Source organism: Lytechinus pictus, chromosome 14 (genome assembly GCF_037042905.1).
Source record: "Lytechinus pictus isolate F3 Inbred chromosome 14, Lp3.0, whole genome shotgun sequence".
Taxonomy (NCBI): Eukaryota; Metazoa; Echinodermata; class Echinoidea; order Temnopleuroida; family Toxopneustidae; genus Lytechinus; species Lytechinus pictus.
The window spans coordinates 20,335,798-20,455,000 of NC_087258.1; the positions used below are offsets into that span (position 1 = coordinate 20,335,798).

Consider the following 119,203-nt stretch of genomic DNA (forward strand, 5'->3'; position numbering starts at 1 on the left):
CGATACTTGTTTAACATCCCTTGCCTTTTACATGTTTTATACGGCTTGACTTACACAATATCTTGTAGTATCAACCTATTATACCACAATTATTTGGTCACGTAGGCCTATCTTTGTATTTTTATGAAAAATAGAATTGTAAAAGAGAATTTAAACACATAACATCTTCAGTCCCCAGCCCTCATGGTTCCGGGTAAAAATGGCAGAGGTAAAAATGGCAGAGGTAATAATGGCAAAGGTAAAAATGGCAGAGGTAAAAATTGCAGAGGTAATAATGGCAGAGGTAAAAATGGCAGAGGTTAAAATGGCAGAGGTAATAATGGCAGAGGTAAAAATGGCAGAGGTAATAATGGCAGAGGCAAAAATGACAGAGGTAAAGATTATGACATTCTAGATCAGCAAGGAAGAGATATAGCCTTTCCACTTAATATCAGTTATAATTATTGACCTTGAATGGACTCCTATCGACATCATTTTAGGTCTATACTTAATCGTTGATATGATTAAACTCAAACATTTTCATGCCAAAATGATTTCAATTAGTGAGTGATGAAAGGATTTATCTTGGCCAGTTCGTATAGTAGAACAGCACATTATCACATACATAACAACGAATTGTAATGTAAACACCAATGTGCGCTACCATTAAAACACTGAAATAGACGAGTCCGGGATTTCTTTGAACCACTTGCATTTATAACTTGGATAAATAACAAAACGTTCTCTAATAAAAGTAATTTTTCATATTTCAACATCATAATGGATCCGAATAGATATTGATATGATACGTATATAGTTCAATGTAAATGATATAATAATAGCAACTAGTGTTCATTTTTTCAGAGTAATACCTCATTGCAGCTAGTCCCGAGTGGATATCAGGTTCCTTAACTAGTTTCTATGGTAACGGGTACCGCATGAATTTTGAAATGTGTAGCGGATCAGGGATTTAAATTCATAAATGTCTCTTTAATAGGTACCATTCTATCGACCTGTTTTAAAGGGGAAATTCACCCTGATGAATGGTTTACTGTAAAAATAGCACACACAAAACACATTTGGGAAGGTTTGCGGAAAACCCATCAAAGATTAAGAAAGTTATTAGAAGTTTGAGTTTTTTTTATCTGTGACGCCATATACTAGTAACTACGCCGTATTTTATGCACCACTAATGTCTACTTTTCAATTTTTTAATCAGTGGTTCATGAGTGCTAAAAAAATCTTTAAGGAGTGGATGTGAAACAGCGGCGTAACAGGGGTCGGTGGCCAGAGGGGGGCAAGAGCCAAATAATTTCCAGGTCATATCATGGTATGAACAGGCGTAATGGTGTAATGAGGTGACGATTTTGAGAGGGCCAGACATTGCGTATCAGGCAGAATTTATCTTCTTTTTTTTTAAGTTGCGAGCGAGCAAAAATGTTGACATTTTTAATAAAAAAATCAAGTTTGGTGATAGATTTTGACATGATATCCAGAGAAAAATATATATTTCTCTCTCTCCATTCCTTTTTTTTAGGTCTGTATTTGAAGGTTAAAGATGAAGAGCCCCTACTGCGTGGGGTCTGGGGCAAAGCCCCGGTAGCTTATATTTGCATAAAATTTAGAAAGCTTAAATGTTGTATGCAGTCCATCTTTCTTCCCGCTCTTTATTTTCTATCCTCGGCAGCCCGGTCATGTTATTAAGTTGTTTTTTCTTCGCACTTTTCTTTAATTGTCTTCCAATTTAGCTTTTGACTAATTCCATTCTACCTTCATTTCCCGCTATTGTTTGCCATTTTGTCATCTTTTAATTTATTTCCCATCATGCTATTGCCGTAGGCCTATTTCGGAATGATTTATTCTTTCTCAAATGTTCTTTCGTTCCTTTTCCCGCTTTCCTTCCTTTTCCATTTAAAATATTTTTTCTTCTTCGTTTTCTTTTCCATTTCCCCTTTCCTTTCCCCTTTCCTTTTCCTCCTTTCCCCTTTCCTTCCCCTTTCCCTTTCTTTCTCCCTCCCTTTTCTTTTTTCCCCGTTTTTTTTATTTTCCCGGTGAGATCCGCCAGGGGGGCAGCTTAATTGCCCCCCCCCCCGCCTGTTACGCCACTGATGTGAAATTATTTGTATGTTAATATACTTAAGGTACAATTAAAACCATTTTCATTTTTTTTAACAGTGACACTGATTTCATTGATATTTTTTATTACACCATATATATAAGGGGAAAACTGCTCGCAAATGACGTCCCCATATAACATGTAAAATTTTAGTAGCTTTTTAAATCTTTGATGGATTCCCTAAAACCCTCACCAATATATCATTTTAATAAACTTTATGTCAGTGTGAATTTCCCCTGTAATGAATTAAGTATACATTTGGGATCCAAATTGTTCTTCAAATTTGAATATTAGAAGAGCGATTCGACATGAGAAGGTACGTCGTGCATGTAAGTTCACGAAAAAAATAAGAAATACCAACTCAAGTTTTATCATTTTTACCTCTGCCATTATTATTACCGCTGCTATTTATTCCTCTGCCATTTTTACCTTTTCCATTTATACCTCTGCCATTTTTACCTTTGCCATTTTTACCTCTGCCATTTTTACCTCTGCCATTTTTACCTCTGCCATTTTTACCTTTGCCATTTTTACCTCTGCCATTTTTACCATTGCCATTTTTACCTCTGCCATTTTTACCTTTGCCATTTTTACCTCTGCCATTTTTACACCGAGCCAATGGAAGTGCCCCCCCCCCCCCGCGGGTGAGCATCATTGGCGGCGGAGCAGAGGATTATATTTTGTGTTTGGGGGGGGACGCAACAATAGATACTATTGTTGCGTCCCCCCCCCCCCCCCAGGACCAAAATCCAGTTGAAACCAATTAGAGCAAAACCAATTGAAACCAGTTGGCCAAATGGTTTCAATAGGGAAATTGGAACAACTGGTTCCAATTGAAACCAGTTGCCAATTGGTTCCAGTAAGAAACCAATTGGGCAACTGGAACCAGTTGCCAATTGGTTTCAATTGGTTCCAGTTGAAACCAATTAGGCAACTGCATCTCAGTTGGTTACAGTTGTTCCAATTTCCCTATTAAAACCAGTTGAATCCAATTGGAGGCAACTGATCCAATTGGGACTTCCAGTTGGAATGAACTTAATTAGTTACAAATTAATTATCATTTGTACTAACTATTGCTCATGCCAACGCAGAAGCATTGTCATATGTCTATAAAAACAAATGTAAAGCGCATTGATGACATGTAGACTCTCATACATATATATATATTTACAAGGAGGAGCTTCGAATATATGTATTTGTATTTGATGTAATTTGGTAACAGTTAGTGGTGTACTAATTATCTTTTAATCTGTTTTAATTATAATCTATAATATTTATGAACATGGTTTTCGCTGCTAAGTATTCGAAACATTTATCTTAAAAAGTGTGGCACTTGAGAATGAAAAGAAATGAATAGTTACATTGTAAATAATGATGAATCACATAAAACATTAATCTGTAGGCCTACACATTGGCAGATAATATGCAAATCAACTGGTTTTCAATTGGATCCAGTTGGATAACTGGAAAATTTCCAATTGGAAACCAATTGGAAGTCATTTCCATTCACCGGCCAACTGGTTCCAGTTAGGATTTCCAGTTACCCAACTGGTTCTAATTAGAAGTCATTTCAGGTTACCCAACTTTCCAGTTAAAAGTCATTTCCATTTACCCAACTGGTTCCAGTTTATAGGATTTCCAGTTACCCAACTGGTTTCAGTTAGAAGTCATTTCCAGTTGGAAGAAATGCCCAGTTACCCAACTGGTTCCAGTTAGGATTTCCAGTTACCCAACTGGTTCCTGTTAGGATTTCCAGTTACCCAACTGGTTCTAATTAGAAGTCATTTCCAGTTACCCAACTTTCCAGTTAGAAGTCATTTCCATTTACCCAACTGGTTCCAGTTAGGATTTCCAGTTACCCAACTGGTTCCAGTTAGAAGTCATTTCCAGTTGGAAGAAATGTCCAGTTACCCGCCTGGTTCCAGTTAGGATTTCCAGTTACCCAACTGGTTCCAGTTAGAAATCATTTCCAGTTGGAAGACATTTCCAGTTACTCAACTGGTTCCAGTTAGGATTTCCAGTTGCCCGACTGGTTCCAATTGGAAATTGGTGTATTCCAGTTAAAACCAATTGAAACCAGTTGAAACCAATTGGATTTTGGTCCTGGGCCCCCCCCCCCCCCCCCCCCCAAACACAAAAGATAATCCTCTGCTCCGCCGCCAATTCATTGATTTTGATCACTTGGACCAAGTTTAGGCTCGCTTAATTTGTTATGTCCGATTTTATTTTTAAATAAAATTTCAAAATTCCAGGATATGTCTATGAATTTCAGGAAATTTGAGATTCAGTTTCCGCAAAATTGTTTTGGATCTAACGTTATAGAGGCTCAGAGACTAGTGCAGTGATCCACCTCAGCGCGGCGGGCGCCGGTGGCTAGCTGCGGCGCGTAAGTCCGATCGCGGTTAGGCGATATATGATAGACACGATACACACTGCATGCAGGACTGTGCTGACTTGAGTCTTCCCCAGGGCAAGGATATAAATACCTCTAACTTAAGGATACTGGTCGTCAAGAGCATTACAGGAGGTAAAAGTGCTTGCTGAGTAGGTCTATATCTGCCCTATAATATTTGATCGTCTTAAGTTTTAACGTTACTAATAAGTTATGTGATCTTCCCTTGACTTAATTATTTTTTCTTATATTTCAGTCCCATTCGTTATATTTTGTGTAAGTAAGGATTCCAACTCGGAAAAATTAACGTTAGTTGCCGAGATGTCCAATATTGGATGGCTATTTTGATGACAAATGTTTGGATTGAATACTGATTAATAGCGATGTTTTCTACCATGATTTCAATTGATTTGAAGAAGAAGATGTCAATGTTCAAGTTAGACAGCTGGCAGCCGTCTGTTTCAAGGAGTTTTTAAACATTTTTAATTTGTTTTTATTTCTCGTACACAGACGGCTCGTGATCGTGCAGCCGTCATTAGGGAGTTAACAATGCAAAATCCCCAACGGGGCTCATCGATTTTTTTCTTTATTTCATAAAATATATTAAAAGAACTGGACCAAAATACAGATTATTATTCCGTTTTGGCCTGTAAGCACCAAAATGGTGACGATTTCCAAACGAGTTCGTACGGAATCCAATCAAATGACCATCCAAGTGTCAGTATGTATGAATTTAAAAATATGTGCCAAATGCATCTGGAAGATAGTGTGTTATTGCTGAGAATTAGCAAGGCATTATATTTTGGCAAATTTTCAGGTCTTTTGCCATGCATGAATAATAAACTGCCCCATTATGAGAAAGGGAGCTAATTCTGATTAACACAACAATTCTAATTTCTGTAAAGAATTAGTAAATGAAAAATACATATTGGTATATTTTAGGTGACTAGTATGGAATCTAATGTTGTCCAATATCACACTGATGAACCTTTATCAAAGTATTAGACATGTCTTTAAAGGACAAGTCTACCCCAAAAAAGAGCTGATTTGAATAAAAAGATAAAAATCCAACAAGAATAACACTGAAAATTTCATCAAAATTGGATGTAAGAAAGTTAGACATTTCAAAGTTTTGCTTAATTTCACAAAACAATTATATGCACGTCCTAGTCGGTATGCACATTATACTGATGACATCAATCACTCACTACTTCTTTTGTATTTTATTTTATGAAATATGAAATATTATAATTTTCTCCTCATTGTCAAGTGAAACAATGATTAATTCCTCCCTGAACATGTGTAATTAGAATTGTTCAATACTATATGGTTTAGTCAAGTTGGTCCTTATTGTCAAATCTGTAAAAAATGAAATATTGTATAATTCAAAGTTTTCAAACAATAAAAAACAAAAGAAATAGTGAGTGAGACATCATCAACTGACTCATTTGCATGACACTGAGTTGTGCATATCCCTGTTTTGTGAAAAGTAAGCGAAACTTTAAAATGCCATAACTTTTTTTATTTTACATCCGATTTTGATGAAATTTTTACCATTATGCTAGTTTGAATTTTCTCTATTTATTCAAATCAACATTTTTCTGGGGTGTACTTGACCTTTAAAGAAAAAAAGTGACTTGCTAGACATTTCATCCTGCCTTTGTTTGAAAAAGGTAATACATGTACTTTTTGTGTGAAATATATTTCTCAATTGATGCACAAAGTGCACTCACGATACTACTGTGTATGTGTATTTTGCAGGGAAAAGATTGTAAGGGGGCTTGGTGATTGCGCCCTTGAATTGCTAAAAAGAGCGCTGGAAACTTTTTAAAAAAGAGGGAACCTTGGGAATCCCACTTTATTGCCATGTTAAAGCTTATCCAATGTTGCAGAATTGGGCAGTTAGCTTTAACAAGTAGCCCCTGAAAAAAAAAATATGTGCCTTTTGTAATGACTTTCTTTTCATCTTTTGTTTGTGTCTGTCTTCATCAGGAGGGTCCTACCTGCAATAAGCCTAGTTGGAGAACTATTGTACTCATAAATATTTCCCACAAATTGACACTACTGCTGTTTCTGTCAGTCATGAATGCAAGTTCTTTTACCAAGTTGATGCACAGAGCGTCAGTCGGGTGGATATGTGGAAAGCAACTGAATGGCAGAAGATGTGCTTTACATAGACAATTCTGCATCTTCCAGTCTAGTCACCCACATGTTCGCTTTGAAGCAAACAGAAACATTCTCACAGACTGCCATACAAGCCATCCTCCGGTGCGTTCACCTTCTAGAAGAATATGTACCCCTGCCCACTGGGATGCGCTAGAGAAGTCCAGAGCAACGGATGGGCAGCCTGCCCGTCTTGGCTCCACCAGCGGCATGTCTGGGGCGAGGATACCGTCCCTTGGAGACGTCTTTTCAGAGGAGAACAAGGAAAGAGTGATGAGTAGTTTATCGTCTAAGAGAACATTGAGGAGGTTTTACACCAAGGACGTGAAGCAGAGAGGGGCGGTGGTGGTGCCCTTGTGCAGTGTCAACAGAGAACCCTGCATCCTGTTCACGCTACGGACAAGGACTCTCAAAGACCACTCGGGAGAAGTCAGGTACAGTATACAGAGATTGGAGCTTGAAGTTCAAGCCCATCCAAAGATATACTTTCGTCAGGCAGCATATATCGCTGCTTCAAAAAATTTGCCAAGTGATTTTTCACTTTCATGTGTTCAGCGACTTCACCGTAATAATTTTCAAGCAAAAAAAGATTGTTAATCACATAAATGTCTAATGTAAAAATACCAAATTCAAAGAGTGAAATTTGCAGATTTTCATCATTTCCCTGATTCATACATTGATTTCTTTCATTGGATTGCGTGTAATCGAGAAAGATCTCCCTGTTTCCTTAAATTCTCCCTGAAATGTGAATATACCCTGCTGGAAAGAACACAGTTTAACACAGTGTGATCACAGTGCATTCACATTTTGAACCATGGGAAAAGATTATTCACACTGTTGAAATGCTCAAATTCAACAGTGTGAAGATATTTTCACACTGTGGAGACCTTGACAGTGTGACTGTTCACAGTGTGTTCACAGGGTCGGCTATGTACATGTAAATATGTGATTTACATAGTTAAAAAAGGCCCTGGTTAAAATGCTCAAATTTAACAGTGTGATGGTGATTTCACATTGTGTTCCACACTGTGAACACACTGTGGGATGCTGTTCATTCCAGTGGGGGCAGCTCAGATATTGTATTTTGATCCGATACTTTCACATCAAAGCTTGCATGTTCTGTTTCTTCAGTTTTCCTGGAGGAAAGATGGACCCTACGGACGGGGACGTGTGCCACACGGCTCTTCGGGAACTCCAGGAGGAACTGGGCGTCGACCCATCAATGGTGGAGGTTTGGGGAAACCTATCGCCAGTAGGAAGAGAGGTAGATTACATACTGTGTTGTCTGTTGTATTTCAAGGTGATGTTCAGTCGGTTTTTCTAAATGTCAGTGCTTCCTGTACTCGCTTCGCATGCATGGATGGACTCTGTGACCAGTATTCTGAACTCTGATTTAATTTGAACTCCGGTCTTAAGTTGTGGTTAAACTATGGACAGCCAATAGTTGCATAAATCTCTAGCAATATAATATAAATATATCGGCTCATTTTTCGCTCAAATCATCCTTAACTGTTTCGGAAAGATAAATAAGATAACTCAATTTATTCACGAGTTAGGAAAGAGCACAGTAAGCATAAGAAACATGCAATGTGAGGAAAATTTTGACATGTTTGGCTTTCCATAAATTTAGCACAGAGTGAGACTATGGTTAAACCTGACTTCAGAATACGGGCCTATGACCCCTATTTTGAACTCTGGTTTAATTTAAACTTTGGACTAAAGTTGTGGTTTCACTATGGATAGCGCCATCATCATAGCCAATTGCGACACAAATCTTTTACAGTTCAGGTTCAGTTTATCAGCACATATGACACTCAAATTATTCTTAAATGTCTGGAACAATATCTAAAATAGTTTTCTTCACCGATAAAGTCTGAGGAAAGAGCACGGTATAAAAAGAAAAGAAAAATACAACGTAAACAAAATATTGACAATGTTGGCTTCCCATAATTGTACCATAGTTTTTATCGATCCTGACCTACGTTAAACTGGGATTCAGAATACAGGCCCATGAGGTTTGCATGGAACCAAACACATCTCACAATGAATGATTAATTCTGCTTTGACATTTATAGTCATTTGCCACTCTGCACCCAGGGGTAGGTGGTGCCGATGGAATGCAGTGACATCATGTACATACATTTGATGGATAAGTAGCCACTAGCTAGTATACATACATAGCGAATAGGCATGAGGTGAAAGAAAGATGTTCTATTCAACGAGGCGTAGTGTCTCTTTCACCGAATGCGAAATATTGTGCCATTGCATGAATAAGAATATTCACTCTGTGTGTTGTACACTACCTTGGAAGTTTTAGCGAAAATATGAACTATGATAAATTTTTCCTATGTTTGCCTAGGACAATGAGAAAGATGATTCGGAGCAAAAGGCAAAGTAATCCCTCAAATGCGCATCTGGGCCCGTCTTACAAAGAGTTACGATTGATCCAATCAATAGTAACTCTTGAAATCCATCAGTGTCATAATTTTTGCTACAGGAAATTTGCAAAATGTCCTATGTAAACAAAAGAAAACACACCAAATTGTCAAGAAATCAATGAATTTATTAATTTACATCATATCTATAATTTTTTTATCAAACATGCATATTATATGTTGACTTTGCTGGCTTTCCATACTTGCGATTGATTGGATCAATCGTAACTCCTTGTAAGACAGGCCCCTGATCTGCAGCAGCAATGCACTTTCAGCCAGTATTAAGCCCCTCGCATATTGCACTTGCATTTATCAACTAATGTAAGCGCAATGAATTAAATTGTATTATGACCTCAAGGCCATGCAACAGTATATTTTGGACGGTACATGTGCAACGCTACAAATGTTTGACATTCAGCCTCCCACTTGTGTACTTCAACCTAAGTAGCTGTTAGTAGAATAATCATTATTATTCAAAAGACGAGGAAAAAAATATAAAGATAAACCAAATTTCGTTCTCCTTTTAATATTCTACAGACCATTTTAGAAAAGATATATGACAACAGAAGGGTATTCATAGTTTTCATTGAGGCTTATTGCTGTACATGGATCTATTGATGCGGATTCAAATCTGGAGATGATATGAATCATTATCAACATAATCATTATAATCAATATACCATTTATGTATCAATTTCAGTCGCTTGCTTGCACTCCCATGTACATAATTTTTGTGAGAAAATCCATTCCTAGTATCAAACAAGTTACCATGCCTAGCTAGTAGTACAGGTAAACCCAATTGTTTTCTTCATAGAAAAGGAACTACCCCATTGTCTACCATATATAGTTTGGATTGTTATTGACCTTCATTTCCTAGGTCACTTTGAGGCCATGATGAGTCCAGAAAAAGTTAGGGGTATTGTTCTATTGTTTCAGCATTGTCAAAACACAAGGCAGGAAGTTGTATTTGTAGCTTACTGTCCAAGTCCTGGGCCCCGTTGTACAAAGAGTTACGATTGATCCGATCAATCGTAACTCTATGGAAATCCATCAGTGTCATAATTTTTTCTACAGGAAATTTGCAAAATGTCCTTTGTAATCAAAGGAGAACACCCCCAAATTGTCAAGAAATCAATGAATTTATGGATATGCATTCATATCTATAATTTTTTTTAAACAAAACATGCATTTCATATGTTGACTTTGCTGGCTTTCCATAGTTGCGATTGATTGGATCAAACGTAACTCTTTGTAAGATGGGGCCCTGGTTCTTCTTTGCTGAAAAGGCATTATATTATGTTTTCATTTTAATGAGTTAACCTGTTCCAAATGATTACTTGTAATATGTGCTTGTAGATGATGGATACGAAAGAAGAATATTAGCAGTTGATGTTTATGTATTCAAAACTTTAAAGAGGACAGCTTTCTTAATGAACAAGGCCTTGTTGCCAATGATTTGTGCTGAATGGACCATACAAAAATATGTTTCAACCAAATATGCAGATTGGAATTTCCCTTAAGGACGTTCCACAGTTAAAGTGAAATCCATGTCATTTTCACCAAACTTTGCACATAGATACTTTAGAACCTTAATATTTGAAATATGCAAAAATTAACATAGGTCCATGTGCTTGATTTTTTGCTATAGAGCTTCAAAGTTCACCCAAATTTATGTTCTTAAGAATTGCGCATTCAAAAGCATTTGGCATTTTTAGACCTCGCAAGATTACTACAATGAATTTAAACCTCTATTACTCAGTCAAAATACATGAAAAAGTCATCAAATTTCGCAAGAGAGTTAATAATTGTATCGTTAGAATGTAGAATCTATTTATAGTGCTTTTTGTTTGCAATTTTAAGTCTAACAGCACTGTCAGTTCTTAAAAATGGCGTAAAAAATAACAAAAACCAAATCTCAAAAATGTGAAATATCAATAACAAACTACAAAAGTACAATAAATGCTGCACTTTATTCAAAATCCATGTCAATTTCACCAAAATTTGCAAAGTTGTAGAGGGAGGTATACCTGAGAGGTACAAACATAAAAAAATAGGGGTTCATGTGCTTTTTTTCAAACTATCAGCATTTTTATTAGAGCAAATGTGCTTTTTAAAACACCAAAAATGCGCCGAATGCTTTGTATCTATGTGAAGAAAAAATCAAAACCACTCTACCATTTATTCAAACTCGGGGACATATTCGTGATTCTTGGCAGCTGCACTGCAGAGTAAAGTATTTTGAAATTGTAGAGAATATTTTTTTGAATGGTCCATGGAATAATTCTATTTTCTTAGCTTCATAAAATAACGCATCGGATCTGCAGTTAGAGTGCAGATGATGAGAAAATTCAGCTCATACTCACAGCTAATTAATCACTTGTTCATCCATTGTGACGTCAGCGCGCAGAGTTTAAAATATGCGCAGATCATAATGCGCACAAACATAACTGTGGAACGTCCTTAATTGCAGGAAATTTGAGTTTGTTTCAGTTCACTTAGAAATGAATAGGGTATTCCTCATCTATTCTGCAAATATCATAATGGGAAACTAAAAGATTTTTTTTCATAATTTGATTAGGTCTATGAGACATACTTAAGGAACAGAGTTTCACTGATTTAACGTATAGTACATCTGCTAAATGCAGACCTGCCAACCAGTACGTTTTAGCCGTATTTAGTACGTTTTTGCAACCAAAATACGGCAGTACGTTTTTTCTTTGAAAAATACGTTTTTTGTATTAAAAAAAAAAATTTAACTTAATCGTAATTTATTGAGAAAAATAATCTCTCTTTTTCTCTATTTCATAAAACGTGCACAAATATGGTTATTAGATCAATGTAATTTCAGGTAACTTGTTTTTTTTTTCAATCATTTAGTTCAAACCAGGGTGAAGATATACACATGTTTTAATGCTTTTTTTCATGTGCAAGAGCAGTGCGCATTTTAGCTTGCATGCAACTTGAGCTTTTTGGGGAAAAATACAGTTTTTTTTATCACAGAATACAGTTTTTCATTCCCAGAGGTTGGCAGGTCTGTAAATGCTGTTTATTGTCATTTATCAGCAGGAGCATCATTACCATTCGCACTCCTATCTTCATCATTATTATTATCATCATCATGATTATATTCATCATCATCATCAGAATCATCATTATTATCGTCATCATCATTATTATCATCATCATCACCACCTCCACCATCATCATCTTTATCCCCATCGGCATCATCATCATCACCATCATTTTTGTCTCGCCTGCATGGCAGAGCGAGAGTGTATTCGCTGCTTTTCTGATGGCGGCGGCGTCGTCGTCAACATCGAATCTTAACCTAAGGTTCAGTTTTTGAAATGACATCATAACTTAGAAAATATATGGACCTAGTTCATGAAACATGGATATAAGGGTAATCTAGTATTATTAAACATCCTGCCTGAGTTTCAAGTCACATGACCAAGGTCAAAGGTCATTCTAATAGTGTCAATGAACTTTGGCCAAGTTGGGGATATTTGTTGAATTACCATCATAACTCTGTAAGTGTATTGGTCTAGTTCATAAAATTGGACGTAAGAGTAATCAAGTATCACTAAACACTCTATGCGAGTTTCAGGTCACATGAACAAGGTCAAAGGTCAATGGACTTGCCCATATTGGGGGTATTTGTTGAATTTAACCATCATAATTCTGAAAGTGTATGGATCTGGTTCATAAAACTTGGACATAGAGTAATCAAGTATCACTGAACAGCTCATGTGAGTTTCAGATCACATGACCAAAGTCAAAGGTAATTTAAGGTCATTGAACTTTGGCCATTTTGGAGGTAATTATTAGATTGCTGTCATAACTTTCAAAGTTTATAGATATAGTTTATAAAATGTGGATATAGGGGTAATCAAGTATCACTGACAAGTCTTAGGTCGCATGATCAAGTTCAAATGTTATTTATTGTCAATGAACGTAGTATTGTATCATGATATGAATGGTGTTTTTTGTGAATATATATTTTATAGTAGTTTTCAAAGTCATCTGTGCTGCTAAATTGAATCGCGTGATGCAGGTGAGACTGACAGAGGCGCTTCACTTGTTACCTGTATCAATGTTGTGAATCCTTTGATCTTCACTCTACATTTTTCCCAAGTAACTAATACTTTTACAATCCATGTATTTATACAGAGAATCACGGTGGTACCAGTCATCGGATACCTAGGGGAGATTGATGTCAATAGTCTTAAGTACAATCCTGATGAGGTAAGTACTCTCTCAAGGTTTTTTGTTCCACATTGGGGTGTAGAAGCGCTGTTATGTAACAGTTCTGACTCTCGCCTTGTAATCAGCGGGTCATGTGTTCAAATCCTACCATGGCCTAGCATCCTTTGGCAAGGCGTCAATCCACACTTTGCCACTCTCACCCAGGTGCTAATTAGGTACCGGTAGGAAGCAATTGTCATTGTGGTTGGTTTTAAAGTGTGCGCCTAACATGCTGCTAGGAAGTTATGAATCCAGTAACCAGGTAATAATAATTGTGAATCACTTCGAGCAGTCGTAGATTGAGAAAACGCTATATAAATGCCGATTATTATTTTTATTACAGAATTTGGGGGGCTGTTTCTTTCATTTTAAGGGCTACATGTACTTTTTAGGGGTTACAAGAAATCATACAGTAAAAGCAAATATTAGTCTGCCATACAGTTAGAATATTGATTTTCTTTTCTAAATAATCTTGAATATTTAATTGTGACAGATCTTGTGGCAAATTTCGAAAGAATAGTTACCCCAAAGCATGTTTTTAGGGGAATTTTGGAGAGATTTTAGCCATCATGAGGGAAAATCGCCCGCTGCCCTCGTGTATCCTGCTCATGCAGGGTTCCCACAGTCATGGAAAATCCTGGAAAATTGTGGTCATGGAAAGTCAGGGAATTTGGAATATTTGTGAAAAGCATTTTGCATTTACCTCTTTGCTATGGCAGCTTTTTTGTCATGTCTCGCAACTCTCATACGCTGTGATCATACTCTGCTATTAAAATTGGTGTTCATGATTTCCATTTTTCCCAGTTTTGTGACATCCCAAAGTCTACATAACTCCCGGGACGTCACAGGAAGTCATGGAAAGCAGCAATTTAGTCAGGAAAAGTCATGGAATTCTGTTTTCAGATTTCTGTGGGAACTCTGTCATGGGAATCTGTTCAATTAAAGGAGGGGCGAACTGGCCAACACTGCATATTTTCTCGATATAAATAGCTTGATAGAGGCAGAGCTACAACGCGCTCTTTGAAGGCCAATAAAAGTACTCGAAAGGTCAGGCGCGCACAAAGTTCCACACTTTTTTTCCATGCGTGTGCATGTGCATTGTTTCTACGCGTTGGTATGGTCCCATATACTGTTAATTGTGTCGTGGAGTACTTTTCCTGTGCTTTAACTATACGTGTGCAGCATTATACAAGCTCCACCAAACTCCTTGATATCGATGGTTGTCTTCTATTGATGTGTGTAGTAATAGGCTAGTCTTAATATAGATTTTTTAATAACTGAGTAATTTAGAGGATAGATTATCAAATGATAAAAAGAAATAAAGAATCGCAGACGTGCGATAGCTCAGTGGGTAGAGCTAGTGTTTTGGATTCCAGTGACCCGGGTTCGAGCCCCACCTGGTGCACTAGTGCCATTTGGTAAGGCATTAATCCTCTTTTTTCCAGGTCCCTTGGATAGGATATTAAGCTGTCGGTCCTCTGGTTGCTTGCTTGGAAGCATTCATGCTTTCTTATAGCAATCAGATTAAAAAATATTTGTCACAATTACGGTTGGCAGCTCTGACCAAGTAAAGCACCAATACCTCATGGGCAATTCCATAAGATATGTTTGTCCGACCCCCTATATGACCCCTGTTACATCTGAAAGTTTCCTACCCGAGACCCGACCGAGTCCACTTGCAACCTTGACTGGACTATTGGTGGATTAGCTTCGCGAACGGACCGAGTCCGAAATGTGGTCTGTTTACATCACAGCGTTCATTCCCTCCCCTATCGGTACGGTTTCGAGCAGTATCCGATTGCTGACACCAAAGGGCATTCTCGATCTAGGCTCTGAATAATTTGCGCGCGCTAATTGAAGTTGTTTACATTTCGTTACACTCGTCGGCTGCTACACAGAAATGACAGGGTGGGACATGTGCCGATCATTTCCAAAGAGAGTCGAAACGACTCTTTACCTTTACCTGGATTCTGGAAGAATGCTGATGATCCCAGCAGTCGTTGAAGATATGATCGACTTGAAAAGGATACGTTTAAAATGCTTCCTTCTTTCCACTCAAATCAAAGACTTTATCAATCACAATTCACATGTCGCATGCCACAAAACATTCAAAGAATGACGGGGCTTGGGAGGGGATAGCGCGCGCTATGACGTAATTTGACAGCTGGCGAACGGACCGAGATAGGTTCGAAAGCTTGTGTGCGTTTACCCGCACACCGGCCCGATACCTACCCGAGACTACCTCTGGATGTGGTCTCGGGTAGGTTCGCCTAAAGGTGGCCCGAGGTAGGTTTGGGATATTTACATCTGATTTCTTTCCGACCCGAGGTAGGCCCCAGGCTGGCCCGAGGTAGGGAATCTCTCAGATGTAACAGGGGTCTATATGTGGGACCTTCATGAAACTTTTTGTTCTTTTGACAGTCTGTAATGTTCTCTAATTGACCATGACTTGGTCAGTTTATAAAATGAAGTAAGACTTGAGAAAAATGGGGGTCAGATTTACAAAAAGGTTGATCATTTTATGGAATTGCCCTCTAATAAAACTCTTTCTACATGTATATATCCTTGAATTTCTTTCAGGTCTCATCCGTGTTTGTAATGACGCTGTCCCATCTGTGCAGCCCGGCCAGCCAAGCCTACACAGTCTACGAGCCTCACGAGTATTCAGGACAACCAATGGCAGCGCTTCCGGTCTTCCTGGGTGGGGAACATCGGGTTTGGGGACTGACCGCATACATCCTGGACCTTGCTCTTCAGGCGATAGTCCCTGACCACTACCGGTCACTCATCAGTCAAGTAAAGAAAGAACAGGCTACGTCGTCATGATGGTAGAGTATTGCCTAGAAGAATCTAATCAATGTCAGCTGCAATTTACTAGTAATGATTTCCTGGATGGGGAACTTCAGGTGTGGGTACCGACTGCCTAGACACTAGGGCATTGCCAATAGCAAATCAACCATTGCCATTAGGAAGTTAATCTTTTATGTACGTTCCTAAAGAAAATTGTCCCACTACCCACTGGAGTGGAATCAGAAATATTCTCGATGAAAAACCCAAATCATTAGATTTCGGAATCAAACCATTGTCAGTCTTTATAGCCATTCAAACCTCTACATGTAAGAATCCATAGTCTATGGGCTGCCAACTAGTACTGATTCTCAGTATTTGGTACTGAACAATGAGAATACTGATGGTTTCATGCAAAATATTTAAAGTTTCAGTTTAATGTCTTGTCCTATTGTATTTCTTAGAAACTACTGATTTCCTTGCCAAAATACTGATTATGCAGCTTTTGAAATAGTGAAATGTTCTTGTTCCAGTTGGCAGCTGTGTAATCCATGAGAATTGGACCTGTTTCCTGGAGGAATGCCTTCAATTCCACTTTAGTTCAATTTCTTTATTTTACATCACTTCAAAAATACAAATAAAATAATATTAAACTTAGATTTAGTTCACACCCTTTGATAAATGTACACTGCAACCATTGCATCAGACTATTATATGGGGGGGATAGTCCAGATTGGACATTGATATGTGGAAGCTCTCCTGCCCAAACCTAACATAGAGTGCCCGACACCCAATCCATAACCAAGTGCAAAACTGGGGAGATGAGGCGATCGGCACTTATAATGTATACAGTATTAGCAGGCGTGGATCCAGCTGGCTTAGACGCATTATCATTTCAGGGGCCAAATTGTTTTTTCACCGTAGTCGCCCTCTCTAAACTGTTGTGTCTTATCCAAGTGCATCCACGCCTGAGTATAATTAGGCGCCGTGTCAAAAGTATTACATGAACTGCCTAGACGACTTTCCTGCAAGTATCCAGCGAGCGGCTTTGTCAGTAGGAACCATCACATTTCGTCGTGGATGAAGTAAATGGGGATGGTGGGGAAGCCGCTGTGAAAAGACACATATCGCCTTTTTAGCACTGACCTCTAGTAAATGGACGTGCGGTCATGGCGCAGAGACTAATGCCGCGCGCCACATGCAGCCGCCATATATTGGGACCATCAACCCACACTATCCAGCGCAGCATGACGATAGGCACCAACATGGTAGTGTCGAGTAGGCCCACAGAGTTGTTTTCTGTCATATCAGTTTATGTTCCCCCAAATTTTCTCAGAAATGGAAGTTTGAGTTAATTTCTAATTATTAGAATTAAGTTACACATTGAATCAGAGCTTTAACACAGTAGGGATGATGTTCCCACCAAGTATTAAACATGTCAAGTTTCCCCACTACTACATGTAGGTGTGGGGATGTTTCACAAGGAAATGTTATTATGACAAATTTAGTAACTTATAGCGTTTTTTTTATTGGTTTCACATGCACTGTTTTAGAAAAATTATCACTCAAAAGTCACTCCATGATTGCCACATTACAGTATACTTGTTTGTGAAACACCCCCATCAGATTTGTCATTACTGGTGCAATGTGCAGGAATATCCTCTTCTTCAATGCCTACTCTTTCAAAACTTGAGCACAAAATTTCCCATACATCCAATGCAATTTTCCCGCTGGGAAAATTGTAATGAGCACCAAAGCCATGGAAATTAAAATGTACATTACAATCCTTCACAATCTGTGCCGCAACTTCTTCAGGAAATCCACATCCAATGTCTGCTCCACTGTACACATGCCCTTCATGTTCTTGCAGGAGACTCCTCCTGTACTCATCGAGGGCACGCTCTAGCTTGGTGACTTGAGCAGGAGATGCAATAAGGAGAGGAAGTTCTTCAGCATGCTCCTTCATTTTGACAGCTTCTTGAAGTGATATCTCCAGAAATGATGGTCGAGCACTGCATCTGGATCCATCGCAAGTACATGATGGTGCACAGATGTCACCGCAGTCATGATCTTCTAATGCACTTTTTTCCCCTTCCCAAAATACCCTCCTTATCGTGGCTCGACGACATTCTTTACCTCCTAGAAAGCCTTTCATGTAATTTTGACATTAGATTGCCACTTTCTTATGTTGAAGTTTCTCTTCTTCAGCGTGTCCATCAATTTAAACTTCAGCTCCAGAGCTTCCTCAGTGTTCCTGACTGACTCATTCAGGTCGTCCATATAGAATTGCTCCACGATTACTTTCTGTAGTTTGTCATAATAATAATGGATATTTAGAGGTGTAAAAACAAAAAGTACCATAGCACGTACAATGTATGAATAATAATTTAACATTTGCAATAATAACCACAATATTCAAGATAAAAAGATTTTTTAACAAAATTCCGGTGCATGTTGTAGGGTCATTGCAAAAGCTCACAGCTCTCGTGGGTTAGCTCTATTTCCTTTCATTTTCATATGGAAAACTTTCTTCAGAATTTGTGCATTAAATGCAGAGCCAATAAGCCGACATATTTCCCAGACAGTCGACCGGAGAGTGAACTCAAGCATGCAGTCTACAGACCGGCCTCGTCCAAGATTAGAAATGGGGGTGAGAGTACTTATCGGAGGGACTCACGCAGATTTTAACTCCGCGTGCATACAATAGGTCCTGACATTGACACCTGAACAGTGTACATGGCTATGTACTAGATACCAGTGCTGTGGCTATGGATTAAATGTTTTTAAGGTGTAATAATTATTTTGTCATGAAGTGTACATGCATGAATAATATGTATGTTACACTTACTGTATGCATTGTGAATTACACTACATGTATATCTTTTGTTTTGCTCACAGTAGCACACATTCTACCGCATACATTCGTAATTCCGAAGCTTCGTTATTCCGAAGGTTCGGTTATTCCGAAGGTTCGTTATTCCGAAGGTTCGTAATTCCGAAGGTTCGTTAGTCTGAAAACGAAATGAGGTTCGTAATTCCGAAGGTTCGTTAGTCCGAAAACGAAGTGAGGTTCGTAATTCCGAAGGTTCGTTAATCTGAAAAAGAAATGAGGTTCGTAATTCAGAAGGTTCGTTAGTCCGAAAACTAAATGATAAACTAACCTTATTTTAGGTTTTTCTACCATCTACAATAAAATTATCAAATAGCCTATTTACTTTTTATAAAAATTTAAATCAGATAATTCAGCCTTGCCCTGACCTTTAAAAGAAATACTAGCGACAAGTGGGTGGGTGGGGGGAGGGAGGGGGGTCGCGTTAGGGTATAGATGTATTCTTTTGCATTCTTTTTGTTGTTTTTCATTATTGTTTAGCTCAATTATTTCTAATGTATAATTCTATTTATATAATATACAGTAACTGTTGTTATGTTATGTTATGTACAGTAACTGTTGTTACGTATTCTCTGGACCCCAGGGAAGAACAGTTTTGTTATATTAACAAAGCTGAGTGGGTTTATCCAGCCATCTCACTATACTTTTGATTTTATTATGTACATACATTTACCTTGTATTGTTTTTAACATTGTGATATGGAAAATAAATACCAATTTCGTTTTCGGAACAACGAACCTTATTTTGTTTTCGGATTAACGAACCTTCGGAACATCGAACCTTATTTCGTTTTCGGATTAACGAACCTTCGGAACATCGAACCTTATTTCGTTTTCGGATTATCGAACCTTCGGAATAACGCCACAAATGTTCGGATTAACGAACCCTTTTACGTTTTCGGATTAACGACCATCGAGGTATAGGCAATTTGCGTGTTTCGGAATCACGAACCTCCGGAATAAAGAACCTTCGGAATTACGAAGTGTAACCCATTCTACACTGTACATCGTTTGTTCACTCGAATTTATAAACTGTTCTTCTACACTGTAAAACACACATAGACACAGATAATTCACAAAATCAAGCTGAATATTTCTCTCAAATGCACTTGCTCATTTACACTCTCATGAAATCTTCAAATACAATAAGAAAAGTTAGGAGTACAAAAAGATTGTCAAATGTATGTGTATGTTTATTGCCAGAGTAACTGAAATTAAAACATGGAACTGCTTCAGTGAAGACTTGAAATTTTATAGCACACAATACATGTATACTATAAAATCATGTATCATACACAAAATTACAAAGATATACATTTTGTTGACTGAAAATATGAGTCCTTGACAATGAATATACATGTAGTATGAATACTGCATCTCACTTTGTGAATAATACATCTATTTACACTTACACAAAAAACTTACGTCATTAATACAACATAACATATATGAAAATACGTGTAGTACATAATAGAAAAATTATTGAATGACAATACTGGAAAAGTGTAAATCCCTGGCAAATATGTGTAGTATGAATACTGGTATCTGAATAAGTCATCAGAGTTGTTGAATCAATATATTTATACATATTGATTTATATACTTATACATTTAACTTCTCAAAGGAACTTGCTGGCTACACTGCAATTGTATTCACAAGTCATCAATACAAACAATGAACATAAAATATGAATACTATATTTAAGACATGAGTTTTTGATAAAATGAATATTGACACTGTTATGAGAAACAAAAGACTTTAAGAAAGTTTGGCACATCAAAATCTTTCAATAGGACATGCTATTCAATTCACCATTATCAACTGCTTTGTGTACAATTTGAAATAGCTCACATATATACAGTTTAAAAATTTTTTTTTTAAGGGTTAAGGGCAATTAAAAAAAAATGAATTACGTTCATCAAATAAAAACAATACAATAAGAGCATGATTTTTATATTTACGGGTGATTAGCTATCAGTTCAATGTCCTTGTTCATCCAGTTTGTCCATGTAAAGTCAGTCGACGTCCATCAATCCGTCTGTGTCTAGTCAAGGTCAGTCTGCGTCCCCGTCTTGTCCTTGTCCGCCAGCATCGTCAGGTCGGTTTGCGTGACATTATGCGGATATCAACCGTATTCAGATTATTGTCGGAAAAGCGGCATCCATTAATGTTTTGGATCAGATTGAACGAAAATATTTCAGAAACATCCAATTCAAGGAAATACATGTACTTATGCATTTACTCCCTCATTGTTTGACACAGCTTGAGTACACATAAACAAGCCAGTAAAATGAACAAGAAATGCATAAAGGCATCCATGACTAAATACCCCGAGCTTTGTCAAATGACAACAAACAAAAATCATTACATGTCACTTTCAAAAACTGAAATAAAGTATAAAAGGGAGCCTAAAAACAGTCACAGTTCTTAAAGGAGAATGAAACTCTTGGAGCAAGTTAGCTTTTGTGAAAGCAGAAAAATCAAAGAATAAGATCAACAACAGTTTGAGTAAAATGGGACTAGCAATAGAAGAGTTATGAGCATTTGAATGTCGAGATCACTAATGCTATGGAGATCCTCCCATTGGCAATGCGACCAAGATCTATGATGTCACAGATGAACAACTCTCCCCTTTTGGACGCTGAAAATATACCCCAAAACATCTCTTTTTGCTCATTCTAATCATATGACAAACGATTCATCAATGATATAATGTTGTGAAACCTTTGTACTTGTCCTCTCATAAAGAGAACACCTCACATTGTGATAGACTCTATAAAAGTGAGAATATAAGTGAAATAAGTACTAAAGTAATGAGGGAGTTGTACGTGTGTGACATCACAGATCTTGGTCGCATTGCCAATGGGAGGATCTACATGGCATTAGTGATCTCAATATTCAAATGCTCATAATTTTCTTATTATTCATTCAATCTTCCTCAAACTTTCAACAATATGTTTCTTTGATTTTTCTCTTTGATATGGATTCAGCTGGTTTCAAGGGTTTCATTCTCCTTTAATTACTTAGAGTTGTTTGAATCAACAAAATCATAATTGTACAAAATTTGAATGGACATTGAATTTTATCCATTTACATGTACACTAAATGAACACGGTGTGCCTACATACAAATTGTCAGTATTGTCATTAAATGCAAACTAAATTGTATGAACAATTTAATATGACATAAGTAGAAATAGATCAATGATAATTTTACAACCATATTACATAGAAAATATACATAACTACTGAATAAGATCTTTCCCATGAAGCGTCCTCCCGAAAAAATCACATGGTTTCCTGCTGGGTCTGAAAATCAAATCGATTTCCTATTCCACGAGCAAATCTGCATCCTGAAGCGAAATCCGCGACGAATTGGAGCATTCTGGCCCAGTGGATTAGTCTTCTGACTTTGAAACAGAGGGTCGTGGGTTCAAATCCCAGCCATGGCGTAATTTCCTTCAGCAAGAAATTTATCTACATTGTGCTGCACTCAACCCATGTGAGGTGAATGAGTACCTGGCAGGATTAATCAATCTTTAAATGCACTGAGCGCTGAAAGGCAGCTCGAGCTAAAGCCGGGGTAATAATAATAATAAACAATGCGCCTCGGAATATTTCTATATAGATGGCTCTATATAAATGCCTATTATTATTAATTAATTTAATGTTGCCTTCAGGTGTGAAGTCTTCAAGAGGCTGCCTCTTCTTCAGCCAAAAGGTAACTGTTTGGCACAACATATTATAAAGCAAAGTCCCCCTGCTGATCGAAGATTGGCTCATCCCATCCTTTACCTAACAAACTATTTAACTGATAATGATTTCAAAGTCAAGTGAGACTTGATTTTGTGGAAATCACGACAATAACATGTCAATTCATTCAATACATTTTATGGTACAGGTAATTCTATATTTGCAACGCTATCAAATTTGCATTGACCATGGAGATTTTCTTTTATGGTCGGTGTTAGCTGTTCAAAGAAAAATAATTTCTGTTCTTCTGTGTCGTGGATGTATGAGTCCGGAATGTCAATTATATCAGATGCCTCTCTCCATGAATCATACTATGAAGAGCACCACTCCGTGTCCGTGTCGTGAACTTTGACAAAGAGTTTTTCATCTATAAATTTCGATTCAAGTACCTCTAAAGGATACAATTTTTTTAGAAGACCACTTCATTCTGGGTGCATTTTCATTGACTTTAATACGATGGTCCACTATGTACATGTAATACATTGTAATCATGCCGTTTTCGTTGCCTGCAACTCTTGCGCAGGGTAGACATCATTCACACTCCTAAGTGCCATAAATTCAAAATGAAGTTTTGTTGTACTTGTGTTGTGCTGTTAAAGCCCTGTTGTGATTAAAAAAGAAAAATTAATTCGACAGCTGAATACTACACACGCAAAAACAAAATAAAAAATATAGATCTAGGTCTAATCGATTCCCCAAAACTTTCAAATTGATTAATAAAGTTAGTATGAATTTGAGCAATTTTCATTAGTTTAATTAAGTCTAACTTAGTCTGGTAAAACATCTAATATTGACAAGACTATAGAATTGTCCATTAAACCCTACAGGCTACAATACATAATTGTCATTGCGGAAAATAGGGGGGGAAGATTTCCATCACTAATACATCAAGCGTGCATTTCAACCTGCTTGAAGATTCAGATGCAGCATTCCGGTGATCTGCAAGAGATGTTGATGATGATAACATAGTTTACTGTGCTGTGGCTTATTACTGTCTATTGTGGAATATGACTCTTCATATTTTGCATTACTGGTGCAATGTGCAGGAATGTCCTCTTCTTCGATGCCTAACTCTTTCAAGACATGAGAACAAAGTTTCCCATACCTCCGATGCAATTATGCTGCTAAGAAAATTGTAACGAACACCATAGCCATGAAAATTAAAATGTACATTACAATCCTTCACAATCTGTGCCGCAACTTCTTCAGGAAATCCACATCCAATGTCTGCTCCACTGTACACATGCCCTTCATGTTCTTGCAGGAGACTCCTCCTGTACTCATCGAGGGAACGGTCTAGCTTGGTGACTTGAGCAGGAGATGCAATAAGGAGAGGAAGTTCTTCAGCATGCTCCTTCATTGCCACAGCTTCTTGAAGAACTATCTCCAGAATGATGGTCGATCCCTGCATCTGGATCCTTCGCAAGTACATGATGGTGCACAGGTGTCACCGCAGTCATGATATTCTAATGCACTTTTTTTCCCTTCCCCAAATACCCTCCTTATCGTGGCTAGACAACATTCTTTACCTCCTAGAAAGTCTTTCATGTAATTTTGACATTAGATTAGGCTCTTCAACTTCGTCAGTACTGGTGCACTGTGGATGAACGTCCTCTTCTTCGATGCCTACTCTTTCAAGACATGAGCACAAAATTTCCCATACCTCCGATGCAATTTTGCTGCTGTGAAAATGTTAACGAACACCAAAGCCATGAAAATTAAAATGTACATTACAATCCTTCACAATCTGTGCCGCAACTTCTTCAGGAAATCCACATGCAATGTCTGCTCCACTATACACATGCTCTTCATGTTCTTGCAGGAGACTCCTCCTATACTCATCAAGGGCACTTGAGCAGGAGATGCAAAAGGAGAGGAAGTTCTTCAGCATGCTCCTTCATTTCCACAGCTTCTTGAAGTGATATCTCCAGGAATAATGGTCGAGCACTGCATCTGGATCCATCGCAAGTACATGACGATGCAAAGATGTCACAGCAGTCATGAACTTGTAATGCATTTTCGTTTCCCTTCCCCAAATACCCTCCTTATCGTGGCTCGACGGCATTCTTTGCCTCCAAGACAGTCTTTCATTGTGCTGCTCAAACTTCTTCCTGTGATGTCTCCAGGATACTGCAGGGTGACAACCACACTCTGTTTTCCTTCTCGTCCAATACGACCACTCATCTGCATATAATCATCTAAGTCAGGTGTGCGCCCACAGGTAACTGTTCTGTAAACCTGCAATAGGTCCACTCCCATGCCATACGCCATCGTTGCCACTAGGATTCTCACTTCTCCTGCTGGATCCCCCAAACTGTCAATTATTTGCTCTTGCACGTCTGTCTCTGTATTGATATGGTACATCTGTACGAATTGATGATGACTCGAAGAAAGTAAGTCCCTGAACATGGCAAATAAGTCGCTTACAACTCTCCTAGATTGGCAATAAATAATTGTGCGCTCGGTGTCGATGCCATTCTCCTGCACCTCTTTTGCCATCCACTCAAAAATCTTGTCAAAGTCCTTTGTTTTTTAATGGAGACAAACATGCTTGCTGTTGCTCCTCTTTGGAGACATACTGTATCAAGAAACTAAAATTTGCATTAGTATCAGTATCAACGTAAACAGAATGAATACTTAGTGAAGGATCTTCATGTACTATATTCAATTATACCTTTTGCTTGTTTCTGTGAAAGTCTCCAGGGCCCTCTTCCGCATCTCAACCCCGTCTTTGATCTTCAACTCCTCCCTCTTCTGCATTTCACTGTGGATATCCTTAGTTTCCTGTTCCTTCTCAAGGATATCTTCGACGATATTGTTCATTTCCTCTTCTTCAGGAGTCAATTCAGGCGCAATTCCACTCGCCTTCAGTTCCTCTCTGTTCTTCTTGTTAATTTGGGTTTTGATTAAATTGAATCTGTCCCTAACTGATTGTTTGCTTACAGTAATTTCATGTTTTACCAGATTTTCAGCAACCTCCTCCCACACCTTTCCTTTCTCTTTAGTTCTTTGCCGATGTTGAAAACGAAAGGTCTTAAATGTTGGGTTCATTGGCTCTGCTCAGCTGATCCGACACCAACGACTTCAGAGGCATGACAACAATCGCCAATGATCTGTCCTCACTATTATCAAGCACTCTATCCTCCGTGTCCTCGGAGTGACTGCGAATAAAATCTACACAGATCGGTGCTGCTTGGAAAGTCAAACTTTTGCCAAAGCCAGTAGCAAACTTACAAATGAATCATGTACTTGCAGAAACAATACTGTGCTGTGGCTTATCACTGTCTACTGTGGATTGCGTAGGGAGACTAGGGACTTTATGTACAGTGCTCTCCTGGCAGTGGCGAGCATCAGGTGGTTTTCGTGTTGTTTGTTTCTGTAACATTAAATAAAAGAAGAAAATAATTTTCTAACATTCCTTGTATTTTAAATACAGAACAATTGAGCTCTCAATCGGTCATCCAGGATAAAAGTTGCAATATGAAATGAGATCAGAAAGAACAAATAATATTTAAATTATAAATAGGATGCTTTAAAATACATTGTAACAATACATTTGATTATTTTGCTATATTACAATAATGTAAACCATTCAGATTTATTCGTTATAATCAGACATAATGATTAATGGACATAAGTGTCTTGCATTTACATGACTAACATTCATTTCAATTGAATATTTTTGAGAAATTATTCATTTTTTTGTAAATTTTTCTGTCTACACGGTATGTCAAATTTGGTACCAATTGCTGATTGGTGTTTTTGTTGATTGAAAATCATTTCATAGCCAAAATTCATTAACAAATATTCTCTTATCACAAAGTAAAGCGAAATTGAAGAAGTATATTAAAAATGAATAGCATTAAAATAATAATGATAATATTTTAAAGCAACTATTACCTACGAAACATAATTCCATTCTCTCAAATCTTTCACATCTCTATTAGTGTATGCCTCACACTGTGCCATCATACATTAAACAGATCCAGTACCTTTTATTTTAAGACAAGACTTCAGAAAATAATATATGAGTATGAGTAGTGTCAAGCCAGGTTAACAAAATCGCAGAGTTGATGGTCCCAACATGGCCGCCATGCTCGCTACCATGGCATCAGTTTTGATCGGCCAATCAGCATGCAGCCTCCCGTCCATTAGTAGAGGTCAGTTAGTCTGCAGGCACAGACCCTGATTGAAACTTTGATCAAGTGTGTCTCTATGCAAAGACTAGCACATACAATTTTGCTGTAATGCTGTTTCAATTCAGGGCCTTCAGTACACAAGGTATGAGTAGGCTGCAATTCAGACCTTTTATAACTCAAGTGAATGGTTTGCACAGGAGACAAGAGGTCAGTCCTGTATAGCAAGATTACTGCTGAAAGACATTGGGTGATTTCAAGTCCGGTGTTGGCCTTGGTGTTGGTGTTGAAATTTGGATTGCTTCCCCTAGATCCAAAACTTATTCAGAGTTTGTAAAACTGATCCAGATCACATTAGTAACACCTCAACAACTCGTGAGTGACTTTTCAGGACCATCTTCATTTTATGTTTGGTGTTATAATCATGTAAAAATTGACCTAACACCAACACCAAAAGGTCAACACTGAACTTGAAATCACCCATTGCAGTCTTTTGACAAGTTGTTGCATTTAATTGTAATGTGGACAAATTAATGAAGATTTGATTGTGCAATGAATGTGCAATATTGTAATATTAATTTTTAGGGGCTCTATCTCAAGAACAAGTACTGTTTGGAGTCTTGCATCTAAATATCGTAACCTTGGACAATGTATGAGTTTGGCAAGCTTCAGTGCCCTTTTCCCAGTAGTGGCCTTGGTGAAGCCTGGCTTACACCTTTGCGTTGTGGGTTGCGTTCAGGTGCGGACTGCCTGAACGTAGGCAAATGCGACATGACACAATGAAATAAGCTAATACGAGGTCAATGCTCATACTAATGCAGGAGGCCTTGCGTTCTAGCTCGAATGTAATGTAAGCAAACGCAACCAAAATTTATATGAGTAAAGACGAGCAAGAACGAGCAACTTTGAGCAGCTAAGGCAGGCTTTAACGCAGCATTAGTGCCTGATTTACCTCGAATTACCTCACTTTAGCTTGCATCACCTCACTTTATTGTGTGTATCTTGGTACAAGTTGCGCATTGCTTTTTCCGGCTAATGCAGTGATTTGCAGCCCAAAACTTAAAGATGTAGATGTGAGCCAGGCTTTACATACATTAGTGTTATCATGGACCTATGAAAAGATGGACGATTAACGCGAGCATTTCTTTGACCCAATGATAGTCACCGTCACCTGGTTATGCGCATCTTAATGAGAACATACAGGTGTTGTAACAATAGCAATTACCATGACTACCAAGGGTATCTGATCACTCAAAGACGGAACAGTTTCCCGGTCTTGACTTTTGTTGGCTGATCCCCTGTTTCAGTATGTGCCTTTCAGTCAATTTGCTTCATATATGGATCAGCAAACTTGAGAAGCAGACGATTTTTATTATATAAAATATGATATTATTCGATCCGCTAACTACCGCTCACATATAAGGACCTCAATAACATTGAAAGATACACGATCTACACATGTTATGTGCCACGTATATCTGGAATATTATGGAGAAACTTGGGAAAATTGAATTTTAAATGGTAAACAATCAATCACAATATTGCCTCTATATTAAAATATGCAGACATTTCCCCAAATAAAACACATGGAACTAAGATTAACAAAGGTAAACAAAAACTGCACATCGATTATCCATTATTTCATTGATTTTCTATCAACTGCGCATATAATTTGTGAAATATAAATGTCCAATAACGAACTAATTCAGTCCCTTCTCACGGTGACGATCATAGGACCAAAGAAGACTAGTATGAAGAGAATGTTATTCAGATGACAATTACCGTCACCTGTTAGTGAATTCATTATCTAAGCGATGAATGTCCATCTCTTCATAGGTCCATGGTGTTATGGAGGAATTTTATTAAGCAGTATTTGAATGAAAAGGACTGGACGTTTAATTAGATTGTTAAATATATGTAAAGAATAAAGTCCTTGGCAATTAAGGTGCAGAATACCCTTCAAATGTGACCAAGAAATAATCACCAATATGCTGACAATTTGCTAGTAATTAAGCATTACAGTACCATAAAATATAATTTATTTATTTTTTAAACACAAATACTGTATTGTGACACCATTTGAACAGGAAGTAAAGCTTTTGGTTAAATCTTGAGTGCTAGAAAGTATAAGAAAAGTGATGCTTTTTTTTCATTTGGAACTAATGGTACATTTTTCTAACGGATCAGGGATCGTGTGAGGAACAGGTTTATTTGTCTGAAAGGTCCAATGTTTTACTTTCTTATAAAATTGTGAGGGCTATTTAGGGCTATCATATATTAATATATGTATTCTTAATCCATTGTGAGACTGCTGTATAAAATCAATAAACTTAGGAGCATTTTGTGAAGCACCGTTCTCAACTTTCACTGCCATATTCCCAGCTCCAAAATATTTTGAGTGGGGAGTGGAATCCTTTTGTGTGTGTGTTCTGCCAAACCAATATACCAGTTCGTAGTTACTTCATGTACAATTTTGGTCAAATGACCTTTCATTTCTCTCATTATGATAGGCAGATTTCAAAGCAAGATATTACGTAAGCATGCCTTACATAGCAGTATAAAGAAATTGAATAGACCAGGTGACTAGAATTGCACACCAATGAACACTCTATGAAGGTATTGTTGCATTTCTTCTTCGAATGCATTTTATAGCATGTTGTACAATGTACTTGGCAAACTGTGAAATACCAGTCGTTCGTTGACGCATTGTTGTTGTTGTTTTTTTTTATAAATGAAAAACACGATGCAAAAGAATATATGAATAATCAAGACATCAAAGTTGGTGCTTATCTCATTAAATTCTAAACCACCATGTCACTTTAGTACCAATGACCTTCCTCTGATCATGCGCAGAGTGGAACTACGAACTGGCTTATTGCTTCCATATCAAATCCACTTACCTGTACGGTTGAGACTATATTGGCGTTGATTCGGCAAACTCATAACCATGATAACTAGGGCTAAGTCTGTTTTGGAGGCTTTGAATCGGACTAAAAATCTTGGACTTGTAATTTTTGCCTCAATTTTTTTTTATATGAAAAAGAGAACTTTGAAAAATCGTTCAAGGCGAGACTTTGAACCTGCGTCAATGACCTTGACTGCAGTGAACTCATAATAGCCCATTGTTTTACCGATCGCACCATCAGTACCAGACGAGCTGGTCGACACGTTGTAAAGTACGCTATATTCTGTTCCATGAATATTCATGAGGCATGGTCTGCAGAATCAACGCCAATATCGTTTTAACCAACTTGTACACACTACGAGGCAATGTTAAGTCTGTGTCCAAGTCTTCATGAAAAAAAATATTAAAGTTTTAATATTTGAAAAGTTTTGTCTGTGGTCTGTGCTGCTAAGTGGATTGCAGTGATTCGTGTGGGTGTGACTTTTATCAATATGTATGGGTTTATGATGCTTCCACTTGGGCTTTGCAATTTGCCATTGATTTCTGAAATATCATTTTGTGTTGATACCAAAGCATATATATCACATACATGTTAAAAGGATAGTACAGATGTAGTGAAATTAGATTTGCTTGTTGTGATGCACATGTTTGTTGACAAATCCTCTGCAGCACTTTCACAGTGTTCAGTACAGATATCAGCCTGAGATTTAACTGTGGAGTGTTTCGGAGAGCAAAATATGGGTGAGAAAAATGGTACTTTGAATTTGATAGACATGCATTCAGCAGTAGAAACACAAAATACTTGTAATTGTACAGAAATATAGCAAAGGAAGAACAATTGGTTTATCACAAATTACTGTAATTATACAGAAATATTGCGAAAGGAGAACATTTAATTTATTATCTCTGGTTCAGATAGATATCTTATAACAAACTGATCAAAGTCAATAAAAACTTATAATCATGTTAAATTTTGCCATCATAGTTACTACCACTGAAACGTGGCTCAGGAACTACTGCATGGAAATGAAGCTTTCTGCAGTTATGACTATGTCAAGTTATCAAAATATTTCATGCAATGGAACCCAATACAAATTAAAACATGCGGGGACTGCACATCGAGATTTATTCAGCTAAAAGAAACTTTACAGTTGTGCTTGTGACATCAAATTTTATGATTAATTAATGAGAATTGTATTGATCTACTGATCCTCTGACAGCATGTTTCTTTCATATCCAGCATCTCTTTTTCGATTGGTCATTAACACCCCTTTAAAAGGGTGCTCAATCAGCACTTGCAAGTTTGTATAGTGATTTCACTTTAAGTGCTGATTTTCAGCTCTCATGGTGCTTAATGTAACACTTCACGTGCAGTTTTTTGCACTTCTAGTGCTGCAAATCCGCACTCATAATGCAGTCATTACACCAATTCCTATAGTGTTCTTTTACCTCTTTCTTTTCAGAGTGTACTTATACTCTTATTAGTCTACTCCCACAATGGATCCATGCTGATATGAGAGTTGTTTATTTCATTTAAATGAATGGATAGGTGTTGTTAAATCCCACATTTTTCTCCTTAGAAATTTGAGAATTTTTCTATAATCCTTTCACGAACTGTTGTGATTTACATAATAACATTGTATTCTGCAAAGAATATTCATTTTATACTGTGTAAGTTTGTTGGTGATGGTAGTGAATTTAATTCAGGTTAACTTATAACATTCTGTTCCTTGAAGTGCTATATTTATTTTAAAGGAAGGAGATTGAAAAGCATTCAAGTAAATATCGGAGTGTACTATAAGCTATTACTTTTGCTCTAATACCAAAGTTTATGTGCCTGTGTATGTTCTGATATTATCAGTTAGTGATCCATATCATTTTATTTCATTGTAAATGTACATAAGAGTTATATGGTATATCATGAAAGTATTGATCATAGCCAAAGAAGTTATCTATCTCTTTATTACAGTGTCAAGCAGTAGCGTGATGAACCAAACGTTTTGAGGGAGGCAAACATAGCGTATGATATGGGGCAATATTTCTAAACGTATGTGAGGAAGCAAAGTGAGGGAGGAAAAAAATGACTTTTTCTAATACAAGAATATAATTTTTTGATAGATTTTGACATAATATTCAGGAAAATAATATGATATTTCACCCCGTTTCCTTTCCTTTGCTCCCTTTTTTTCTTGATCGTGAAAGTTTTGGGAGTCAAGGTTACACCATAGCCCCCCCCCCCCCCCATCTGTATGCCAGTGTTGTGAAGATAAGTATTGTGAGATTAAACAAGGGCGGTACCTACGTATTTTGATAGGGGGGCTAGTCAAGATGAACTAGAGGTTACACAGAGCTGGGGCAACATAGAGTTACTCGATCCAGATATCTCTTTTGATGCCCTTCCATATTCCCTCATCCTTATTTGGTAAATTTTCACCTTTTTTTTTTTACTATTTAAAAAATCATGGGGGCGGCAGTTGCCCCTTATCCCATGAGAGTAAAGGTAAGCATTTTATTTACGAGATCATGTTCAAAGTTCATGCCCATTAGAAGCACAAAGGTTGACTCTCTGAAGTAAAGGGAGAACAAATATTAAATCTATTCTAGTACACCCCCCCCCCCCCCGCTGACCCCGCCAAACGAAATTAGAGGAGGGTAAGAAACTGCCGTACGGAGGTCTTTAACTCTTTGCATACTGAATTAATTTTGGGGGGATAATAATGACCATTTTTTCCATGTTATTTTCTTTAATTCAAGATATCCATATTGCACCATCGACACTTATTATATGTATGTTATCCAAGAGCTATTGCCTTTTATTGGCTTAGCTAATTATTACTATTGTTGGATTTAATTGTACAAATGTGCAAAATTGCAACATCAGCGCGCAAAGGGTTAATTGTAGTAAACGAAAAAGCGTGATACATGTCAAACTTGTTTTTAAAGGACAAGTCCACCCCCAACAAAGAGTTGATTTGAATAAAAAGAGAAACAAATCCAACAGGCATAACACTGAAAATTTAATCAAAATTGGATGTAAAATAAGAAAGTTATAACATTTTAAAGTTTCGCTTAATTTCACAAAACAGTTATATGCACATCCTGGCTGGTATGCAAATGAGGAGACTATGACGTCATCCACTTACTATTTCTTTTGTATTTTATTACATGAAATATAAAATATTCTAATTTTTTCCTCATTGTCAAGTGATACAATGATTAATTTCTCCCTGAACATGTGGAATTAGCATTGTTTAATACTATGTCAAGTCAAGTTGGTCCTTATTGTCAAATCTATAAAAAATGAAATATTTTATAATTCAAACAATAAAAAACAAAGATAGTGAGTGATTGACATATTCGACTGAGTCACCTAGTTGTGAATATCACTGTTTTGTGAAAAATAAGGGAAACTTAAAAATGTCATAACTTTCTTATTTTACATCCGATTTTGATAATATTTTGAGCACTATGCTAGTTTCATTTTTCTCTATTTATTCAAGTCAGCATTTTCCTGGGGTGGACTTGACCTTTAAAGATTGGTTTTGCCAATTTATTTTCTATTTAATTGTCGGTTATTTATATATTTTAAATGTCCAATGACTGGTCAAATTGATCCTCGTTGATTAAGCCGTTTAAGGGTAAATACAATATAAGGAAAAAGTCTAAGAAATCTTAATCTCATCCAGGGGCCTGTTGCATAAAATATAAACTCTGGCAATTTTGTTTTTACCAGAGATTTTCAATGGCATAATTTTGTTTGCCAGAGTTTTTGTTTATATGCCAAAGTTTTTTCATAGCAATTTTTTTATGCAACCGGCCCCTGATGTATATTTGATTCACGCTGATGTTTTTCGTAATATGTTTGTGATATTAAGATAATATAATGCCATAACACGACTTCATCATTATGCCAATCGTTATGTCTTTTTTTATTATAAATATGATCCTTATTCATTCAAGAAAGTCTTAACAATCACACGTAGGGCCTCCAGTCTAATCACAACACAGATTAAAAAATCTTGTTAACATTAACAAATGCACAATTTCTATAACAAATATACTATCAGCCAATCAGATTGAAGGAATTCAGTAGCCTTTTACTGTAATCGCAACTTAGTTATTACAAACACTGTTAATGAAACGCACCCCACTAGTGGTTAAACCTTAACTTAAATTAGCCCAAATAACGACTCTTTAACACAGCAAACAGATGTAAGCCGACAAGCACAGATGACAATCTAAAGGGTTTTTTTTGTACAGCTTATATGGGACAACGCATATTCTTAATTCTTTTCAGTCCGAGTGAGTAAACCGACTAACATCCCCGAAACCATGGAAACCAAAAATATCACTTATATACCGGGGTATATTTTTTATGTACCTTTAATCTTGAATACCATGTAGAGACGCATATTTGTATTTTTTTAGAATTTTTTTATTTATTTTATCACGGTTAAAACCTGATATCGGCTAAATGCTACTTTTCAGCAAGGCCGTGAACACAATGCTAAGAAATTAAAGTACAAATGATAACGAAAACATGATACAACACAAATTGAAAATAATGCAAAAATTGATAAACAACAAAATTAAAGTATACACAAATGAGAAGCAACGAAACGAACAATAATATACAAATTCAAATTGTGGGTATGTTAATTAATCTATATGGGGAAACGGTCAGAGGATGGGTATTGTTTTAAAGAGTGATAATTATGCAAATGTTGACGGATATTTCGGATTGTTGCGGGTATGATTTTGATCAATTTAGAAGCTGAGTAAAGAAGGCTATTTCTGAGAAAATTTGAATGCGTCTCAGAATTATTATTCATTATTGCTAAATTGTAAATACTACCTTGGAAGATCCAAATTATATTAAAAGAGTCAAGTGACTTTAAACAGAATTACATAGAATGATCAACAGACAATTGGTTAACATCTAAGGAGCTCGGAGTAAGAAGATTGGATTGAGTTATACTAGAAAATTCAAATTTCAGACGGGAGTCATAAACAACAACCCGCTGGCCCGATCTGATTGTTGCATGTTGCTCGAGGGGAGAAGTCTCGGTCCCACTGCACTTACGGATGCAGAGAGGAGGTAAAACGGAAAAGAATCTTGCCATCCGTTGGAAAACGTTATGTAAAGGCCTTGTCCCACTGGCCGACGGACACAAAACGTATTCATAACGCATACAGAGGACAAGCAAAATTTCGGGGTGGCTCCATCCGTTTTTTCCATCCGCTCCACACAATGAACGAAATGGGCGAACAATGGAATCACAGTGGACGGATGCTCGATGGATATAGAGCGTATGAAACACTATGTAAAGAATAAACAACGGATACATAACGTTTTACAAGGGATGGCAAGATTCTTTTTCGTTTTACATCCTCTCTGCATCTGTAAGTGCAGTGGGACCGGGCCTTAAGGACATTGGGAGGAGAGAGCGAGAGAAAGAGAAAAATAGCGAAAAGAGAGAAAGAGAGAGGAAAAGAGTGATAATGAGAAATCGGATTAGGGGTGAGGGTTGGTATACGATCAGCAGACTCTAAAAATGTTGAGGAATTGATAAGAAAGAAAAAAAAACAGGCCCTTACAACATTGTAGCTGTCTTGGAAACCTTAATAACGATTGGCTGCTGATCATCGATAAACAAATTTACCCTAAAATTTGACCTTGAAAATGAATATAGCATAGCTAAAAATACCGTGCATAATCATCATCAAAGGATGGCAAAGCTGTATCATAATGACTTTCCATAACGCTTTCCCTAGGATACTGTCTGATAGTCTGTTCATAACCGTCATATTCCGAATCATAGTCATAACCATAATTGCGATCACTGGTACCGTCATCCTGTTGTATCACGTTTCCGTAATCGTTTGAGAAACTATGATTCTGGTACGTTGCCTCATAAGCTTCCGGTTCCTGATGATGGCGGTGCGTTACCTGACTTGGATCCTGTATCTGGTGATTCTGGTACATTTCCTCATAAACGTCCCGATCCTGATGGCGGTGCGTTACCTGACTTGGATCCTGCATCTGGTGATTCTGGTACGTTGCCTCATAAGCTTCCTGTTCCCGATGGCGGTGCGTTACCTGACTTTGATCCTGCATCTGGTGAGCTGGCATTGGCGGGTCCTGCATTTGGGATGCCACCTGATTTTGATTCTGGTATGACGGTTCCTCAAGACCTGATGGAATATTTGCTGATGGCTGGTGAGGGTCTGAATTTCCAGACGCCAAGTGACTGACTTCTTGATTCGCACTGACCTGTTGGTAACGCAGATGGTAGTTGTCCAGTTCTGAAGCCGCGACGCCCTCTTCGACGGACCCAACCGTGTTCCCGTTGACATCATCTCCAACAGGTTGATGAATACCTGGCTGATCGCCGAGAGATTGGTGTTTATCCTGGCTTAGGTCTTGACCATACCTCATCGTTTTGTGATGGACATCTGCTTCCTTTACCCATTGCTTGACATCGCCTCTTGGCTTTCCACCTTTGCTTTCAATGACGGCCGCCGTAGCAGCTGCATTCCAATCGTTCACTGAGCTCGTTGCATCTTCGTCCTGCTCAAATCCATGGTTATCCAGATCTACTGGTTCGGGTTTCCCATCCTCATCATCGTCGTCCTCATCCAGGTCATCGATGGTGAATGTCCGCTTCTGATCTCTAGGCCATTCGAAGTTGATGAGTTGAGCTACAATGACCATGAAAATCAATCCTCCTGTTACAATGACAGCCAACTGAGGTCTTCCTGTCCATGGATCGTATTCCGTCTGGATAGTATCCGAGCACGTCGAGACATCGCCATCGATAATCACAGTGCCGTTTGTATAAATCGGCGTTATGCAACTTACATACAACTCCCAGTGCGTCAAATTTTCCCCTACGGCGTAAGACGTGTTCATGCCTTCTATCTCGACTTCATGGACGACTTTCAAAGTTTGCACAAGATGGACGCTGATTTGACATCCCCAAGGATCGAAATAGTCACTGTCATCAACCACCCACTCCCACTTTAGCGTGAAGGATTCTTTCTCGACATCGATTGCCGTCACGTTGACGATTTCATCATATCCCCTGACACACGATGTCGATAATAAGATGATTGCCAGTAGACAGAGGAAAATAGACAACTTCCTGGAAACCATAGCTGTTACTTTCTCCTCGGCCTGTATAAATGTTCAAAATATGAGATATTGTATTTATTTTTTAAGTATATTTGATGCCTAAATGATCATGTAGCTGAATTCGTGGACGTGCAGGGAAGTTTTTCCTGAGGGGTAAACATCTGTAACATTTACACTTTACAAGTGAAGGAATAAAGCGACCAAGCTGACAATGAGGGCATTTCAATTAATAATCTGAAATTGAAGGATTGGGTGTATGGGCATCCTTCGGAAAGTTTTGTGTAAAATTCTTTTTTAAAACTATTGGGGAGCGAATGCCCTCCCATCCCTTCCCCTCTTTCAGAGCATGGCTGATTTTAATATGAAAGAACTACATCAAATCAGAAGACTATTATTCACCGCATCTACTCAATTGATAAATAATTTCATCAATCTCCTATTTTTATTTCTTTCTCTAATCCTCGTCCGTTTTTAAAGTCAAATTGAAATATTATATTTCTTAAATACTATTTTGATTGTCTCAGTCCATCTAATTCATCCCGTTGCTGCCATTATTATTGTTTGGGTTTATTTGGCGGGGGTAAATCAAACAAATAAAATTCAACGATTAAACCTAATTCGCAGTCGAAATTGTTTGGTAATTTGATTTTAGATGCTAACATATTCAATATTTGGTTGTAAAAATAAGATTTTGTGCATAACAGATAACAAGATCATTACAATAATAATACGTTATAATTTGCTTGAAATAGTCTGAGGTCAGAAATACATTTTAGTTATAAAAATGTATATATATTTGTTTTAAAATTCATTAGGCTTAAATCGCTCATTTTATTTAAATTCATACTGGTATGATTGTAGCATGGGAAAACAAATTCAATGAAACTACATAAAATAGGAATGTAATAACATCATGAACATCGACGAAACTAAAGCCTAAGGAATTAGTCAAATAGAGATTTCAACAAGTATGGACGAATGGGAGTAAGGTTGCCTTATAAAACACTAGTAGGTATTCTATTTTAAAAAAATACTTACGTTTTGGATCCAGATGATATTAAACCAAAATGATTTATGAAGCTCAAAAGCCAAGGCAGCCAATCATTTTAATATCCACGGGTCCAATTTAAGGATAATCTCAATTTAAACCACCCCATAAATCTGAAGCTGTAGCTTTGAGAAGAAGCTGGCCTATAGGCCGATCGTCAAATGCATTGCCAAAATGCACGACATATAATGGGGTTCATTAATATTAGTTTTATCGTGGCGTATGATATAAAATGTGCCGTAGTTAAAATATAACCCGGATACCGACAATCGCCCAAACAGAAGTTCAAAGTACGAAGATATATGATTACCTAACCTCTTGTTTCATGCAGAATACACCTTAAAGTAAACATTTCTGCGTTAATGGGCTTCTTAAACGTCAATATTGGCGTGGATGTATTTCGATATAAATGCCATGATGTGCTAAACATTGGCGTTTTGGGGGTTTTCCCACAGCTGCAAACACCCTCACACACACACACACACACGCATACCATAGTTAGGCCTACTGCAATTCTATGATAGGGTGATTTAACCGAATACACAATATACAGATATAATTTGAATATTATGTTACACTTAATAATAAATATCTGTCTCGACACGCAGACCTGGCAGTATAATTTTTGACATACATTGGGATTTGTAATGATAGTTTTATTCGAATGCCAAAGAAAACGAACAACATATGGCTTCGAGAGAGCAAACTTACGTTTTTGAAAGTCGATATTTTGTCAGGTAAATTAACGGCAGTGTTAGTGTTTGCATTATTTCGGAATCACATGATTGATGATATTAAAGATCATTATTCATCTCTCTCATTCAGGGGCGTTGGTTCAGGGAAGGGGGGTGTCAGGGGCTCCAGATTTTTGTTTAAGTAGTGAAAAAAGCGGAGAAAACTCACACAAAACAGAGGAAGAAGCAAGTAGAAAGGAAGCTATCAAATGAGTCGTAGGTCATGTACTAAACATATAAGAGACCTATAGGTCTGTAATAAACATGTTATTCTTGTGTTTTTTTAAGACTTCATATTCAGGTTCTCTCCCCTTTCAAAATATTATGACGTCATAATCTCATAGAATCCTTACTCAGAGGATATATGCAGTGGCGTAATTAGCCAAAGATTTTGAGGGGCGAAATATGAAATTTGGGGTAAATTTAGTAAAAGTTGCGAGCGAAGCGAGCGAGCAAAAAATCTACATTTTCATTACAAAGATCCGATTTTGTCAACAAGAATATGTACAAAAGGAAGAAATTACCAACGAATAGTGCCTGAGGATGACTAAAAGAAAAACTAGTTTATGTTATGAAGCTCTCCTCACTAGTCGGGGTTTACAAATATACAAAAATAAAATCGATATAAAATGGCAATATAATTTAGATGCATTACTTATTAAAACAAAGAACTTAGTAATACAGAGTGTTTGTTTCCATGTGCAATTATAATATCCAGTCAATATGAAATGTTCATGTATTTAAATAAACAACGTTATGCTATTATCAGATAGTAAAGCCTGAGGAGATGCTGGAGTTACATAAATTATATTGTGAGAACTTAAATGTTACCATATCAGAGAATACGCAATAATCGAACTTGACAACAATAATCACGCTACAAAGTAACAAAATAGTAAAAATATAGTATCAAAATAGTTGTCAGATACATGTATACAATATTCAGAGAAAGAGAAAGAGGTGGAGAGGGAGAGATAGAGAGAGAGAGAGAGAGAAGAAGAAGAAGAAGAAGAGGAGGAGGGACAAAGACATGAAAGAGTTCAGAGAACTGGGGTAGAATGAAATGAAAGAGAGAGTGGCAACAAAGAGACGAAGCATGACATATAAAAATGCAAATTCTACTACCATGAATACAGTTGATAAACTATCATATAGGAATAAACATTATGAACAGACCAAGAGCAAATAATTGCATAACAGTAATTAACAAAATGCATAACAAAGGGCACAGTATTTAAGCTAAGAATATGAGGCTTAATACATGCCCTTTAGCCTGCACAGAATGAGAAAAACTGAGAAAAGTAAGATGAAGGAAGAAGGGGAAAGAGAGAAAATTTGAGAGGTCTAAACGGAGACAAAACGAAAACAATACTCTTCATGTCTCATTAAAACGCATTTTCTTTCCTTTCCTTTTTTTGTCGTGATTTCTTCTTGGGGTGGGGGCAAGCGCCCCTAAGCCTCCCCATCTGTACGCAACTGGATTATGAATACCCGTAACGGAGTTGTGTAACGCATACAAGCCAATGGCTTCAGCCTCTAACATGGCAGTCCGATGACGTCATTGCATAAGGTCTGTAATGTAAAAGATCACATCTGTTTGATCAGGGGAGCGTTTCATGAAAGGACTTGTCGGACGTTTTATCCGACAAGTCCCATTTTATCCGACAGTTACCATAGCAACATTGCTTCCCAGCCAATCAAAGTCAAGGGAAGTTGTCAGATCTGACAACTTTTCGGATGAAAATGTTGATGAAAAGTTCCCCAGATAGCATCCCTATGTAATGAACAGTGATTTGAAATATAATGTTATAGGGTTGTGTACTAAATACCACACTGTTAAAAACCAAGATTTTGCAGAAAGCAATAACAAAATCATTCTGTAAATTCATAAAACAGGATTTTTTTTCTGCATATTAACAGAACAGGTCTGTTTTAAAAGGGGAAAAGAGTGTTTTATTTAAGGAAATTTGTAAGGTTCCATCCATCAAATACCAATTTCTCGTAATTTTGCATGATATAATGTAAGATTACGCAATCTGGTAAGATTACAGGTGTTCTCGAGACTCTGCTGCAGGAACTTCTTTTATTTTAAGGATACATTTTCTAACAGTGCAGATATGTGTGAGTGTGCGGGAGAGGTGGTTGAGTCATCCTCTTTTATCAGTCAGTGGGGACTCTGTCCATACATATAATATACAAATAAATGGGGCCAGAGGACGTCGGATGACGCCATTTTTCAATCGGTTATCAGTTTGTGGCCAAAAATCATCTATCTGAGGAAAACGCCATTTCAGTTCAAAGAACAAGTATTTTGATTGGCAATATGCCGTATCTGAATAATATATCTTTGTCGACATTCGTCATGAATTATTCTCACACAGGATCTAGAAGAATTAAGGTATTATATATACAAGATCAAGCATACTTTTTTTTAAATGATACTACTTCGAATAATGAAAATACATAACATTCGTTAATTGCGCTCAATAGTATGTTTCTCAGCGCATCACAACTGAAAACGATCACAATACTTTTCTTTATGAAGTAGTCTTTTCTCCTTAGTTTCCTCTTCTTTTCCCCATTTTTGATCAATTCAAGAAGAAACTGGGGGGGGGGGGGGGGTCTGTGCTCATTGCTATTCCGGCCCAACAATATATGAGCTGAATGAGGCACTAACTTCGAGATGTAGATAGCGCCATCTTATTCAAGTTTAAGTTCCGAGAAAATTCGAAGGTATATAGGTCTACTTATTAACTGAACTTACATCTATGTGTATGCTCTTATCTGATTATTTTAATTCGATTCGTTTAGCAATCGGACCAGAATGAATAATATAGTAGAAAATGACAGATATGTTCATTATTCATAAAAGAGAATATCCGATACAACCATTACAACTGTTCAACGTGAATCTTGGTTTTGATGAACCTATTATTCAATGGAGTTTGTAATTCATGTTATTATTGTAGGGTTGAAAACATTTTGGCTAGTTTGGATATTGATGAGCTTTGGACGAACAAGATGAGCAAGAATGTAAATTTATCTTGCATAAAACGCTATAATTCAAATGGAGATGTCTGTTTTCTATAAGAAGTTGATTTAAACAAAACACATATAGGCCTGGGCTTAATTGCCGAAATAAGAAACTAATCATATTCACACTCGCAAAGTTAAAGAAAAGTTAGACATTATTATTTTAAAAACAGCACAAAAAAATATTGATGTTTTCATTAGTCTTACTTGTCGAAAAATCAATTTCCTCGTCGAAATCAGATTTAGAGTAGGAAACAAAGTTATCATCTACACCAATTAGATTGTGTTGCTCTTTTGATGTGCATCCAACCTCGTCAATCAAATCACATCCACGCGCACACCGCACCAACTGATACGCACGCACCCAATCATATACACACACAATATTATACACACACACAGTATCATATACACACACACACGCACCCAACTTTGAAAGAACTGCATCACTAAAATTGCCATTAATAAGCTGGCACAAATTTTCTGCGTTTGTTCACTTGCAAACGATGTATACGCCATTTCACGGGTTTATACCATGAACGGAAAGGGATTAATGATTTTTGTTAATTTCTGTGATTTTAACCAGGCTGTAATTTCTTGAAAGTTTGGACATAGTGTCTGGTAAGCAACGTAATTGGAAATATTTCATGATTTTGATTGGTCTTGCGTGAGCATTTTACAGAGATTTTTAAGTTATTAATCCGGACAATATTTTCATGTTTGGTGATTGCTGATTAAGCCTATTGGCCTCGAATATACCCAGGCCCCATATACTATTCGAAATGGTATTTTGGCTATTTTGGAACAGAACCCTTGCTATTAGAAAAGTTACAGACTTAATATTTTTGTGTAAAAAGGTAGTTGAAAGTTTACCTCAGACCTTATTGAGCAGTAATAGAAGCACACTACAAAGTTAGATTCCTAACTCTACAAAAATTTGTGAGATTAGGGTAACTGATCACTGAAAATGGGCTATCCAAATGCCATTCCTAATGCAATTTTTCTCAATCTTTATCCATCTGTTGGAGTATTTAATACCTTTCAATCCATTAAGAATAATGTAATGGTAATGAATTTAGACACATAAAAGGATGCAATGCACAATGATATTAATCCAAACAAACGGGACAGTAAATAGGCCTACTATAACACCTTAAAAAAATTGCATCACTATGGGCTTGCATGTTACGTTAGTAATCATTTGTATTCCAACCATTCGTGGTTTTGTTCATACAGTGTAGAGTGCAAGTTAAAAAACTGCTTTACACAGCTACTTTCTGTACATATTCACATGGATTAATTTATTGTAAATGATTAAAAGCAAAAAAAAATAACTTATTTGAAGAACATGAACTCAACATATTATTTCCTAAGTAAAATAGGTATATTTCTGGTAGAAGCGAATATAAATATGTGAATACATCCTGAAAAATAATGCAGAATGAATTTTGGAGTAAGCCCAAAACAAGTGAAGGCAACACTTTACTTTAGTAAGTTATTTTCTGCCCACATGGAGTACAGATGGGGGCCTTGGGGCCATGCCCCCCCCCCCCCTCCCAACAACCAAAAATAAATAAAATGAAAAAAAAATAACGACCAAGAAAAACAGAGAGAAGAGGAAAGGAAAATAGGTTGAATATGATATCATCTTCTGAATGTTACGTCAAAATCAACCACAAGACTACTTATATAAAAATAGTCGGAATTTTTGCTCACTTGCACCTTTATCGAAATTTTGCCCCATACGCCATGGCTTGCCCCCTCAGATTTATTCTTAGCTCATTACCTACTGATAGTAGGCCTATATTTTCAGCAGAAGCGACTTGGGAAGTATTGTTGGAATTATCACCAGAACAAACAGAAAATGTATGATTTTTATTAGTCCTACTTATAATGATAATAATACATAGACTTTTATAGCGTAGTTTTCATCTTAAGTAAATGTATATATCTTACGAAGTTAATGTCACAGGCCAGTTTTCTGAATTCGGGTCTGATTTAAAATCTGGTCTTAAGTTGTGACATAGATCTCTAACAGTAGACATGGTAGAGGTGCTTCAATGATATTAAGCTCATTTGAAAACCCAGATCATTCAGAACTTCCTAGGAATGATGAATATGACAGTTTTCTTCACCATTAAAGAATGAGGAAAGACCACATTAACAAAAACATACAATTTAAACAAAAATTTGATATTTTGGGCTTTCCATAACCGTTAGACCATGGTCCAAGTTAGGCATGACTTCAGAATACGGGCCATATTTCCATGTACTCTCTATAGGCAACTCTCCTGCTCAAACATGTCAGAGGATAGGCCTTGCCTGGCGTAAAGACATCGCCATTGATACAGTAAAATGCGCTGAATAACTTCATTTTAAGCCGATTCAAAATCACACTTATTACGGTTGTAACAATATTCATGATGAAACACGGACACGAATAATACAACACCAAGGTTGCCTATTCAGAAATCCTCTACACACAGAATTCGACCTGTCTAACTCAGACAGTATCCTTTGTGAATGATCATGATGGTTGAGTGGGTATGCTTAAATTGCTTGAATGTTTGGAATCAATGAACTAAACGAATATGACGTTATTCATATTGTGTTTTTTATGTTTTCCATGTATAGTTACTGGTTGAATAATCAAGAAGGAAAATGCGAGAGATTTTCGATGTGGTCTGCTCTATCATTTTTATCACATTTAAACATCTGGGCTATCAACATGACCCTGAGACACAGACAAAATCGATATGATCACGAGATGATATTATACTATTTTTGTTGCAAAATTGAAATACTCTTCTCCGTACACATGACATGTGTTTCTTATAATATGAGTATATAGGCCCTATGGAAAGAAGGAGCGTATTTATATTTCACGCCTAAGACAAGGACGTTATTAGATTTTAAGTAGATGAGATTTGGCCCATTGACCAGACCAGAAAACGACCGTCTCGCATACGGAAGTTCACTCACACACATACACACCCACCCTCTACCGCATCATGCATCCACCGTGACACCCACCCCCCCCCCCCCCCACACACACACACACACTCACCCTCCCTGCATCATGCATCCACAGTGACAAACCCTCTCAGGGACAATTGTCCGTGGGGATATGACATCATTCACCCACACACACTCAACACACCTAAGCCCGGCCTTTATCCTGCCAGACATTAACACGCGTTTGCACCCAAATGCCCCTTTTGTGTGCTGCCCCCCCCCCCCCACCACGCCCCCAAACGAAAATACGTTCCGCCGACCCTGCCTTAAAGGACGAGTCTACCCCAACAAAAAGTTGATTTAAATAAAAAGACAATAATACAACAAGCATAACATTAAAACTTTCAGAAAAATCGGATGTAAAATAAGAAAGTTATGGCATTTTAAAATTTCGCTTAATTTCACAAAACATCCTGGTCGATATGTAAATGAGGAGACTGATGATGTCATCCACTCACTATTTCTTTGGTATTTTATTATATGAAATACGAAATATTCTGATTTTCTTCTCACTGTCTAGTGAACAATAATTAATTCCTCCATGAACATGTGGAATTAGCATTGTTTGATACTGTATGGTTCAGTCAAGTTGGTCCTTATTGTCGAATCTGTATTTAAAAAATGAAATATTGTATAATCCAAACAATAGTAAATAAAAGAAATAGTGAGTGAGGGACATCATCGAAAGTCTTATTTGCATGACACTGAGTTGTGCATATCACTTTTTTGTGAAAAATAAGCGAAACTTTAAAATGTCATAACTTTCTTATTTTGCATCCGATTTTGATGAAATTTTCAGCGTTATGCTAGTTGGATTTTTCTCTATTTTTTCAAATCAACATTTTTCTAGTGTGGACTTGACCTTTAAGTATTGCCCAAGTTATCGTTTCATAAGATAAAGACATTTCTCTTGTAACTCACCCGAATAAGTAATATGCACAGCCTTGATGTCACGATCAATTACAATTCTGTGGAAGATATGCCCCTTCGGGCCCTTATTTTGAAAGCATTTGGCGCGCTTACAACGACCAAAATGTTATAAGTTGTCCTTAGTTCAAAATATATCCACAACTTTTTCGTTCGGAATAAATAAAGTTTGCAAATCGGATATGACAAATATTTTTCTTCCTATTCTGCGGTTTCCAGTTCTCAGTGTAAAATCAGATGTAATATTTTATTTACTTATACTTTTATAAATTTCTTTGTAGGTGTCGAACTTAAGTGACCCGGTGAAAGTGGAATATTATATCGGAAGTTCGAGATCAGAAGAACTGCAAGATTGTTCCATCATGATTATATTATTTTCAAGAACATTTGGCCCATCCTACTACCACTACCAAGCACCAAACAGTTTCTTGAGTGCGTCTTCTGTAATTTTAAACAAGAGACATGAAAGTGAATGATTGGTATTTTTTCTCCCGAGAAACCTACGATGGGGCGAGATTTTCTGATACAAGTGTTTTTCTGTGTAATCGTCTGTTCATCACTGATGATGGTTTTCGTATTTAATGCTAATGAATACGTGGAAGTCTGGAAAAAGTCGCAAAATGGCATTGGCGATGACGCTCTGGGTTCCTCGACGCGATTGCTCTCAGAAGATGGAGGTAACGACTTGTATGCTGGAAAGATCAAGAGATCTAGAGCCATGAAAGGGTTCATCAACCCTTCAAGGAATTCTTCAGATGGCGCGGACTTTGTTGTCAACCATGCCAATGGTTCAACCCCGTATACTGAAAACCGTGTGCTCTATAAGTTTAATAAAGCAAGCCAGGATCCTTCTTACGATTGCGTCATCAGGATTCTCAAGCACCACAGACCAATTGATGAGGAGGTTTACATGAACAACGAGGAATGGGTCAGGTCTAGCTGTGAGGGCGCACCTTGTAGTATAGAAGTGAGATACAGTCTGGATTTGAGAGATTTCTGGGATTCGGATGTCGTCGTATTGATGGAGGGGGCGTTCGGTAGCTACGAGTGGAAGTATCTCCTTAGGGCGAGGCCTCCAGGACAAATGTGGGTGCTGTATGCCAAAGAGTGTCCTGTACATGAGCCACAGTTAAGTCCACCGTCGGATTTATTTTCAAGTAACCCTTACAACCTTAGCATGACGTACCGATCAGGGTCAGACATATATAACCCGTATGGATACTTCGTACGAGATCGACCTTGTGGTGTAAAGAATTTGAAGAAGTCAGAGTTGATGATGTGGATGGCATCTCGATGTAACCCGCTGGGATGGGAAAGAGCAAAGTTTGTTCAATCCTTGAAGAAACATCTGAATGTCCACACCTTTGGGCGTTGTGGCACTTTGGAGTGTCCGAAGAATGACCGGGGCAGCTGCCTGTCGAAGATGAGACTTTACAAGTTTTACCTTTCCCTTGAGAATAGTGAATGTGCTGAGTATATCACCGAAAAGATGTGGAAAAATGCCTTTGACAACGGCATGATCCCCGTCGTATTTGGAGCAAGAAAAGAAGATTATCAAAGGTTGGCGCCACCCAATTCCTTTATTCATCTTAACGACTTCAGTACGATGGAAGAATTTGTGGAGTACATCAATTTATTGGATCGGAATGAGACGCTCTACAACAAATACTTCGAGTGGAGGAAGTTAGGAAGGGTTTATTATGGCGCAGGGATAAAAGGAGCAACGCATCCTTCGAGACTGTGTACCGTGACCAAGAAGCTTGTGGAGATCGGAAAGGACCCACAGAATTCATGGAGAGCTCGAAATCCCAATTTTATCAAATGGTGGACTGGGTCGTGTGTGCATCAGAAAGAACTATTAGGTGTGAGGATATAGAGTGAGATAAGAAGTCAATATTGAGTCTCCAGAATGACAGTGATCTAGGTAGCATCTTGTGCAGGACGAATTTAGGAAACCATGTTCAATAGCCATCCACTTGCTGGATAAAATACACATTTCGTCAGCAATTGTTGGGGTGGTTTGACCGTGGACCTCGGGTCTGTTTTTAATAAAATTTGTTAGAATAACAAATTTACAATGAAGCTACTGAAATCATTCAATCTGATTGGCTGATGATGGTACATTCGTTATAAAAAGAAATGTGCATAATTATAACAAGTCTTTATGAAACGGGACCAAGGTTTGACAACCCTCTCCTTGCCAGAGTGTCAAATTTAATACTGTCCCATTTCTGTGATGTGGATTCTAACTAAATGTTTAAAGTCATTCTTCTAGAAGCTTACAATTTGACATCAAATAATAATGATAATAATAATAATATTCCGCATTTATATAGCGCTTAACACATCGGAACGACGTCTCTAAGCGCTTTACAGATATATTATTACCCCGGTCATCGGATCCTTGCATGCCCGCATACAATGTATGCACCTTCTCCACTCCCTGGGGAGCATTCCAACAATAGTTCCAAGACTCAATTGCTAGGCATACTACATAGGCTTTCGCATCCTACCGGGTACCCATTTAACACCTGGGTGGAGAGTGGCAAATTGTGGATTGAAGCCTTGCCAAAGGACGCTAGGCCATGGTGGGATTCGAACACACGACCCTCTGATTACAAGGCGAGAGTCAGAACCGCTACACCACGGCGCTTCCATAATCTGCTACTGGCTGAAAATGCAGGGATTTCCAATGATTTCAATTGCCATAAATGCATATATTTCTTCATTCAGTCATGCTAGCAGCATCGTCGAAGCGAATTTCAGAGTCAGATAGTACTTTGCCTCTACCTTATTTTATACGGATTATTAAGTTATTAATCCGGACAAAATTCATGTTTGGTGATTGCTGATTAAGCCTATTGGCCTCGAATACCAAGGCCCTGTACACTATTTATATAATTTTATTTTGGCTATTTTGAAACAGAACCCTTGCTCTTAGGAAAGTTCCAGACTTAATATTTGTGTGTAAGAGGTAGTTGCAAGTTTACCTCAGACCTTATTGAACAGTAGTAGAAACACATTATGAAGTATGATTCCTCACTCTCGCTCACTTTACAAAAGTTTGGAAGATTTATTATTTATTATAATTATATTGATCACGGAAAATGGGCTATGTAAATGCAACTCCTATGGCACTTTCCTCAAACTTTATCCATCTGATGGGGTATTTGATACCTTTCAATCTATTATTAAGAATAGTTCAAGCGTAATGATTTTAGACACCTAAAAAGTTGTAATGAACAATAATAGCATTCCAAACAAATGGGACAGTAAATACTGACACCCTTTCTCTTTTTAAAATTTGCAGTCCTGCATCCCTATATTATGGGCCTGCATGTTACGTTATTAATTTTGTATTCCACTATTTGCAATTTTATTCATACAGTGTAGCGTGCTAGTTAAACAAACGTGCTTTACACAACTACCTTGTCTCCATATTCACATACTGATTGATAATAACTGATTAATCTATTTTAAATCCATGATTAATCTATCTCATCATTAAAAAAAAACATAAAAGAATGCAAAACAAATATTTGCAGAATAGGAACACAATTATTTCCGAAGTAAAATATTATATTCCCGATGGAACCGAATATGAATAAGTAAATAAATATATCCTGAAATTAATATATGGTGAATATCCGAAGTGAGCCCAAAACAAATAAAGACAACACTTTACTTAAAAAGGAAACAAAGACCCAATGAAATAATCAATCTTACAGGGTAAAATGAGGGGGTCAATCTAAAAGAGGTTTCATCAAAATTTGAAGAAATGAGAGAGTTTTGGACGTTAAAAAAGTCTTGAAACACTTTCAATAGGGATGGTTAGATTACCAAACATGCTTCATAATGGCTAATTTTGTGGAAAACTCTCCATTATTTTATTTTTATACGATTTTTTAGATTTTCCCCTATATTTTATTTTTATTAATATTTCTGATTAATTCCTTATGATTTTGCCATTTATGTGGTGTTAATTGCATTTTCCCATGACACATGTTGTGCTCAGAGAGATGCAAGGAGCGATTTTAAATAAAGTAAAACAAAACTCCTCAAAATTCCAGACTCTCTTACACTCTAAATTCCAAGGATTTAAAATAGATCCAGATCGGCTGTGAACAGTGACTAGCCGAATATGAGATTTAAATTTAAACCTTGTTGATTTAAATATAAATCTAAAGATTTGAATTTAAATCTTTTGAGATTTAAAAGTTATTCCTTAAGATTTAAAATAAGTTCAAAATTCGGCTGGTCACTATTCACAGCCAATCTGGATTTATTTTAAATCCTAGGAATTTAGAGTGTATTTTATCACGGACTTTGATTAAACTTGTTTTAAATTGCCCCTCTCATTATTATTCTCATATAGAATTATTCTCTCTTTTGGTTTTGGTCTTCTTGTTATATACTGGCATGGATGTCGTAGTAGGCTTATATTCACGGCAGAAGCGATTTGGAAGTGTTGTTGTAAATATCCCATGGATATCATAAATATGACTCTTACGTGTTTTTTTAACTTGTATTAAATTAGAACTCTGTTCTTAAGATGTGGTTTAACTATGGATAGCCAATTGTGACACAGATATCTGAACTACAAAGTTATTTGGGAACGATAAATAAGGAAGATGTCTTTTAGAATGAGGAAAGGCCACATTAAACAAAATAAACATACAACGTAAACACAAGTTTTTATATTTTGGCTTTCCATAATTTTAGCGCAGAGTTAGACCATGGTCCAAGTTAGGCTGGATTTTAGAGTACAGGTCATATTGCCATGTATTGTCTAGGGGTAACTCTGCTGCTCAAACGTGTCAGAGGAATGGCATTGCTTGGCGTAAAGACATCGCCATTGATACAGCAAAATGCGCTGAATAACTTCATTTTAAGCCGATTCAAAATCACACTTATTACGGTTGTAACAATATTCATGATGAAACACAGACACGAATAATACAACACCAAGGTTGCCTATTCAGAAATCCTCTACACACAGAATTCGACCTGTCTAACTCAGACAGTATCCTTTGTGAATGATCATGATGGTTGAGTGGGTATGCTTAAATTGCTTGAATGTTTGGAATCAATGAACTAAACGATTATGACGTTATTCATATTGTGTTTTTTATGTTTTCCATGTATAGTAACTGGTTGAATATAGGAAAATACGAGAGATTTTCGATGTGGTCTGCTCTTTCATTTTTTATTGCATTAAAAAATCGGGGCTTTCAACATGACCCCGACACACAGACAAAATCGATGTGATCACGTGATGATTTTATACTATTTTGGTTGCAAAATTGAAACACATGATTCACATGACATGTGTTTCTTAGCATAATCATGAATGTATAGGCCCTATGCCAATCACTTTAACGGAAAAGAGGAACGTATTTATATTTCGCGCCCAAGGCAATAACTTTCTTAGGTTTTAAGTGGATGAGATTTGGCCCATCGACGAGACCAGAAAACAACCGTCTTACAAACGAAAGTTCACCCTTTTCACCCACACACACACGCACACACCGTCACCCGCATCATGCATTCACTGTGACACCCCCCGACACACACACACTCACCCTCCCCCTCCCCGCATTATGCATCTACAGTGACACACCCTCTCTCGGTCATTATTGTCCTCTCAAACCTCCCATACACACTTTCCTGCGCTGTAAACGAAGCATTCACCCACACTCACACACACTCAACACACCTAAGCCCGGCCCCTATCAGCTCCCAGACATTAACACGTGTTCGCACCCAATGCCCCCTTTGACATTATGTGTGCTGTTCCCCCCCCCCCCCCCTCCCCTAAGTCCCAAACAAAAATACGTTCCGCCGACCCTGCCTCAAGTATAGCCCAAGTTATCGTTTCATAAAATAAAGACATTTCTCTTGTAACTCATCCGAGCAAGTAATATCCATAGCCATGATGTCACGGTCAATTGCAATTCTGTGGAAGATATGCCCCTTCGGGCCCTTATTTTGAAAGCATTTGGCGCGCTTGCAACGACCAAAATGTTATAAGTTGTCCTCAATTTAAATATCCACAACTCTTTCGTTCGGAATAAAAAAAGTTTGCAAATCGGATATGACACATATTTTTCTTCCTATTCTGCGGTTTCCAGTTCTCAGTGTAAAATCAGATGTAATAGTTTATTCACTTATATTTTTATAAATTTCTTTGTAGGTGTCAAACTTAAGTGACCCGGTGAAAGTGGAATAGTATATCAGAAGCTCGAGATCAGAAGAACTGCAAGATTGTTCCATCATGATTATATTATTTTCAAGAACATTTGGCCCATCCTACTACCACTACCAAGCACCAAACAGTTTCTTGAGTGCGTCTTCTGTAATATTACACAAGAGACATGAGACTGAATGATTGGTATCTTTACTCCGAGAAACCTACGATGGGCAGAGAATTTGTGATACAAGTGTTTTTCTGTGTAATCGTCTGCTCATCACTGATGATGGTGTTCGTATTTAATGCTAATGAATCCGTGAAAGTCAGGAAAAAGTCGCAAAATGGCATTGGCGATGACGCTCTGGGTTCCTCGACTAAATTGCTCTCAGAAGATGGACGTAACGACTTGTATGCTGGAAAGATCAAGAGATCTAGAGCCATGAAAGGGTACACCAACCCTTCAAGGAATTCTTCAGATGGCGCGGACTTTGTTGTCAACCATGCCAATGGTTCAACTTCGTATACTGAAAACCGGGTGCTCTATAAGTTGTATAAAGCAAGCCAGAACCCTTCTTACGATTGCGTCATCAGGATTCTCAAGCACCACAGACCACTCGATGAGGAGGTTTACATGAACAACGAGGAATGGGTCAGGTCTAGCTGTGAGGGCACACCTTGTAGTATAGAAGTGAGATACAGTCTGGATTTGAGAGACTTCTGGGATTCCGATGTAGTCGTATTGATGGAGGGGGCGTTCGGTAGCTACGAGTGGAAGTATCTCCTTAGGGCGAGGCCTCCAGGACAAATGTGGATGCTGTATGCCAAAGAGTGTCCTGTACATGAGCCACAGTTAAGTCCACCGTCGGATTTATTTTCAAGTAACCCTTACAACCTTAGCATGACGTACCGATCAGGGTCAGACATATACAACCCGTATGGATACTTCGTACGAGATCGACCTTGTGGTGTAAAGAATTTAAAGAAGTCAGAGTTGATGATGTGGATGGCATCTCGATGTAACCCGCTGGGATGGGAAAGAGCAAAGTTTGTCCAATCCTTGAAGAAACATCTGACTGTCAACACCTATGGTCGTTGTGGCACGTTGGAGTGTCCGAAGAATGACCGGGACAGCTGCCTGTCGAAGATGAGAAAATACAAGTTTTACCTTTCCCTTGAGAATAGTGAATGTGCTGAGTACATCACCGAAAAGATGTGGAGGAATGCCTTTGACAATGGCATGATCCCCGTCGTTTTCGGGGCGAGAAAAGAAGATTATGTAAGGTTCGCGCCACCCAATTCTTTCATTTATCTCAACGACTTCAGTACGATGGAAGAATTCGTGGAGTACATCAATTTATTGGATCGGAATGAAACGCTCTACAACAAATATTTCGAGTGGAGGAAGTTGGGAAGGGTTTATTATGGCGCAGGGAGAAAATCAACAATGCAACCTTCAGGACTCTGTAAGTTGACAAAGAAGCTGGTGGAGATCGGAAAGGACCCACAGAATTCATGGAGAGCTCAAAATCCCAATTTTAGAAAATGGTGGACTGGATCGTGTGTGCATCAGAAAGAACTCTTAGGTGTGAGAATATAGTGTGAGATACAGTGCAAGAAATCAAGATCAAGAGTCTCCAGAATGGAAGTGAAAACCAATTAGAAAGCATCTTCAGTAAGACGACTTTATCATGTTTAGGAAACCGTGTTCAATAGCCCTGCTTTTGCTGGATAAAATACATATTTCGTCGGAAATTTTTCAGATGTTTTGACCTTGGACCTGCCTAGGGTCTGCTTCATAAAACTGGCTATGATTTTACAGTAGACATAGGGTTAAGACAAATTTACATTAGTTCAAAGCTACTGAAATTCTTCAATCTGATTGGCTGATGGTAAATTCGTTATAAAAATTACTGCCCCATGTATGCCTTGTGGATTCCAACTTGAAAGTTAATTTTCATATGCTTTTGATGAGAAGTAAATTGACGTCAAATAATTTGCTACTGGCTGAACATTCAGGGATCCCCATTGATTTCAATGGAAATCATTGTAGCATACCTGCATATTCTGCCAGTCATGCTAGCAGTATCGTAGAAACGAATAACAGGATCAGACAGTGCCTTGCTTCTGCCTTATTCGACCAATTTTCTGACTGCATGACAACTTTCAAATATAGGGAAACGAGGAGAATATACCTTTAAAATCAAATTTTAACGTAAATTGTTGCAATTGCTTGTAAAGCGATTCCTCTCTATATTCATATTTATTGTTATTTTATTTATTTATTCCACTTTTGAAACAAATAACATAATATACATAATAAATGTATTCATAAACATAGTGCATCGAGATCAAATTAACTATCTAACATAATTTTATGAAACGATAACTTGGGCTATAAGGTCTGCCTGAAATCAAATATATTAATAAATATGTTGGCACGTTCCTTTTCTCTTTATTTAAATAGAATAATTTTATAGATAATTCTATAGAATTATTGTATAGAAAAATCGGTTCAAAAGGCATTTATTGAGAACATTAATGGCTGTATTGAGCACAATGAAGTGTTACATGTGATTATTCAACATGCAAAAGAAAAGAAACGTACTGTCCATGTGACTTTCTTTGATCTGGCTGACGCATTTGGAAGCGTTAGTCATGACCTCATTTCGTATTCACTGAACCGTTACCATGCAGTGGCGTAACAGGCGGGGGGGCAGGGGGGGCAAGCTGCCCCCCCTGGCGGAGCTCACCGGGAAAATAAAAAAAAAACGGGAAAAAGAAAAAAAAGGGAGGAAGAAAGGGAAAGGAAAGAAAAGAAAAAAGGGGAAAGGGAAAGGGAAAGGAAAAGGGAAAAGAAAACTAAGAAAAAACATAAAAAAGGGAAAACGGAAAGATAACGGGAAAAGGAAGGAAAAAAGAACAAGTGAGAAAAAACAATTCGCCCCGATATAATACAGTAGCATCATTAGTAAGACAGGGAAATAAATTAAAGATGACAAAAAGGCAAACAAAAGCGGGAAATAAAGGCAGAATGGAATTAGCCAAAATCTAAATTGGAAAATAAAGAATAGGGACAAGATAACGTACACTACCGGGCTGCCGAGAATTGAGATAACGAGCGGGGAGAAAAATTTATGGTATACAGCATAATGTCGTATTAAAGTCTATCATAAACTTGCTAAATCTCCAAAGGCTCTGTCCACATGGTCCAAGAGTCAAGATCCCGTGCAGTGGGGGCTCTTCATCTGTAACCTTTAATGGGTTCTATAACGGGCCCCTATATGGACCCTTCCTGCATTAAGCTTTACGTTGAAACACTGGCGTACCGGGGGGGGGGGTGGTTCCACAGCCAAGGGGAAATAAAAGAAAATAAAGGAGGCAGCGAAATGAGATGAATGAAAAAAATATATGACATGATATTTGCTATAATGATGTAAAAATCTATCACATAATTAGAATTTCATTTTAACAGGCCTTTTTTATCTGGCTCGCTTCGCTCGCTGGCGACTTTTTACAAATTTGCCCACATTTGCTATGGTGTGCCCCTCACAATATGTGGATGATTACGATACACAACTGCATTGAATTTATGTGTTGTGTTAAAGCTTTATAAATATACACGCAATTTGATTAAAATAAGTGGCCATCTGCAAGGTTTATGGCTTTGATATCAAGAGGTTCCGGGGCTCTACCCTGGACCCAACCATAAAGCACTGTTATATGGATGAGTTGGACCATGGCCCCCAAAAGTTCTACAACCAAACAAAAAAAAATGAGGAAAGAAAGGAAAGTGTATTATATTTTTCTGAATATCACGTTAAAATCTATCTTCATGTAAGATTCTCATGAAAAGGTGACTTTTTTTTATCTCGCTCGCTTCGCTCGCTCGGGACCTATATTAAGCTACTTCTTGCCAGAAGCGCCATACTCGGCCCCCTCAAGCATATAGAGCTTCGCCCTGATGCTCACATTCATAACAAAAATCCTGTTCACCGTGGCGTACAAAAAAGAAAGAAAAAAGGAAAGAGAGGAGGGTGAAATAATTATGATATCATCTTTTTAACATTATGTCAAAATCTATCACAAAATTGGATTTTTGCAATAAAAATGTAAAAAAAAAATTCTCGCTCGCTTATATATATATATATATATATTGGCCCGATATGCCATATCGCCCCCTCAAAATTTTTGCCTTATGACGCCATTGCCTGTTCCATGATATGACCGGGAAATTTTTGGCTCTTGCCCCCCCCCCCCCCCTGGCCACTGACCCCTGTTACGCCGCTGTTACCATGTTCCGGATAACCTCATTACATACATCACAAATTTGTACGGTAGGCTTCTGGGTTCAGTATCCGGCCCGGTCTGGACTTCCAAAGAATTTCGATTTAGGAGAGGCGTATTCCAAGGGGATCCCCTTTCCCCTGTTATTTTTCTCGCATGTTTTAACCCCATACTTGAACATCTTGACTCAATAAAACAAAGTTCTGGTTACGACCTTAATGGGCAAAGGCTAATCACTACTCCTTACGCAGATGACTTTAATTTAATCTCAAGTAATGAAAGAACTCATCAAAAGCACAAAACCCAGTTAAATGATTACTTGCTGTCCATGGGTCTCACTCTGAAGCCTTCCGAATGTCGTAGTTTATCTATAAGTGGTGGTACACCTACCGATGTCCCCTTTTTCATAGGTGATACGAGAGTAGAATCTGTAAAAGACAAATATCATCAATTCTTATATGTCGTTTAGTGCAAAAGCAAGTGATATGTACGAATTTGTAAAACATGAATTAGAATCGAAATTGAAACGACTAGACAATGCTATGATTCGTCCAGAATACAAAGCATGTGTTTATGTTAGATACTTACTTCCTTCAATTCGGTTCTTGTTGACAGTCCACACACTAAACAAAACTCACCTTGATTCTTTGGACACTCTGACAGACAGATACGTTAAGAAATGGCTCGGCGTACCTAGCCGAGGTGCTAACATAGCATTAGTTCACCTTTGAAAAGATCATTGTCTTTCTTACTCAAGATCCAGACTACTGGCAGACGAAGTATTCACAGTTGCTCTGGATTCAAGACTTGAAAGAGAATCCAAATGGACAAATAAACAGTCTACTGTAACTGTCTGTCAGGGTGTCCAAGAAGCCATTGTTGATCAAGGTTCCTTTGGTAACTCCTCATGGAATGTCATTAAAAGGAAAATTAATTCTTACCTCGAAGATGATGTTATATCATACTGGAAAGACAGAATCGAACCACCCTTAATCCAAGGTAATTTTTCCAAATTGCTCTTACTCCAAGAAGAAAACATAACCTGGAAATCTATCATGTTTAATCTCCCCCGTAAGGTTCTAAGTTTTGTTTTCAACTCATGTATCGACTCCCTCCCCTCTTACTCCAATCTATGTCGTTGGGGCAAGAGACTCACTGACAAATGCCCATACTGCCCAAATACAACCGGCATTTTACCTTATATGCTGTCGCATTGCCCATCCTTTCTGGACAGATTCACGTGGTGGCATAACAATGTGCTTTTGGCTATTTATAGGATGCTTAAAGAAACTGCTACAAGCAACTTCAATCTTTATTTAGACCTCGAAGGTTTATTCTGTAGCAGGGGCACCATCCCTCCCCATATCTTCGTTACAAGCCAACGGCCTGACATGGTCGCAGTTTGGGAGGAGCCAAAGAAAACGTTTTGGTAGAGCTGACAGTCCCATTTAAGACTAATGTTCAGAACGCACATGAAAGAAAGTGCGAACGATACAAAGGTGTGCTATCTGACTTGAACGAAACCGGTTACTCTATTTCTTTTCATGCTTTTTAAGTCATAGGGGCAAGAGGTCATATATCTAATGAGAACATAGCAAGACTTAAGACAGTGATTCAGATGTGTAATTGTACCCTAAGACCAAGGAATTTGACAGAGATCATCAGTAAGCATGCATGCCCTTTTATCATCTTTTGTTACTTTTTACAGTAGGAAGGATCAGCATTGGGATAAGGTACATCATCTTAAGTTATAATTTTTTCCCCAATATTCAACCCATCTGCTTTCTTTTTTGTGTGTGATAGCCCACCTATAAGTTGAATTATTGAACAATTTTTTTTCTCTCTCTCTCTCTTCTGTCGTCCTTAATGTAAAATACTGCGTTAATATGTATAATGATTATTGCTACCATAACGGATGTATGGAATGCTCCATTGTTGATGCCATTTTTGTGCCTTTGCTCATGTAAGCAAGTCTCTATTTAAAGCTATTTTTTATGTTAATGCAAATTCACCTACTCAGTTTTATTGTATGATTGCTTTTTGTTCGCAATCAATATCTTATGTCTTTGTAATTTACTTTTTATGTACATTTCAATCTGCCTTGAACCAGTATAGGTTCATGGACCTGGTTTCGCTTGTTACTCTTTCATTGTTTCACTTTTTCATTTCACTTTTTCATTTGAATGCTGCTTTTCTTTGAAATAAAGAAATGATTACAATCAATATTTAAGAAAATTTATTAGGAAATGACAATTCTTACTGATATTTTGACGAAATAGATGCCAACCAATAACAAAAACTGATGTAGCTGTATCATTCTCACGTATTTTGTCAATGTAAAATTGACCAAATTAGAAAATGGAATATGCAACCAATAAAACCACGATGCAACAAGCCATGGAACTCCTCGGTAAAAAAAAATATATGACTCGTTATGCCTAATGTAACTTACTTTTTTAACATTACCACCGTGTATATGATACTTATGAAATCAAGTCTACTCTGTGGTATTCCCAGCACTTATTATTCTTTTTTTTTAAGTTCATAGATTAAAAAATAATATTTTGTGACCAGCAAGCTCAATTCCGATTTTGGCTTTACACAAATCAAAAGTTAGAAATTTCTTCATTTGAACTTCCAAGCCGAGGCCTTAGAACGTCAATAACTTACTGATTAACTAATTTACTTACTAACTAAATAATCAGCATAAAGAAAATCATTATTGTTATGAAATGTCTAATGCAAATCATAGAATGTCCATTAATCATTATTTTGGTTAGAGTTTTATTACAACTCTTATCACTGGGACCTCCTGTCCCAAACGCATAACAGTATTGCTATCAGCACAGTACTCTAATACATGCAAATGTGAGTTGCAAAGCACCTCCCATTCTCAATACCTTGCCTGATAACAATCAGACAATTGAAATTAACTGAACCGCTGAATATAGTATTGTCGATAATGGAATATACTTCATACAACTGGGAAATTGATAATACAACTGGGATTTTGATAATCATTTTTTACAGTTCAGTTAGTTTAATGAATATAGTGAATGGAGCAGACTCATCAGCGCTCAAACAACCTGACGAAAATAGTCGGTATTATCGGCCTCTCTGAGAGGGTGAACAGGGAACGACAGAGAGAGAAATAGAAGGAGGGAGAAGGGGAGTGTGTGGGAGAGAGAGAAAGAGTGAGAGAGAAAGCGGAGGGGGATGGAGGGAGTAGAGAAATAGGGGAGGAGGGTTAATTGCGAAGATCAACAGGATCCTAACAGACAAACGTGTGTGGGTCGTTTTATATTTTCATTTCATTCAATGTGTTTCTGTAACTTTTCATAGATTATACAAAGTAACAAAGAAATACATAATACATAACAACAAAATTTAAGAATAATAACAAATGTGAACAGGGTTGTATTTTCTATAACAAAGATTTGAAAAGGTTACAGGGGTTGCCACTGTAGGCTTAGCTTGTCTTTGTGGCAACCCCGGTTCACAAGGTTCCGTTTTCAAAAATTAAACCACAATATAAATTATATTTCTTGGCTATCAATCCCAAATGCATGGTCCAGCCCAACAGAACGAATAAACCAAAAACAAATAAACGCTGAAAGTTACATTAAAATCGAATTTAAAACATAATTTTGGGCTTCTTTCATGTTTTGTCACAACAGACATGACAGAGTTATGTGCACAACACGGAATGCATGGCGATGCTGCATATAATAACATACGCAGCACCCCAGACAAATCACGGGGATGCTTCAGCAGGGCTATGGAATGTTACGGGGTAGTATACAAAATAATTATAACGAGTGTGTGACTTCATCGGCTCTCATTTGCGTTCATCACCCGTTTGTGCATACAACCGAAGTAAACAAAACATAAAATTATCATACTTTTTTTTCATTTCATAATCAGTATTACACTTTGTTGTCCACATTCAAATTGATTTATTGTTCAGTGGATCCTACATAGACCTTATACCTCGAGATGTATGTATGCCTCTGTGTAGTTGATTGCGGGGAGCATGTGAAGAAAACAGGTTTAAAAAGTAAAACAACAACACGGCAATGACACAGTGGCGGATCCAGGCAGGGTCACATCTGTCCAGTGCCCCCCCCCCCCCTTGTGAGGCACCAATAAAAAAATTAGAGAAGAATATGTAATGCGTACGAAGTGAGGATCTTTTTTTTCGCGTGTCTAAATTTTTCCTGAAAGAAAATGACCTCAATTTGGTACCGAAGAGCCTTTTTTTTTCTTTACTTGTCAAATATTTCCTGTAAAAAAGTGCCCTCCCCCCCCCCCAACTTTTGGAAAATCTTGGATCCGCCCCTGATACAGAATAATGGGTTTTGTAAATTTCTTGAATGTTAGCCTATATTTAAAAGAGAATGAAAACTTTGGAACAAGATTGCTTGTGTGAAAACAGAAAAATCAAAGAAACAGATCCACGAAAGTTTGAGAAAAATCAGACAAATAATGTAAAAGTTTTTAGCATTTAAATATTGCGATCACTAATGCTATGGAGATCCTCGCATTGGCAATGCGACAAATACGTGTGATGTCACTTGTGAACAACTCTTCCCATTACTTTAGTATATATTTCACTTAAACTGCCTCTTTTATCACATCTATTAGTAGATCATGTGTTCTTTCAATAGGAAAGCATGTTATACAGATTTTTAAAGAATACATCATGGATGAAGAGTTTGTATCACCATAAGAAAAAGCAAAAACATACATTTTGGTTTTTTTTTTAGTCCACCAAAGGGAAAGTTGTTCACATATGACATCACACTTCCTTGTCGCATTGCCAATTGGAGGATCTCCATAGCATTAGTGATTGCAATATTCAATGCTCATAACTTTCCCATTATTTGTCCGATTTTTCTCAAACTTTCTTTGTTCTTATTCTTTCATTTTTTTCTGTTTCGACAGAAGCCTACTCGTTTCATTCCCCTTTAAAGGCTGTTAATGAAGTAGCGTCGTATCGAAGGAATGGCCCCTTTGCCCTTGGCTTTTCGGCAACACATGAAGAGCCTGACATATGTAGCAGTTACGTATTTTGATTTTCGATAACTATACCACGAGAATCTTTTTCTTCGTTTATTTCCCTTTCTCTTTCACCGTCTCTCTACACTGCAAAAACCCCGGTGTTGATTCAACACCAGCCCGGACTCTATATATGTCCACACCAGAGAAGTATTAAACAACACCAGTTTCCTTTTGGTCTAACACCAGATAGGTGTTTATACAACACCAATTAGTATCAAAACAGCATCGGTTTGATTCCAAACTGGTGTTGTTTCAATACTTCTCTGGTGTGGACATATATAGATTCCGGGCTGGTGTTAAATCAACACCGGAGTTTTCGCAATGTATATACCTTTAATTATAATATATGCATAACTCTGGCCCCTTTCTCTTTCTTCCCTCATTTTGTCACACCCGCCTCATGCACCCTACCCGATGATGCTCTAGCAAGGCTAGAGTCGACCTTCATTCATCCTACACTAATGATAGATACTGACAATCACACCAATTACCTCCTCGAAAAAGAAATTTTACTAATAAACTTCAAACATTTTATTACAAATATCCGAAATAATAATTAGCAACAACACGTTACATAAAGATTTTTTTTTACAAAATGCATAAAAAGACAGAAATCATTCAGAGAGCTTAATGTTTAAAATGAACGTACGTTTGCACAGTTCAACTCAGTATGTTACGTTATTGTCCTTTTTTTTCAAAACGAAATATTTCATGTATATATAGATTTATGCGATACTTTATATTTCAGGATAAAATCGCGCTTTTATCTTGGTATCCGGGACGAGTAGGCCTATACACTGCAAAAACTCCGGTGTTGATTTAACACCAGCCCGGAATCTATATATGTCCACACCAGATAAGTGTTAAACAACACCGGTTTCGGTATTAGTCTAACACCAGATAGGTGTTTATACAACACCAATTAGTTTTAGAACAGCATCGGTTTGATTCCAAACCGGTGTTGTTTCAATACTTCTCTGGTGTGGACATAGTAATAGTTCCAACGGAATGTGGGAAGTCTGGTAGATGCATTAGAACAAATCAGTGGCGGATCCAGGGGGGGGCACAGCCGGCCCGTGCATCCCCCCCCCCCCCTTTGAGAAGCGAAATTAAAATTTGTAATGTGAAAATGCCATAAAAACAGAAGTGTGCCCCCCACCCCTTTAAAAGTGAAGACCAATTTTCGGGAACGAAATATCTTTAATTTTTTGTGAAAAACCTTCTTTTTTTTTGGCTTGTCAAATTTTTCCTCAGAAAAATGTGCCCCCCCCCCCATTGGAAAATCCTGGATTCGCCCCTGGAACAAATATAAGGGAGTTTTCGCACAGCTACGCACGGTTGATTCAAGACCAGAGATAATGTATTATCAAATGCCCTTCATGACAAGAACCAACCAAGAAGTCTTTGTCGAAAATTTATTAACCTAAACAGCAGTTGATTCATTTCTTCTGGACAAGCGATTGAGGAGGGGGGATTTTCCATCAACTCCCAAAGTTAGGACGACACTGATGGTCCGGTTCATCAATTTTCGACGAAGACCTCCCTGCTGTTTTTTTTTCCAATTCGACATTTTTAATACATTGACTGTGTTCTCGAATCTTCCGTACTTCTTCGACCGAAAGCTCAATTTGTCATCATTCAATCACTTACACTCTAAAAAAAGTTAACCCAATATTGGGTAAAATGGGAACATGCATGTTTGCTGGGTAAAATGATACCAAATACGTTGTAAATTTTACGCAATGTTGCGGTGAAATTTACCCATAAAACATGCATTTTGCCCAATATGAGGGAAATAATTAATCAACAAGCATGCATGTTCCCTTTCTAACAATAATGGGTAAAATTTTACTCAATCTTTTTGAGTGTCGGAAAACAATTACGATTGGTGACGAGACAGTCTCTCGAATAAAGTCAATAAAGAAAAAAAATGTGTTCCTGATTGGCCATTTAAATCATGCGATCGATATGCAACCTTTGAGTTAGGGGAATCGAAGAAAACAGGGAAAATGGCAAGTTATTTTCTGAGGACAAGCCCTAAGATGGAAGTCACGCTGATGACCATGGTGATAAACACTCCCATAGATGTCAGATGACGGCCACTGTTGTTTCCTGTAAGGGCTGGGGTAAGATAATAGAATGAATTGAGAAATTAATATTGTAAAGTATTTTATTGTTTGCATGTTTTAAAGAATAGTCTTTTAAGTCATGTTAAGTAAGAGATAAATCTTCCAACCGATCATAAGATAAGAAAAGCATTTATTGTCTCCATAAAACAGTGAGAAATTGATTTGACAAATTGGTTGTAAAATCATCATCCAAATCAATACACAGTATGAAACAAACAAAAACAATAAGTACGTCAGATGAAAGTTAAAACGAAACGCATACAGTATATAGAGGCAAAAGAAAGCTTGGGCACCCGGGCATAAAGTGCATGGTGTCACTCTGTGGTGAAAATTACAGAACTACACTCTAGAAAATGCTCTATGGGGATAATTATGTGTCCAACCCACATCGGCCATTTCTTTTGGGCATTTTTATTTATCAGTATTAATGTGACATCCAAAGTAGCATCTCCGGAAAGGATTTATAAGTATGAGTACGTCCAGTCAGAAACTTGTGCTATGAACATTTCCTTGGTGATCTATCAAGTGTGATGAACATTTTGCACATTCTAAAGTAATTGCTGCTTATTTTCAAACCTTAATGGACAATATGCTTCCCGCATTTCGTAAAATACTGCCCAAAATTGGTAGGACACAAAATTGCCCTCCTGGGCCCTGTTGCATAAAACTTTTTACCTGAGAAAACTCTGGTAAAAACTGAAAACTAAGGTTAGTCTGATTTCTGCCATTGACTTTAACACAGGGCAAAAACTCCGGTAAAAACAACCTGAGTTTTCTCAGGTAAAAAGTTTTATGCAACGGGCCCCTGGTGGTAAAACAATTTACCCAATATTTTTTTACAGCGTGTATACTGTATCACTATTGTTATTACTAGTAATAATGTGTGCTTACCGTCTACCGCTCCATCATCAATCACGTGGTATAAGGATATAGTTCCACTCGCTGCACCAGCCACCATCAGTAAAGGTTTTCCCGTTGTGCTCTGATCAGCTGGTACAAACCTAATCGGAATATATCATAATATATCATACTCAGGAGCCTCAATCAGGAGGCAAATGAGAATAATATGTCCGAATTTCAGATATTATAATAAAGAATTTCGCGCGCTATACGTACGTCGAAAAATCTAAATTTTTTCATGTGTCAATGTATTTCTATGCTTAGTCTATAATAGTTTATTAGTGCATTACAATGTTTATCCATATATGTATATAAACCCCTCAAAAAAAGTTTGGAAATCTGTGTTTGGCCATTAATTTCTCCCAACTCCCAATTTTACACAATGCATATTTTACATCATTCAAAAGATCATTCAATTCCTCTTTAAAATGACACCATATGACCATGCTTGTTATGATTATGCCATCGTGAAAAGAGCAGGATTCAAAAGTGTTGGATGTGGTCTAAATTGAAAAGCTGCAAAACGAGCAAAAAAGGTTTGGGAAATCTGAGTTTGACCATTATTTTCTTCCAACCCCCAATTTTACACAATGCATATTTGATGTCATTCAAGAGATCATTTAATTATCTTTAAAGTGATACCATGCTTGTTATGATCATGCCATTACGAAAAGAGCAGGATTCAAAAGTGTTGGATGAGGTCTGAATTGAAAAGCTGCAAAACGAACAGAAATAGTCATGAAGGGTCAATACAGAACATGATTCTTTTGTCTGTGTCATTAGAGATGAAAATCCATTCAAATCTCGCCCCTACTTCTGTAGTGATGGTTCTGTGACATAACATGGTTTGAGTCGTGGTTTGAAATACCCATGCATGTTTGTTTGTTTGTTTGTCATGTGTTTGCTTGTGCCTAGGTGTGTTTGAATGTTTGAGTCCATGTAAATGTTGATGTTAAGGTGCATGAAAACAATTAAAAGAAACCGCTGAGAAACTCACTCATCACCACTGAAAAAAGAACAGTGACTTTCAATATTGTGTCATTTTGCAACTTTTGAATTTTGACCTTACCCCACATTTCAAGGCACTGCACCTCCATTTGAACGATAACCATATCATGTAGGGTATCATTTTAAAGAAAATTAAATGATCTATTCATCAATATTAATTACATATTGATATTTACCAAAAACCGATGAGGAATTATCGATCAAAGTAAAAAAAAAAACGTTGAGAAACTCACTTATCACCACGGAAAAAAGAACAGTGACTTTCAATATTGTGTCATTTTGCAACTTTCGAATTTTGACCTTGCCCCACATTTCACCTCCATGTGAACCATAATCATATCATGTAGGGTTTCATTTTAAAGAGAATCAAAATTGATGTTAATTACACATTGATATTTACTAAAAACCGAGGAGGGATTATCGATCAAAGTCAGATTTCCAAACTTTTTTTGAGGAGTTTATATATATTCTGAATTATATTATGAAATTTTTCAACTTGTCAAAATTGTTGGATGGCAAATGGTGTTTTACGCCCCCAATAAATATAGGATCTATCCCCCCCCCCCCCAATAATGTAGGTGGGTGAGAGGGGAAGACGCGATACTGTGTCATTTTTGTTGTTTGTCAACAATCTTTAAGTAAGGAAGCTTCATTGAGGGATGATAACCATTATTTTAATTTTTATTTAAGGGGTAAAATGTAAAGGTTTCTTTTTTTCTTCTTCGTCTTCTTCATGCCATGTTCTCCTTTTCAATTAATCTTCATTTAAGGCCGCGTAAAAGGTAAAGGTTCTTCTTCTTCATAATATCCTCTTCCTCTCATTTCACTACATGTTCATTATCTTCTCGTTTTCTTCTGATTTTCTTCTTGCTTTGATATTAAAAAAAACACTCACTTCGACTCAAAATGGAAGGGTTTAGACATGTTTTGGTTCAGAATAATTTTAGAAAGCCTTCAAATTACTAGATAGATAGATAGATATAAAGATAGATAGATGATACAATTGCAACTAGTGATTAAAACCAGGGTGACGAGTCGGAATTTGACATGGTTCATAAAAATAAATAAATAAATAAACAAAACAAAAATAAATGATTAATTGATTAATTAATCAATTAATATATATATTAATAAATAAATATTTATATTTATTTAATTATCTAATTATTTATTTATTTATAATATTTCATTAATATTCCCCATTCCACCTTTTGCCTCCGACGAAGATTCTGCTAGGATCGAAAGCTTAGGCCCCTTTTTGACTTTCTAATTTACTCCATTGGCTCTCTTTTATTAGATAAGCAGTTTTCAGCAGCTTCTTTTTGCCGTAAATAAATAAATGAATAAATAAATAAATAGATAAATAAAATACAGTTCATCGAACAAAAACTTACTCCATGTCCTTGGGGTCGAGATCACCGAGATCCCTGTCGTCCAGCAGCTGGGCAAAGGTCTTCCCCATTCCACCGCTTCGGTGCATGGTCTCGAACTTGGCCTTGCCACCTGCAGTCACGGTGTAGATTGCGATGACGGATGCCCGATCGACCCCGACAAAGATCACCGTCTTACCGTTGACGACACCGACTTCGATTGTTTCGCATTCAGGTCCCTGGTTTGGCCAAACATACGAAGATAATTGCTGTTTAAGATTTTAAAATGGCTTAAAGGGGAAGTCCAACGTGAGAGTATAATGTCTTCTTTTCACTCATTGGGGAAATTAATACATCGAAATGAATTGCTATATGAACAAGTATAATTATTATTGATCCTTGTATATCTGTTGATCGTTGTTTAAACATTTATCAATTCAGATCCTTCGTTTCTCCACACAAAATTAAAGAACCTACCCGATTATCCGATCGCTTGTCGGCGAGATCACTCGGCATTTCGTTGGCTGGATCGTCGGGGTACGTCTCCGAGTTAAAAACATGTGGATACCGCTCCGAGATCTCCCTCTCGATCTCGTCTCCGCTGTCGAAGACTCGCGATAGATCGTCTGCCCGGAGAATGGAGAAACCCCGACCACCGAAAAAGAATAGGTTTTCAATCTTGCCCTCTTCTGTCGCACTTAAACCGTCGTATTTGCTGAATTCTAGGCGTCCTGTGAAAAAAAGGAGCCAGATGAATTTCACTTCTTATCTTTCTCTTTAAAATATATTTAATCAATCTATCAATTAATTTGCTGAATTCTAGGCGTCTTGTGAAAAAAAGGAGCCAGATGAGTTTCACTTCTTATCTTTCTCTTTGAAATATATTTAATCAATCTATCAATTAATCAATCAATTCACATTTAAGCTATCTACTATCAGCTAGGTAATTGATCCTTCAAATCTATCTATCTTTCTGTATGTCTGTCTATCTATATCTCTCTACCTTCATATACATTAGTGTCATAGTTCCAAGTACTGATAACGTTTGAAAAGATTTAGATTTGAAAGTCCCTAGTGATATTCATGAATGTAATGGCGAATCGATCCAAAGAGAAGGTTCTGGGGCTGACAAAGAAGGCCTGTTTACCATAGGCTTCGCCTGTTGGCAACCATTTTTTTTTAGAACAGGAGAATAGTGTTCCTGTTCCTGACAGCTGAATTTTTAGTATGTTGATTTATTGAGACAGAGTGATGTAATATAGAAAAGTAGAGCATTTCCAATATTAAAGGAGAATCCAGCCTTGGCCATAAAATGTTGTGTTGGGAAGGAGAAAAATAAATTAAACAGAATTGTGAAAGTTTGAAAGAAATCGGACAAGCAATAAGAAAGTTATTGCTGCTTTAAAATTGAGATCACTAATACTATGTAGATTTCAAATTGGCAACTGGGTAAGTAAATTATGACAAGGGGCAAGGACAACTTTCCCATAGGCCATGTACTTTATTATCAGGGATTTGTGGTTTTCTCCTAAGTACCCAAACCCCTGGGGCAGTAATCTAAATATAACCCAGGTAGTATATTGTTTGATGTCCTCATGAAAGAAAAATATAATTTGAAATAAAACTTTTGGGAAAAATGACATTTTAGCCATAATATGTATTTGAGTACATGGAAGAGTAGTCCTTGCCTTACATCACTATGACATCCCATATGCGGCCAATTTGAAGTCTCCATGGGTATAGTGATTACCAATATTTACAACTTTTACAAATTCATAACTTTCTTGTTGTTTGTCCAATATTGTTCAAACTTTCACCTATCAACTTGTCTGATTTTTCTTTTCCTTATAAAACAAGTTTTTATTTGGGTTGGATTCCCCTTTAAAACGTATAAGCATAGCGGCAGACTTATTATCATGGAATTTTCAAAACTTGTTGTAATGACGAATTTGCAGTTTATAGCTGTTGAAATTATTCAATTTAATTGGCTCTTGGTAAACTTATCACTGTGCTACTTATGATAATACGTCTTTATGAAACGGAACCACTGATGCGTGAACATAAATTATCATAATCATTACTAGTTTCTGAAAACAAAATACAATTAGCAAAGTCGATAATAAAAACAAACCCAGTTTTAAGGAATCGTTGAGGTTGTCAATCATGGATTGCGGCATAGTCGAGGCGAGTCGCTTTTCTGTTCAGCAGAAAAAGGAATGACAGAAAAGAAGAACAGTATATGAATATGAAAATGTTCAATTCTGTTTTGGGTTATATAGTAGTATATATAGAAAAGATGATCATTGGTCCTGGGTCATTATTTCTTTAAACATCTGTGGCCCGTTTAAAAAAAACCCTGAAAACCTTGGTATAACTTTCCCATTATGGCATTTACATGGTAGCATGACTCGGCAGCAATTCGCAATCAAGGTTTCCATTGTAATTGCGATAACTCTTTAGTTAGCGTAGTCGTAAGTCCTTACGAAACAGGTCTCGGGCATTTCTCAATAACAGTAATATTTTTTTCAAAATATAGCGCTTAATATAATGTTTCTAAGCGCTGCATACTATTACCCATGCAGGCTTTAACACGGACAACCTGATCAGGTGTTCCTGAATCTAGCTAACTGCTATGGCAACGCTGCTGAGTAGTCCTATTTCATTTGACAGTTAACATAGGAACTGTAATTCTTGGCCAAATCGAAATCAAAGAAAGTTGTTAGATTGTCAGATGGAATTTTTTTTTATGAAAACGCTCTCCTGAACCAAGGATTCGATGGAAGCAATCGAATGGGAAAGTATTACCATTATAGCACAAGGTAAGAATGCTGTCTCAAAACAACGCTTTTCACCTTACAGTAGCTGTTCAACGGATTAACCAACCATAGTTAATTCTGTTGATAATTGAGTACTAAAATCAAAGTTTGTTAAGCTGTTTAAAATATTTTTTTGTAGGGCTCATAAATAAACAGCGTTGTATAAATGATGAATGAAACAGCGTTTTTACTGTGTAACAATATTTATACAAGTGGGCTGTGTTACCTAAATCTCAATCGCTTACCTTTGATCAACTTATATCCTCGTTTTGCGTCACTCCAGTAACTGCCGTCGAATTTATAATCGAGGTCGCTGCCCTCATCGGCTGTGGCGAGGAAGCCGACGCCGTCGATCTCGAAGTACTTTATAGCATCCGGCATGTAAAAACTCCTTATGTCGAAACCGGTCTGTAAATTGATAGCTGCCCATTCAAAGATCAATAAAAATTGCATTCATATATGCTTTTCGTTAAAAATGGACCTGGTAAAAACTGTTTACATCATATACTTTTCAAGTATTATTTGAACCTCGTTAAGAGGTTTAAAGTATACAGTGTTTGGTCACTTTGGTGAATGTGTGTGTGTGTGTGTATTGTATTAGAGTGGACGGGGAGGGGCATAGTGGCAATGGACTGGGAAATTTAACGAGCTTTTGGACAGGGAGTCATTCATTTATGCCTCTACAAATATTCCCAACTTTCCCTTTACAAAAACTTTACAACTTTTCAGCATTATTATTTAAAAGACTTTTGTTAACAAAGACTTATTGTGATGAATGTTGTAATAATCTAAGACCTTTTAGGGGCCACAGTCTGACGTGTAGGGTAATTTTACTTTTAAAAAAGTTGCGAGCGAGCGAAAATCTTAGCTTTTTATATAAAGTGTAATTTTGTGATAGATTGTGACGTAATATTGAGATAATGATATATTTCACCCATTTCTCTTCAATTTTTTTCTTTTTCTCCTCCTTTGAGTAGTTGTCAAATTTGTTCGGTAAATCGATGCCATGAATTTAGTAGCTTAAAGCAAATACGAACCAGCAGCCTTATAGAGCGCCACCTCAAGTTTGGCAAGGTTCCCGACCCATAATGCAACATTCTAAGCGACGAAGTCTTGTAATGAAGGCACACTGGAACGATTACACACCAATTCACTACTCAATACATTTTTTCTATATTCAAATAAAATTATAGGGTGATGCTCTTTCTTTCATTAAAGGGAAAGTTCACCCTGCCAAAACGTTTATTGTAAAAATAGCAGAAAAAATGATTAAAAAAATTGCCGAAGGTTTAGAAAAATCCATCAAAGAATCAAAAGGTTACTAGAATTTCAATTATTTGATTTTTGACGTCATTTGCGAGCAGCTTTCCTACATATCGAATGGTAAAAAATCAATGAAATGTCATTTTCTCAGAAAATTGAAAATTGCTTTTATTGTACATTCAGTATATCATTAGACAAATGATTTTACACCCGTTCCGTAAAAAGAAAACAAATATAAGTCATCATGGACCATTAAAAAATTGAAATTTTATATTTCATAACATATGGGGCAGCTGCTCGTTTATGACGTCACAAATCCAAAACGTAAAACTATAATGACTTTCTTAACCTTGAATGAATTTTCCTCAAACCTTCCCCAATATCTTTCATTATTTGTTCTCGTATTCTTACAAGACTTTTCTTGAGGGTGAACTTCCCCTTTAATTATCCCAAAATGTATATATACTATTAAAGACCAGCTATAAACTAACAAACAGTCAGAGAGGATTAGAAACCTCGCATAGCATAAGTCAGTTCGCTACCCCTTTGAAGGAGCAATTTTGTAATTGATTGATTGATTGATAACGAATTTGTTTCATTCCAAAATTACAACAAAGTTACAAAGTAAAGTCAAATATAATATAACGTTATAAAATGAAATAGAAACCTGAAAAGCAAAGCTTGTTATTGAAGGTTTCCTTAAATAAATAAGGCATATTAATGCAAAATACAAAGTTATATATATATCTATATAAATATATACATACAAATCATCATATCTTTCTTGTAGAAGTTAAATGTAAATTCTTGTTAAATATATTTTTTGACATATTCTCCCAAGTAAAAGATAAGTAAGGCTGGATTATTGTCGTCGTTGATACATTGTTTTGTGAAACAGGGTTCATGTACATACCATCATCTCTATCAGTGGTGTCTAACCTAAGGTTCAACCAGCTCTTGTTACCAAGGGGAACAATCTCTGCAATCGATTCAGTGTCAAGATCCAAAAGAGCAATCGCGTTGTTTTCCTAAGTAAATATTAATGAAAAGAAATAATAATGGTAATAATAATAACACTATGTGATATAAAATCTTTATTGAAATTGATGTATCCATTATTTTATAAGAATAAACGTTCAAATTTCAATCATTATTTTTCAGTATACCATTTTATAAATATGACATGTGAAGATATTATTAACATTGTCATATACCTTCTCTCTACATTTCTTTGTATTGAACTAATTATTTCATTATATTATGTTCGGGAAAAAAATCTTATATTTCGCTATTATATAATATAAATATGCATATAGTTTAGATCATACGAAGAAATGCCAGTAAAATTAATTGGTTTCTGTTTGTATTTATGGTCATATTTATCAAATATTGCATGATGTATATTGTTTTCCATCCTTTTTGGTGTATTCTTCAGTTTTCATTAGTACTTAATTTATTATGTATAAGAAAGATGCAATATCACTATTTAATGTAATATTATTATCTAAATGTAGCGCCGAAGTACATATAAAGTTTAAAAGGAATTAAAAATACTTTTGTCAGGATTCAAAATCTAAATTTGTTAATTCTGGTGAAAATAAAATCAGAACATTAGTTAAATTTGTTATTTTTTATTTATTTATTCATTTTTATTTAAAACAAGGTAGTCCTTTCAAAGCCAAAAGACCTACTTAAAGAGCCCTGAAGACATAGAAAGATTTACAAAATAAACGAAATACAATTAATATAAAGCAAAATACTGTACACAGACAAAATTACATGCCCTATCAATGCTATCACATTAAATGAATTGAAACAAAAGTTAAAAACCTAGTATAAGATCAAAGGACAGTTTAAAAGACGAAGAATATCATAGAAATAAAAGAAATTACTTCAAAAACGTGTGACTAAAATCAAAATAAGTAAAATTAAAATTATAAAACTGACAATTTAAAAGACAATGAAAATTATTAACATAAAACGGAATAAAGCACAATAGCAAACAAGGAGAAATAAAATCCTGCTGCGAATCTTTGAATAATAAATTAAATTGCGAAGATGTGAACATACCTGCAGATTGATATATGCAACATTATCACGAGGGTTAATGGCAATGTACTCTGGCTCCACGCTCTGCGAAAGAGTCTGCTCGGAGTAGTTCGTATAGCGGCCATGGTACGGGAAACGCACTCCGAGGTCCATATATTTTTTTTTTCTATAAAATGCAAAGTACATTTTATTTACGAATAAAATATACAATTTTCATACAGTTTAAAGCTTGAGTATTGAGATGTTCGAAGGTTGCATTGACCAGGTGGTTAAATTGATGCAGTACATGTTTCTAAACGAAAATCAAAGGGATCATACTTGCGAGATTTTAATATTATAATAACTGTGTTTTCAATTTTCTCATATCCCTTCCAAGGAATGTTCAAGGCTCCTAACAACTCAAATAAAGACAAGTGAAAAACAACACAATGTAAATTTCAATACAATTATTGTGAAAAGGCATTGACTAGGTTTTCAAGTTTCTTTGGAATAATTAAAGGCAAGGTAAGATTTCAATTGCATGGGAGAGAGTGTTCCAGAGACGGGGTGCAGCAAATAATATTCTACCACCCCATATCTAAAACTTATAAACAGCTAAATAACGCCTAAAATGAATGGAAATGAAACCTTGGATTTGTTTCTTATATCCATTGAAAGGGATTGAAATCCATTTTGATGATTTGAAATCAATTTAAAAATATTTCATAATTTTGAATCTAAAATCATAATATGTTTTAAAATTGAAAAAAAAATTATCGAAAAGGTAATCTGAAATCTTAATATCAAGATTTGTTTAAAGGACAATTTCACCCCAACCATTAGTTGATTTGAATAAAAGGAGAAAAATTCAACAAGCCTAACACTGAAAATGTTATCAAAATCGGATGTAAAATAAGAAAGTTATGACATTTTAAAGTTTCGCTTAATTTCACAAAACAGTTATATGCACATCCTGGTCGTTATGCAAATGAGGAGACTGATGACGTCATCCACTCACTATTTCTTTTGTATTTCATTATATGAAATTTTCTAATTAAGTGAAACAAAGATTAATTCCTCCCTGAACAAGTGGAATTAGCATTGTTTTAATACTATATGGTTCAGTTCAGTTGGTCCTTATTGTCAAATCTGTAAAAAATGAAACATTGTATAATTCAAACAATAAAAACAAAAGAAATAGTGAGTGATGGACATCATCGACTGTCTCAATTGCATATCACTGAGATGTGCATGTAACTGTTTTGTGAAAAATAAGAGAAAACTTTAAAATGTCATAGCTTTCTTATTTTACATCCGGTTTTGATGAAATTTTAATCGTTTTGCTAGTTTGATTTTTCTCTATTTATCCAAATCAACATTTTTCTGGGGTGGACTTTACCTTTAAGAATCAATTAAAATTCGAATTATGTAAGATCATTTTTTTGGAATTGATAGTAAAAATTTAGTCTAAAACCAAATAAATCTAAGTTGAGACGTGATTCATGCAAGCTATTTATAATAATGATTTTAAGGGCTTTAACTTCATGGAGAAGTAAATACGAGGCATATCTGTAAGAATGAAGCGTTTTCACGTCAATTTTTTTTTTATTTATGACAGCATTTCGCAGTGCAGCCTAGTGCTTTATGAATAGCATTGTTATTATCCTCATTATTATTATTCATATTATCTTCATCATCATTATTGTCATTATCATTTTTTTGTTATTATTAGTATTCATTTTGGTCAGAGGTAAGGGGTATTCAATTCTGCGACCAATAGTGATTCAATGAATATCAATGAAATTTCGCTGATCTCATAGTTACCTGTCATTGAAGTGGTCAAATGTAACGGCTGTCATATCGAAATTGGGGCTAGCGAAATCGCCCTCGATCTTGATAATTGACACCATTCCTTCCGGGTTAAGAAAGTATTGTTCCGTTGCATCGTCACCAGCAGTTCCTTCGTCGGCAGTCAAGATCTTCCGACAGTCAGAGGTAAAGGTCAACATTTCTGGTTGGCTGCTGACTATAAGGGGAGGGGGTGAAGGTATAAAATGTAAATGTGAGTAGAAGGATTTTTTGAAGGGGGCTTCCTCTCCCTCCTCCTATTTTTCCTCTTCTTCTCTTAATTCCTCCTCAATATTTGCTAGCAGTCATTTAACGGTTCAAGGGCGTAGGCTGGGGTGCATGCACTGGGGCAGAAAAGTTCCGACACTGGCAAGCAAATCTAAATGTTTCCCCCTTCTTCTGCTTTCAACAGCTGATTTTCCAAACTTTAGTTTCGCCTCCCCAAGATGTGCACCCCCATCCCACTTAAGTTCCACATCACCAAGATGTGCACCCCCTGCCCCCCCCCCCTACCACGTTAGTTCAACCTCCCCATTATCAAACCAACAGCGCCCTTGACCGCTAGATGACGTTATATATCTAAATGCATTTTCGATTATCTACTTTTTTATGTTTGATCGGGGACGTCTCCGGTGGACGGATAAAATTACAAACTCATATCCCCCCACCCACCACTAGCGTATCTAAGGGGGACTGGGGGGCAGATTGCCCCCCCCCCCTGACGAGTCACAACTGATACAGGGGACAGACGTGTACCTCCTCTTTTTAACCTGAAGACCTTTTTTTTTTTTTTTTTTGCCTGTCAAATTTTTTGGTGGTAAGAAATCCTTTACTTGTGGTTGAAGACCTTTTTTTTTTTTTTTTGCTTGTCAATTTTTTTCGCGGACGAAATATCCTCCAAAAAATTTGCCCCCCTCTGGAAAATCCTAGGTACGCCAGTGCCACCCACACCCACAGACTTACATATACTCCCATCCACACATCTACAGAAATCATACGCAATAACCAACAACAACCCTCACAAATAGACCCTCACGCCTACACACTTCATGTACACACATACATCCCCCACACATGCACACACGTTAGGCCAAATGCTGTCAAAACAGGACTGTAAAACACAAATCAAACACAATCTCTTATAATACTTGAAAACTTTACAATAATATGGTAATGCTTTCAAGTATCATAAGAGATTGCAGTCTCTTATATTATATGCAACATGTGTGTCCTTGTGACAATTCACCGCCATCTGACGACGTTTTGCCTCATCCCCTCCAAACAAAGAAATAAATTAAATAAAATGAAAATAAATAAATAAAAACTACGGCATCATATTTCGATTTGAATCCATTATGAAAGGCTAAAAAACGAGGACCGCCGTCGTTATTCCAAACGTCCCCGGTTTGATACTGTTTTGTCCAAACGTCCCCGGTTTGATACTGTTTTGTCATACTTACGTCTCTGCGTACTGAAAATCATCTCCGTCTCCCAAAACCAAATTCAAACAGCTGTAAACGGAAATTTTTGTATAGGGGGGCTACACTTTATAACAAATTACCAATTCATTTATCGTTTAGTTCAACGATTAAGTCCTTTAAATCAAATATTCAATTGTATCTCGGTTTTCCATAATCATTTTGCCTGTTGTTGCTTTTTTTTTTTAAAGGGTGGGTAGTGATTTTTCTTTCTTTTCATGCATTAAATTAAGTTTTGAAGTTTTGTGTATATTTTGGTATATTTGCTTTATATGCATGTATTTATGTTTTAAAGGACCCCATGGAAGAACAGTGGTATTTCATTAATACCGCTGAAATGGGCCATCCTCCATATGATATGTATGTTATGTTAAATTGAGCAAGTATATATTTTATCTTTTTATATGGAACAAACAAACAGTTGCTACCTCCGCGCACCAACTTGCACCTCTCTTTCTCTCTATCTGTCTATCTTTCTCACTCAGAACCCACAAACACACGAATGTCACAAACACAATTCACCCTCGCCATCGCAGTCGATCCCTCCCAAACTTGTGAGGGTATCGAACTTGATTATCAAAATCCAAACCATGAATAAACAAAAGCCACACTCACCGATCCTCTGATGTAGTTTATTGAATTCTCCGGTTTGACGGTTGTATTTCTCGTAAATATAGATTGTTCCCGACTCCTGCGAGTCATCTCCCTGAAGAAGATAGGCGACGAAACGACCACAGTGGGCGATATCATTGGCACGATTCGGCAGGAGATGCTTGTAGACGATTTCGGGGTTTTCGACGTCATTGAAGTCGATGATCTGAAGATAGTCATCACCTGTCGAAGTATGATCAATGTATACTATATGCTTCGAAAAGTTTGTCTTGACTACTAATAAAACTCTTTATTATGACAACGACTACTATACTACTACTACTATTGCTACTACTATTTCTTCTTCTACTTCTACTACTACTACTACTATTATTATTATACTACTACTACTTCTACTAATACCTCTATAATACTACTACAATTATCGATACTAACTTCTACTGAAGAACTATAGTAGAAACCTAGTAGTAGTAGAAGTAGTAGTATTTCAACTACTACTACTACAACTACTACTACTACCGCTACGAATATGCTACTACTATTACTACTACTACTTACGACTACTATTATTAATGCGACGTCTGCTACACTACTAATTCTACTTCGACCTGAACGTCTTCTTCCTTTTCTTCTTCCTTCTTCTTGTTCTTCTTCTTCCTCCTCCTCATCTTCCTCTACTTTTCTTCCTCTTCTTCTTCTTCTTCTTCTCCTCCTTCTCCTCATTTTCCTCCTCCTCCTCCGCCGTCTTCTTCTTCTTTTTCTTGTCCTTCTTCTTATCCTACTACTTAGACTGTATTCCACGGCAGTTGTTAGGTCTATACCATCCTCTTTATTGTCTTATGACTACTTACCGATCACGTAAACGTATCCTTCAGCGGCATCGTAGGCGAACTGCTCTACGGCGTCGGAGTCGATGTCGTATCTCGGCGATGTTAGATACGAATACGGGACATAGATCGTCGAGATGTGGTCAAGGCTGATCTCGGCCGTGGTCACTGAGAAGAGCGCGGTAACCGTTAGTGACATGCAAAGCGTTATCAATCTTGGGTGCCTCATCTGTATAAACAATAGGGAAAATCAAAATAGGTGATGCTAGCTAGCCATATCAATCGCCTCCGTTTATAAATTTAGAATTCATGTTTTGATTAAACAAATATTATCCCGTCCTGTCATATTTTGGATATTGTTACAAAAGTAATAGTAGTAGAAGTAGTAGTAGTAGTAGAAGCAGCAGTAGTAGAAGCAGCAGCAGTAGTAGAAATAGAAGAAGTAGTATAGTAGTAGTAGTAGTAATAGTAGTAGTTGTAGTAGTAGTAGTAGTAGTAGCAGTAGCAGCAGCAGTATTACAAGTAGAAGTAGTCGTAGTAGTGGCAGAAGTAGAAGAAGTAGAATAGTAGTAGTAGTAGTAGTAGTAGTAGTAATAGTAGTAGTAGTAGTAGTAGTAGTAGTAGTAGTATAGTAGCAGTAGTAGAAGTAGAAGTGGTAGAAGTAGAAGAAGTAGAATAGTAGTAGTAGTAGTAGTAGTAGTAGTAGTAGTAGTAGTAGTAGTAGTAGTATAGTAGCAGTAGTAGAAGTAGAAGTAGTCGTAGAAGTGGTAGAAGTAGAAGAAGTAGAATAGTAGTAGTAGTAGTAGCAGTAGTAATAGTAGTAGTAGTAGTAGTAGTAGTAGTAGTAGTAGTACCTAGAAATAATAGTAGTATCAGCAGTTTTCAATATTTCCAGTTTCTCCATTACATCCTAACAGTCCGGTGTTAGGCCTATACGAATTCAACACATAACACCCGTTTAAAACTTAATCATTGGTCGCTCAACACTAATAATTGTAAATTTTTTGGAGTTGTATTTTTTATTCTGTCGACCTCGAACTCATTTACGTATTTAGATTATCTCGTATAATTTAAAGCAATAATACTTTTGATTGGTTCAAATCACATTTGAATGATTGTCAACAGATACAGTGAGGGGGTCAGGCCTCATTCATTAGCTATTGAATTAAGCGTGCCACAAGGTTCAATTCTTAGTCCGCTTTTAATTTCATTCCATGCTAACAAAATACTACTGAAGGCATCACACAGACTTCTATTCTGCCAACGTCAATGTCATATTAAAAATATGACATTGAACGTAAACGATGTCGAAATATCAGACTTGAAAGAAATTGTTGAGCACTTCAATAAATATTTTATTGACTCAGTTCAGGAACTCACTTACAATTTTGAACAAAATATTGAGAATTTCAAAGATTGTGAACATATTAATGAAGAAAATTCGGAAAAGGAGACAAAAAAGTGATTTGTTTAATTTTTCTATTATTTCTGTAGATTTCGTCATCAAAGAGATAAAATCTTATAGTTGCAAAAAAGGCAACTGGATATGACGAACTCTCCGTCAAAATACTGAAATATATTTGTGATATTCCTCGTGTAATTGGAAGCTTAGTATATATATTGAATTTGTCCTTAAAGTCTTCTGTATACCCTGATGCTTGGAAAATAGCCAGAGTCCAACCGATTCCAAAAGGAGGGGACTTAGCCACACTGAAAAACTACAGGCCTGTATCTATACTGCCGATTTTATCTAAAATAATCGAAAGGGCAGTGTACTTAATAAACGTATTTGATTATATATCTCAGAAAGACTACTTATATAAGAGTCAGTTTGGGTTTCGCCCTAAACACTTATGTGAAACAGCTTTATTATGCATGGTGAATAAATGGTCAGAGAATAAAGGATAATTGAATGGTATAGCTTTTATAGACCTTCGACGTGCATTTGATACGGTTAACCACTCCCTAATATTAGATAAATTACATCAATATGGATTCTCACCTAATGTCATCAAATGGTTTGATTCATACTTGAAAAACCGCCAACAATATGTATCATTAGGAAAAGAAAAATATACTCTAAGTAAAATTACAATGGGTGTACCACAGGGTTCGATCTTAGCCCCGATACTTTATTCATTAATGATCTCCCTAACGCAATACCAAATAGCACCGTTTATATGTATGCTGACGATACTACTATTTCTGTTTGGGGGATCGAAGCAAGAGGTTGAGCTCAAACTGTCAAAAGCTCTTAGGGAATTGGACTCTTGGCTCAACAAAAGCAAGTTGATTTTGAATAGTGACAAGACCAAAACAATGCTACTAGGATCAAAACAAAAGTTAAGATCACTAGACAGCAATATGCTATCGATAGTGTTAAATGGATGTCAATTGGAATGTGTAAGTAAATATAAATGTTTTGGAGTTATCATAGATAACAATCTCGACTTTAAAACACATGTTGAGAGTATAGTTTTAATTGTGAAACAAAAACTAGGAATTATTCGTCGCTGTAAACAGTATTTTGATAAAGCACAATTGAATAAGCTGTATTGGGCTTTTGTAATGCCTGATATAATGTATTGCTGTACCGTCTGGTCGGGAAGATCTGAAATTAACCACAGTAAGTTAGAGAGATTACATAAGAGGGCAGCATATATGGTGTCTAATTTCTCTTGGGAAACTCCATCTGAACAAATTTTCAAAATATTATCTTGGCCAAAAATACACAATGTCTTTGTTAGAGCATCTTGCGTAATGGTTCATAAATGTTTACACGAAGCTGCTCCTCAGGTGCTTTGTGATAAGTTTATTTATATAGAAGAAGTATCATCTCGAACAACTAGGAGCACAAATAAGATGATAATCAGGGTGCCATATGCTCGTACAACCTTTTACCAGAAATCATTTTTTGTCACAGGCCCATTGCATTGGAATAAATTACCCGAACACCTCCGATTCATAGAAGACGTTAAATAGTTTAAACGGGAAATGGCAAAATGGGAAAAAACATTTGATATGTAATAGGGACTAACGGTGGAATCTATTCAATTCAATTCAAATTTATTTCCACATCTGATTAAAAACACAAGTACAAATTCATATGATAGATGGATATATACAATAAAAAACATTAAAATAAAACATATTCAGTTCGGAATCATAATGTGGTGGGAATTAATTTTTCAATATTATTATTTATGCTCTATTCTTTGTTTATATTTGAATGTGTCACCATGTTTTATATTTGTGTTTGTTTACGAAGGGCCCCAACGAAAACCAGCTTGTTGCTGATTGGGCTACCCTTCTTTTAAATATTGGAAGAAAAAAAAATCCAAAATGACTGTTATAAGTCCAATTCGAATGGAATATGTTAGATAATTTGGTGCGCACAGCTTCCACCGCCAATTTTTTAAAGAAATAATTCAATAAATTTGTAATTCTTGGTTAATTCAGCAAATACGGGCATGATTGCATTTGACACGTGGTTGCAATGCTCTTAACATCAATTTAGTAAGGGTGTGTTAATACTTAATGCATATGTGTGTTACAGTTTGTGATAGTCATTCAGGACCCAGTGGAAGACCCGCCCTATTGTTGATAGTGCTACCCAGCTTAGGCCGTATTCGACACTAATTGCGACTGGGATCAATGCAATATTAATTAATATTTGCACCTTCAGGGGATCGTTTTATCAACATTTGTGTCCGACACGTTGTCTGGGGCCCGTTGCAGAAAGAGTTGCGTTTAACTCTTTAAGAGCCATTGGCAGCTATACGTGCCCATAGCCCTCTAGTGCCATTGGCAGCTATACGTGCCCAAGTAACTTTTTTTTGTTTAACCAATTTTACAGCCAGAAAATCAACACCATATTCTGTGTTTTTTATGTTGTTATACTGGCAAGGAATTCACAATTCATTTTATCATATAAAAAATAGTGGTTTACATAGACATTTTTTGAGTAAAATTGTATTTTTGCATCATTATTTTGAAGAGTTGATTTCGGATATTGCCGCGATCTGAATCAAGATTTCCCCTATAGACACGTGTGATATAACAGTTGTGTGTAGCAATACACGTACTTCTATGGGCAGAGCAAAGGCGATTGTGCGAAGGCATTCAGCTCGGAATTGACCAATGACAGAGCGGTACGATGTTCCTCGCCCATTCGCTATCGTTACATGAATATTCATGAGCTATCGATCGGGTCTTTTCCAGGCCGGTATGGTAGTATTCTTGTGTCAAGGATTTTTTTTTGCCTGCAAATGTGCACGGTTTGGGGGAGATTTTTTTTTTTTGGGGGGGGGGGGGGCGGTGGAAAGGTCTTATACTTTGTTTTTTAGCATTCTCACAAAATTGTTCCCGTTATAAATATATGAGTAAAGAAGGCTGTCATTTCCAACTCTCGTCGCACTGCAACCATCACACTCATTATTTATTTATTCATTTATTATTGTTATTATTATTATCATTATTGGTATTACTATTATCATAATCATTATTATCACTATTGTTATTGTTATTGTAATTATTATTATCATTATCATTATTCTTCTCCTTCACCTTCTTCTTCTTATTCTCCATCCTATTGCAGATATCCATCATGATTCAGAAATTCAAAGTTCAAATTTTATTTTCCACAATTCTATGAAAAACTAAACCATTACATGTGTGATATGAGCTTATCAAGTAACGATGCCAGTGCTTGTGCTGGTGGTCGTGGTGGCAGAGGTGTGCTTTTTTCCCATTGATTTCTTGTTATCATTCTCGACATTATCCATGCTATCTGTACCATCATCCCCATCATCATCATCATCATCATTTAGATTAGTCAATTTGACGCATATTGTCGATGCTAAATGTCTTAAAGTCGAAACAAATATTTGAATAAAAATTATGTATTTAATGGCAATAAGTCAATGGAAGGTGTTGGGGAAAGAGACAGAGGAATTTTAATTTTGATCTCAAAGGAAAGAAAAGCTATTGTTCGTATCGGAACCTTTGAAAGTATTCAATTGTCAAATCAAAAGACGCGCGCGTGCCCCGATGTCTATGAACATCCTGTGCTAAATTGCTCTCCTCGATAATAGGTCAGGAGGGAGCGCGGATTAGACATTCCTCATGAAAGAGAGTCTGGGCATCTATTGTTCATGACTTGGTGGCATGAACAATAAAATGAAGTCGCTATCAGACATGTGGCTACTTTGGTCAAAGATTATTCTTTTTAATACCGAAGCAGATATAATGAATATTTCACCCCCATCATGAAATGTCCACAGAGTGAATTTTACCTGTAATGTTTATCTTTCTTTCACTGTTCAGCTACGATTTTATATCAAATAGAGATCCCATTGGGCTTCCTGGCAGTCGACGAAGACCGTTGCCTTTTTTTTCAAACCGGTTACGATTTTTCTAAAACATGTTTTGCAAATCAAATATTCAAATGCATTACGACAATATTGACAAGAATTGAAATGACATAAATTTTACTCTGCAATAATAATTTTGTTTCCCCCATAGCGTTTGTTGCGGAATACCGCGCATTCTGTAAAATTACAGTGTCTTGTTTTGAAGACTACACGAATGTAAGGGTACGGTTGGCTGCACTGTGAAGATACGGTGCCAGGTAAAAATGGCAGAGGTAATAATGGCAGAGGTAAAAATGGCAGAGGTGAAAATGGCAGAGGTAAAAATGGCAGAGGTAATAATGGCAGAGGTAAAAATGGCAGAGGTAAAAATGGCAGAGGTAAAAATGGCAGAGGTAAAAATGGCAGAGGTAAAAATGGCAGAGGTAATAACGGCATAGGTAAAAATGACAGAGGTAAAAATGGCAGAGGTAAAATGGCAGGGGTTATAATGGGAGAGGTTAACATGACAGCTCTAGGTAAAATATGGCCAGTCTTAAACTCCCATGCAATGAATTGTCAAAAAGCCCCCGCATGTAAAATCCTGAAGATTTTTCCACATTTTAACAATGGTACAGATCCATTTAAGCAAATGACGATATAACTGTCGAAAAATATTTCGGCTTGAGTGAGCATCACTTACTTTTGAAAAGTTAGTGAAAAGTGAGGTGCTGGTTTGTTAAAAAGCCGAGAAAAACAAGTTTATACTCCAAAATGAAAGGGGATTTGGTTAAAGGGGAAAATGACACAAAAAATTATTTCAACTAAATTAAGTTCTTTTAGGTCAAAAAAAGAATTACAGTAAAAATTATAACACTTAGATAATAAACAATGTTTTTTCTTTTGTTTGAAAAATAACAGAGATTTGTATCAAATCTATACATTTTAGCATACCAAGCTAATTACCAAGAGGGTGCTGCTGCTTATGGTGTACAAAATACCCAACAGTACTTCCGCTTCCAAGGGTTATGACCATCAAGGCGTTTATATCATATTGGATGCAGTGGTAAAGGTTCAGGGTCTTCTTTTATGCAAAGAATTTGAACCAGACGGTCTCCCTTGATCGACCCCAAATTGGTTTACCAGTCAAAACAAGATTATTATTGATTTTCATAATCAGTTACATATTCAGTGCCAAGCCTGGGAATGCATGCTTATTGTCATTCAATTACTTAAAAAGAATAGTACAGACGACATTACAAATAAGGACATAATATTTAACCATAATCATTCGTGATAATTTCAACGTCTAAGCTTTCCCCGCTATGTTCTCTATATATTTCCCCGCCCCTAACCTTCTCTGTCTCTCCACCTCTCTTATGTCTACTCTTCCTCATTTTTGCATCGGTAAACCTGGCAAAACTTTAGATATAAAAAACCAGCCAGACAAAAAGGAATGTAATAAAATGATGAATGAGAATAGTGCAGTTTCATTTTGCTCCTGATAAATTGAATGAAAAAATATATTTTTAAAAAGTGTTCACGGTACACCTCCAACGAATTCGTAAATAGCATTGTTAGGCCGATGAAGACATAATGATGATGAAATTCTTAACTGTGACATGCACTTGTTATTTAATGTATGTACATGCGGGGGCTTTTTGACAATTCATTGCATGGGGTTTAAAGGGGAATCCAACCCAAATAAAAACTTGTTTTTATAAAAAAAAAGAAAAATCAGACGAGTTGATAGGTGAAAGTTTGAACAATATTGGACAAACAACAAGAAAGTTCTGAATTTTTAAAAGTTGTAAATATTGGTAATCACTATACTCATGGAGACTTCAAATTGGCCGCATGTGGGATGTCATAGTGATGTAAGGCAAGGACTACTCTTCCATGTACTCCAATACATATTATGGCTAAAATGTCATTTTCCCCAAAAGTTTTATTTCAAATTATATTTTTCATTTATGAGGACATTAAACAATATACTAACTGGGTTATATTTAGATTATTGCCCAGGGGAATGGGTGCTTAGGAGAAAACCACAAATCCCTGATAATAAAAGTACATGGCCTATGGGAAAGTTGTCCTTGCCCCTTGTCATAATTTACCTACATACTATTAGTAATCTTAATTTTAAAGCAGCTATAACTTTCTTATTGCTTGTCCGATTTCTTTTAAACTTTCACCATTCTGTTTAATTTATTTTTCTCCTTCCCAACACAACATTTTATGGCCAAGGCTGGATTCCCCTTTAAGACTGGCCATATTTTACCTAGAGCTGTCATTTTTACCTCTCCCATTATAACCCGTGCCATTTTACCTCTGCCAATATTACCTCTGCCATTTTTACCTCTGCCATTTTTACCTCTGCCATTTTTACCTCTGCCATTTTTACCTCTGCCATTATTACCTCTGCCATTTTTACCTCTGCCATTATTACCTCTGCCATTTTTACCTCTGCCAATATTACCTCTGCCATTTTTACCTCTGCCATTTTTACAGCGAGCCGAAGATACATGGCTCTAATATATTATTTTGTGTGTTTGCGTGGGGATCGCAGCTATGCTGTGATTGGTCACTTAATCGACGACAATGCCCTTTTTTTTAACAGGTCGGTTTCAATTGCGTGTGTATAAACCCTCTCGTATTTCAGAGGAAATAACTTGATTAGCAAATTAGTATTTCATTCAAAAGAGCATTATTTTTCATTATTTCTGTTTGTTCAATTTCATCAATAGATACGTCATTTGAAAGCGTAAACATTGAACTTTCATTTTATCTTCTTAATTTCTTGGTATCTCTACAATTCCTCAGGTTATTTACTCTTTGAAATGTTCATGAAATCATAGTTTTCTAGGTTTTACTTATTGAAAAAAAAAACGATGTAAAATATTACATCTTTTCTCCATTTTCCAAACGCAAATATGAAAGGTCATAACATGATCATAAAGTCCATGAACCATGCATCATTTCATGTGTAGAAGGTTTCATTATACAACGTACGGGTAAAGAGTTATGACCGTTTTAAAATCAGTCGCTGCTCACGTTTCGGTCAATTTAGGATTCCCTCGAATATCCCTGGCAGTAGAGGGGTATTGGGCCTGGCAGAGTAAGAGTTAAATGCAAGCCAAAAAATCAATCGCAAGTCCCAAATGCGCGCTTAAATTGGTTGAAAATCAAGTTGCGCCTGGTTTTTTTTAGAGTTGCGATTGATTAAAACTCTTTCTGCAACGGGGCAGATCTGACAATTTCCATTGATTTTTGTATCGGCTAAGAAGCAGTTTTACTATGGTAACTGTCCGGTGCAACTAAACTTGTCGGATAAAACACCAGAAAAGTTCTTTAATGTAATACTCCCCGGTGGAAGCGCCGTGGTGTAGCGGTTCTGACTCTCGCCTTGTAATCAGAGGGTCATGTGTTCGAATCCCACTATGGTCTAGCGTCCTTTGGCAAGGCGTCAATCCACAATTTGCCACTCTCCACCCAGGTGTTAAATGGGTACCCGGTAGGATGCGAAAGCCTATGTAGTATGCCAAGCAATTGAGTCTTGGAACTCTTGTTCGAATGCGCCCCAGGGAGTGGAGATGGTGCATACATTGTTTGCGGGCATGCAAGGATCCGATCACCGGGGTAATAATATATCTGTAAAGCGCTTAGAAACGTCGTTCCGATTTGTAAAGTGCTTTATAAATGCGGATTATTATTATCATTATTATTATTATTTCTGATATGTCACATAATAAGGATCATGAGGCCTTTGTGTCGTATTTGTATTGTTGTTGTTTTTTCTACTCTCGAAAATCGCTTTCTGCATGTGCATGTGCCCGAGGTAATGGCATCTAAAACTCTCTGATACTATATATATCTTGATGACAATGACAATGAATTACATCAATTAAAACCTCTCTGCAAATAAAATAATCGAAATGCCTACCTTGAATGTATTCCGCATTGACTTTAGGAAGCTCCGATAGTTTCTCCCGCTCGAACCAGATTTGCCAGAATAAAACTTGTTGATACCATTTATCTCTTAAACACCGGAAGCTTACGCATCCATCGAAACAATCGGTATTAAGCAATTTCCCTCTGCGACAAATCTGGTCTTTTCATTGGCTCCAGTCTTCATTATTTTGCGATCAAAATATAGAGAGACTATATATGACTTTCATGTATAGTTTCATTGATATTGATCCTTCAAGTTTATTTTATTTCATTTTAGGTGGGCGAATAATTGTTTGATTGTTTTCCAGGTGACTTTGGGGACTGGTTTTGATCTGACTGATTCAATTGATTCGCAACAGGAGAAGAAGCTTAGGAAGGTTGAATAAGCCATATCAAATTAATATAAGTATATTTATGAAACTGTTTTAAACAAAAACAACCACGACAAATAAAAAGATGTGTACCTTAGAACTTCATACTGCATATCTATTATGTGTCATTTATTGTATGACAATTAAGACTGCACTTGTGTTGATACTTGATCATGGCCCTGGGAAGCGGGGTGCTGAAGCATCCCAAAATTTTCTTTGGGGATGGTACATGTATAATTCTCCATAGGCAGCACCCCTTGGAATTCTGGAGAGATGTTACCAAATTACTTATATTTTGTATTGAAACCGTTTTGTTTTTGCTTTTTGTTTGTGTTTTTTTTTTGCTTGTGAAATTTCTCTGGACCAAAGGCTCTTTCATTTTGTAGTGAACCTCCCCCCCCCCCTTTTTTTTTTCTTCTTTTTTGCTTGTCAAATTTACATCAGCACCCCCAGTAAAAAGAATCGTTCCTAGGGCCCTGTACGTGATATAAACTTTACCTGAAGACAAGGCCATATCTTATAATTCGTTTTATTACTTGTCCAAGTTGAGCCTTGTCTCTTATTACTTCCTGGACTTCATTTTTACTCGTTTGTCTTCTCTCTTTCATTTTGACTTGATCACTTTACGTGTATAGGGTAGATTTTGCCCTATATACGATATATTATTTTTTGTTCTATGTTTTTATTATTATTATAATTATTATTATCACTATTGTCATTATTATTATTATTATTATTATTATCATCATCATCATCATCATCATTATCGTTATTAGTAGTAGTAGTAGTATTACTGTACTGTTGTCGTTGTTATTATTATTATTGTTATTATTATTATCATCGTCAACAACATCATTATTATCATTAATCCTTGACATGCTGGGGTAGCACTTCTAATTGTTTCGAAAATCTGATCGTTAGTACTGCATGCTTAACAAAAGAATCGGTTCTAAATTGATTTGGATGATTTTCTTTGGCTGAAAAAACAACTGTATGTTGAGGCACAGCTTTCACGTTTATTTTAGATTATTCCTTTTTATTCTTTATATTACTTGTCTTACTTTGTTTATTGATTTTTACTAACTACTCTGCCAGGGTGATAAGGCTAGAAGCGTTCCTATGAATAATGGTGACGATGATTTATCAATTGATATAGATAATAAGGTAAATTGTCAATTCGTCTACTGCCAACTTGTCCACTCACCACATGATCTGATTTAATTTAGTCTGATGCCATTCCGTCATCAACATTTCGTCTAACAACCATTTGGTCCATTTACCACTTGGTCCAATCATCACTTCGTCTAATCGCCAACTCGTTTACGACCATTTCGTCTCATAACCAGTTGGTCTAATATCCATTTCATTCATTTTGCACAATTTAACACTTAGTCGAATTAGACCAAATGGTATATGGACTAAATAGCCATCAGGCCAACTGGTTATTAGACGGAATGGCATTAGACTAAATGAAAGCAGACCATGTGGTGAGTGGATGAACTGAAAGTAGACCAAATGATAGTAGACGAGTTGGAAATTGGACGAATTGGCATTAGACGAATTGGAAATAAACCGATAATAAATCTATCACTCAGAGAAAACATTGACCTTATTGTTACCTTATCAACAGAAACAATGAAATCAATTAACTTAATTCAGTCACACTTCTATGACATAGACATAGCGATAATTATATTCAGATAGGTGACCTCTAAAAATAATTTGATAGTTTCCACATCCTTTCAGTAAAAGTGGATTATTGATCATATAATTGAAACAGCTCATCAAAATGTGAAAAGTGCAATGAACAATAAAATATTGTTATTACATGCCAGGCACAGGAGTGCATGTGTGTGGGGGCGGAGTGAGAGGCTCTCATAGTCTCTGCGAATCGGGTACAGATGGGGGGCTCTTGTCCACCCCCCCCCCCAAAAAAAAAAATCACGACCAAGGAAAAAAAAGAGAAAAGGAAAGAAAGTGAAAGAGAGAAGGGTGATATAATATTATTTTCTGTCAAAATCTATCACAAAATCGGATATTTGTAATAAAAATGTTGATAATTTTTGCTCACTGGCTTCGCTCGCTAGCAATTTTTTATTTTTATTTTACGAAATACGATATAGCCCAATTTTGGGCTCATCGATTACCCCCACTGATGCGAATAGATAACGGTGGGGTTCGTTTTGAATGGTTTCGAATTGTATGTGTGCATTTCTGATAGTAGTAGCGTACATAATTATGACCCACAATTTTTGAATGAGGAAGTCTGATATGGCCGATTGAGGTTCTAAAAAGATGCGAATTAGCAAAAGTTTTTACCTTTTATTTAAAAAAAATCTCATTTGGATAGATTTTGACATAATGTTTATAAAATTGTATAATATTTCACTCTTTCCTTTTCTTTCATTTCCCTACCCCCCCCCCCCCCACCCCCCTCCCCCTTCCCCCATCTGTCCGCCGGTGTCTGAGAGGAACCCTTGCGTTTTGGGGTAGGGTTTGCCAAAATTGTAAACAGCTTGATGTACTTATTTAAAATCCTAACTTTTAATGCAACACGACTTCTTCTTTCTTTCCAAATGATATTTAAGTTTGGAAAAGTTCGTTTCGTTCTTCCAATGTCATGGCCAAAAGGATAGGGTTATGAATGATAGTGTTTATTCAGACAATTCAAAATGACGCCTGGATCTAGTTTCGAGATGACAGCACAGACATCAAGTCATCGATTGGACTTGTGGTAAGAGGGGATGGGAGCGAGCATAGGCGGCGGAAGCGGGGGGGACACCCCCCTAAACTTGAGATTCACCTCTAATTTTTTTGTTAATAACTTTTTTTTTTTTTTTTTTTTTTTTTTGCTTGTCGATTTTTTTTTCCAGCGTCCCCCCTACATTTTTAGGTTGATAACCTTTTTTTTTTTTTTTTTTTATGCTTTTCAAAAAATGTTGGTGGTCCCCCCTAAAATGTTTGGCTTCCGCCGCCAATGGGAGCGAGGACTGATAGAGGCCTTTTTGCGAAGGGGGGGGGGGGGTTGCTAACGATGGCATCGAAATCTTAACACGTGTTTGGTTTCAAAGGTTAATTAATCATCATAAACGAATGATTAACTTTGGCAGAAAATATAACTATAAAAAATAAGAAAAGAAGAATTAATCAAAGGAAGGAGGAAATTACTTGAAGACAATTAGAAATGGAAAATAGGAAATATATTAATTAAAAAGAATAAAGATAAAATAAAATGATTAAAAGAAAATTATTTAAAAAAAACTGTTTTTTTTATTATACAAACCATTTCCTTGTTCTTTAGTCGGGTTCATACTTCAGATAATCTTACTTCCTAGATATTATGGCCTTGGGAAGCGGGATGTTGGGGGTGAAGCAACCCCACAAATTTCCGTGTGGTGCTACATGTATTATTCTCCCAAGTATTCTGAAAGATGTGTAAACCCCTCCCCCACCCCAACCTTTTTTTTTTGCTTTGTATTTCAAATTTGTATCAGCATCCCCACTTTGAAAAAAAAATCGTTCCCAGGGCCCTGCTGAATATTATCGGAAAGATTTTGAAGCAATCAATTTATGAACTGAGAGATTTCCTTACCGGCTGTTAGGGACACAATATTTGGCAGTGATAAGAAAATTCGGTACCTGGCCAGGGTATATGAATGAAGGGGGGGGGGAATGCTGGTGAGTACGCGAATTTATTTGCAGCGTTCTAAAAGGAGAAAAACGAGTTTAAAAAAATAGTAATAGTAGTAGTCTGACCCAGCCCACTCTAATCCCCGGATGATTCATTCTCATTTGGTCCATTTTCATCAATTTCAGAATAATTCCAAGATGTGCAGCTAGCACCCATACGTAGTCCTTCTTCGAGAAACACCGCCCGGGTGCGCCCCTGTATCACGTCGCACTCCGACGTGTATCCGGAATGAACTTGGTATTTAGAGCAACGGGATATAGGCAGGAGGAGAGAGAGGGGGCCCGGGGGGATCGCGCCTGAAGAACAGGATCCACACCACAAGGTGGGGCGGTGGGCGACACCAGCCCCTCCGTTTAATTTCTTATGCATCGGAAACAAAGAAGGGAAAAGGAAAGAAGAGAATAGAAAAAAAACACTCTGAGGTCATTTAACTCTATACTACAATATTATTCACTTAATTAGAGCCCGTCTTTATAACTTGTTAAAGAGTAAATTAGGCCTATAGGGCCTACTGGAGCATTGTCTAACATTCCATTAGCCTTATTTTTTCCGACCGCCGGCCGATTCCCTGTGACCTGAAATATTCAAAATCAAACATCTGGCGACCTCTCTCAGCGATATTTATATTTTCTTTAAAAGGGGTCTTTACCCCCTGAGAGCATTACATATGGATACCACGAAGCCACTGGCGTACAGATGCGGGTGCAGATGGGGTCTTGGAGGCGTTTGACCCCCTCCCACCCCCCCCCCCCCAAAAAAAAAAATCACGATTAGGAAAAAAAAGAGAAAAGGAAAGAGAGAATGTGAAATATGGATATCAATTTCTTTTTCAAAATCTGAGTCAAAATCTATTACAAAATTCGATTTCTGTAAAAAGAAAAAAAAATGCCTAAAGTTTTGCTCGCTTATAACTTTTTATTGATTGTACCCGATATGCCATATCTGGCCCCCTCAATTTTGGCTCATTACACCATTCAGCACGAATTTACAGACAAAGATTGTATTTCAGCCCAGTCGACATCTTCAGAATGGGCTGTATATCAAATAGAGAAAACCATGCAGACATGTTATTCTCATCAGCACCCGATCGAAATTCCTTTCCATATAAAATAATTGTCAAATTTATCCTGTAAAGCGCTTCCATTACATAATCATCCACATGCATAATTGTTTTAGGGCATACGCAGTAATATAATCTAGTAATAGATTGGAGTAATGATAGCCTCATTTTGGCGATTAAAGATTTTTAAGAAAAACATTTCTGGATAGTCTTCTTGCCCCCCCCCCCCCACCTATCAAATGCCCTTGTGCTGAAAACCTACTGGAAGCAATGGCCTTAGAGCTAAAGGGGGGGCGTCATTAAAGGGCACTTTGACCAGAGGGCGAGGGGGTCACCCTCCATCAGATTTTTGGAGAGTGATTTGATCTCTACCCCTTCCCGACACTTCTTATCTCAAAGGGCCCTTGTTATGCCGTGATATCTGTAGGCAACGATTATTATTATTTTTTCGAAAAAGGGACAAAAGGAAAAACGTCATGAAGGGGCCCTTTAAATAGCTCGCAAGGGGGTTACTTTTGATTAACACCAAATTATTATACCAGATCCTTGAAGAATAAACTATGCTCTATTTACTACCTATCTTCTTTTCTGCTAGCATTCCTTCCTTCTTTATTTCTTTCTTTCTTTCTTCTTTCTTTCTTTCTCTTATGTTTCACTTTCTTTCTTTCTTTCTTCCATCCTACCTTCGTTCATTTTTTTTATTTCTCCCCCTCTGGTTTCCCGATGAGGACGGTTAGTTTATCAAATAACAAGGATCAACACATAGAAATCTATAAACTAATAACACTATGGATCAACATCACTATATTACAAAACATAATAATGCATATCATTGTGCTTGGACATTAGCATGATAATCTGCATTTCTCAGCATTGCACCAGTACAAATGCCTACAAATGTTCCAAGGAAACCTCATGGTATAATTCATACTAAGTCCCTAAATGATGTGTATTAGTTGTATACTTATCAATCTCATTGCATGACAGATGATTTAAAGGAAACCAAAACAATCTTATTGGAAAGAGTAAAATGAGAGGAACAATTTAAAACAAGTTTCACCGAAATTGGTTATGAAATAAGCAAGTTATGGACGTTTAAAAGGTCTCGTTTTACTTTCTATGGGGATCCTCAATTTGGCAAACATGCTTCAAAATGGCTGATTTTGTGGACAACTCTCCATTTGTTTTGTACACAAAAAATTTTTCTGATTTTCCCCATTATCTTTCAAATTGCATATTGCCTCATTCTGATAATTCACACCACATATGACAAGGTCAGGAGGAAATGATGTGAAATATGTAAAATAAAGGGGAAAATCTGAAAATTTGTGTACAAAACAAATGAAGGGTTGTCCACAAAATCAGCCATTTTGAGGTATGTTTGCCGATAAGAGGATACCCATAGAAAGTACAACACCGGGGTACAACAAGACTTTAAACGTCTGTAACTTGCCTATTTCATTTTGATGAAACTTGTTTTAAATTGTTCCTCTTGTTTTACTCTTTCCAATAAGATTGCTTCTCTTCTTGGGTTTTGGTTTCTGCCATATAACGGCAGCTACCATGTAGTCTAGGATTTTGGATGGCATTTTTTCTTTTTAATAAAAGTTATTTTTATGCACCAGGCTCAGACAATCAATAGTAGACTAATGCCGACTGAAATGTACAATAAAAATCAGTTATCAGCACAGAGAAATGAAATCTATTTTCATAAATTGTACTCACAAAAATTATTTGTCACATTTATTACACAAGATTTGACAATCAAAATTTCAAATGGCAAAATTATATTGTATGTACTGTAACTTTGTGAACAATGTCAAGCTTGAGTGATGCTGCCATGTTGTACTTGCTCTACCTATTTCTAATTCAACGGTGTTAACTACTCAGCAGAAAGACTGGCAAGAGGAAGAAGCAGCAGGTTTATCCGACAATGAGGGGCAAATGCAAAGGCCTTGTCACCTCTAGTCCTTGCCTGATAGTACATTTCATGACAAAGTGAGCCCAAAGTCTATGGTCCGTATTCTCAAAAGAAGTTTCAATTGAACGATGGTACAGAATCATGGAATATTCAGATGTCTTGTATTGTCCCAATTCCTTCAAGCATGAATTTAGTGCCCTCTGCCAAAAAAGTGCATTTATAATTGGACATGCATTCATGTACGCGATAAAATAGCATGGTTTTGTACCATGGTACAACTGAATCCTCTTTTGAGAATACGGGCCTATGAGAATGAGGTTATAATAACTTTAACACCTCATCCCATTTTTTTTTTAATCTACCCTTTTGTACAACCGATCCCTATTTTCCTCCATTTTTTACTTCACTTCGTAAACTGCCCAAGTCGCAATAATTTGAGAGCATTACAAATTTTTATAAGAACAAAAAAAAAACAGAGACAAATAATTTGAAGAAGGTCCTAATTATAGAGGGTAGGACATACATATTTATGGAATTGCCCAAATGTGACTAGAAATGGAATATTGCCAATTCATCTAGTGCCAACTTGTCCACTCACCACATGGTCTTACTTCATTTAATCTAATGCCATTCCATCCATCAACAATCCGTCTAACAACCGTTTGGTCCAATAACCATTTGGTCCAATCATCACTTGGTCTAATCACCAATTCGTCTTTGACTATTTCGTCTCATAACCAGTTAGTCTAATATCCATTTCATTATCATTCATATCCCCCAATTAACACTTATTCCAAGCTATTTGACCAACTGAATATTAGAAGAAATGATGAGGTGACGAAATGGCAATTAGACCATGTGGTGAGTGGACGAAACTGACGGTAGACCAAATGAGAGTAGACGACTTGGTAATTGGACGAATTGGCATTAGACCAATTGAAAATAAACTCTACAGAAATTTGCAAGCTGGATGTATCAAGCAACTGATTAGGTTATGCTCGAGAATGCCAATGATTGCTCCCAGTACATACACGTATTAACTTTAGTGTGTGATGAAATTGAGGGAAATCTTTGAAAAAATACTTGTGCAATCAAATTCTTCAAATTGTATTAAAGCTTCCTGGGTCAAAAAGGAAGGGTCCGTTAAATTGTTTTACTTATGAGACAGAAAGAGAGCATGATTTGTGTGAACAGTCTCATTGGAATACTAACAAATTATTTTTCCACCTCTTTTATGAGCTATACTACAGGGGGGCCATTTCATAAAGCAGTTCGTGAGTTAAGAGCGACTTTAAGAACGACTGGTGAAGCTTTCTTACACGCTAAATAATTGTCAATGAACATTTAATGGTGAATATCATTGACGATAAGAAAGGATCACTAGTCGTTCTTAAAGTCGCTCTTAACTTACGAACAGCTTTATGAAACACCCACCAGGGGGGTGTTTCAGAAAGATTTAAGTGTGACTTAAGAGTCGCACGGTCCAGTTGCGTACGGTATAGAAGACATCACCACATTAGGGACGCGCACTACTGTGTATCCATCAACCAGATTGCGCGTTGCATATCATGTGCACATCGGCATTTAAGTGTGACTTAAGTCATACTTAAATCTTTGTGAAACACCCCCTGGACTTGAAATGCAGTTCATGTAAATAGCTGCTCTGCTGAAGCCAGGGTTATAATGCCACATTATTTGTACAGCGCTTAAAGACTTAGAATAAAATAAGTGGTAAGTGCTATACAAACATAATAATTATCATCAATTATTAGAGCAACTTTCGTTGCATTCACATGTTCTCTCACGGCTACAGTACGCCATTGATAGGGAGGTATTGACCAATCAGTTTAGAGTGCTATCAAAGTTCAAAGGTCATGACTGATCAGCCATGTTGGTTTTCTTCTGCTTGGTGTAAGACCTGACCTCTATGAGAGAAGCAGTAGAATGATGGTCGGTTGCACAACGTATCCATAGATCTGTGGAAGATTAGGAAAAAAAATAGATGACATTACCATCTTGTTCTGATCATCTCACTTGCGTCATCATCATTGTCATTACTTCATCACATCGACTTTAATGCTATCAAAATCATCACCACCTCCACCACCACCACCACCATTATCATCATCATTCATTTCCATCATCAAAACATTTGCCATGGACTGACTGACCAACCATTCACCAGACTGTATTAACCCTATCTTAACTGGGCTATTTCAGACCAGTATACACTAGGGGGGTCAATTTGACCCCCCCCTCAGATCTCGGCCGCTGATCGCGCGATCACCTCGAAAATTTGCGCGCGCGTAGAGCCGGATGTAAACTACAAGACTGTATGGTAAAAATTTTTTTTAATTAATTCTTTATATCTTTTATTAATTATTAACGTGGAGCGTTGTGGCCCAGTAGATTAGTCTTCGGACTTTGAAACAGAGGGTCGTGGCTTCGAATCCCAGCCATGGCGTAATTTCCTTCGGCAAGAAATTTATCCACATTGTGCTGCACTCGACCCAGGTGAGGTGAATGGGTACCCGGTAGGATTTTTCCTTTAACGCTTTAGCGCCTATTAATATGGCGGCTTAGCTACAGCCGGGGTAATAATATGATACCAAGTATCAAAGCGCAGTTGAGTATATGCACATAGTAACTGCGCTATGTAAATGGTCATATTATTATTATTATGCAAATAAGCGTATATAATTTGCCATAAATTTTGTTTTTTGTGTATGTTTTTGCCTTTAACTCAATTGATATAGCTAGTAGAATGCTAATTTTTGGTTGGAGTATCAAATATTACATTTCTAACAAATATCTACAAAAAAATGCAAAAATATAATTAATTTCTTATGTATTTTATTGTTTTTTAAATTCTTATGTATTTCTTTGTTTTTTCAAACCTTTGTTTTTTATTGTTTTTTCCAATGAACTTTGTCGGGGACCCTTCTGCGATCATAAATAGCATGAAATAAATATATTTAACCCAACAAAAGTAAAAATAATCATACATCTATGATTTTTGGTTGAAAAACACAATTTGCATTGACTTTGTACACGGAATCAAGTTTTTGAGCAATTTCGGGTCTGACATGCACTTACAAAATGTTGCGTTATTTCAGAACCGCGTCCCTGGGCATCGCAATTTTGGTCTCAAAAGATGCGCAAGACTTGAAAGTAAAAAGTCAGTGAGCGGCGCGATAAAAAAAACTTTGCGCGACGGCGTAGTGATGAAATTTGTCGAGGGGGGGTCAAATTGACCCCCCCTCCAGTTTAATAAGGGTTAAGCTAATTCCTATATACCCCTTCATTTTAAACAATAAAATACATTTGTATGAATCTTTTTTTTTATTAATTGAAATCTTCATTTTTTTTTAGAAAACAGTAATATTGGAAATGCTACACACCGACTTTTTGTAAAACAATCTGAGGGAAAAAATTACAAAAATAGAAAAATATGCATCTCATTTGACTAATTGAATACAATGCAATATAAAATAATACACACTGCAACACACTTAACAGGTGTACTGATGTCCTCTTGAAATTTGTGGTGGTCATACATTTTACAACAGAGATTTGATGGTGGGAGGGGGGCAGAGTGAGAGCCCCCTGTCAGTAAAAACCTGGTGGGTGTTTCATAAAGGACTTGCAACTGTTGTAACTTTGCCATTATGGCAACTACCATGGAAACCTTGATTCTGATTGGCTGCTGAGCTCTGTTACCATGGTACAAGTAGTTGCCATTATGGCAAAGTTACAACAGTTGCAAGTCCTTTATGAAACAGGTCCCTGGTGGGTGTTTCATAAAGCTGTTCGTAAGTTTAGAGCGACTTTAAGAGTGACTGGTGATCCTTTCTTGTGTTAAATATATTCATTGGCAATGGTTTAGCGCGTAAGAAAGGATCACCAGTCGTTCTTAAAGTCACTCTTAACTTACGAATAGCTTTATGAAACGGCCCCCTGGTCTAAAAAGGCCCAGTTAAAATACTGTTAACAATTTTACATTTTATTTTGTACAAATCAAATAAATTCAAATGTCTTTTGAATAATATGAAAAAAATAAATAAAATGGCTCTTATTTGTATTGTTTACCATATCAGGAAGGGACATTGTAATTTTTTTCTCACCTAGATTCTAATTCCACTGTAGCTCGTATCTCCCTGAACTTTCCTGCAATGTTTATCACCCCGTAACACGTCACTAGTAAACTGACTATACACTGTACAAAGATCTGCAAGGGAAGAGAAGTAGTAACAAAAAATTTAGAAATGCATTGTACATGTACAGCAGATTCTGCGATTTTAGATGAACGTTCTCTTGAAATCATAGAAATATGTATGATTTAGACAAAAATTTGACTACATGAACAGTAAATTCTCCATTACGTCAATCACTTAAAACTACTGACATCTGTTCATTTTGTATATTCTGGGGGTGTTTCAAAAAGATTTAAGTATGACTTAAAGCAGATATGAACCAATAGCGCCATCTCGAGTCCTCAACTACTCATACCTGGCCAGTTTCCTGACCCATAATACTAGTGTAGTCTAGTAATATAACACCACTTGAATGATAACATGCTAATTACCTACTCATTACGGTACTCAAAACATTTATACCACAATAATTATGTTACCAAGTAGCAAAACAATTACTTTTCCTCTCAAAACATTTTACTTTCTCTATAAAATACAGTTATAGGTCAATTTTATTCTCTGTAGTATTAGTAGATATCTAAAAACTTATATTCTAAGACTATGTATTTATAACACACAGTCAATAAGAGACCACACATAGTTCACTCCCCCTTTAATTGCACTTAAATGCCGACGAGTGCCTCTAATGCAACATGCAATCTTATTGATCAATACGCAGAAGCGCGCGTCCTCTTCGCATGATCTGACCAATGCGGTTATGCCTTTCTATTACCGCACGCAGCTAGGAATTTAAGTGTGACTCTAAGTCATACTTCAATCTAATTGCGTTGACTTGAGTGATCATTTGTCTCATGAAAGGATGACTAATACAGACGCTGTTGAAGGCGACCCCCAGTAATAAAATGATTGAAGTGCACATAACAGAAAATAGCATTTCCCTTGACTTATTGCCATATATGTGTTTACCACAGCAATGCAAAACCTGGGGCCCATCTTACAAAGAGCTGCAATTGATCGGATCAATCTATGGAATTCCAGCAAAGTCAACATATGAAATGCATGTTTGTTCCAAAAAAAAATCTAGATATGAATGTATATCCATAAATTCAGTGATTTCTTGACAATTTGGTGTGATCTCCTTTGTTTACAACTTAGGACATTTTGCAAATTTCCTGTAGAAAAAATTGTGACACTGATGGATTTCAATAGAGTTACGATTGATTGGATCAATCGTAACTCTTTGTAAGACGGAGCCCTGGTGGTGTTTGATAAAGAGTTAAGTGTAACATAGAGTCATGCTTAAATGCTGATGCGCACATGATCACTGTCTCATGTACAGACCATATGGGCAACCCTTAAAAAGCCAAGGATTGTGATAGGGGCCAACCCTTCACTAATATGTTTCTTTCACATTTTTCTGATTGTACTAATTCTAAGAGTAAACCAACTTCAGGGTGAGCTTTCCCATTAAAGTTAATTGTAATAGTGGAAGATCTCCCTGGGGAAAAAAAGTTGGCTTAAATGAAAGCAGAAAAACAAAAGCATCATATTGGTGAAAATCCATAAATTTATGGATTTTAAAGTTTTGAATTTGTGACATTTGTGGCATCACATGTGAATAGATCCCTCATGTGGCATGTGATATAAAATTTCATATATACCATTTTCACAGAAAAATGAAAATACATTGTACTAATGATTGTACTTATTCATTCATCATATCTTCAGAATTTGAGACCCACTTATATACATGTAATAGTAAAATATTTTCAGTCAAGAACTTTAAAAAATGGGAACACATGGAATTTATATTACATGCCTTACATGTATGAGGCAGCTGCTTTAATATTTTTTTCAAAGCTGAAAGATATAATAAACCTGATTCTTTGATGGATTTCTGTAAAAATTTATTCAACCAATGTTTTTATCCATTTTTTCTGCTCTAATTGAAAAACATTTTATTGAAACGTGTTCAGGGTAAACTTTCCCTTTACATGACCACTCCATAATGTATATCATACTTACATCAGTTGGTAACCTGGTGAATTCTTGCTCTGTTAATCTTAGATACGATCGATCTGAGTGGATGAAAAAAAATATATTATAAGATAATAGTAATATATATGTTGGTACTACAAACAATTTCTTTTTCTGCACTTTCAAACACTTTATTAAGTTATTTTTTTAACTTTTTTTTTAGTTCTCCTCCATAATGTAGCAAATCGCATTTTTTGGGTAAAATATTTCAATTGAAGAAAATGCTGGAAAGGATTAAATTATATAAAGAGGGCGCTATTACAGTTAAGTCCCTGTGGATATTTGAGTTGGTGATTCCTCAGTCAGGGGTTATTATTGAATGGGAGAAATCCATGCGGAAACTAAAATAATTCGTACTCACAATCACCAGTATGAGCTTTTTTGGGCAAAGTAATTTGCACTACAATATTTGTTGTTTACGAAATTTCATTCACAAATTCTTGACACGTGTAAGTGTACATACCGAACCAACATTCTTTAGGGGTCTAAAGCTCTGCCCATTTTGAGCTCGATAAATCATGCAATGGACATGGTTTGTGGGGATGAAACTAGGATATGACATTGGTTTGGGTCTTGAAGCAGGGTGTTTAATGTTCGCATTGTCAATCTCTGATTGGCCCGTCTATCTCTGTATAAAACACATGGGCTTTGTAACACACGTGGCTTTGCTGGTAGCGCGGCCGAGGCAAAAGATCAGTTTAGTTTGAGATTTCGTTTGGTGAACAAGTTCTCACTGTAAGCTCTCGCTGAGGTCTACCCAACCTTCAAGTGTGATATTGACTCTGTGATTTCAAGTTTTCAACGGATTTTGATTTAATAAAGAACAAGACATTTCAACATATTTTACCCTTCACCTTCTTATTTTGTTGTTTATATTATGGTGAACGGAAAGAGTGTGCTACTGACCGCTAGTTCAGCTGCCTTTCTACTCCACTCTACTGTATCATTACAATTGTAGGACTATTATTTTGACATTTGGTTTCCTTTAATAGTTTAGTTATTTATAGTTCAAGCTTTGGTAATTAGTTCAGCTTTGTTTACATTCTTGATTTTCTGTTGTCATCCATTTACATTTGACTTTCAACCTACTTCTCCTGTCATTCCTTTCCTATTCAGATGTGTTCATTCATTACATTCCCACATCTGATTCTTTTGTTCAACATTCTTATTATGTAATCATCCCAACATCTTATTCATCTCCATCCTCTATCTCTTATTGGTTATTTTTATGAATTAGACTTTTCCACTTTCAGTTGGCTTCTCCATTCTCTTTATTTTCATTGGTTGATTTTGTGTAATTTAAATATATGCTAATTTTGTAATGCAATTATGAGTTTTACTGAGGCAAGGAAGCCCAGCAAATAAAAAAGCAGTGCAATACCACACTTCGTCGAGTTAAGTTCAACTTTGTTCCTGTGTCTTCAGAGTCAAGTTCTATCTTCTCCGCTCCGTTTGCTTCTGTTTGATGTGTGATTGAGCTTCTGTTCCTTCTTCAGTTGAATATTTTATTTCCCCATATATACTGTATTATTTTCAACCCCGCACAATAATAAGCTACTGCCATGAAGAAAGAGTCTAAGCAGAGGCCAGAGCAAGTTAGCTCAGGCCACTGCATTAAACTTAAAGGTCAAGTCCACTCCAGAAAAATGTTGATTTGAATCAATAGAGAAAAATCAAACAAGCATAAAGCTGAAAATTTCATCAAAATCGGATGTGAAATAAAGAGTTTATGACATTTTAAAGTTTGGCTTATTTTTCACAAAACAGTTATATGCACAACTCATTGATATCAATTGCAAGAGTCAACAATATCCCTCACTATTTGTATTTCTTTGGTTTTTTATTGTTTTTGATTCATATGATATTTCATTGTTTAACCGAGTTGACAATAAGCGGGGGCCGCGGAACGGTTTTCAAAGTGGGGGGGGGGGGGGGCTGAGCCAAAAGTGGGGGGGCTGACCAAGCAAAAAATCATAATCATATGGTCATTTTTACGTTTTTTTGTACATGGTTTTGGAAAAGAGTGGGGGGGGGGGCTGAAGCCCCCCCCCCCCCACTTCCGCAGCCCCTGATAAGGACCAACTTGACTGACCCATGAAATGTTAAAACAATGGTAACTTCAGTGACGAAAAAACTTTGTTTCACAGGACAATGAGGAGCAAATTAGAATATATATTTCATATAATGAAATACAATAGTGAGTGGGTGTTGTCATCTGTCCCCTCATTTGCATACCAACCAGGAAGTGCATACGCATATAGGCCCAAGTTGGGGCCTAACTGTTTTGTGAAATTAATCGTAACTTAAAAATGTCAAACTGAAAAGTATTTCACGATTCATGATATTTATCGGCCGAATTTTCTTTTATCTAAGTTGGCACTGCTCATGATATTGTCGCCCTCTATACGCGTCTTTGCAGCCTAGGCTACGATAACAAAGACGGCAAGATGGCGACAACAACAGACTGTACGTAAACGCCTCTCTACTAATAATACTTTCTATTATTTATGTTTAATTTGATTAAAAATATGTATCTTTAGTGCCAAAAGCTTACATAATGTATTTTATCCCATTTACATAAGTTTGGGCTCAAAACCTTAAAGAAAACAAGTATTTTGGAGCAACAAAGCCAACATTGCTGTTGCCAAAAATACTCCCATTTGTGTAGAGCAATGGCATGCCCTCCCAGGCTCCGTGGAGAGTAAGCCTACGTATAGTAGCATGATTTTTACTCTCCAGGAGCCTCCAGGCTAGTGACACAGTGACTGTCACTCCTGTGTCCGGGGACTGTGTCTGCGATTTATCGCAGATCAAATGCGGCAGCCTGCGTCGTGTTGGTATGTTGCAAAAGCGCCCTCTAGGTGCATTCTGAATGAGGCATTGAGTGTGCTGGCTATAATTGCAGGGCGACTATGGGGGCATTGCTTTGTATTGTGTTTGCATGTGCAAGGAAAGGTTATTCCCCATGACATCATTGTTTTTACGTACTTGAATGTTTATGGCAGCTGTCTAGACTTGAAAAAAAAATCTCACTCGGTGATATTGCGACTCTGTGTGCTACTGGAACTTTGGCCTTGCTTTCAACCTCTTGCTATTCACATTTACAGGTATCATCCCACTCTAAAAGGTATTCATTCCGATAGAGCAACATTTTAACTATATTGTGGTGAAATTTGAATGAAATCTACCGACGCTAAGTGTGTTTTTATGTCCCTGTTTCGGCGGCGTCTGTAATTGTTGGGAGTTGTTGGGCACTTCCACATGCCAATGTGTGCGCATTGTTGTTTTCTATTATTAGTGCACCTTGGTCCCAATTAAGATCACAACTTTTGGCTTAAAAAACAAAGGAATACATAAGAATTGAATAGGCGATTTATACGAGTTTACGACCTTAAAACTACAATAACTTTCTTATTTCTGGGGCTATTGAGATAAATGAGGTGTTAAATTAAAGGTCTTGATGAGCTCTAAATGATGCCACGAAGAAAACACCTTATTTCTGAGATTTTTTTTTGCAACATACCTACTGTACGTCGTGTGCTTGGCCCAATCTAAATGGGAGACTCTCTCCAATAGGGAAGACAATCTCCCACATTGGAGACTTGCTTTGCAAAAGGACAAAAGAAACAACACCAACAAAAGCATGATTTTTTCCACCCAAAATTTTGTATCACTGAGGTCAGAAGCCCATTTGTTTTGTGTGTGATTGACAACAAAAATCCTTATCAAAACAAAAGTAGACGGTGAATTTTTAAAGTAGACGGTGAAAAGGGGTAATTTTTCATGAGGAATCTCCTTATCACATTTTGCCGCCAAGGTAATCCTTTTGCAGCAAATGTAAACAAAGGAAATTGGTCTCCAAAACTGGAGACTGTCTCTGAAATTGGATACCCAAATTCTTTACAAAATTCTCTGATATTGGAGATAATCTCCCACATTGGAGACAGTCTCCAATATTGGCCGTGCGCCTCTAGTCTACTGCCCTGGTCGAAGACTAATAAATAATAAGACTTAAAGGTAAATTGTGTCATTGGTTTATTTCAAAACTTTCTTTTAAATTTCACTCTTTGCTTTCCACGATATTCATAAACAAGTTCTGAGTCCATACAATGTATTGCATTGGCCAGAAAGAACTGTTTTTATTCTCAAAAAAATATATAAAGATGAGAAGATTTGCCGAGTGAGCTTTTTTTTTATTTGTTTTTCGAACTAACATAAAAAATGAAGAGCGCCACCTTGAGACCAAATGACATCAATACCTGCTCATGAATATTCATATCTCTAGCTCTCGCCTCTGCGCGAGTTTCAATCAAGTGCCGATGCACGGCGGTACAGACGCATGGGCGGGTACGGAGTCTGTACACCGTGAATGCACGGGTTTCTTTCCCGGTTTCTATTGCATTTCGTAGAAAGCGTGTACATTGAAAACAAAGTCTGACGGCTTTTTTCTTGCTTTCATCTTTGCTTCGTTGATTTGTATTGTTTCTTTATTTCTCCAGGGTATGGAGGGAGGGAGGGTATGGAGGGAGGGAGGGAGGGAGGGAGAAAGGTGCAAGGGAGAGAAAGGGCTATATTCTTATTTATTATATTTTTTCTAGTTTTTTATATGTATTTTTGTTTTGTTTCCGATTCACTGAATTGTTATCATTTTCTTCAGGTTCTGTATTTTGATGTGTTCATTATTATCACGTGTAGTACGTTGTAATTTCTTAATTGTTTGAATAATAGGCCTATGCTAAATTTTTTTTAAAGGAAAAATTAGAAATCATTTTGTATTGAACTAGCTTGGCCGTCAATTTCGTTATTTGCTTTGTGTGTCCTATAGCTCTCCACCACTGAATTCGTCAATATACTGCCTCAACGTATTTATCAATTAAATTGAACAAATACCGCGTGGCCTAGTGTTTTTTTTACAATATCCAGGGGCGGATCCAGCTTTCACTAATAAAGAGGGAGGCCGGGGTTGAAAAATATTTTCCCCGATCGATCCGCAGCTCAAAGCTATTTTTTTTGTATCTATATAGTCGTAACAGTTACTCATAAGCCCTATAAAAAATGCGAGCGCGAGGTAAAATTTTCGGAAATCGTGTATTGTGTCCTGAAAATTGACGGATCCATGCAGCACGTGCCGGCTGTGCCCCCGCCCCCCCCCCCTTCAGAGGCACAATCAATATTTCTTATGTAAAAATCTATCGATATAATCATTTTTTTTTGCTTGTCAAATTTTCCTCGGGAAAATGTGCCCCCCCCCCCCTTTGAAAAATCCTAGATCTGCCTCTGATCATAACGGTACGTAGGGCCTATGGTGCACCGGGTATAGCGACTTCAGTTCCGTAAACTGTTCTCCCAGCGGGCCATGCTGATACCCCGGCTTTAGCTGGGCTAACTGCGCTCAAGCATTTGAATTAGTATATGGTAGTTCCCTTGTTTGTTTTACTAAGGCCTGTTTTTGTTTATATCGATTAGCTGATATTTCTTTAATTTGATATGAATAATACCTTTTTATTGTAATCGCTATTTTACTATGTTTTATTATACAAGGACCAAGATGAAAAAAAAAACAGTAATTACAACTCTGATCTTTTAAACCTTTTTAAATATGACTGAATGAATGAATAAATCAATAGGTATTGATAAATAGATATTCCATCGAACCTGAGGCAATGCGAACACGAAGCGCGGGCTAATTGTTTTATGCAGTGACATAGTTCCCCCCCCCCAAGTCTGAATTACCCTCACCTTATTTTATTCATTCTTCCTCCTTATATTTTTTCTTCTCCCCCCACCCTCTGCTTTTGTTTCCCTTTCTTTCCCCCTATTATGCACCGGGGGTGGGGGCGCCCCGTTGGCCTCCTGGATCCGCCTATGATACCGGTACGTCAGGCCTGTATATTATAAGCAATTGATGTTTATGTAACATCGATTAACCCCCCCCCCCCCCCCCGAAAGTTTCTATTTGTATTTTTCTTTTCAACTTGTTATGGTAGTATATACTAAACAAGTATCACGTTTGACTTTGTCCAACTTTGTGACCAAAACTTTAGTACGGTTTTCTCAGTGAAATTGATGATGACGTCTCCTGGGTGCCTCCCCCTTCACCCCACTCCTCCTTGGTCCTCTGGGCTTGGTGAATAAAATTGCGTACGTATCATGGAGAGATATATCGAGGACATACAGCTAGGCGGAATTATTTGGGGAAGGGGTCTTCCATTTATTTGTTATTCCGAAGTTCCGATGATGGTTCAGCGAATGTGCTCTATGCAAAATCACGTTTTGGCACGACTTCTAAGCGCTGGGCATGTCAACGGACAATAACAAAATAAATGCAAACATGTAATGGATCGAAATGGTAAAAAATATATATTTTAAAGAAAACCATCGTTATCAAAATTTGATGCAGTCAAACCAACATGTTTTGTTAATACCAGTTTCAACTTACATTAAAAATTTTAACCCAAGGCCATATTAGCACCGGGGGGGGGGGGGGAGGGGGGGGGCAGAGAGCACTTGCACCCCCCAAAAAAAAATCCCAGTAGGAAAAAAATCTTTTTTTTTCAAAATGGAAAGTGCCCTTCTTTCAAATGATGTGTGCCCCTTTTCAAAATAAAATACCTTTTTTGAAGTCAAACAATACATTTTAGGTTAGAAAATCACAAAAATTTTGGCTCGCGCTTCGCACTCACATCATTTTGAAAGAAGGGCACTTTCCATTTTTTCCCTACTGGGATTTTTTTGGGAGAGGGGTGCAAGTGTTTTGGTTACAACTTCTGCTTACAATGTTCAATTTTCAAGTTTGAATATCACAAATTTTCAGCTCGCGCTTTCCGCTTGCATCAATTATTGTTTATTCTTGGTTTCAAAACTTAGAATGTCCATCAGGTTGAAATATCACAAATTTTCGGCTCGCGCTCGCATCAATTATTATTTATTGGTTTCAAAAAGTGCTTAGATTGTCCAGTTTTCAGGTTGGAATATCACACTCGCGTCCATTATTCAGTTACATACACATCTTTTTCATGACAACAAAAACAATTGCTCGGAATGCTTGATTTTCAGGTCTTATTAGTACATGCAATGTCCAAAATTTTGAGCCCGCGATTTGCGCTCACAACATCTCACAAGGATGCTCTTTTAACAATAATTTGCGCGGTAATAATTGACCAAAAAGCGAGTTTCACAACTTCAGATTTGAAAATGTTTCCAACCGCTTGCTTGCTACGCTCGCTCCCGGAAAAATAAAGCCTGATTACATATTTAATCAATCAGAAAAGACTTCAAAAAGGCTTTGCTCAACTTAATTAGTATAAAACGCACAACTACTTAACGCAGATGATAATCTCATGGTGAAAATTTCAATTGCATAAAAAACACATATTAATGCCCTCTTTTGCCCCCCAAATGAAAATACGTTCCGCCGCCCCTGATTATCACCCATCGCACTTGCTGGTATTTTTATTTATCGTCATTCCCCCCTCTCAAAGAAAAAGCTTTTACTTCTGCCCTTTATTTAGCCTGCAATGGAACTTGCAGGAAATTTTATTTAAACGCGAGCATATCAAACAGGATGCAAACGGAGGTCTATTCAGCCGGGCATTATTTATACGCTTTGGATTCTTGTTTGCCTAGAAAATGTAAAATATTTCAAGAGTTCTTATATTTGCATTACATCTTTGTCCTTATTTCTCTATATCCGTAGCTCCACCATGCGCGTATTCGAGGGCCCTCGGGGCACGCCCCCCCCCCCCCCCCCGGGTAGGCGAAAAAGGGGCGCCAAAAATAGGGAGAAAAGGGGAGAAAAAATGAGGGAAAGAACAATAGAAAGAGAAAAGGGGGAAAGAAAGAGAGGAGGAAAACAAAAGAGGGAAAGGGGAGCGCCGAATTGATGTTCGCCCTAGGGAGGGGGTGCCCAATTGATAATCGACCTATAGGGGCGCCGAATTTAAGTCCAACATAGATAGGGGAGCCGAATTGATGTTCGACATTGGGGGCATCGACTTGATGTCCGAATTAGGGAGGCGCCGAATTGATGTTCGACCTAGGGGGTGCCAATTGATGTTCAGCCTAGGTGGGGGGGGGGGGGGGGGCGAATTAATGTTTTACCTCGGGGCGCCGTATAGATGTTCCACATAGGAGGAGCTGCATTGAAGTTCGGCATAGGGGCACCGAGGGGGCGCCGAATTGATGTTCAAACTAGGGGCTGGGGCGCCGAATCGATATTTTCCATAGTGTTGCCGAATAGATGTTTGACATAGGGGGGCACCGAATTGATGTTCAACATAGGGGGTGGCAAATTGATGTTCAACCTAGGTGGAGGGGGGGGGGCGAATTAATGTTTTACCTCAGGGCGCCGTATAGATGTTCGACATAAGAGGGGGCTGCATTGAAATTCGACATAGGGGCACCGAGGGGGCGCCGAATTGATGTTCAACCTAGGGGCTGGGGCGCCGAATCGATTTTTTTCATAGGGTTGCCGAATCGATGTTTGACATAGGGGGGTGCCTAATGGATGTTCACCACACGAGGGCGCCTATTTTATGTTTGTCCCGGTGCGCCAAATTCAGGTTCAATTAACCAAGGGAGGGGGGTGGGCGCCAAATTCATGTTTGCTCGCATCAAATACTCATCCTGTTCATGATTACCAAAAGTGCCTATAATTTTAGATCAGAATACAAAAAAAAATCATCCTACTCTACGTTCTCGCATTAATTGTTTAGTAAGGTGACGATCCTGTTCATGGTTAGATAAGTGCTTAGAATGTCCGACTTTGGATCGAAATATAAAAAAAAATCAGCTTGCGCTTCACGCTCGCATAAACTGTTTTGTTAGTGCTCATCTTGTTCATGATAATCGAAAATGCTTACTCGAATGTCCAAATATTAGGTAAGAATATGACAAATTTTCATCTCGCTCTTTGCGCTCGCATCAATATTGTTTAGTTAGATGACAATCCTGTTCATGATTACCAAAAGTGCTTAGTCAATGTCAAAATTATAGGCCAGAATATCAATAACTTTTTAAGCTCGCGCTCCGCGCTCGCACAATTGTTTAAATAGATACCCATCCTTTCCATGGCTATAAAATATGCTTAGAATTTCCAGTTTTGGGTCGGAATACCAAAAATTTTACGCTCGCGCCTCACGCTCGCATTAAATGATTTGTTAGATACCCATCCTTTTCATGATTACCCAATAATGCTTAGAATGTCCAAATTTTAGGTCAGAATATCAAAAAAATTTAACGCACGCTTCGCGCTCGCATTAATTATTTAGCTAGATACCTATCCTGTTCATGGTTATAAAAAGTGCTTATCATGTCCAGTGTTGGGTTGGAAATTCAAAAATTGTCAGCTCGCACTTCGCGATCGCATAAAATGTTGACAGATACCCACCCTGTTCTTGATTACCAAAAGTGCTCATAGATTTATCCAAATTTTGGGTAAGAATATGAAAAATTTTCATCTCGCTCTTTGCGCTCGCATCAATATTGTTTAGTTAGATGACAATCCTGTTCATGATTACCAAAAGTGCTTAGTCAATGTCAAAATTTTAGTTCAGAATATCAATCACTTTTAAGCTCGCGCCTCGCGCTCGCACAAACAATTGTTTAAATAGATACCCATCCTTTCCATGATTACAAATTAGAATGTCCAGTTTTGTGTTGGAATATCAAAAAAATTAAGCTCGCGCCTCGCGCTCGTATTAAATGATTTGTTAGATACCCATCCTGTTCATGATTACCCAATAGTGCTTAGAATGTCCAAATTTTATGTCAGAAAATCAAAAATTTTCAACTCACGCTTCGCGCTCGCATTAATTATTTAATTAGATACCCATCCTGTTCATGATTATAAAACACATGTGAAAAGTGCTTATAATGTCCAGTGTTGGGTTGGAAATTCAAAAATTGTCAGCTTCCACTTCGCGATCGCATAAAATGTTGATAGATACCCACCCTGTTCTTGATTACCAAAAGTGCTCATAGATTTTTCCAAATTCTAGGTAAGAATATGAACAATTTTCATATCGCTCTTTTCGCTCGCATCAATATTGTTTAGATAATACATATACCCATCATGTTCACGGTTGCAATAAAACTCAGAATGTTCGATCGGAAAAGAGATGAAAATATCCCCTCCCCTATTGGCGAAAGCTGGATCCGCCCCCGGTTAAGAAATTACAGCTCCCGCACATAATTTTAGTATGGTCTACCACTCTGATGAGAAGTTGAACTAAATTGAAACCCAAAATTGTTTAAAATTCTGTGCTTTCTGGTCGCATTTATTTTTTTCAAAAGGTGGTTAAAACATATTCATGGATGGTTTTTTTCATGAACACATTAAAAAGTGGTCTTCGATGCCTTTTTCACGTGATTAAGAAATACGATAATTCAAACTGCATTTAAGGCACCTATGATAGCCGTGCTGGGCGGGTCGGGGTGCCATTTTCCGAAAAGTTCACAGGGGCGCCAAAATAGTCGGGCTCAATCATGGATCCTGGATACGGGCATGTCCGTTGGGCATCGTTTCCAACATTGTACCTCCTTATCTATACCGGCGTGATACTAGGCGCTAGTCCACTGATCGGATCGGTTTACTTCCATTTCGTCTGATGCCAACTCGTCTACTATCATTATTTGGTCTACCATCAGTTCGTTCATTATCCACAGCATTCCGTGTAATAACCATCTGATCCAATAGTCATTTAGTCCATATACAATTTGGTTATTGGACGTGTTATTGTGCAAAATGAATGAAAATGAATTGGATACTGGACTAACTGGACCAAATGGTTGTTCGATGAAATGTTGATGGACGGATTAGCATTGCATGGACTAAATGAATGTAGACCATGTGGTGAATGGATGAGTTGGCAGTTGACGAATTGGCAATTTACCAATGGACCTACTAGTACTAGGCCACTGAATTGAACTTGTCATGTGCCATAACACCTAAACTGCTTCCTTATATCCGATACCCCCTCCATCCTTAGCTCGGCCGCCCCAATAAAGGGAAGGAGGAGAGAGAAGAAAGGAAGAAAGAAATAGATTGTTGAAAGGGAATCAAAAGAACGATCAAAAGGGAATTTGAACGCAACATAATATTATACTCTGTTATTGTTTGAATCGTTTCTCTGTCATGAAATTTATATTTTGAATATATATCGTTTCAGTCATTCTCATTATTTTACTGCATAGCGAATTACAAAACGTCCTATCCTCGTTTCCGCTAACCACACATGACATTATTTATCATTTTATTATTATCATGCAATGAAATTCATACTGTTTTTACACGCTGCGTCGGCTGCCACTTGACTACCTTGTAAATATTTTTCTGATGATATTCAGTTGAAATCAGTGGCGTTCAAAATAAGGCTTGGGGCTGTATGGATTCCCAAATTTGTCACGGCCAAGAAAAAAAAGGAAAGAGAGAAGGGAAACTATTATCTGAATATCATGTCAAAATCTATCATAGATTACAACAAAAAAAATCAAGATTTGTGCCCTATATGTATATCTGGCCCCTTCATTTGTTATGTTCATTATTTACGCCACTGGTTAAAATTAAATTCAACTTAAAACATTTTCCCTTTATATCATTGCATTATACATTCATGAATAGTGAAAGCATGTTCATAACATCTTTCTGTATTTTTCGCTGTTTATACAATTCCTAACCTTAGGTTGTGTGTATTCCTTATGTTCGCATTCTCAATGTTATTTTTCTCTTTATTTCAATATTATTCTCACAAACTTTATTATGGTATGCCTATTCAAGAAAGTATTACTTGTTTGCTTGCCCCATGACAGCTTTGCCTTCACTTTTGCAGATCGGAGTGTCTCTCAGTCAGTATTCAGAGCTATTACTGTATTCTCCTTGACCCCTCCCCCCCCCCCCCGTGAGTTGTAAAACACACATAAAGGCAAAATATTATATTTTTATCGGCAACATATTTGCATCACATCACCATACATTAAATACATGTATCAGAATAGGCGTATACCCATTGAACCTCGCCAGAATGGGCTTGCCCAAAAATTTCAAACACAAATTTCTTTTTTTCCCCGAAAGTCATCACCACCGCTTGGAAGTAGGCGACTTTTCCGCCCCAAAATATTCTTATTCCTACAATAGTGCAATCCGTCACGAACACCATGCACGATTGGCCTTTCATAACTGATCTCCAAAATAGTTGAACCATATTCCAACACTTTCTACGATCAATACGATCGCCTTGACTGATCTGATACTTGCTGATACGATTAATTATTCCGCGATTATATGCCTCTTGGAAGCGGGGGGGGGGGGGGAGCTGGGGATGCGGCATGTATTATTTTCCATGGGCAGCACCCCCTGGAATTCTGATAGGTGTCAAATTTGAGAAATGTATGGAATGACCAACGATGTTTTTCTTTTGCTTTGTCAAATTATTTTCTGCAGGTAACCCCACCAAAAAAAAAAATTGTGACAGTGTGAACTGAGCACATTTTTTTTCAATCATCAAAAATGATTATTATATTATTTTCCCCATGAGTTGTGAAATTTTGACACGCCGGGATCTCCTTGGTCCCAATCCCAATATGAAGAATCCATTTCCTCGGCTATAAAACAACAGTTATCATTCGTTTTTCCTATATTTATAGCAGGAAAATGGGAGTCCCAATTCCCGGTTCCACTTTCATTGCTAAATAAGTCTACGTTATGCCAATCAAGATGTGAGTGATGTCTTTGTCCTGCTCACGTCGCCACGCACCACAGTCATTCACATTTTTTCAACAGTTGAACTGCTCGTGCCATGGACCTATTATGAATAGGTCCATGCTCGTGCACACACTGTATGCGTGTATCCCGGAGGCCTATCTTCCTCTCATTTGTTGCAATAAAAGTTCATCTTTCCATCTATTTTTAATTGTTTATTGTTTATTTAATAAGGGGTAGCCCATTCAACAACAGCTCCCATGGGGCGCCCCTATCTATTATTCGTCATTGGTATCCATTTGTCTTTGTCCATCCATTCATATGATTCTAGGACATCTACCCCCTGGACATCCACCCCCCCCGGACATCTACCACCCGGACATCTACCACCCCCCGGACATCCACCCCCTTAGGACAAGTACCCCCTAGGACAAGTACCCCCTAGGACATCTACCCCCCGGACATCTACCACCCGGACATTTACCCCCCGGACATCTACCCCCCGGACATCTACCCCTTGGACATTTACCCCCCGTATCCAAAATATCCGTGAGTAGATGCCCGGGGGTAGCCTGTCTGGGGGCGGGGGTAAATGTCCGGGGGGGTAGATGTCCGGGGGGGTAAATGTCCGGGGGGTAGATGTCCGGGGGGTAAATGTCCGGGGGGTAGATGTCCGGGGGGTAGATGTCCGGGGGGTAGATGTCCGGGGGGTTATTGTCCGGGGGGTAGATGTCCGGGGGTAGATGTCCGGGGGGTAGATGTCCGGGGGGTACTTGTCCGGGGGGTAAATGTCCGGGGGGTAGATGTCCGGGGGGTAAATGTCCGGGGGGTAGATGTCCGGGGGGTAGATGTCCGGGGGGTAGATGTCCGGGGGGTAGATGTCCGGGGGTAGATGTCCGGGGGGTAGATGTCCGGGGGGTACTTGTCCGGGGGGTAAATGTCCGGGGGGTAGATGTCCTAGGGGGTACTTGTCCTAGGGGGTAGATGTCCTAAGGGGGTGGATGTCCGGGGGGTGGATGTCCGGGTGGTGGATGTCCGGGGGGTGGATGTCCAGGGGGTAGATGTCCGGATACGCATTCATATATATGCCTATTCATCCATCTATTCATTCTTTCAGTCATCCATCCATCCATCCACTGATGGATTGATTAGGCCTATAGGCTACCCCCACCCTCCCCATACTGGAGAAATACTCTGCGATCCATTCTCTGGAAATCCTTATTGATACACGTTTCAAAGCAGACGTAAATTACTATCCCCTCGGACGTTGCTTCTCCAAGTTTGCTTAGTCTTCTTTCACGTACTTCGTTGCCCTGTTTCAAACGGCGTGACTTGTAAAGTTCTGTTGTAAAACATGCCGGTCGGCCCCCGGGGTCGGCTCCGAAATTCACCCCTCTGCATACCTAGAGCGCAACGGTTCTACCATAGACCATATTGAATATACTCAACTTCTCATTACTCCACATCTAGCTACAAGCTTTCTTGTGTGGCTGCAAGAATAAGAGTTTTCCGAGAAATCTTGCCCCTAATTACGTCTACCCCCCCTAATTTTTTTTGCTTTGGCTCATGACGCCTCTGCTCTGCTTGTAAAGATTGACCCCCATTGACCAAATAACACTGTATTCTAAATTTGCAACTTGACAATGGTCGGATACACACACTGTCATGGTCTACACGATGTAGACTACGCTACATACTTCGCATCAACAGGTTTCTCAGCTCACCTTTTGACCTCGCAAGTTCAGTCTAAACAACGAAGAATAATCCTACTTTCATGTCAATACTGTGTGTCCTCCATGGTCCCATCAACTTTTATTTTCCTTCTATGTTTTACTATTTTGTATCCCGCCCTGAAAATAATCGTTTTTCTCTTCGCCCTTCCCTTTCTTCACACTCGGCCCTAGACAGAATGGGGGTGGCCGTCTATATATAGACATATGACAATTTTTCATCTCGCCCTTTTTATACGCGCTTCAATATTGTTTAGTTAAAATTAGATGACATTCCTGACCCTGTTCATGATTACCACATGTGCTTAGAATGTCAAAATTTTAGGTCAGAATATCAATCACTTGGGCTTAAAAAGTGATTGATATTCTGAACTAAAATTCTGACATTCTAAGCACTTTTGGTTATCATGAACAGGATTGTCATCATAGATATCTCTGATTGTCATCTACCTAACAATATTGATGCGAGCGCAAAGAGCGAGGTGGCCGTCAAATCAAACTAGGCCCTTGCCCTTCTTTGGGATTCTCGTATCTCTTTTAGTCTTGGAGTACTTTCAGATTCATGACATTATATTCCGAAAGTAAGCCGTATTGGGCAATCCTTTGCTTCGTCATTCACGTTCGATAATCCAAGTGTCTGAATCCTTATTCACGTACAATACAATCATGGAGCTATATAGCTCCATATAATATGCTTGTCCAGTGTGTGCTGTCGCTAATAGTGGATTATGTCTAAAGTAGACGTGCATGCAGAGCGCAAGCATATCGCTAGCTAGTCCACCTCCTGGACTGTTGGTATTTTGTACGATACGACTACCAAACACAACACACTACATCCCCATAACACGCATACACACACCCCTGAATAGTCACACGAAACAACATTTTTTTTCGGGGAAAGTGAATCAGTGGGTTAGGTGAATCACTGGGGGTAAGTGAATCAGTGGAGGGCGTGTGTGTGTTGGTTATGTGTGCGCGTGGGGGTACCGGTACGGTCATGTCTGCCCCCTCATTTTTTTTTTGGCTCATGACGCCTCTACTCTGCTTGTTCGAAATTTGCAACTTGATGCGTGCTATCACGGTCTACACAATGTAGACTACACGTGCGTACTTCGCATCAACAGGTTTCTCAGCTCACCTTTTGACCTCGCGGGTTCAATCTAAACAAACGAAGAGTAGTCTAGTGTTGCATTGGGTTTGCATCTTCGTTATGTTTTACTATAGGCCTATATTTAACCCTGCATTGGGGTTGAATCTTCGTTGTTTTACTATAGGCCTATATTTAACCCCGTATGAAATAAACCCTGTTTTATATCGTAGAACCCGCCCTGAAAGTAATCGTTTTTCTCTTCGCCCTTTCCCTTTCTTCATGCTTGGCTGTGCCTGTAGACAGAATGGTGGTGGCCGTCTGTTTAGAGTTTTAAATACTTTTGTTTTAACTTTTTTTTCCAATTTCTCCTCTGTACTTTGCGAGTGGAGCCAAATAATCTGAAACTGACTGAAACATTTAGGAAAGATATTAAATCAGGGTATGTTGTATTTATGATGGCTCTCCTGATTCTCTTTCACCAATCCACTTCTTTCTTTCTTCTCTCTCCCCCCTCCCCCTTTCCTTTGGGAAGGGCCAAGGAGTCAGTATACAGTAAGCTGCGCTAGCACCTCGCTCTAGTTCCCGTATATAGCACGCCAAGCTATGTATGAAGGGAAAAGGTGCATAAAGGAGCTACAATCCACAGAATAAAGATCAAACTCGGAACTCGGCCCTTGCCCATCTCTGGGATTCTCGTATCTCTTTTAGTCTTGGCATGGACCTATTCGTAATAGGTCCATGGTCTTGGAGTACTTTCAGATTCATGACATAAGATTCCGAAAGTAAGCCGTATTGGGCAACCATTTGCTTCGTCATTCACGTCAGATAATCAGTGTGTCTGAATCCCTTTTCACGTACGATACAATCATGGAGCTACAGCTCAATATATTCTTATCCTGTGTGTGCTATCGCTAATAGTGCATTATATCTGAAACTATAATGCAGAGCGCAAGCATGTCGCTAGCTGGCTCGGCTAGCATCGGATCATTGAGCTTGCACGCACCGTTCGCTGTTTGCTTTCTACTCAGCTACTATGCACACACACAGTACTGCACTTTGTTGTACTGCACGGGGATTTCTTGATACTGCGCATGCGCCATGACGTATTCATCAATATGCATGAGTCGTAATGAATATGCATGATTCGAACGGTGTTCTAATAAAGTAATATCAATTTATTTTTTAACCCGAGAGGGCGTCAATAAGAAAGCTCGACCTTATAACGGTTAACCGATCAAGTCATAATATATGTTTTACCCCTCAATATCATGAAAATAAAAAAGTTATGCAAGTTTCTTTTCCGTGATAAAATAGAGCAATAATATAGGTATTTAATAAATGTAATAATTTCAAAATTGATTCATTGCCCTTGTCTGAGATCAACCAATCATACAATATACCTTTAAACTTTATTATTCTAGATCTACTTTTCTTTATTTCTTGTTGCCCTCACTCCTCAATGAAGGATAATTAAGAACCCGTCTTCTGAATCCCATCAGCTAAGGTAACTTATGATGCAAGGCAATAACCAAACCCAAGGCAGAGCCGAAAAATTGAGAGAAAAACACCACCACCGCAAGGCGCCGGAGCGGCGGCCGCGGGCTCCGTAACTCCCACTTGAGCCCAGTCCCAGTCGCAGTCCCTGGCGTACGGTTGGCGGTGACCTGGCAAACAATTTATCAATCCTCCTTGTTCGCATACCAATCCGGATAGTTTATAACACTTTTTTTTTAAACAGTAATACTTACGTTGTGCGGCTGAGTAGGATGCATGAGCAAGTCCAATGATGCCAAATAAAACGACAAAATGACTGGAACTGGCCATGATGTTTGATTCGACACAGATTTTAATTCAGGGCGAATAAGCTAGCTTGCTCGGTCATCATCGGCGTCGAATCGAGCCTAATGAATATTCATGAACAAAATGACTAAACTTCGGATCATCATTGTCCATGCATGGGATCACAGAAACAACATGGACCCTACCACACAAAGGTGTGAGTTCACAGTCCCAAAATTTGATAACTCAAGTGATCACCGGCGTGAGAAGCAAAAATTAAAATATATATAGATAAATAGAGGAACATAACCGCCTCTGAGTCCAGGGGTCCCTGACCCCCAAACAGTGGCACACAGATGGGGGGGGGGGGGCAGGCCCCCCACAAAAAAAAATAAGGAAAAGGAAAGAGAGAAGGGAAAAATATGATACTATTTTCTGGATATTATGTCAAAATCTATCACAATATTGGGCTTCATGTTGAATTTTTTGCTTTTTTTGTAAATTTTGCCAACTACTATCTCGCCCATCAAATTTGTTTGCTCATTTCGCCACTGCCCCAAAGCCTATAACATTCGCCACCAAAAATCTGCTCTCATGATTTTTACCCCCCCCCCCCTCATGAAAGTCCAGATCCACCCCAGAGGAGACCAAAGAGAATATTATTAGCCTATGACACCCCCCCCCCCCCCCCCCCCTTTAACTAAACAAGGCTTTAATTTAAGAAAAAAAAACCTGCTTACGATCACTCGTATAATTTCATTAAATCAACATTAATTTTTGATGAATATTTTTGTTTTGTGAAGCATATAAAAAATCTTGAAAGATTAAAAAAACTTTGTCATTGTATCAGTTACCATGTAAACCTTGTTTTTATTACTATTGAGTGTTGAACCCTGTTATCATTAATTATGAGGGCAAAATTACCATGATTGTAAATCCTTTATAAAACGGGCATGGGGGTCAACCCTATGCTACCTGACCATCTGAAAAAATAAACACCTTTGTGTGCCTATTTTAGGGGGAAGATTAATGCAAGTGCATAATAAGATGTTAAGCAAAAAGAAACATTCACGTAGGACTATGGAAAATTATAGCTGGGACGGAGGGTGAGAATTGTTTTTTTTTTACATGCATGATGATAATACTAATAATCAAAACAAAAACAACAATAATAACAACGTACAACAATCATAATAAAAATAACATTAAGTTCATTTGAATAAAGCTCTTACGAAAATAACATCATTTCGCGATCACAGCGCTTTACAAAATGATCAGATGATTAGGAACAGTAAAATGAATTATACAAGTAAAAATTTACTGATTAAAAAATTAATTTTTGAGATGCCTCCCCCCTATAAATTTTGAAAACTGAAAAAAAAAAATGTACAGTAAAATAAGTAAATGCTGTCATGAGCATCCCAATCAAGCTGTAAAGTGCTCCAAAATAGCACTTCCACTCTTCAAATGTTGTAAATTTTCTTATCGAGTCATGGTTATCTCCCGACAATATTAATCACTAATATAGGCCTATATCTTCGTCATTATATAAAAATCCAAATTTCTCTCGAGCTTCGCGCTCGCAGTGGCTATTGATTGACATGGTCTGTTCAGTAGAATAACACGGGGCTTAAAGATCCAGTGTCCAAGGCAATATGCATAATTTTTTTCTTATGATTCGAGTTTTTATTATTTGTTTTAGCGAGATACGCATAATTGGTGATCATAATTACAAAAAAGTGCAGAATAAAAAAAATAAAAAAATCAGCTCGCGCTATACGTGCTCTCATTAATTGTTCAGTTAGATACCAAATAATCACTGTTGAATGGTTATAAAAAAAAAATTCAGCTAGCGCTTCTCGCTCGCAT

General features: G+C 37.4%; 6 protein-coding genes across 8 annotated transcripts; 3 read left to right on the forward strand and 3 right to left on the reverse strand.

Moving 5' to 3' along the window:
* Nucleotides 1–4,430: 4,430 nt before the first annotated feature.
* On the forward strand, nt 4,431–18,534 carry LOC129276141 (mitochondrial coenzyme A diphosphatase NUDT8-like). 2 transcript variants are annotated; one of them, XM_054912572.2, is made up of 5 exons: nt 4,431–4,622; nt 6,480–7,084; nt 7,782–7,914; nt 13,256–13,330; nt 15,911–18,534. In XM_054912572.2, exons 2-5 carry the CDS (start codon nt 6,570–6,572, stop codon nt 16,154–16,156), a joined length of 969 nt encoding a protein of 322 aa, XP_054768547.2. In that variant the 5' UTR covers nt 4,431–4,622; nt 6,480–6,569; the 3' UTR covers nt 16,157–18,534. The 2 variants fall into 2 exon arrangements, with proteins under 2 accessions (XP_054768547.2, XP_063965155.1); XM_064109085.1 differs by having other exon boundaries at nt 4,507–4,639; nt 15,911–16,744.
* A 15,163-nt stretch (nt 18,535–33,697) lies between these two features.
* LOC129276140 (uncharacterized) lies at nt 33,698–38,276 on the reverse strand. Of its 2 annotated transcripts, XR_010295637.1 has the most exons (3): nt 37,973–38,276; nt 35,224–36,976; nt 33,698–34,877 (listed from the first exon to the last, which is right to left on the reverse strand). XR_010295637.1 is itself a non-coding variant. In XM_054912570.2 (2 exons), the coding sequence occupies exon 2, from the start codon at nt 36,953–36,955 to the stop codon at nt 35,498–35,500; it is 1,458 nt and encodes a 485-aa protein (XP_054768545.2). In that variant the 5' UTR covers nt 36,956–36,976; nt 37,973–38,276; the 3' UTR covers nt 33,698–35,497. The 2 variants fall into 2 exon arrangements, 1 of the variants encoding a protein (XP_054768545.2); XM_054912570.2 differs by having other exon boundaries at nt 33,698–36,976.
* Nucleotides 38,277–42,161: 3,885 nt separating this feature from the next.
* Nucleotides 42,162–50,946, forward strand: LOC129276138 (3-galactosyl-N-acetylglucosaminide 4-alpha-L-fucosyltransferase FUT3-like). Its single transcript, XM_064109654.1, has 2 exons — nt 42,162–42,370; nt 45,973–50,946. Exon 2 carries the CDS (start codon nt 46,164–46,166, stop codon nt 47,565–47,567), a length of 1,404 nt encoding a protein of 467 aa, XP_063965724.1. The 5' UTR covers nt 42,162–42,370; nt 45,973–46,163; the 3' UTR covers nt 47,568–50,946.
* A 944-nt stretch (nt 50,947–51,890) lies between these two features.
* LOC129276137 (alpha-(1,3)-fucosyltransferase 4-like) lies at nt 51,891–54,725 on the forward strand. The gene has a single exon (XM_054912568.2). The coding sequence runs from the start codon at nt 52,066–52,068 to the stop codon at nt 53,476–53,478; it is 1,413 nt and encodes a 470-aa protein (XP_054768543.2). The 5' UTR covers nt 51,891–52,065; the 3' UTR covers nt 53,479–54,725.
* A 7,008-nt stretch (nt 54,726–61,733) lies between these two features.
* Nucleotides 61,734–86,876, reverse strand: LOC129276495 (mesenchyme-specific cell surface glycoprotein-like). The gene is made up of 12 exons (XM_054912871.2): nt 86,797–86,876; nt 77,530–77,734; nt 76,682–76,900; nt 74,565–74,766; nt 72,783–72,927; nt 71,626–71,740; nt 69,695–69,871; nt 68,765–68,830; nt 67,111–67,364; nt 66,658–66,872; nt 64,247–64,356; nt 61,734–63,347 (listed from the first exon to the last, which is right to left on the reverse strand). Exons 1-12 carry the CDS (start codon nt 86,812–86,814, stop codon nt 63,244–63,246), a joined length of 1,830 nt encoding a protein of 609 aa, XP_054768846.2. The 5' UTR covers nt 86,815–86,876; the 3' UTR covers nt 61,734–63,243.
* Nucleotides 86,877–93,647: 6,771 nt separating this feature from the next.
* Nucleotides 93,648–117,475, reverse strand: LOC129276136 (ER membrane protein complex subunit 5-like). The gene is made up of 4 exons (XM_054912567.2): nt 117,304–117,475; nt 100,027–100,079; nt 97,972–98,075; nt 93,648–95,823 (listed from the first exon to the last, which is right to left on the reverse strand). The coding sequence occupies exons 1-4, from the start codon at nt 117,377–117,379 to the stop codon at nt 95,730–95,732; spliced, it is 327 nt and encodes a 108-aa protein (XP_054768542.2). The 5' UTR covers nt 117,380–117,475; the 3' UTR covers nt 93,648–95,729.
* Between the last annotated feature and the right edge of the window lie 1,728 nt (nt 117,476–119,203).

Excerpts from the sequence above, each read along its gene's own strand:
- LOC129276141 (XM_054912572.2), top strand. The coding sequence starts at position 6,570 with ATGAATGCAAGTTCTTTTACCAAGTTGATGCACAGAGCGTCAGTCGGG. Across the intron at positions 7,915-13,255 it reads TATCGCCAGTAGGAAGAGAG|AGAATCACGGTGGTACCAGT; the intron begins GTAGATTACATA and ends GTATTTATACAG. Across the intron at positions 13,331-15,910 it reads TTAAGTACAATCCTGATGAG|GTCTCATCCGTGTTTGTAAT; the intron begins GTAAGTACTCTC and ends AATTTCTTTCAG.
- LOC129276140 (XM_054912570.2), bottom strand. The coding sequence starts at position 36,955 with ATGGTTTCCAGGAAGTTGTCTATTTTCCTCTGTCTACTGGCAATCATC.
- LOC129276138 (XM_064109654.1), top strand. The coding sequence starts at position 46,164 with ATGATTGGTATTTTTTCTCCCGAGAAACCTACGATGGGGCGAGATTTT.
- LOC129276137 (XM_054912568.2), top strand. The coding sequence starts at position 52,066 with ATGAGACTGAATGATTGGTATCTTTACTCCGAGAAACCTACGATGGGC.
- LOC129276495 (XM_054912871.2), bottom strand. Across the intron at positions 76,901-77,529 it reads AGGATACGTTTACGTGATCG|GTGATGACTATCTTCAGATC; the intron begins GTAAGTAGTCAT and ends ATACTTCGACAG. Across the intron at positions 67,365-68,764 it reads CAACGATTCCTTAAAACTGG|GACGCCTAGAATTCAGCAAA; the intron begins GTTTGTTTTTAT and ends TTTTTTTCACAG.
- LOC129276136 (XM_054912567.2), bottom strand. The coding sequence starts at position 117,379 with ATGGCCAGTTCCAGTCATTTTGTCGTTTTATTTGGCATCATTGGACTT. Across the intron at positions 98,076-100,026 it reads TCACCAGGTTACCAACTGAT|ATCTTTGTACAGTGTATAGT; the intron begins GTAAGTATGATA and ends CTTCCCTTGCAG. Across the intron at positions 95,824-97,971 it reads ACAGTGGAATTAGAATCTAG|ATCTATGGATACGTTGTGCA; the intron begins GTGAGAAAAAAA and ends AATCTTCCACAG.